Genomic DNA, 144179 nt, shown 5'->3' with positions numbered 1-144179 from the left:
ACTACGTAGTGAGCTGAGAAAAAGTGAGACTTCTGTTAACTCCAACTAAAAACAAGTATTCAGAAACATAAGTGTTCCTGCCATGGAGAAAGTAATGTGAAACCCTTCAGAACTTTCATGTCATAAAGCTGCTAAAAATGTCTTTTCAAAATGTTTTGATACAGATCCACAGCAAGTGTAAATCAGTATAAATTTATTGAATTAACATATTCCATAATGAGACTTTGTGGCAGGAATACATATTAGACTGCACAAGGTAAATGGGGACGGAGTATGATGATGCAGAAAATCCCTAATTCAGTGTTGGAGGTTGGACTAGATAACCCCACCAGCGGTCCCTCCCAACCATACCCACAGAATCTCCCAATCATCCATGTGATTCTGTGGTTCTGTTACAATTTTAAAAGATCTAATAAAATACTTTCAAAATACATTCACACAAGACAACGATGTTTGACTGCAATTTTTCCCCTTAAGGAATGACCTGATGTGAACGCTGTCTGCTGATGCTGACAACCTATGAACCTTACTTGGTTGGTCATTTCCCTTTGGAAATGAAGATGGAGTCAAAATTTCAGGTTTTCTAATCACATAACCAAAAAATTTAGCAAGAAACATTTCTGTGCTTGAAAGCATTTAAATAATTATTTAACATATCTCAGAATAAACAAAAAACAAGTAAAAGAAAGGCACACACTTTTTAATGCTGAGGAAATAATTTTATATATAATTTATTTGAGTGACTATTTTTTAAATCCATGTAAAAAATCTACTTAAAATTGAGTATGCATAGCTTAAGTGAATATGAACCATAGGTCTTGTTCCTTCTTACCTTTCATAACCAGTTCTTAATGGCAGGATACTGGAAAACCCCTGTTATTTTTAAGTTAAAAACAATACATATAGCTTTTTTAGTATCTATCCCTTCTCATTTGTGTTGAGCATATCCTTTTTTATGTTTTATTTTTCAATAATTAAAATGTTCAAAAGGACTTCTTTTTCTTCCCAACTCTCCTCCCCACTGTGGGTGTAGGAGGGAGGAAGTGACTGGTGCTTTGTTACCAGCTGGGATTAAAAAATGGCAGGACAATAAAACCAGACCAAATTAAACAAAATAGGAATGCAGGAAAAGTAAGGTGACCTATTCTACTGTACTGTACAATCTCAGATATGCAAATCATATGTGCTTGTACATACATAAAACCAAACATAACACAATTGAAACTGAGGGCTTAATTTCAACAACTTTCTCCTATTTTAGGATACGATTTTATGTCAAATTTTCAGAGGACAGCTCATCACAACTCATCACCTCTTATCTATTATATTTTTCTATGTGCCTAAATTTAGTTGAACCAGATCTCAGCTTTATGTTCTATCTCAGAAAGGGCAAAAGTAGTCAGGTCAGATGAGCAGAGAGAAAATGGACATAAAGTGGACAGTTAATAGTAAGTTGAATTTTCATTAGAATGTATTGGTCCACTTTTTCAATGTGATTATATTATCCAGAAGAAAAAGCTGCCTTTTACTTCTCTGATGATACTTTAAGCACATAAAGTCACAGATTTAAAGATCTGCTCTGATGTCACTGTGTTCTAGAGGCATACCATAAGGTTTCACAACTTCATCTGCAAATAAATCATTTACTTTTGTATATGAGACAGTAATGCTGGAAGATAATTTTCATACTTCAGAAACTGGAGATACTTTTAAATAATGAAGTACATAAAAGTTTGCAGAATTTTTTCTAGAGGAAAATTTTATATAAGTGGCTTTTGCATCTTCCAAAATCTCACATAGGATGAGATATAGTCACTTAAAAGATATTTTTATATATGCTAATTATTTAATACAACAGAATTGACTGTAAATTAAAGATATATTCATGTTCTCACCTGTCTGTTCAAAACAGTTCCTGTGTATCTTTGAAAACTGGATCCTTACAGGAGGAATTCCTCTCTGTTAGACTGTAACATTAACAAGCTGGACATGTACATTTGAGTTCCTTGTTACCATTCAGTGCAAACGAAGAGAAACATGCTCGGGGAGTTATTCCTTTGCTTCTGCTCTAATTCCAAGTAGATCACCAGAAGGAGCAACTTTTTTGGCTCTGAAGATGATCTTATGAGGCAAGTTCAGAAAAATTTCTTCTTTCATGGTCCTGTGCAATTGTAGTAAAATAAACCAATAGGGAAGGGAGAGGGGGTGGGAGGAATCCCTCTCCAGCTCTTAGAATAATTTAAGTTGGATATTTTTTCTTAGTTATATGAATTTTTGTTCCATTTTTCATATCTTTTCCTTGATTCAGACAATATTAACCTGTACACTTTACAAGATAAAGACCTGTAGTTTTGCTTTCAGTATGAATCCATTAAAGTATTGCCAACTTTTAATAATCTGAGGGCAAATTGACCAGTTCTCTTATGGGACTTATTAATGTCACCAGCTATTTTATTTTTATTACTTGTATTTGGCATTTTAATAGTAATATATTCTTTGGGTTTTCTGCTTAATTAGTTAGTTAGTTAGTTAGTTAGTTAGCTTGTTTGTTTGTTTGTTTTTGTGCTGATTTTGCCTTTTTTTATAGAAGTTAGTGTGAAACTTTTTTTTTATATTTTTGCTGGAAAGAGTGTTGAAAATACAGGGGTGATTTTGTTATTGCTGAGCAGCACTTTCATACAGTCAAAGTCTCTTCTGCTTCTCGGTTTACCCTATCAACATATAGGCTGGAGATGCACAAGAATTTGGGAGGGGACACAGCAAAGCTGAGTCACCAAAAGGATATTCCATGGCATATAATATCATGCTCAGTATAGCAGCTGGGAAAGGAGATGGAAAGGCTGGATGTTCAGAGTTACTGTGTTTGTCTTCCCAAACACTGTTACATGTAATAGAGCTGTGCTTGAGGTGGCTGAACTCCTGCCTGCCCATGGGAAGCTCTGAATTAATTCCTTGTTTTCTTTTGCTTGCACATGCAGCTTTTGCTTTATCTATTAAACAGTTTATCTCAATGACTTTCCCAGTTTTACCTTTCTGATTCTCTCCCTATCCCACCAGGGGAGAGTGTGAGTGACTGTGCAGGGCTTAGGCACAACAGTTTGCTTTTCTTTATCAGCTAGACAGCTTCTATGTTCCGACAGATAATAAAGGGTTAACTGTAAAAAATAAAACAATAAGAAAAATGTAAAAAAAAAAACAGATTTTTTTTTTGTATGGTCATGCATATATTAACAAAATTTATAAAGTGTACATAGGACATCATTTTCCAAGCTGGCCTGCAGACATGCTGGTAAGATCTCCCTAGCAACCCTATAATAGCAATCATAAGGCAGTCCAGTCACTGAAAGTTAGGATAATAAACAATTTCACTAGAGATTAATTTTAATTTTCCCTTGAGATGTGTGTATGTGTGTGTGATGTAACTACAGTTGTTTAAGGTATTACCAAGTTATCCTTTGTAAGTCAGTATCTCACTAGGAGATTTATCCAATGGCTACTGAAATCAATAGACATAGAACCAACTCCAAATCAATACTCAAGGTGGCAACATATATACAAAGATGGTATTACAATGTCTCTCTGCTAGTAATGATTGACAAAACTTTATATTTTTTAGAAGCCTTTTTTTTCCAAAAAGGTCTTCTAATCTTGTGGTATTAAAATATGACTTCTGTGGCTCCATCAAGCTAATACTGGAAGAAAATTTTTCAAATAACAGAAAATAAAACTATAATTGTTCTGTATCCAGAAAGCAGTTTGTATCAATAGCTTCACAATCACAAACAAGAATGGGAAAACAAAGTATATAAAATAGTTTGAAATATATTATATTCATATATGTCATCATATAGATTATATTCATACATAACTGCATATCAAAAACAGTATGTGAAAATCAATCAAAACAGTACTAGAGAATACTCATTTACCAGTATCTGTCTATTTTGTGTATCTATGATTGTTCTAACAAAGAGAGAATTCATCATGACAGAATTTTTATGAGGAGTAGGCAAACTTTTTATTTTGGGTTTTTTTTTTTTGGTTTTTCTTTCTGGTTTTTCATAGTTAAAGCATTTCATTTGCTGGATAAAATGTAAGGCAGTTTCAATGTTCAGCCATAATAGACACAAATGACAGCTTCATTCCCATCACAACTGGATGGAGATAATTACTGATACTGTCACAAGCCTGGCACAGATCATTGCTTGTAGAATAACCACATCCCTACTAAAAAATATGAATGTCAGAATGAAGGATTCTTTCCTTTAGTAGCTGTCCGATATGATTAAAAGATTTTGAATTCTAAGGCCCTTTTTACCTAATATTATTAACAGTGAAAATAGTTAATAAGCCATTACTAAATTGGATGTCCTATTTGTGCATCCTCTAATGGCATCATAAACTAATAGAAAACTCTATGCTGAAGCTTTAATAATGTATAGTTCATTGCTGACTCTAGATTTTAGATTGCATTATGCTCCAACCAAGTTAAAAGAAGATTAATAATTGTAAGTAAAGAACCCTGTTTTGACTCATTTGGTACTAAAACTTTTCTTCTTTTCTAATTTCTAAAAATGTAAATAAAATTTAATCATAACACAGAATAAAAGTTGGCAGTAGGTGATCAGGAATCTGAAAGCTAATATACTGTTTAGAAATCTAAAAACATGTTTATTCTTCACTATTTGAAGTATGAAAGGAAGGAAGGAAGTAGGAAACAAGACTTGTTTATTTAGCCTCTCTTCTCCATTTATGAGAACACTAATATGTATTTGGAAGCAAAATTCATGAAGATCTTAAGGCTTGTAATTGCCTTTTGTTCAGATTAATTGAACAAAGATTAAAGAAACAATAGATAGCCCCCAAACCAAAAGGAAAGAATACAGCTTCTAAAACCAAATTAGTAAATCAATTTACTAATTAAAGAGGTGTCGATTATTCATTTCCTTCCTCTTGAACACTGTTGAATAACAATGTATGTGTGTGTTGTGTATTTTGTGAGTGAAAATGGTTCTGAGAAATAGAATAAGACAGTCTGAACACAGCTGGGAAAGGACAACACACACTGTCCTTCCAACATTCCTTTACACTGGCATCCTAGGTCAGAGATGACTGAGAATTGGTCTAATGATAATTTTTATTTTTCTGGTTTTTGAGCATAAGAAAATATAGTTTTAATTTTTAATACAGTTTCACTTTCAAATTTCAAGATTACCTTTTAAAATATACCAAATGTTTTTCTTTCTGCTAGTTTGAAAATTTGACCGAAAAGGATTTATGTCTCAGAAGAGACAGGGTTTTTTATATTTTCTTAACACTTCAGTGCACTCAGGTAGTTAATTAGTTTATTCACTACTTACAGAAATCATTGCTAATAGAATAATGGTAATAATAAAAAGGAGTTTCAGAAGGAATAATGTAGGTTCAAATGACAAATGAGCACCATTTATTTGAAGTTCTAGGTCATTAGTTCAGATGCATCCTTGGTTAAGAAATTGTTCAGATTGTTAGATGGCTTATGCAAAACAAGTACCCACTTTCTGATGAGGAACAGTGCATGATAAAAAAATACCATCAGGAGTGAAGTGTAGTTACAGCACAGAAACAACATTTCACAGGATGAAAGCACAAGTTGATTTCTCGCCTCCTGCAGTGTTTCCTCAGATCATATTTTAAACTCTTTGGAAGTAAGAAAAGGCTGAAACTAGAACAGTCTCATCTTTTCGTAACCTTTGTTAATGAATTTGATTATCAAGATTGTCAGTCAAATTCTATCCATCAGATAAAATTGTGCAACACTAATAATTGGAGAAAACTAAAAATTAAGATAAATGTTCTATTTAATCATCAGAAAGATTAATGAATGCATGGAGTATTTTACATTATTTACTGTCATGATTTCTGTAGTTCATAACATTGTCAATTTGCAACAGTCTCAATATTCTTCCAGATCTCTGCAATTTTTCCTCTTTTTTCATTTTCATTACAGACTCTCCTTCAGCATAGTTCCTCACTTCTTTGACATCCCTGAACACTAATCAGAGAGAAAAGCAGCATGTATATGCCATCTGATTAACTCCAAATACTCATAGCGTGATTAACCACAGCACTTACCATAGAAGCTTTTCACAATATTTTTCTTTTCTTTCTACCTAGAAAGATTTGCTAGTCTTAACAAATTTATTGGGAATTCTCTTTGAAATCTCTTCTTCCTTCAGCACAACTGAGATAAGATAATGGGTTCAAGAGTTATTTAGAGAGAATTGGAAGTCTCCTTCTTTGCAAAATAAGGCCAAAAAAAATACAAAGGGGGGAACATAATTTTTTAGTTTATTTCCTAGAGAGTTTTGGCAGCAGTTTTTTCCTGAGGGTGGAATTGGAGCTTCCAATTGGAGCTTAAATGGGAGCTTTTGGTTTAGAATTAAGGAAATGACATGCAAAGATGATATATAGTGGGTGTCTGCTATAGGCCACCCAAACAGGTAGAACAAGTGGATAACAACAGTAGGAGCAGTCTCACCTTGGAAAATCTTCATCCTCACTGGGGGTTTCAACCACCGTGATTGTGGAGGGCTAACACACTAAGGCATAAAAAAATAATTAGGAGGTTCCTGGAGTGTATTGGTGATAAATTCTTCCTACAAATGATAGAGTAAATGAGAAGAGGTGCATTTCTGGATCTGACAGTCACCAATGAGGGGACTGAAGTGGATATTAAAGGCAGCCCTGCCTATGGGTCATAAGACGAAGGTGTTCAGGATCCTGAGGTCAGAGAGGAGATTAAAAATCAAGTCCCACAAGCCTGGACAGTGGGAGAGTGGTCTTTTGCCTCCTCAAAGCACTGTTCAGTAGAGACCCATTGGATAAATTCCTAGAGGGGAGAGGCCCAACAAAGCTGGTAAATATTCAAGTGTCTCTTCAAACAAGCTCAGCAGACCTCTATCCCAAATTAATAACTAGTCAGATAAAAATGCCTGAAGGTCTGTGTGGATGAACAAAGACCACCTGGCCAAACTCAGAAGTAGAAAGAGAGCACACAGAGTGTGAAAACAATGTTAGATAACCTGTGAGGAGTATGGAAACACTGTATGAACACAGGGATGAAGTTAGGAAAGCTAAATCCCAGCTGGAATATGATCTGGCCCTGGATGTCAGAAAAAGGGGGGTCTTCAAATCCAGAAACAATACAAGAAAAATGTGGCACCAATGTTACATGATTTGGTTACAGCAGTGAGCTATAGAATCCTTTTTCTGTCTCAGTCTTTATTTACAAGACCTCACATATGTGAGGCTGAGAGTGCTGGGACTGCAGCCTAGAAAGAGTCTTGGGGGTCTTGTTACTCATGTATATGAATTCCTGAAGGCCTTCCTGAGGCTGGAACCAGGCCTTCTCAGAAGGACCCAGTGACAGGTCCAGATGAATGGGCATACACTATAATGCAATTATAATACACTATAATTTAAATCTTCCCTTTGAAGATCAGGAAATACTTTTGTTTTTTTTTTCCTTTGAAGGTAACTGAGCTCTGGAATACGTTGCCAAGGAAGATTGCAAAGCCACCATTCTTAGTTATTCAATACTTGTCTAAATAATGTGCTTGACAACTGGCACTTAGTGGCGTTACTTGTAGAGCGTGGTTGGACAAGATGACCTTCAGAAGTCCTTTCCAGTCTCAACACTTCTGTGATTCTTGATTTCAAAGAAAGGTATTAATCCAGAATAAAAGCAGAATAAAAGGTGTCTTGAGATAAGAAAATTTCACAAGTTTAGGATAATTTGTTTGTCTGAGAGATTGTTTCCACTCCAATCTGCACCAACGTTATCTAGAATCATTAGTAATTTTAAAAGAAAATATCAAGTCATCTTAAATGTCAGCACACTTCATGAAAAAATAATGAATATAATGGATACTTCTATAGAATTTCCATACTGTGAAAACTATGACAACATGCAGGCTGTTCACACCAGAATAATTCAAAATGTTAGCATCAAGGTAGAAAATCCTAAATCAGAGTTCAGTGGTATTTTAAAAAAATCTTTAAATATGACTTTAAAATTCTCTGATAAAGCAGAGAGTTTAAAAGATAACGTTACCTCTCAAGAAACAAGACCATTTAAAAAGCATGTGAGATAATTTAATAATGGGTTATATTTTCAAAATCATATGTACTTCCGATTGTTACAGTGAGATTTTTTTTTTATTTTATTCTCATTCATTTTCATTGCCTAAAAGCAATGGTAAAGGAATGTGAAACATGTAAAGTAGATAAATGAAGTATAAATAAAGAATTACATAATAATTTGCCAAATATTTTAATTCTGTGGCTATTTTAATTTTTTTTTTTTTTGAGATAATAGTTATGCAATCTGCACATTCTTTCTGGGACTTTATTGTCTATAGTTCTACCTATTTTTGGCTTTTTATACTGCTAACTATCTATAGAAGAGCACACTAATATTTTTGAGCCTTGTGATGTGTAAAATCATATGGAATTTTTAAAATAAAATGTTTTAAAAAAAAAAAAATCAGAAATACACTGCAAGAAAAGAGGCTGAAAATTTTAACAATTTTTTGTTTTTAAATGTGGCTTCCATTCCAAAATAAGTGGCTTACCTTGAGCTCTAATTTCCAGTTTAATCAATAAGAGGTCCCCACCTGGTGATTTTTGTTTTTCTTCTAGATTTAGAAATTTTTTTATAAAATTTACATGAATTAAAAGTTAAAAAAGAATGCAAATACATTAAAAAATTAACTTTTGAGAAAATTTGTATTAATTGCACTTAAAAAAATGTATCTATGTTTTTACATAGAAACTAAAAATTAAAATAAATTAATTTTCTGTAATTTAAATATCCATAAAATCTATTCCATCTAAAATAATACAAATAAAAGTTACAGTCAAGGTGCAATGGCTAAGATCAATTTTTCAAAAATTTAGATGTATATGGATAATGTAGACATTCATATCACCCCAACATGAATACCTACATTATTTATTGTACTTGAATGCTCTTCCAGGGTGTGATTCACTTAGTTTTTAAATGGACATTTATTAATTGGTTTCTCCCAAAGGGCTCTTATATCTCTGTGAAATTGAAAAGAAGTTTGAAGTGAGTATCAGATGTATGTGTTTCCATTACGCACACATAATCAATCGAGATTTATCCACTAAACCCATTTTGATTCTGTTACTTAATATGAAGTTTGGATTTAAAGCTCTAGCGGGTTTGTAGAAATGACCTTCAATAGGCCTCTAGTCAAGGACTCTCTAAAGATAAAAAGGTCAGTTATTCAGAAACTCTCCACTTAAACCCGTACAGCAGATGAGTGAAAATTGCTAAGTGCAAGAACAAGTCTCATCTCTTGCTTGAGAGGTCCTTTCAGCCTCTGAGTTGAATCAGGTGGATTTAAAACAGTTCTAATTACTTGTTGAAGCAGAACTACTTCTAAATATATCAAGAAAAGAGAAGATATGAAGAAAGAGAAGATAGTAGTAGCTGTTCTTTCCATAGTAACCTAACCGTTAGGCACATACACAGGAAAAGCTAAAACTAGATTCCAAACCCTCATGAAGCTCATGAATCTCAAACACATAATATAGGTGAGAGAATGATTTCATAATGGCAAGTTAGGCTAGAACCAGAGATGTGAATGACTCTTAGAAGAAGGTTGGACTGGGCCAGAAGGTCTCCTGTCAGCAGGCATATTTTGGGAGGACCCAAGGGCAAAAAAAGCAACTGCATCACAAGCCCTGGGGCTTTTCAAAACTTGCTGGCTTTTGAAGTTTATGCTTTTGTGTTTTGGGGGTCTTTGGAGACTGTGCTTTAGCTTTTTGGGGCCTTTTGGCTTGGGGGCTTTTGGGTCTTATTGCTTTTTGGGGCTTTTGTGAAACTTGCTTTTGAGTCAGGGATTTTGAGGTCTGCTTCTTGCCCTGGCTGTAGCCTGTTTCTGCCATTTTTGCCCTGGCCCCCGCCTGCCTTTTGGCTTTCCTGCCCTCACTTGCTCTTGCTCACCCTTGCGTCTGTCCTGCCTCCCTGTGTCCCTGACCACTGCCCTGCCTACTTCATCTCTGCATCCCTACCTGAACCCCCTGCATCCAACCCAGCCCACCTCTGAGCCAGCCCACCACCAATCCTCACCGTGACCCTGTCCAGAGCTCTGGACTTCCTGGCCACCTCACATTGTGTCTGCTTGCTGCGGGTGCTGTCCATGGGCAGGCAGTTACTCACCCAGCACCGCCTGGATATCGATAGCACTCCCTGACCTCCAGTGGTAACAGCCTGTTTTTCTCTCTGTCTTCTCTCTCTCTTTCTCCCCTCTCTCCCATTCCTTTTCCATATTCCTTCCTTCTTTTCTGTTTCTTCTAGCCATCTTTAGCAGGGTAACTCCTTTCTATTTTGGTTTCTTCATTACAAATAAATGGTTCTCAGGTAAAATGTTCGTCTTGTTTGACTTAATTTCATTCGTGACCATCCCTTTTTAAAAGAGCTCCTTGCAGTTTCCCACAGTTGAATGCGACAATTTGGTGAGACAAAGAGAAACAAAGGCAATCAAGTTTATTTTTCTAACTTTTCATTATTGCACGAAGAACTTCAGGCACAGGAGTCAGCGCTAGTCATATCATTATGATTGTGACTTTTAATGGGATATTATAAATATATAATTAATATATTAATTGGATATGACTTTGAATGGCCTGATAAATACCTAAGGGTGCTTTCCCACTGGTCAAACTACAACCAAAAAGTCAATAATGTCTTGTGAGTAGAATTCAAACATTTGTAAAAACAATTCAATTTCATGTAAAACTAGTTTCACCCTGAAGATTTTCATTATTTGAATAAACCTTGTCAAGCATGGCATTTCATTATTACAACTCTTAATTACAAGTGAAACGTCTATTTAAAGCTCTTGTGACTCTTTGTATTTATTATCAAAAAACTATCTCCAATAATATGTAAATTATACTGCAAGCTCCCACTTTGCAAGACTTACATGAATTTAAAAATGCAGAATTTATCTAAAGAATGACACTATTTAACAGATTAATTGTGTGGTAAAAAGTACCCAAAAAAAGTGTGTTCTGTTATACTTCCTGTAAATGCACTTATGGCTCAAAAGAATCGAAGTAAGATGGTAAGAAAAAGTTGTCCTGACAAATTGAGTTTTTGTACAACTTATGGCTAAGTAAAGGACTCAGCATAGTGATTGTTCAATTACCACATTCTGCTTCTACATTTTTGATTAAGGTGTGTATGTACATTCATATAAAAAGTCTTCAGTCAGTGCCTCTTCCCACTGATTTAAACTACCCTTATAAAATCGTGCTCCTCAAATCATAAATGAAAATAGATAGAGCAAATGAAAACAAATGTGCTGGTTTGGCATTAATTGATATTTAGTAAGAAAGAAGAAACCACCCACAGAAATTATTTCTCTGAGATAAGCTGCAGAGAGCTTCCTCTGTGCCTGGAAAAAAACAATAGCTAGCTAGTTCTGAGATAGACAGCTGATTGATCCATTTAGAAGTTGGATCCGCCTCTGTGAGATGCACATTTTAAAAACAGACAAACCCAGGAAATCCCTCTTTTGGTTCCAGACTGGAAAGGTAGCGTAGCTGAAGTGAGGCTGGCCCTGGTCCCCCACGGCCTGTGCAGCCTGGGAGAGGCCGGGCCGGACCCCAGCGGCTCCCGGGCCAGCGAGTCTCCTGGGGGATGGAGACTGCAGGGTGCCAGCCTCAGGCTGGGTCGGGGTTGTCACGGCTGCTGACATCTTGCTGACACTAACTGCCCCCTCCACCCCCCACCCCCATCCTGCACCGAGCTGGGGCCTGCCAGGCCCCGGGAGCGGCTCCAGGCCACCCTGTCTTCCCCACAGTGGTTGCTGGGCAGAGGGAGGGGCCCAGCGCAGCCTGAAATGCAACACCGTGACTGCTGCAGCCACTGCCCATGACCATCTCAGGCATGAATATCAGTGACATATTAACCCTTTTACTGCACCGGTGAGACCTGCAGATCTTAATCCTCTCTCCAGGGAGAGGAAAATAGTGACAAAATGTAGAAAGACAACATGAAGACACCAAGGTCAGTAAAGAAGGAGTCAAGACTCAGATGGAAGGAGAATAAGGAGATGCCCTAATGGGGCTGAAAGTTCTTTTGGTAGGCCATGGAGATGGACAATAATACACTGAAATATCCCCTTTAATTCATGAAAGAGTATGGGGGGATGATGTGTTCAAATTGTGGATGTGAGCAGAGGTAACCATGATGAAGCAAACTAGATGCTGAAGAGACTGTGATCCCGTGAGAAGCTTGAACAGAGAGAGAGACATGAGTGATGAAGACCCTTTGCTCCAGGGAGAGAAGAACTCTCTTCCAGAGATAAAGATGATCACAGAGATAGATGAAGATAACCTTCGCTTTTCAACAGTTCATCCTTAAAATAATACCCCATAATTTGACATGGCCCATGAACTCAACTATAAAGAAGGGCGGTGAAAATGGGAGTAGTTTCACGATTGCAGGTCCTTTCCCAGGCAGCTGCTATTAGTGGGAATGAAAAGCTGCAAGAGAACTGTTTCTTGTGGAAAAGTCTCCATGGCATGCCATGAGAAAGCTCCTTTCCATACAAGAACTGATGAAAGACTATTGTAGAGTTGGAAACTGATTTAAAATCCCATGTTTTGTCTCTACATTGTCAGTTGGGAAAGAAAAGAAGTCAGGCATGGGGAGGAAGATGGTTCTGAAAGTTTTATTCTGATGCTTATTATTTTAGTCCTGTTAATAAAGTTTTCTTCATACCTTTTAAATTTTAAACCTGTTTTGCCCTTCTCCTGATCCATATGTCACAGCAAGAAATGAATAAGTGCACTGGTAATTTTAGCTAATGCTAAACCAGCCACATTATTTGGTGCATTGGCCGAGAAACTCAAATTGACAAATCTAAACCACCACAATTTTTAATAATATATTTAATTTTAATAAATTACACAATACTATTCATAAACTACAATATTTCTCAATGTGTATGATATGTTATTCTAATATTTAACCTTGTATCTCTGAAAGTCATATACTTATTTTATTATACTGTATACAGTATGACATTTTGAATCACTGTATAAGGTTAAAATATAAATTTTTCTGCTAGCCAATCACAGTATGTTAAGACCAGCCAAAGTTTTATAGAAAGAACCTGCCTTCAGGTGAAAAATCAAACAAATAAAGAATACTCCTAGCTCTCCATATATAGAACATTCTTTCTCAGTTTATTCTGGAGTTTCTTTTTTATGTTTGAGTTTTAGTATGCTTATGAGCTCATGAATCACAATTTTCTCTGACCTTCTCATTAGCTATCAGAAAAAATATCTTAAACAACTTCTGTTGTTGATCTATCCTGTTTGATGAATATGTTGTTTGCTCAGCAGAGTTTAAGTCTCCCTTACACCAGCCCTCAAGCCTTTCATTTATAGAGAAACTTTAAAATAGTAATAAATTTAAAAAACTGCTCTATTATTTTTCTTGAAAATCAGTAATGTTGATAGGAAAGCTAAAAAGCTAATTATTAGAAAATAAGAATCTCACAGAAGCAATTTTAGAATTCTAAGAAAACTGATCAATTTTCTGTACACATCAGTTAATATTGACTTGAAGACTTTAAAGACATTGTTTGAAAAGGCAGGACAGGTGAGGAGTTTTGAAAATTGAATTCCATGAATATACACACTACTTAATTTTTAGATTCCTCCATCTTCCAGTTTTGACTCATTCTAGTTTGTTCTCTCCAGGACAATATCCAGTTTGTATAGTTCTGGGGATACTTTATTGCAAGAACTGTTCCCAGAATGCACTGCTTCCGTCTTCTTTTCACAGTCCTCCAATGCTATTTTATCAAATTTTGCACCCTCCTGCCTTCACCATATGTAAGAGCACCCACATGTGAGGCCACCACCCTTTATGTCATGAAAACATCACTCACTAACTTGGGCTGTGGCAGGTTTGCATTATTTAAATACTCCTAAAAGAACCTTCCACAAAAGTAGTAATTAAGACACAAATAGTCAAGGGATCAGTATAGGACCCAGGAAAAAATGCTGTGGTGAAAATAGTCCACTCTAGGAGATGACCACTTGAGAAATATGAACATCTTTCAGCATTCACAACTTAACAAACAGATCATGAACTCTTTAAACCTGAATTATTTATCAAACCTATAGCATATAAAGCAGATTTGGGACCCAAGCTGAATGTTGAAACTCATATGGTGATCATTTTACTGTAGAGGTTAGATTAATCCCTACCATATACCAGTCTGATTTATCAAAATAGGAATGACTGTACGGGTAAGATTTTGATTCCCCTTATTGCACATTGCTAATTACATCTTTGGGCTACTGCCTACTCTGTAAATAAAAAAACAAACAAACAAACACTGGAAAGATTACCTAAATCATATCAAAGCTACACCACAGCTGTGTTTAATTTACTATTACATCTTCAAAGTGGGTTGTTTTTGAGAGAAGACATAGTTTAGATGATGATTTTAAGAGTTCATCAGTCATTGTGGGCAGAGATATAATTCTTAATTGCAATCTGGAAAGTAATGAAATATAAATAAACTATGTTGCATCTTATAAAAGTCTTACATTACCACTTAACCTAATGAAGTACAACTTTCCCCAAGAAATGTTTTTATTTAACTTTATTAAAAAAACAAGAGCTGAAAACCAGCTGCTCCATTTCTCTTTATTGACCTAAAAACTAGGATGCAAGTACACATATACGTAACAGGGATGAATGTACATACAAATTTGTTTACCATTTATTTACTTTCTAATTTGCTACTGAGGAAAATATTTTCACCAAAAAAAATCTATTATTTTAGACATTCAAAAATAGTTTCATTAAATTTGTGTTTAAAATCCATATAAAATGGAGAATACATTTTTTTTTTTTTATATTATTCTGTAGATGAGATTCACCTTGCTTGCTTGATAACCTGAATGTCTTAGGAGCTATGTTTGAGACACTTAGCCTAGGTCCAATTATCATTTATCATTATCATTATCAGGCACTTTCTGGCACAGTTCATCTGACCCATTAGAGTCCATTGCCCACATACATTTGATATATGTGTGAGGAGTTAAGTTTAATGGTGGCTCTTAAACCGAAGACTTAAAAAGATATTTATCTAGGTTATGTACCTGCAGATAACAAGTTCTTCCAATTTAGACAAACTCTCAGTACACTTTTGTACCTGAATTGATTTTTCCTGCTTAGAAATTGGACTCTATGGTTCTATGTCCTAGTTATATAAACCCCAGGTCCTGGATCACAATAATTTTGGTGCTTCCTTTTGTTTATGTGCTCATTCAAATCTATTCATACTATCTCTAGCTAAGAGCTGCAGTGCACTGGATAGATCTCAGAGGACATTAATCCTAAAGAAGTCCCAGAAAATGTAACAAAGTGCAGCAGGGAAATATACAGATCATGTTGTTTACTGTTATGTACTACTTTTGACCGAAGACAAATCAAATGTCTAAACAGAATGCATCTTTGCTTCTTACTAACATATATTTCTGGAACTGAAAAATAGAGAGTTGTTAATTTCTGACAAATGGGAGTAAAGTATTGCACTAATCTAGGAATCAGCCTGGACCTGGAAGGGAGAATGGAATAGGAAAAAAGAAGTTCTGTACTGATAAATTAATTACAGCAATGAAGATTCAAAGCCAATAGATTGTCTACTAAAGAATTAGCACCATATCTTTATCAGCAAGTCTGGTAGCTCAACCATGCCTTCAAGCATGATTGCAGTGCAGAGACATTGCACCTCAAGGAGCCTGTATGCTCACACACACCTGAGAAGGCCCTATGGATCAGCACATCTGGTGACAACCTCTAAGCAGTAATATACAGCATCATGTTATATTTTGACTCCACATCCAAAATTTTAATTTTCAGCACCTTCAGTCCTACTATTTCAGTGCTTTGATTATGGCTGTTATTTTCTTATGTTTTCCTAATCTCTAGATGTTTCTAGCCTGAGAGTTGTAGAGAATGGATTCTTACAAGTTTTTCCATAGAGTCCACTTAAGGGTGCAGTAAAAGCCTATATGAGGCACATAAACACAGTTCAACCCACATGTAATGGCTGACCTCATCTCTGTAGTCCCCTGCACTGGTCACCAATTTCCTCTTTCTTGTCCCAAGGCAGAAAACAGCATGACTGGGCAGGAGTTCTAATAGTGGGGGACCAGGTCCTGTATGTAGTCTCTGATTGCTCAGAAAAAAACACTTGATAAAGGCTTCTTAAATTGATGTTTCACATTGGATGGCTTCTAGGGAAGGGATATAAAAACATATTGAGTATTAAGGAAAAGAAAATGAACAGTAATGGATGAAAGTGAGAGAAACAGGCAAGAATCATTGCTGGCTTACAGTCTCCTGGATGACACTGCTTACCTGCTGATTGTGGGTAGCATACAAAGGTGGTTATTGCTGCCTCCATCGCCCCATGCCTCTTAGATAGATACAAGCTGCATGGAATGGACTTCTGGTGGAGCCTATATCTATACAATTTGTTTCAAATAAAAATAAATCCTTGAAGCTTACAGATAAAATTCACTAAATTTAGAGGAAGCGAAGTTCAAAAATTCAGTCTGAGTAGCTCTCCTGGTCTCTAGAGGACACAGAAGAGAGAGAGAGAGAGAGAAAGGAAAAGAAACCACAAAAAGGTAATTGACCTGAACAGGAGACAGTAAGAGAGAAGAGAATGAAGATAAGGTCCTTGAAGATACTATCAACTTCAAGCTTAGAAAAGATAAAAGGAAAGGGTGACTTTAAAGCAGACTCACTGCAGAAACTAAGTGATACTATAAACATGAATAAGAGTGAGGCACTATGGGCTCACTGACGTGTATAGGGTTTAACATAGACAGAGGGGGTTCAACTTCTTCATATACATTACATCAGGTTAGAAAAAAACCCAACAAAACCAAAACAGAAAACAAAAAACAAACAAAAATACCCACCCAAACAACACACCACCTCAGACAAAAAAACAAACAAATGAATAAAAACCCCCAACAGCCACCCAAACATCATTACTAGCTGTGGGGGGAAAAAGAAATGGTATATAATTGACCAAGAAATCAACACCTATAAACCATCACCTAATAAAATCCTTGATTAAAAGTTTAATAGGATGAAAAGACTCTCTTCTGAAAGATCTTAAGAAATATATAATAATTAGTATATTAATATCTATGGCACGTTTCTTCTGGGGTTAGATTAACACTGCAAAGTTCTGGATTGAGGTTCTTAGGGAGCATGAGCAACTAATCACTAAAAGTCTTCCACAGGGCTCAATCTTATGGCCAGCTCTGTTCAATAGATTTTTGAATTACATGGACGCAGGGGGTGAATGTATTATTAGAAAATTTTCTGACAGTACCAAACTGGGAAGTTCTGTTGACTCCCTTGAGGGATGACAGGAATAATCAAGGGATTTAGACAAACTAAAGCACTGAGCAATTACAAATGGTGGATTCCACACTTGTAACAGTGGCACAAGTATAAATTGAGACAGGAGTGACAGGAAAGCAGCTCCCTCAACGCATAGAATGTTGATAGCAGGCTCAATGGGAGCCAACAGTGTTCCCTTGCAACCAGGAGGGCAAACCCCTTCCTGGGGTGCATCCAACATCTCCAGCCAATAAAAAGTGGCAATTATTCCACTGTATTCAACATTGGTACAGCCTCACCAAGAGTTCTGTGTGCAGTTTTGGGCCCCACAGTTTAAGAATGACCTGAAGGTCCTTGAATGCATACGACTGGGGGAAAACAAATCTGGTAAAAAGGCTGGAAGGCACATCCTGTGAGGAGTGGCTAAGGATGCTGGATTGTCATGGGATAGCTTTACCTTTAAGACAGCTGAGGAAAGAGGGGAAGTTGAAGCTGCTAGTGGCTGATGGGAGTTCTTCGTCCTGACCAATTATCAGTCATTTCCAAGAATTGACAGCAGATATGACCATTAAAAAGTGAATTCAACTTGTAAACACTCCATGACATGGATTTATCTAGTTTACAAAAGTGGAGGATAATAGGGTGGCCTCAAGTTATTTGTTTACAATATAATTAATTGCTATTAATTAGAGATAAAAATATTTCTCACTTTTTTATTTCATTATTTAAAAGTTTTGTTTTTATTTCTGCCATGTTATTACAGAAGTACTTCAGTACACCTGCTGCTGTTGCATAATGTTGTGCCACCAGTTAAATCACTGCACTAGAGAAATTTTCTCTTGAAATGCAGAAAAACTTCAGTGTTGTGTCACCATAAGACAGCCACTCCTGAACACCACAGCAGCCAAACCTTACCTCTTTCATAATCCAGTAAGATGATAAAACATAAAGTGCAATGTTCTCATACACAATATGTAAAAAACTTGTTTTATCTTTCTCTTATGTGGCATTTGCCATAACTAAAGACATTAAATACTAGCAGCTCTCACCAGAGGGCACAGAAGTATCTTCATTGGTGATGTCTTTCACTTGACAAAGAAAGGGTTTTGGTTAGTCACTGTAAAAGGCCCCAGCTATTCCTTCCCAGCAGGAACTCTACTTTCTTACAGTTTAATTTTATGGCTGATGACACATACAAATGGCAAGCATCTTAGCATGTTATTTTACAATGCAGTCCTAATGAAAAAAAAAAAGAAAAATAGGTAGCTGAGTTAGAGTTCATTAAAAACAGCAAGAAGGATTTTTTTAACATGTTCTTATCCAGAAAAAAAATGCAGGCTCATTTTTGAAAATTAAATTATACATGGAGGGTATTTTATTAAAAGACATTTTACTCAATTATCAGACACTATTCAACTATTCACTATCCATTCACGTAAAAAAATTTGCCTTGCAGTATTTTTAATGAATTAGCTATACTAAAGAATCTGTAACTGCTTATCCATCCACTGATGCCAAATGCCCAAAGAAATTGTTTTAGCTGTGATTTGGAGTGACCTATCAAGGTCACGGTGCAGCCTTCCTGAAGAGAGTTTTTCTATTCCTTTTATTGGCCAACAGGAGTTCAGATCCCCAGTTTATGAAGACTGTTTCCTAACCACCAGAAATATATATTGACATTACTACCTAATTATATTCAAACAGGAATATATTTCAAAACCAATAATTTTTATACATATTATAAACTTTCACTAGATCAGATTGCTCAAAGCCCCATTCAGCCTGATCTTGGAACTCTCCAACACTGGGACATCCACCTCTGAGAAATGTGCTCTGGTGTCTGAACAACTTGAGCATAAGTTTCTTCCTTATATTCAATCTAAATTCACCCTTTTTCACTTTAAAATCAATGATCCTTGTCCTGTCAGTACAGGCCTATTAAAAAGCCTGTCCCTTCTTTCTTATAAGTCCCACTAGAGTATTGAAAAGGCATAAGAACTTTTAAGAAGTACAATAAGAACAATAAGAACAAAATAAGAACTCTCAGGACCTTCTCTTCTCCAGACTGAACAACCCAAACTCTCTCAGCCTTTCTTCCCAAGACAAATATTCCAGCTTTTTGGTCATAAATGTTGCATCAGGAAACACATTGCCAGCAGGTTGAAGGAGGTGATGTTGCCCCTCTACCCAGGCCTAGAAAGGCCACATTTGGAGCTTTGAGTCCAGTTCTCTACTCCCCAGTACTAGAGAGACATGGAGCTCCTGGAGCAGATTCAGTGGAGGGCAACAAAGGCAATCAAGGGACAGAAGCATCTCTCTTATAAGGAAAGACTGAGAAAGCTGGGCCTGTTCAGCCTGAGAAGAGATGGCTGAGAGGGGACCTCATCATTGTCTATCAGTATCTGAAGGGAAGGTGTCAAGAGGATGGAGCCAGGATCTTCTCAGTGCCAAGCAACAGGACAAGAAACAATGGGCAGAAACTAATGCATAGGAAGGTCCACTTTCTTTACATTGTGGGTGACTGCACACTGGAACAGATTGCCCAGAGACATTGCAGTCAGCCTCACTGGAGGTACTCCAGAACCATCTGTATGCAATGCTTTGCCATGTGCTTTAGGATCACCCTCTTTGAGCAGGGAGGTTGGACTAGATGGCTCACTGTGGTCACTTTCAGCCTGACCCAACCTGTAGCTCTGTGATTCTCTGCTCTGCTGCTCTCTCAGGTCCATTTCTTTCTTATGCTCTGAACCCCAGAGCTGAATGCAGTACTCCAGGTGGAGCATCACCAGAGGACAGTAGAAGAGCATCTTCCTAAACCTATTGTCCATGATAGTTTTTTATGCAACCAGGGATGTAATCAGATTTTTGGGCTGCAAGCATATATTGCTGGATTATGTCCATTTTTTAAATCAACTAGTATTCCCACTTCATTTTCTTTAGGACTACTCAATCCATTTATTCTCCTGTCTGAACTGATACTGGGGGTTGCCCTAGTTCATGTCTAGGATATTGCACAATGGATGGTAACTTCCATTCCTATGTGTCCTGATGAAATTAAAGAATTTGCATATGAGAAAAGTGAAGTTTCAACCAAAAGACATGATGGTATCAAATAGAAAAATACGAAGTAATGATCTCTGGTCAAGGTGGGTTTAAAAATGAAAATATAGATGAACTGCAGCAGTTAGAATAGCCAAGCCAGCAAAATAGACATGCAAGATTAGCCCTTGGACAACTCACTTAACAGTTTCATATATAGAAACTTGAAGACATTAGCTTCTGGATACTTAAATATAGTACATTTCATTGTTACTCCCACTGTCAACATTAATGAGAACTCTTCAAGTATATTGAGGAGAAATAGATCTTTAAAGGATTTCATTTATTTTTTAAAGGATCACTTAAATCTAAATTACTATTAAAAGGAGTGCTGAAGTAGAATTGCATTAAGATTACATTAATTCCCTCTCTCTCATGACTGCCATGAAAGTATCAATAATGTATTGAAGATTAGGGAAAGAGAAGTGAAAAAGGAAAAAAAAAGAATGTTTGCAATCAAATGAAAAAAATTTTACTTAAAGTTTATTAGAAAGTATTTTAACACATCCAAAACATTACCTCTATTTTTCTCATAATCAGAAATTCATAAGAAAAATATGTTATATTCTCATTTTTAATTTGATTATTATAATCAAGTTTATTTTCAATATATGTTTTACTGATATTAGAAGATCAATTAATACTATTCTTTAATTCAGATATTTTATGGTGAATAATTTTGAACATAGTAGAGCATACATTTTATTACTGCTTATATAATGTACTTTAAAATACAATGTATTTCTAGCTTATTGTGCATAACTATTTCATGTTGAGCCTTATAAAGTCTGACTGACAGATACCCACCCAGTCACTGTCTCATTCTGTCTCCCCAACATGACAGGAGAAGAAAATAAGATGAAAAAGTCTGTGGGTCAAGATAAGGACAGGGAGATCACTTACCAGCTGTCACCACAAACAAAGCACAGTTGAAGCAAGCAAAATTAATTTTACCCCAAAATTTAAGATTTTTGGATAATGTGAGACAAAGGCAGTACTAAAAACTCCTTTCTTGCACCTTTCTTATTTTCCTAGGCTCAATTTCCTTCCTTCAAACCCAGATCCTCTGCTTTCTTACCCTATTCCCAAGGGAATACACATATATATATCTCTCAGTCTCTCTATGTATATAGATATATATCAACATATATATATCAGAATGGGTCGTTGTAATAGAACCATCTTTTCTCCTTACATTATTTTATTAAAAAAAAAATGAAGTATATATCTTATATGCTTCAAATTATTTATAACATATATATTATTATAGATAAAACAATTTGCAATGCCTTTTTTCAGGAATTCCAGGATGACAGTCTTCCAAATGTTGTAGATAAGAATTTTTCTTCTCTATAGTGAGGTTTTGGACACCTAATCTATGCCTAAATGATAGGTATTTTATGAAATGTTACAATGAAGAATACCTAATTTCCAAAAAGTCAGTGCTAGGAAGTAGATGTTATCTTCCAGTTGTCCAAGGGAATTTAGAGAAGTGTTTATATAATAATATAATCAATTTTATTTACAATTTAAAAAATCTTATCTAACATATTTTTGTTTGTTTGATAGGAAAGCATTTCTAACATTAAAAATTTAAATATTCACATCCTGGGTCAGTTTTTCAGCTGGTAGAACTAGAATAATTTATACCATCTGAAAGGTAGGATCTCATTTTTGAATACTGTGTAACAAAAAGTGATGCAGTAAAATATATTTTCTTTCCTGACAACATATGTCAAGTGTGAGTACATGATTTATAAAGGAAAAATTTAAAATGCTATATAAAACAAGAAAATAAAAGACACAGCATGTATGGAAAGTTCTCTATAAAACCTCAACTAGCAGCTATTTGTAACTTGAAATAATCATTAATGCTGATTTCTTCTTAGTACTACAAAGTGTATCAGAAGCAATATGACTGTGTTTAGCCATCAAAAAGACAGTCTTTTGTTATGTCTGAACACTTTACTACACAATTCCCTGTCATGCTATCTTTTACCACAAAAGCTGCTCTGTATTCAGGTTCCAAGTTTTGATATGAAATTGAGGGTAAAGAGGTAGAGAAAGGGTATTTTTAATGGTTCTTAATATATATTAAGATCTATATTAAGATCTATATATCTATCATATATATAATATATATTAAAGTATATGTTAAGATATATAATATATATAATATTACATATATTATGGAATATATAATTAACTTATATATAAGTTAATCACAACAAAGTTTTATGACCACAGACTTTTTTTTTTTTTTTTTTGTATACCAGCCCCTAGTATATATATATAAAGGGCTTTTACCTGTCTTTTCTATAGTCAGATCTTTGGTTCCCATAATTTTTAGCAATGAACTTCCTCTGATAAGGGCTGCTGCAGTGACTTTGAACATAAATACAAGTTTTGTGAACTTTTCACTAATAATACCATGCACTGTACGACATCTCTAAGACCATGATCAAAATGTTTTACACAAGTGTTCCTGCTCAGTTAATGACGAATTTCCCACTAAGCATAGAGAGCTAACAATAATAACTAGTGAGCCAGTATTGTTTCTCTTTTCAACACTCAGTATCTGCAGTCAAATGTCTTTAATTGTAAAAAATTTAACAAATACTTAAATGCTAAACAGTTCCTTTAACTATCACAACAACATCTGCTTCAGTGGAACTTCTCTATCATACTTAAACAGGTTATCAAAGTCCCAGGTTTGTCATAAATTATTCCTAAGCAGATTTGTAGGGCAAAACAAAAGTGGATATGTATTGATATCCACTGTCAGTGTTACACAAGTCCTCACATACATTTAGGGTTACATCAAGTTTGTACACAGATATGAGCAATAAATGTTCTTCAAGCATGAGGGAAAATTCACAACACAGCTGGCATCCATACAGTCCATGGAGGTACTCCTGCAGAACAAGCTGGCCACCTTCTTATTGGGAAAGTCTACTGGCCATGTTGTTCTCCAGAGAGTACTCAGGTTTTGTCTTTGAATTGGCTGGCATGGGTGAAAATCAAATAAATGGGTAATACTTTTGAGGAGTTTGCAAATGCTTAATTTAACTCCATGTCTAGTTTGTGTAAGTTTTAATGTAACCTAAGAATTCAACTACATAGTTCTCACAGCCAGGAGGGCATCACAAGTGCCAGTAAACTTAATTATCTTGCACTTTAGATTACAGACATATGGAATAGAAATAATAAAAAATATGTAGGCAGAGAATGGCAAACTATATGGATGTGGAGCAACTGAAGGTATGGCAGAATAAGGAAGATAAACTGTCATGTGATGTTGACATTGAAGTCATCAGGTCATCAGTATCACAACATATCTACTCTCAGCTTTTAAGGACATCTCTTATCAGGAAAACAATGGATAGTCTATACTCTTGCTGTCAAGAATATAGAGTAAATGAAATAAGGGCCATAGAGGCTCTTTTATCTACCAATCTCGCTCCTTGACCTTGAAGTGTCTGGGAAAGAAACCAGAAGTGATACACTGCTGCCCTCTACCTTTAAATAAGTAAGACTTTAAAAAAGTGTTCCTATTCCATCAGTATGCACCTGGACAACTATTTGTTATGTGCACTTTATATGCACAAATACAGGGAAGAAATTACTTAACAATAAACTTTCCACTGCTATTCATGAAATTGGGTAAAACTAGTTGAGATAAAGATGTTGCACAATCTATCCCATGATCTTGCATTCTTATATTTTTATATGAATTAGTTCATTGGTACAGTCACTCAGAAATGCTGAGTTAAGGAGGACTTTGAATTTCATGCTTTTGATTAATGTGGATTCATATCCATAATCTTTTAATAGAATCGTTCAGTATGACATCAAAAATCCAAATACACGATAACAAAGTTAAGCTAGAATCCATTAATGTACTATAGGACTGTTGTTAATAATGACACTTTGTACTGATACTAAATATATGGTAATTTAATGTCATAGCTTGTTATCTCCTTTGTATTATCTATATATGGTTCCTTTTCCTATAAGTAATTTTTTTGCTTTTTCTTCTTGGTAAATCTTGGAGCTAGTGTTCTGAAAATAAATCATCCTCTGAGGAGGAACCAGGCTTATTCAAGATGAGCTTTACCTGCTTTGTGTCTGTAGAAGTACTGGAGGTCTCTAGCAAGGTCAGTACAGGTCTTGCAGAACATTTGACAGTTGACAAGTAAGTTCCAAAATCTGTTTGTGGTGAGAGATCAGGATACAAGCAATACCTCATTTATAATTTCTATTTATTATAAAAAGAGATATTGAAGATAAAATTTACTTTTCACTCTGTGTGTTTCCCCTTTTGAAATATTGAGAGAGAGGACAAAAAAAACAAAACAAAACAAGCTGCTAAGGTGAGAAAAATTTTCCTCCCTTTCCCGTCTTACTTATATTGTCTTTTTGTCAAAATTCTTCACTGCTAACTTCTGTTTTGTCCCTAAGGACGGGGAAAAGTAAAGAGAACTCTTTCTTAAGAGCGTTTAGAATTAAATACACCAAATAGATTCATGTCATGATAATATATTGTGAGAAAAGATAACAAATCATTCCTGACTTTCTAATCCCTTATGTGACCCCTATATTTAAATCATAAACTGAATAGAGGGAAAAGTTCAAAGTTTTGATTACTGCATAAAAGACAGACTTAGTGGATGAATTTCAAGTGCCTGCAGGGAGAACTAAACACTAATAACAGAGGCTTCATTCAAGGTATTGCAAATTGAGATGGAACAAAATCTAAACATGAAGAGATTCAGATGAATACTAACCATAGAATATCCTGAGTTGGAAAGGACCCACAAGGATTATTGAGTCCAACTCCTGACTTTTTACAGGACAACCTAAAAGTTGAACCATATAAACGTCCGAATGCTTCTTAAACTCCAACCAGCAGGCTTGGTTCCGTGATCACTTCCATGTGGTCCACCACCCTGTCAATGAAGAACTCTCTCCTTGTATCCAATCTGAACCTCCTTGATGCAGCCTTAAACCATTCCCTTGTACTCTTTGACTAGCCACCAGAGTAAACACATCAACATCCGCCTCTTCACTCCCTATCCTGAGGAGGCTGTAAACAACAATAAAGACACCTCTCAGACTCTCCTACACTGAGAAAACCCTGCTCCTCACAACCCCTGCCCTCTGGTCCTTTCACTGTCTTTCTTGCCCTCCATCAACATTCTTTACAATTTTTTAGCATTGCCTATAGGAATAACAAAGCCAGAAGTCTGTGAAAGAAATTTTTTAGGAATATGGTCCACAAATATTTTTATATTCTCTTTTCATAATTTATTTTCCACAATATTTGTATGATATATCTCTGTGTCTCTATCTGGTATCACTTAAACAAAAATATGTTTTTACAAGTTCCCTTAAAGGTCCATTGGAACATCTTGCTGCCATTACTTTGTTATTATTTCAGCTATATTTATTCTTAAACAATCAATCCTTTAGCAAAAAGGAAAATAAAATAAAAAGGAATGACTGATCTTGGTGGTTCTTTGATTAACAAACTACTACTGTAATCGCTCTCAGGTAAAGGGTTGGTGTTATGGTTTAGCCATACTGGCCATCAGCTCAGCCCCACACAGTTTCTCACTTACTCCTTTTTACAGCAAGATGAGGAAAAGAACAAGAAGACTAAAACTGAGAAAAATCCTGGGTTGAAATAAAGACAAATTAATAAATAAAGTAAAAGCAATTAATCCAAACAAAAGCAAAATAAGAAATTCATTCACTACTTCCTGTGGGTAGGCAGGTGATCAGCCGTCTCTAGAAAGCAAAGCTCCTTCACCTGTAATGGTGACTTGGGAGGACAAACTGTCCCTCCAAATGTCCTTCCTTTCTCCTTCATCTCCCAGCTCTTATTGCTGAGCATGATGCCAGATGATATGTGACATCCCTTTGGTCAGTTGGGATCAGCTGTCCCATTTGTGTTGCCTCCAGGCTTCTTGTCACCCTCAGCCTACTTACTGACAAGGGACAGTGAGAAATAGAAAAGGCCTTGGATCTGTGTGAGCACTGCACAGTAATAACAAACATCCCTATATTATCAACACTGTTCCTATCACCAATTCAAAGCAAACACCATAAATACAATGGAAAAGACTTAATGCTACCCCAGCCAAAACCACGGCTGCTAGCAACATGTGCTGATATGACTGCAAGCCTTTCAAATAAGCCAAGTTGCGCCCAGTAAATACATTGATAGCGTCCAATAACTACATTTAGTAGGTACAATTTTCCTTCTTTTAGTCCTAGTTATTTATTTTTTGACCTATTTCCTAGGCTGCATCAGCTAAGGAAGATTGTAGAAGACATGTTGATAATTATTTTATGAACCTATCAATGGTGCTTTAACAAGTAAAGCACATCCAAGACCCTTCAGCAGCAGCTGATTTAAGTTGCTGTCATTTCCTCCTGGGTGCAGCTGGGGTGGGATAACTGCTGATGCTGTTGTGAAAACAGCTGCACAAGCTATTCAGCCAACTGGAGATGGTTGGCAGCAGGCTGCTGAATACAAGCTGCTGCTTATTTGCAACAACAGCAGCCTACTGGGTAGCACTGCTATTTGTTGCTATAGAGGCTTGAAAGTAGTGCCAGGTAGGAATTTCTGAGGGTTTAATCCTAAATCTTATTTCCACCTGGTATTCTGTGACATTCTTAAAATTACTAAAGGCCGAAAGACTAGCTAAGTAATTTGGGTTATGATCTTGCAATGAGGAATGCAAATGAAGATTTTCTTCTGTAGACCAAGTGGTAAGAGCTAGTTGGCTGTATGGATATGGCTGCTGAGAAATATGCAATAGTCAATGTATTCAGTTTTTTGGAGTGGATGAATGTAAACTTTTTGTGAGATTTGATATCCATAGATCATAGCGGGCTGTGACAGATAATTTTGTTTTAGAGATGTTTCTTACACTGAATATATGCCCTCATATTTTACTAGTTTGGCTAGAGTGATGGAAAAACCCTAAAATATTAGCAGAAGCTATTCACATAATCAGTACAAATAAAGAATGGGGTCTCATAAATGCGTAGGATCATAGAAACAAGTCCTTCCTGAAGCAGGATATTTATTTTATGTTAAAAAGATGGCAATTTAACAAGACAAATCTCTTACTTTCCTTTGCTCCAGTTGTTGTTTTTTTGGTTTTTTTTTTTAATTTTAATTTAGTTTTTTTTATTCAGAAGTTTATTGTAAGTTCAGTTTTTCTTAACTTCTTTATTTTTGGGGTTTTATTAAATTTTTGTCAAAAGATTAGATTTCTTATGCTTTGAAACTTCATGTGCTAGAGTTGCACACAGCAGAGGAAGACAGTATGCAACAGTCTTTTCCAGAACAAAAATGAGTTGTTCATGAGAGTTCTTTTTATTGATATGACACCTTAATGACAATAAATGGAGCAATATAAAATTTTATTTATGTCATGTCGAATTTCACCTATATGAAGCAAAACTATCTTGAAGAGCAGAGTGGTTTAAAGGCAAGGTTTAGAATGACTTGGAAAATTACATTAATCTATTCAGAGAACGAGAAATAGATCCAGGATGTTGCCTTTGGGGCTCGTTTTTGTAGGACAGGAAAGGGATCTCCTGCGTTATACTCGTAAGGCTGCAGCAGAATACAGGAAAAACTTACTGGAACATTTGATTTTTAATTTTTTTTATATAACTCTATTTCTGTAACAAAACTTAAAAATTCCTGAGGGACCTTTGCATGACTGACAAAGGGAGGTTAAGGAGAAGGAAAGTAGAATTTCCCTGCTCTAAATATTGCTGTTGAATTGGACTTTTTTTCTTTTTCTCTTGAGCAATAGGTGTGGTCTTGAATTTTAGTTTTTTTAATGGCTCCCGCTAAGTAAAATTCAGCTGTGGGAAGAAAGGGCAGTGTGAGGAAGCTAGAAACAGAATACAAGAGTGAGACAGGAGTCTGGATTCGCTTTCATGAAACGATGTGAAAAATAACCCAGATGACCTTTACCACATTCCAGAAACATTTGGAATTATTATTTTTCTCTACTTTCAAGTGCTTTCTTTTGCAGATATTTTGGATCTTTTTTGGCATGAAATATTAAACTGTGCTCTGGAAGCCTATGTGAAAGTGAAAAAATTCTTCCTGTATAATAGATTATATCAAGTACATTGTCTAGACTTGAGGCAGTTGCAGGGGAAAGAATGTTAGAGCAAGGTTAATAAAGTACATACAGAAGTGACAAATAGGTTTTGAATAATAATATATAACAGAAGTTATTTCAAAAGTATTTTGCTTTTATTCTGATTTCTTCTCTACCACTATTTATTTAATACAAGAATGTTAAGAAGAAATGAGAATGTGTATTTTTGCAAGCTAGAGTACCATAATCAAGAATAATAAGAGAAGTACTCTTCAGTAGTTAAGATGACCTTTTGTTGTTGTTTTATTTATTACTATTTTTTCATTATATGCTTTCATATTTTCAGGTGAAGCTTCTTAAAAGAAGATATTTAAATTTAAGAGCTGGTTTTGTAACTCTTTCACCGCCCTAGGTTTTTCTCCATCTGTTTAATTGGAAGAGTTTCACTTTATATATTAATTCCCTGTAAATAATTTTCTTCTGAGAATTTCATAACATAGCCAGCTAATACTGTCATTTAATTTTTCTTTTCTGTTAATTATTTCCTTTTCATGCTTACAAAAGTGTGAGTCTAGACAGAGTCTATTAAGGTCAAGATATTAAAAAAGAGAGACATAGAGGCTCAGTGGATTCAGTCATTTACACTGAAGCAGTTAAAGAAAAAGTTGAAAACTCTCCAAAAATATCTGAAAGTCTCTCACATGGGTGATTTTTGTTCTCAGGAACAAAAGCTTTTGATAGCTCTTAGTATTTGTTCAAAAAGATGAAAATTGTTTGCTAAATTGCCCTCTCAAAACTGAAGGCAGACTTCAGAACCATTCTTTTTCATGTGGTGGGAAAAAAAACTATTAATACTTTTAAAAGAGAAGTCACAAGAATGAAGTTGAAAATTCAGAAAAACTTGTTTGATATCATACTAGCTGGGTAAGGTACCGTAGAATGATGGGTCCTTAAAACATTGCTTGCTTCATTTGACTTTTAAAACAAAGATTCTTTGCAAAACTAGACTGCAGGTGCTATTGCAGGAATTTAGACTCCTTTTTCTAAAGAGTTGCATCTTTGCAAAACAAGTAACTGACACACAATATTCTAAGAATGTCCCTATAAGAAATATAACTCTAAGATTCTAAGAAAAACCTTTACTTGGTAAGGGCTCATCTTAGCCACAGCACACAAAAAAAAGGCATCTATAAATTGCTTGGCAAGTGCCCATGTGGGCCTCTATGGAGATTTTTAAGTCCCTTAAAGGTCAAAACATCAGAAAAGTCACCCCCAAAATTTTAAAGATAAAGGTAATAGAGAGGACATTTAGTAGCATTTGAAAGCTCCCCAAATTTTAAATTATTAAAAAAAGAAAACATTTTCCCAATAGATTTTTGTTCTTATTTTGTTTTCACAGTTCAACAATTTCCACAGCAATCATTTTGACCTCTAGGAATGGTTACTGCTGTATTTCAAATATATATATATATATGTATGTATATATATATAAATACTGTATACTTTAATAATTCAGAATTCATAAAATCTGAATTTTATAAGCCTCTACTATACTTACATATATAACAGTCTTGCCTACATGGTCACCAATAATATACAAAGCTTATAGAAACTTATTTCTCTTTGTGATCTCACATTCACTGTAAGGTATGTTTGAAGCTGGAATTCAAAATATATAGGATAGAAGGAAGAAATGAAGATGGCAGAGTAAGCATAGGAAACCAGTCTTAAATCACTGTGGTTTTGCCAATGGTTTTTATCCAACTTTAGTTCTTATAAATTGCCTGACTTTATGTTCCACAAAGTAGTGCTTGCTACTTGCCCTTCCACAAATGATTTTTATATGCAGTATGTATCCAACCACTAGAAAGCTAATCTTATTTAAAGGACAGTAAATAGAACTCGAAAGCATAATGCAATGAAATGCTAGCTTGGCATAATGCCAATTCAATTTGCCTGATTTAAAATCAACTTTTCTATTATGTGTATTTTTCATTCAATAATCTTAATTATACATTGAAAACATGAAGAATGGCATAGTAAATCTGTAGTTAGGAGACTTTTGACCAGGTTTAATCTCAAATGGCTTTAACAAGACTACTACAATACAGCAGTTTTATATATTAATATATATTTATGTATTTATATACATCAACTGATTACTGACTACCCAGTGATTTTGCTAACAATGGAATAATAACTGCGTTTTTCCTTTCAGGATTTCAAGCCTTTTCAAACTGATCTTTTGCTTTTGACTCCTTAAGTTTCAGCATACAAAGAAATAGAATAGACTAATTTAATCTGAAGGGTCCTAAAATGATCATGTAGTCCAGCTATCTGAACTATTCATGGCTGACCAAAAATTAATATTAATGGTATTATCCAAATGTCTCTTGAACAGTGGCTTTGGGCATTGACCAATTCCTCAAGGAAGTCTGCAATGTCTGATTGACCATCTTCTCCTAATGCTTCCTTATATCCAGTCTGAACTTTCCCTGGCACAGCTTTGAACCAACCTTTCTAGTGCATCTTGTCTCTGGATTCAGGGAGAAGAGGTTAACATCTCTCTCTTCACTTCCCCTCCTCAGGAAGCTGTAGAAAACAGTAAGGTCAGGCCTCAGCCTCCTTTTCTTCAAACTACACAAAACCCAAGGCACCTCAGCCACTCCTCAAACGACATGTCTTCTAGTCCTTCCACCAGCTTTGTTTCCTTCCCCTGGATGCATGAAAAGACCTTTGTAATTTTCAAATTATGAGGCCCAATACTCCAAATAAGGCCACAGCAATGTTGAATACAGTGGGATAGTTTTGACTGGTTGGTGATGCTGTGTTTGAACATTTCCTCCTAAGTTTTACATTCATCTGAAGTTTTATGTTTCTTATGCCTGTATGGATATTTTTACAGCTTGTTCTCGATTGAACCATAATTACACAGCTGTACTATATTAGTGCAAGACTTCAGATCCTTACAACAGAAATAGTCAAATTTATAAGAGCTGCAAATTTTTGTAGTAGTGATTGTGGAGAAAGACTGCTGACATTCACTTATTATTTTATATATCTGTTGACAGAGAATTCCTGAACAGAGAGTCTTGGAGAAAACAATTGCAAAATATAGATACTTATTCACTTATTTTAGGATTTTTTTAATGGTAGAAGGTAGTGCATCCTTTTTCTTTTCAACTTCAGCATTGCTGAGTTAGCAGACCAGAATAGCTTTAATATTGTACGTGTCTAAATAATATAAGGGAAATATAAAATATCTTTGTGGTAATAATTTGATATGCAATATATATGTCTTTAAGGAACCCTTCAAAACCCTCAAAACTCAAAAATTTTGAGCCTTCTTCTGATGGTTTACTAAAAAGTACTCCTGAAAAGCAGAGCAGGACTCAGTTGAAAGGAAGAAGAAAATAAAAGAATATTAAAGGGAAAAATAGAAAATAAAGGAATGTTAGCATTGTCAGAAAACCATTATCAGCACAACTTCTGCAGTTTTTATAATTATGTTATTCTTTGCCTGGGAAAACCAGGTTTAATTTTTTTCTTTTTTTGAAAGCTATTGGAAAAGAATTGTGATAATTTTTGGGTTTCTACATAAAACTACACAGTGACAATGTTATTTTCATTTTTAATGGCTTAGCTAAATTAGTATTTTAAGATTACAAAATTATCGCCTATCAAAGATATCGTGAATTCTGTACTTTTAGCAGTTTATCAGTCTGAGATAACTTGCGAGTCTTGGTATTCACATGAGAAATGTTGGAGAGAAATGATGCATAGTTTTTCCAAAATTTTAGCTGGGAAGAATGTGAAAAGGTGGAAAACCCACTTGATACACATAAAATACTGTTTCTAAGGTTAAGTCTTCATAACAGGGTGAGGTTACAGCATGGATTTATATTAAGTTCTTAAGGGGAAGGTCTGTCCACATGTTTGAAAAACAAAGCAAAGTACTCATGCATCCTGGATAGTCTGCAGTACAACTTCAAAGCAAATCCCCACTTGCACGTATTTATGGAGTAGCATTTCACCATTTCCCAGGAGCAAGTTAATGACTGTAATTACAATATTGAAAGAGAAAGAATATCAATAACTACACCAAAATCTATATGAATTTTGTGGTTGAAAAGACAGCAGAGGGTTGAATAAATGTCATTTGTAATGTGTCAAGTCAGATTGTACAAAAGCAACTGACTAATATCATACTGATCTTTCATTCTTTGTAATTAGAATTTAAAGGCTTTTCTGTCCATTATGCTTTCACCCTCTTTCTTCCATCTGTTTCTATGATTTCAGATCATCTAATTCCTTCAACCCTCTGTCAGTTCTTTCCAATTTCTCTTGAGCTGTTCTCTCCCTGTATTGATTACCACTGAACTGCAAGAGATCCACCATCAGCTTACCCTCTTTACTGAAACATTGCCACAGAAGGTAAACAGTTCAGAAGGAACTTGCAGCAAGAGTTCAGTGTGTTGCTTAATTAAATTCTCATTAAAGACCAATATACTCTATGAATTGCCATCCATAATGTCATCTATCCCATGAATTTCTATACTAGCCATCACTGTAATGACATCTCTTACAGACTCTTTAAGTTAGACATTAAGAATTAACACCCACAATGACATACACTCAACTAAAGATTAACTAGCTGGAACATGCAATTACTTTAAAAGTAATATTTTTATTTATGTTTTTTAATCATAGTGGCATTGAATGAGCACAGTCATTTTATCTAATATTGGTGTCCTCAAACAGAGTATGTAGTAAAATAACAAGTGAAGGGAGTATGGAATTGTTTTGTTTTTTTTTAGGATCGAGATCCTTATAGAAAAAGCTGTACAAACAAAGAAAAATTAAAGTCTTGTCAAAAGTAATAAAAATAACTCTATCAGACCTGCATAATGGGATGCTTTTTAAAAATGGTAACTGAAGATCACACAGGCTATATCAGGTAGATCTACACTTTTCACTTTTACAACCAGACAGTAAAATTCAAATGTAGAAATCTAATACAAGGAAAAAGAAACACCTTAGTACTTCATGTAGTGGAACACCTGAATTTCCTTTCTGGTAATTTTTTTAGTTTGTTTTGTCTTGTTTGTTTTGTTTTGGGGTTTTTTTATTATTCTCTAGGACCAAAAGAAGTTTTTTTGAATCTTTACATATTCAGCCCATCTACTTTAAATTAAGAATGACTGTAAACCAAGATGTAACTTCATAACTACAATGACTAGGAAAAAAATGCTCTTTGTCACTGGATGTTGGTCCACACTTTGGCAGTAAGTGATGTGATACTGATCATGTACCCTTACTACTGATAGTTTTATTCTGATTTAAACTACAAAGGCAGCCCAGGACTTCCAGGTGTCACTCCCAATTGTGAGATGCTATATAAGATGCTAAATAAATGCTTGATCCAATGCATTCTTTGTCTTTCTTTCCTTCTCTAGAAATCTTCATTCCTTGCACCAGTAGCAGAATGAGCTGTGGAATTTCTCCTACCCATACCCAACACTTTTTTAGTGACAGAGTTTTTTCCTACTTAACATCGGTCTGCACAGATGAGTGACTTAAGTAGAAAACTGATATAGAAAATGTAGACAGGAACTGCATCATAAACTCCTATCTCCTGGCATTCAAAGTTACTACCAACATTCAGGCCTACAGGAAGAAAATATTGTAGATAATATTGACTACCTGCTCCTGCACTTAATTGTATTGACTAGAATCTATTGAACACAGATGATATCAACTAAATTATTTCACTATTATTAATAAAACACCAAACAAACAGGCAGAAAATTATTGATTACAAAAACCTTATGACTGTTGAGGAATCTGTCACATAAATCCTGAGCTTAATGAAGATCTGGTCATCTGATCTTACAATTTTCTCCACATCTCACGGTTGTCTTCTTCCTCACCTTCAATTCTAAGTGAATTAATATAGGCTTTATTATATATTTTCAGACAGCATTCCAATATATCTAAATTAATTATTTTGAAGTCTGACAAAGGCTAAATGTAAGTAACTAGTCTTTTTAGACCAAAATTCAAACATTTCCAAGTCTTTCATCTCCTGAGACTTCTTAGAGGTACTTTTTTGTAATTAAATTGATTTGTATATGATTATGTAAACATATAAATATGTGTGGGCTGGGGGGCTAATTGGACACTTGATAATATGCAAAATCTTCTCAAATAAATTTTGTTTTTATAGAATTATAGATCATTTTAGTTGGAAAGGTCCTGTAAGATTGTCAAGTACAATTGTAACCATAATCTTGCCACTGCCTAGTCCACCAATTTTTTATTGCTTTCAGTGTTAGTATCATTGTATTAAATAGTATGTAATATTTATGTTATTCTTCGTATAATGGTGCTTCTTAAATTCATGACCGAATGTGCTCTTATCTGTTCTGAAAACAGAACTAAACCTTAGAAAATAAAATTGTTTATTACATTTTTTACCTAATAATCAAAGGCCAGTCATGTAGCAGTGCTCATACAATCTGTTAATGTGTCATGTCAATTGTGTTGCTATGATGTGATGTGCTTATTAAAACATTAATAATTTTAGATTAATGATCTAAAATGTAGCAGTAGAACATTTCAGTAGTGCTACAAGTACTACAATGTTGTTCAAATCACCTGGACTACCATGCATGAGTTTTTTGCACTTCTAAGAGTTGTTGCCATACCTGGATTGATTTGGGATATAAAAGAAAAGAGAAAACAAAGGGAACCATTTGTTTGGTTTTAGTTACAAAGTTTTAAATTATGATATTAAGATAGCTTTAAAAATGCAAATGATATTAAAAAATAAAAAGAGTTAATGAGAGAGGAAATTGAATGAACATTAGAGAAAGAACATTTTTGCATGCATACATATCAGGAATTGGTTTTCTGGCAAGTCTAATAAGGAAAAATAGAAGCCACTTAAATGTAGAAGATAAAAATTTATTTGGATTTTTTTTTTCTTTTCAATAAAATTGAAAGAAAAAGTGAAGATAAATGTATCTGGAATTTTCATATCTCGTAAAATCTTCCTGAAATTTGAATGCCTATGCAAAAACCTGTCATTCAAATATTAACAAAAATTATATATTTGTCCATGCTTACTAGACAGAAAGAACAGAAAACATGAGATACATATATTTGAATGTAGTATTCATTGATGTTGATGTAGAAGGATAAGTTTTTGATGTAGCAGAACAAAATTATTCATATTTGGATATTGCTCAAGCAAATTTGGGAGACAAACAATGTGACATCTGCTCTTGGCAAAGAGGAGCTCTGGTCTTTTCTACCCTTCAATTCCATTTTGAATAAAAATTAAAAAGTCAAGTAAAGTCTTTATTAATGTCTAATTAAAATATTTTAAAAATAATAAATTAAATTCTGTGAATTCTGGACCAAAAAATAATCACATTGTTAGAAGCAAATTGGAGGTGATGAAACTACTTAATTGTATCTATTGATTGTGTTTTAATGATTAATTTAACATAATTTACACAGAAGAATCAAAAGAAAATAAAAAGGCTTTTTCATTTCCAGGGTTCAAAAATTTAAAAAAAACTGAAAACAAGAGAAATCATGTGGGAATAAATACTGCACCACTTTATTATGTTGACTAATGCTGGAATCATTTATATTCACCATTATAATCAAGCAAAGATGAAATTTCAGTGAGGCAAAAAACCAGAGGTTTGGCAGACAGTAAAGATTCAAACTTTTTTTGGTTTTTAAAATGTTTTGTTCTTCTACCAGACTGTCTGAAAAATCTTAGTTTCACATTGACTCATGAATGGGAAAAGCAATTTGGAGCTGATTTTCCAGTAATGTTTCAGTGCCACTTCCCCCACATAGCGAGACTTACTACCTGTTCAAAGAATGTGAAGAGGGAAAAAGAGTTGAGGTTTCCATAGTAACCTTTAGTAGTTCAAAGTAAAATTGCATAAAATGAAATCATTATCACTCAGCAACTAAGGAAGACAGCTCAGCTGATGAAGATGCCAAGTTGTAAATGACTACCGGTGAGTAGCAATTTTTTCCTACCTTTAGTATTACTATGCCTTTTATGGTAAAAAAAAAAGGAGAAAAATACAACAAACCAAAAGAGAAAATCTATGCTTCTGTTATGTTTAACAATTCTGAAAACTGATTTTTAATGCAGAAACAATGTGACTTAGAATACATGGTATCCATGGTAACGCAGGAGTTCCTAAAGATCACTCTGTTCATTTATCGGGAATATGAGCAGATTGTTTGTCTCCTGGTAGACTGCAAAATGTCCTGTTACTATATGGCTTGAAAACAAACTCAAAATGGCTTATAGAGCTTTAATTTCTCTTGCACTGCAGTAAAGAAAGATAGATCCTTATTCACATCAGATAATAGTAGTAGAAAATAAATTGAAAAATCTTTTTAAGTAATTAATTCCTGAAACCCTCCTAAAAGAAGCTTTGAGCAAATATATGTTCTCAGAATCAAGAAAGTAAATTCTTGAAAAAAGTGTTTTTGAGGCTTTTTTTCTTCCCTCTCACCAAATGACTGAAACTAGACAGCCACTTCAATGCTATTGATCCCTAAGGGGGTTTATCAGTTTCTTACTGTGAGTAACAAATGTATCAAAATATTTTTTCATTAAGTTATTTTTTTATAGATATAATCTGATACAAGGAAATATTTAAGTATGTGGAGAGGAGGGGTTTGATGCTTTGATCTCTTTGTTTTTGGTTTTTTTCTGAGTGAATACTTATTGAGAATGAAAGGAAGAATTTTGTGTCTCTTACATTTCAGGCTCCTATTATTAAAATATCCCTATGAAATTTACTGTGTCATCAAAAAGACAGAGCTCTTCAGTCACTAGAAACCTAGGAAAACCAATTTCTTATCTCATTTTGGCCACTCAGTAAATAATTTGAAACAAAAGAGCAATACCAAGAAGACAAAGAATCACAGGCAATAGATGTTTGATATTGTTAGGCTGATTCTATTGTAGCCTCTTTGGGGGTAGTACTACCTGTTTCTGAAGAAAATATGGAGAGTTCCTTATCCCTATTCCATGGTCTGGATGAGGAGATGTACACAAGGACTATGGAAATATGTGCATGTTCATAACTTACAGGGCAGTATGTTTAGGATTTCTAAGAACCCCAATAGTAAAATAAATAAGAGATTATCCATGCATTTTGCTTCTTGTATGATATTTGAAGTAAACTTTAGTCATTATACCTGAAGAAGAAATTTCTTTTTTAGACATTCCTGCTTAGATAGAAATGGGTTTTGAGTGATGTTTGGGCAGTATTACTAAACTGTGTGTTAAGATGTGTCTGAAGACAGGCGTGATCTCGACCTTTGCTAACCAAATTGTCACCATGGTGGAAGTCAGGGCATTATATATATCTTATGCTACGTCTAAGCTAACAGGATGGAGCTCCAAACTTCTCCAAGCTCTCGTGCTCACAGCACAGCACTGCATTGCAGTATGCAATGTGTGTGCCCACCACGAGCTCAGGGCCTCATTCATGCAATGACCTTGATGTGATTGGATGGAAACTGAAGTGGAAAGCTTAAAAATAACATTTTCAAGATTTTGCATAAAATTTCCATAGAATGACTTTGGTAACAGTGCATAGTTTCAGATTGGAAAGATGAAAGAAAGATGTCTTTGAATGATATACACATATTTTTGGACTGTTGTCTTCCTATAAACTTTAGTTTTCTAAGTGGATTAGTTTATATACAAGAAGCATGTATATTCATTCACACATGAGTTGCCTTATTTTATGTGTGAATTCAACAGAAGAGTAAAACAGAAATAAAGGAACAGCAATTCTGAAAAGAATTAAGTTTTCTTCCTCTCAGTCCTGGATCCTTGATGGTTTAAAACAATCTGTATTTTCTATTTCTAATAATTCTCCCATTATAATTCCCCAAGGACTAGTCAAACCTCCACTTCTGTTGAAATGTGCTACTTAAAACATATTTTTAACTTTTTAACATCCTCAAAGATCTCAAAATTTTTTTTCACAATATATCAAAATTAATTTCAGAAAAAAAGAAAAAGAGATTCTTTCAAAAATATTTGAAAGAAATGTAATTTATTGAAATTAAAAACTACATCTGGAAAGAAATTCAAGTGACACTTGGTAGCAACTTCTAATAAATTTTCTAAAGAAAGAAACATAAGTGCAATTGAAGTAATTGGAGACATCTAATCATTTAACTTAGTCAATACTGTGTATAAAAGCTTTTACAGAAATAATATTAAAGATGAAAGATGTTCAGCTCAGGCAAATTCACCAGCAGAACTAAATTTATAAAAAACAATGTAAAATGAGAATTGAAATTGTGTATTCCTACAGAAGATCACTCGAGACTGGAAAATCTATTTCACAAAGAATTTGCATGAAGGTTTTATAACAAAGGAAAAGCTGAAGGAAAAATATAAGCCATCCGTACAGCACGTTAACATTTCTTACTGCTACTAAATTTTCAATGTTTCCTCTTACATGGATTTTGCTACTGAGTTGCTCTTCTCAAATACAGCTGTACAAATTTTTGTCTCAGACATGGCAGTATCCAGTCCTTGCTCCTTATCACTGAGCACTTATTCTCCTGTATTCTCATGTATTTATTTTCTTCCCTCTCCACTCTCAAAATTAGCAGTCAGCATGATTGTTTTTCTGTGGTTACTGCTCTTTCTTTCTCACAAATATATCTGCTCCTGTTACCTTTCTGAGAACATTAATTTCATTCTTTCCTTAAACTCTTCAAGGTCTGCCTTTTCATTAGTGTCTTAAATTGTCTTCATACAACTCAGATGAAAAATAAAGTCACATTTCTTGCAAGAATACAGCAAGAACATACTTAACCTTATTCCTTAACTGAAATGTTTTATTTATGGTAATTTATGTCAGCATTTACTTACATGGAGTTTCTAGTGCAACTAATAACCTCAGAAGCGGAAACAAATCAAAATCTGGAACTGCTTCTGCAAAGGATGTCTCATTCACACTGAAAAAAAGATTAATTTCACTCATCTTTACATGTGCATATCTAAGACAATGAGGTTTGGTTTCCTTTAAGTAAAAAGAGGGAGTGAGGCTCACAAAGCCATAATTCAACTGTTCAACTAATTTATTTTAGATTTCCTTTAGATGGCTATATGTACTTAGAACAAGTGAATAATAATATTTCAGATATAAACATTTATGACTTGATTCCTTTGCCTGCACTTAAACACCTATTGTTCTTTAAATTGTCTTGGGCTATTCTGCATGGATGTAATAAGAGTCTTCTTGAAAGGTCTGGCTTTCTATGTATCCCCTTTATTGTCCTATGAAGATGTTTACTATACCTCAGGAACTCTCAGATGATTACAACAGATTTGAAGCTCAGGATACATAAATTTTAATATCAGTGTGTCAGGCAAGGGCCAAATTTAGTTATCCAAACCTAAGTATTGCATCTTACAGCTACTAAAGCTTATAGTAACCTTCTTGGCTTACAATCATTGCTCCAAAAAGGCATAGGTCCTCTGTAAGTCCTTTGTAATAAATTCCAGCAGCTATTTCTAGTCTTCTTAACTAAAACTAGATGCCTGTATATAGCAAACTGAAGAGATCTTTAGATGTGGAAGCTGCCATTATATCTAACAGAGAACCAGGATTTAATTCTGTTGCCTAAATGGAGCTGATTAGCAGTGTCTGAAATGTCTCAGGTTATCCTAGCCTGTCTCCAGTTGTTACCTCAGAATAGCACATACCTCTCCTTTCTGTCTGGGGTAGTGTCCAACAGCCTCATGCATGTTTCTGCCATGTCGGTACAACACAATTATATAATTACCTAAATTTTCAGCCCAGTTCAATATGTTCAGTGTTGTCAAAGGTTTTACTAAAATCAAACGAGGCTTTCAGTTACCCAGAGGTGGGCATCCATTTCCATGCATTCCCTAGGATATCCAGGAATAATACTGAATGGAAACTTGCATTGTTTTGGCCCAGCTACTGGAAGCCAGACCTTGCAGCAAGCAAAATAACTCCAGGTATGTGAAGTTTTGGCAACTGAGAAGGTAACTTAAGGTTCTTTGTGCAAAGGTGCCCACAGGCTCCCTTGAGGGTGTTACCTAATTCTCCACTGAGCATTATAGGACCACACCTTCATTTAGAAGTTTAATCTGGAGCTGCTTTCTTATTTGATCAGATAATGTGCTGATTAGACCAAAATAATAAACTACATTTTAAAATAAGAATTATAGCTATCAGTTCTGAAATTAGACTGCCATAGTGTGATCAATAAACTAAGCCACAGAAAGCATATCAGAACTGCGGTCTTTAAACTGACTTTAGTAGGGAAGATATTCAGTCTGATTTTAAGTATAGCAAAACCTAGAACACACACTGAAGGAATAGCATAAAGATACTTTTTTCCTTAAACACTCATTTTTCTCTCTTTAAAAAATAAATTTTAACACTTTTCTAACAATTTAAAAATTGCCTATAGCTAACCATTGAAGATAGTATGTCAGTTTATTAGTGTTTGAATGATATTGCAGTGATAACTGAGTGGTTATTGAGAATGATGTACTGATTCTAATTTAATAAATAGTGTGATTTTGAGGGTACACAGAGTAGAAGCGTTACTAGAATTTTAGGTTAAACCTATATTTTGAATGTAAACTTTCCCTTTTCCTTTTTTATACTCCCATCCAATGCTTGCTGCCTTTTTTTATATTTAAATACAAAGAATAATTTAAAGCATATTAATAACATCTAAGAGAACATGCTGCTCCTGAAATAAATTAATTATAAATTAATTTATAATTTATATATAAATAGATATTAATAATTGTCTTATTCTCTGCTTTCATTATATTAATGATTCAGCAGATATCCCCATTATCATTGTAAGTTCCAGTTGTAACAGAGAAGCATGTTTTTTATTATATTATGTGAGTTCAGGTTCTTTTTGGTTCTTAACTCTGTAAAAGAACTATGAATGATTGCAGATGTGAAAAAAAGAAAATAAAGAATACTTGCTTTTTAGAATGCTTTCAGGACTGAATTCATGGTACATTATTCAGATTCTCTAGGTTTCATTAAAAAGTACAAAAAAGAAAAATATTTTTGTACTGTATTTACGACATAGTGCTGTTTTTCCATAGCTCATATTTATATTCTGTGTATTCAGATGTTGACACTAAGAGTACAGCTTGGTGAATCTATTTTGATTTCACTTCCCACCTATCTGACAAGCATTCACATCAGACAAGAATTCAAGCTGTATTAAAGTTCTTTGCTCCTTCCATGAGTTCTGAAGTTAGACATAGGTACAGGTAAATAGGCATACACACAAAACAGGAAATGATGGAAGTTTGTTCTTTTCTTATACAATAAGGTGCTCTCTATGTAATAAATTATGAGCAAAATGGAAGGCTTGGGTCATTTTGCAACTGTATTCTTAAAAATGCAATAAAAAAAATTACATGGTAGCTTATTTTTAAACCCATATACACTTCTATGCCATGCATGTTAGCATGTTGGTTGCACGGTGTCTGAAAGTTGAAGGGAGATGAATTCAGATAGATGGGGAAAAGTTAGAAACTTGTGCTTCAACCTGAAGTCAGTCTTGCCATCAATTGCAACATGGGATGGCAGACCCCTGGGGACACAGTCTGCATGGCCAGCAGAGCCACGGGGTTTGAGGCAGGCTGACAGGCCAACATACGGGTTCATGAACATCTCACTGTCTTCTGTAATGCCAGCAGAACCTCAGTACTGGACTTCCATCTGAGCTGTCCACTCCGAACACTTTCCCTCTGAAAGTGCTTCTTCCTTTCAAAGCAATCCTGAAGACTCATGCATATCTCTTTAGTCTTTTAATGTGTGTGTTTGCCAGCATTCTTCAGCTTGGATGTGCTCGTTCTTGACCAGCTCTTGCCAGTGTTTGTCCAAAGCAAGACTGACAATAATTCTCTCTCCTCCATTAGCCCTAGTCACTCTAGTTGGCATTATCACACAAACACTACTGGGTGGCAGCTAAGCACCTTCCTTGGCAATTCTCTGTGCTCCTTTTTCCTCTCCAGTCATAGGACTCTGTCTCACCTTGTCTTTAAGGCACAGACCTTTCTCATAAGCAGGACAAGTGAAGGAAATGGCTGTACAGAAGAAACATTCATGATATAAACAGTACAGAAGAAACATTCATGACATAAACAACATTAAAGCCATTCTTCACTCCTTCTTCAAATCAGTCTAGAGTGGAAACTAAGATGTGTATTTATTTCAGCTCCCTTCAAGATAAGTTAATTTGAATGTCAGCAGTCATGAGTAGTTAGGCTCAACTCCTCTTTTTGTTTTCCTTAATATTTAAGCGAATGCCTTTAGTATTAGTCTTTTACTACAGACATCAAAATTTTATTGAAATTAAAATGAAAGAGCAGGTGCTGTTTATAAAACACTTTTAAAGTGGTGTTGTGCGTTTTTATTACTTTTCTACATAACCTTTTCATTACTAGGTAACCACATGTTTTATATAGCATAAAATTTTAATACTAAATCATTGGTGAGAATTTCAGTAGTAATTAAAATCAACACTATTAGTACATTCAGGAAAAAAAAATCTTTTGGATTAAAAAAAACAAAACATACAAATCAAAAAAGAAATAATAAAAAAATTCAAAAACTTCCTTAATTGTTTGTAGCAAATTCAGCATACAAATCCCAAACCCAGAATTGCTGTCTTTCTTATTGGAGAAAAGTGCTTCTTGCTTTCCTTTCTTCTCCCTCAGAAATATAATATCTTTGTTGCTGTTTTTCTGTTTTGTGTTTTTTTCACCTCTCTCTGTTGAGTAAATCAGTTTTATGACATTGTAGTCACAATAAAAATATGTGTCAGTATTCATGTTCTTCCTGGAAAGGAGGGTTTAGTCATTATTCAAGATAAATAAGGACACTTGTGTAAAATTAATGCAACTTTCCCTGGAAAAACTGCACTTCAGAATTTAATTTTCTATTTTATTCTCCCATTACAAAAATACATCTTAGACTGTGAATATTTCCACTGACATTCATGTGGCTCCAGCATTTTCTTCTATAAGCAAGGTAACTCTGTGGCTTAAATTTAACATCTATTTTACAATTGTTCACTTATTTTTGTACTGAAGGGATTGATATAAGTTATCCATTCCAAGCACCTATAGGGCTGAAGTTTTCTACTGAAAGGTTAAAACAAGACAAAGTCCTCAAAATTTTCTTCTTCCATTGTCTGACTGGGACAGTAGCAATACTTGCAGAGTACAACCTCATTACTGGGAATTATTAAGCTATATCATAACATATGATCCACATTTTCAAAATAAATAAGTCATCCAGAGCACACAGAAGGACATTGTCTGAGCTCAACTTTAGAAATAAAGTCTTTCAACAACTCTATAGAAAGAAAGTAATGAAAAATTATTTTCAAAACTGCTATCCTATGCAAAAAACTGCAAGGATCTCCTTAAATTAAAGAAATACAAATGAAAATTGTCACTAACTTCTCTTTTTTCATCTTGTTTTATATGATATATATGCCCATTAAGCCTGGTGTGAAAATCAGCAGCATGTTAACTGAGTTGTTTTGCTTCTCTACTTTAGACACTTTTAGCTTTTAAAATATCCCCTTTTCAACAAAAGGGCCAAATGAGTATTTAGGAAAAAAAAGTTTGTTTCAATATATATAAATGGAAACTGTCATCTTCCCTCCCACTTTCATTTGTACACACTGTGTTCTGTGTTGTCATTAATTCTTTGTTCAATAGTTGGTTTTGTTTTTCCTTTTTAGTGGAAGCCTTGTGTATATGTGTCAATGCTTATACACTTACATAGCATACCTAAGTGCTCACATGTATGCTTAATATGAGCATGTCTGAATGTGGTTGGATGTGGGTTGAACCCAGCTTCACCAGTTTTAGAAATGTCCATTAGCCTTTGATACACTTTGGCTACATTTTTTCATGTAGTACAAACAAAATTTAACATCTATTTGAAGCCATCTTGCTGAGAGCCAGTCCCACCACTGCTGGCAGTAATTGTTTGCATGTGACCTTGCTCTTTGATTATGCTGAAATTATATTAAGGAGCAATCTGCAGGCAACCATTCCGGTCTGTTCACTTGAATGCAATTTATTTAGAACTTTCCCGTATGCTTTGTCCATCATTTAATCTCAGTTTCTAAGGGAATTAATCTTGAGTTTCTTAGCTTCTAAATGATTAAAGTAAACACAGGCAAGAATGAAAAGCGAGAAGAAAGAACCATAGGAATCTTTCTTCCCTTTTATTCTTTAGGGAAAGGTACATTCAGTGCAATGAATAAAACTATCTTTCATGTGGAAATACTGCTTTACCAGCAATGCAGAATACTTTATTTATGAAGATGAGTAAGCTAATGCTCATTAAGATGAAATATAATGAGGTGTGGTTTTAAGTCCTAGAATTTTATGAAGGCATCTGGGATTTGAAATACGATGAAAAATAAAGTACAACACAAAATGCAAACATTAATTAGAAGCTTTGATTACCAGAACAACCTAATAAAAACAAGGGAATGGATAAAATTAGTTTATAGGTTGAGATACTAGAAGAGTATCCCCACTACCCAAATGCAAAAGTGATATTGATCAGTAGTATAGTTAAGGCTAAGATACATTCTCTAGAAAACCGGTCTGAACAAAGTAGCAGGAAATTTAAAATAAAAAAAAAAATAAAAAAAAAAACAGAAAAAAAAACAAACTGGGGACACGGAGCTACACCAGCCTTGTCTCCACTGGGCTACTGAACTCAGCAAGTCCCTAAAAACCTGATGCACATTTGCAGTCTATTTTATAATTTCTTATGTATTTTTCTTATAAAATGCATGATTGCTGAGAAAACTTAGAGTCAGACTTGAAACAGGAATATCAAAAAGTGGTACTTCTGACCATTGTTGTACAGACAGCCACTTCCCACAAAGAGGCCTCATATAGCAGATTTTTCTATCACAACGGATTTTTTTTGTTTGTTATTAAGCTCCAGTTACTCCTCCTAACATTTTGCAGCATTTATTTTTACTTCATGTTCATTAGCCTGTTCTTCAAGGTGAATTCACACTTTCTAGCCAGTTGTCTGATTTTCTTTGATACGCTGATTGATTTTCTTTAGCTTTATGTAAATGTATGGTTTTGGTATGACCTGGTTTTATGTAGCAGGGGAGCCACTGATGTGGCTCCTGTAAGGAGCTGCTGGAGGCTTCGACCATATCCAGCAGAGCCAATGGCTCTGAAGATGGACATGCTGCTGGTCAAAGCTGGGCCAGTGAGACAGGTTGGTAAAGCCTCTGTGATGACATATTTAAGAAGAAAATCAAAGTGGGTCACACACAGTTGTTTTTTTGCCCTAGCCAGAGAAGAGGAGGAGGTGAGAACATGTGAGGGAAAAAAATATGGACACACCAAAGTCAGTGGAGAAGGAGGAGATGCTCCAAGCGCCAGAGCCAAGATTCCTCTGCAGGCTGTGATGAGACCATGGTGAAACAGCTGTGCACTGCAACCCATGGGGATCTACACAGAATGCAGAGATCCATGGGGATCCACGGGGGATGCAGAGATCCACCCACAGCCCCTGGGGATCCACAGGGAATGCAGAGATCCATGGGGATCCATGGGGGATGCAGAGATCCACCCACAGCCCCTGGGGATCCACGGGGGATGCAGAGATCCACCCACAGCCCTGGGGATCCATGGGGGATGCAGAGATCCACCCACAGCCCGTGTGGGAGGTGCCCCTGCCGGAGCAGGTGGATACCAGGAGGATGCCTGGGTCTCCAGTGGGGGACCCAGTGGAGAGAGGGGGCCCTGTTTCCAGGCTGGAGCAGCCTGTCCTTGGAGGACTGCACACCATGGAAGAGTGACCCACGCCACAGCAGTTTTGGGAGGTTTGTCTGCCCATGGGAGGAATTCATGTTGCAGCAGTTTTGGGTGGACTGCTGCTTGTGAGAGTAGAGCCACACTGAAGAAGTTCACAGAGAACTGTGTCTCATGGGAGGGACCCCGTGGTCTCACAGAGAAAAAGCTCCTCTTCCAGAGCAGCAGAAGACAGTCCTCGGGTGACAAATCTACCAAAGCCCTATGCAGCCTCTTCCTGTGCTGTCCGTGGGAATGAGGGAAGGGTCTGGGGGAAAAAAGGTGTTTTAAGGGCTTATTTTATTTCTCATTATCCTCCTCTGTTAGTAATAAATTCACTTTGCAACTTTAAGATGAGCCTCTTTTACTCTTGATGTGTTTTCTCCTGGTCCTTATCTCAGCTCAGAAAGCTTTCATTATTTTTTTTTTCTCTCCTCTGCCTAGCTGTGGTGGGGGAGGGTAAGCAAGTGGCTTTCGTGGGTGACTGGCATTGAGCCAATGTCAAACCACTGCAGTAACAAATAAATTTTCTTCACACATTCTTTTCCCCCCAAGAAATAATTTATTAAATTATCAAACAGAATCAGTATTGGGGCTTATCTTTCTTGAAAACCTCTAATAGCCTGATTCTGAAGCATATTCTCCATCTCAAAAATTACTTGCATCGCATAATTCTTACTCCAATTCTCACCTTCTCCCAAATAGCTAATGTGATATCCTGTGTTTTACTACACAAAATGATTTAATAAATCCAGGTCAGAAACTTTTCTGTGTTCCCATTTTCTGTAATATTTCTTGTCAAGAAAGCCATCAAACTTACAGTTATATACTTGCAGTAAAATCCAAGAACACTGCTAATGTTTCCTCTTTGTACTACAGATGTTTTGGAAGACTTGGCCATACACTGGTTTTGAATTGGAGAACTGGATGTTGCAGCTTGGAGTGGAAGAAAATTAGTTGGATTTTAGAATAAGACTTTGATCAATTGGGGAAGTGATTTAATTAATTAAAACACGTAATGTTAAAGAAACTACTGAAAAGAAAGCACAATCTAACATATATGTTTTAATTAAAATACTAGATAAAATGTTGGTAAAATCAAAGAAAATAAAATAATTTAATTATGAACATTATTTATATATCTGTTATAGAAACAGTAACATGCAAAACTAAGCTTTACTAGAGCAAAATATAATGAGATGGAGACAATGAGGATGAAATGTTCATTTTGCTAAATTAATTTTACTTTTGATGAACAATCTTTCATCCAAGAAAATACTTCCTTCGTACATCAAAAGCAAGTCAGAAGTAATCCATTGTCCTGTGAGTAACATAATGCATTAATGTATTCTGCTGGAAAACATCCCAGGGTACTCAGAAACTCTGAGTAATGAAACAAAGGATATTAATGATAAAACAAAACTGTGTGGCAGATATAGAATCTATTTTTTTCATTCTGTACAGACACACAATTATGTCCTTTGCTAAGCTATCATGACAGCTCATTAAGAAGAAAAACCATGGCAAACAATTTTGATGAAATATTTTTTTTTATTTTCTATGAGGGATAACAGCTTTGACAAATAAGTTTAAAAAAATACCAAAAAAAAATCAAGCAAAGCTATTTGAATATTTCTATGTGGTTAATTGCCATAAAACTAGAATAAAATTATTTAGACTATGTATAAACATAATATAAAAGAAATACAGTGAATTCTTGAATGCAATAACATATTTTTGGTTTACTACTAATTTCAGTTTAATCTAATTTGAATTAAATTTGAATTTAAATTTAAATTTAATCTAATTCTCTTTTCAATTTACTAAATATCATTGAAATACCAGTCATTTAACAAAAGTTCTGGAAGTCCCACTCAGCATGTCATTGAATGGATGTGTCTGATCAAAAGTGTTTGACTTGGATAATCCTAGCTCTTCCACTACAAGCTTTGGTTATACTAATTTAAATAAATGGAGCAATGTTATAAAAACTAAAAAATACCTTTGAAACACACCTTTAGGTGTAGTGCACTACCAGCACTCTGTCAGAAACAGGTTCAATTAACAGAGTGTGATGAACTGCATAGGTATTTTTATTTAAAAATTGCTTTAAGAACGTAAGAATAAATATCCTTAAACTTTGATGGTGGACTTCTGCTGTTTTAGAATCTGGGAGCTTTAATTCAACTGCCCTCAGAGAGGCACCTCTAAACATTTGAGTTTGCTAGGTATCCTACCTCAGAGCCATCCTACCTTTCTGTCCTTTCAGAAAAAAAGAACAAAACAAATATGAATTGTCTTTATGTTCTCTTTCATATGCCCACAAGAATATCTCAAGCACCTTACAGTGTCCTAACTCAAACAGACTTTAGGTGTAGATAGCAGAAAGGTGTTCTTAATTTTACTTTTGTGCTAATCACCCTAGACTGCTCTTAGAGTTAGCAGCAGAAATAAAGGCTCTATAGGGAAATTACTAGAAATTTGAGCTCTGATCTAAAACCATATTAATTTCCTTGGGTGATTACAAATCTATCTATTGCCTGTAAAATTAGTTTCCAATTGTGGACAAAAATCCTAACACTGAACATTTGAATGTCTAAGGTCAAGGAAGAAGAGTCCTGCCTCCCTCAAGACTCTACATTAGCTCTGAAGGTAGAATTTAACTTGCTAGGACCTTTAAGCCTTGCAACACTGAGGAGGACTACATTAGTCTACCTTCACATAATAATGATTATAACACAACGATGAAAGAAGAGTCTGTGCATCTTCACATCTGCACTAAGATATTTTTTATTAGTTCCCTTAAAGTTCATACAGCTTATGTCAGCTGTTTTCTTTCCAGTAGTTTAGAAAGACTTCTTATTCTTAAAGGTCAATGCCATAGAAAAGCATTTTGTATTGCTAGAGGGAAGCTATAAACAATCTCAGGAGTTCATAGGATAAACAACTAAAGAATATTCCTGAATTCAGTTAAAATATTACAGTGTATAACTTCTCAGTGAAACACAGTAAACTGCCATAGCTAATTAATCAGATTTTCTTCAGGCTTGTACCAGAAATACGTATTTGATTTCTATATTGTATATGTCAAATTTTTACCTACATGTTGTTAGAGTGGATTTCTCCACATCCATCAAAAATGCTACACTGAAGTGTTGGCAGTTTGAATCTGCTTGTAACTGTAATATATTTGATTAGTCTCCTTATCTTCAGGTTATAAAATTAAAGATACATTTCAATTTAATTTAGTCATTATGAAGGACTTTACCATCAAAAGTTTGTAATAGTTTACTATTGTGCTGTTGCTTGGAAGGCGTTAATCTACGTCTGTGCTGGAATACAGAGCTCTGAAGATATTACGGCCACATCACTACTGACTATAGGCAGAGCTAGGAAAATAAGATTTATGGTGAAGGGCAGAAACCACTAAGACTTTGAAGAGTTCTAAGATGCAGTAGCCAAGGAGAAGATGAAAGTGCAGCTTAGTAAGACCAGCACAAGCAGCACAGAAGGGCACAGTGAGCCTTCCATTGGAGAACTATGAAATGATTCCACAAAACTGGTATTGAACATGATCAGTGTAATCTTATCTCCATGAATATTTAGGTGTACTTATTCTGTACAATGAGACATACAATATATTATGTTTTATTTGTGATCTAGAATGACTAAAATTTACAGCTATCTCTTGTACACAACATGGGACTGTAACATTTTGAGCACATAAATAGTCAACTGGGTTCATACGTTTTGCTCCTGTAAAAATTGCTTTGGTACTTACCTAACTGTGAATCTTAGAGTTCACCTAAAATTCCATCAGCTTAGTGGGTTCTAGGCTTATACACATATGGAGGAAAACATACACTACCTACTATTCATCACACAATAGATGAAGATTGAAAATGATGAAATATTTTTCAAAGTCTTGTTACAGAAGGATGCATATACAACATTTTCAGCATTTGTAGCAATGAAATTTGCATGTTCATCTTCATCACAGAGAATTAAAAAGTTCTGCACCTTGGAGAGAGTGACCATCTGCCTGAGAACAGCATAAGAATAAAATGGCTGGAAAATAGTTTAGCTGAAAAGGACTTCAGTTTTACTGTAGGCACCAAGAGTATGGTAAGACCAAAGTTTGCCTTCTTTGCAGGTTCAGTGTATAGTGGGCTACATTAGGAGATGGAGAACCAAGAAGTTGAGTTAAGTAATTATCCTATTGTAATTATTATCTCATCTTGGCCCTGGGGAGATTTCATGTGAATTACTGGGCCCAGTTCTATTTTCCTTGGCCCCATGGCAAAAGTCCCTCAAAGAAAATGCTGTACAATTGAGCAGGGCCCAGTGAACTACCAAGATGGTGAGACCTCTAGAGCATGACATACTAAGGAGGTCAAACTGAAAGAACTGGATTAATTTAGTCTGGTAGAGAGAAGCCTCATGATATGACATTATAATTATTTGGAGGTGAGTTCCAAAGAAAGCAAATTCAAATGCTTCCCTGTAGTTGCAGATGGTGTAGCAGAGTTGTTTTGAGGGGGAGATTAAACCTCAGGAAAAACCTTTCCAGTTGGCAGAAAGTTCATCACTGTAAAATATTGTCCAGAGGGGATGCATTAAAAACCATGTCTGTAGATTTTTCATGCTTCAAATATGACTGATCTGGCTTTGTCTTGATGATAATCCTGTTTTGAGAATGATAATGGACAAGGCATCTCTAAAATCTGCTTCAAGTTAGCATTTCTGGTTTTCTGTTTTGCATAGATGATAAACTCTGAGGACAACATAGAACTTTTACTTGAATTCATTAGATTTTAAGCTTTATTTTATTATTTCAGTATTTTAAAATAATTTTCTCAGGATTAGAGAATCATTAGGGAACCTTTTTTATCTATTCTTATTTTTCAGTTACAAGTAAAATTATTCTGTTTCTTAACATTAGGTACAGCTGAGGAGAAATATTTGGAAGGTTGTTTTTTCTCAGTCTGTCTGACCCCCACAAGTATTTTTAATGCTTAATCTTAAAACAGTTCATCCAAACAGAATGAATGAGCACAACACTGAAATTTAATGTTTACAAATGAAGTATCCTGGTCATCTCTTTTAACACTAAACTTTATCACAGAATTACCACACATACTACTGCTTCATTCGTGACTTTTAAGTGACACAAATACCCTCTTTTGATCCATCACTTCCTAACCTAACTTCAGCTATATAAATATATGCTTGTATGATTAATTTTCATTATTGGGAAGAAAGAAACCATAGCAGCATCTTCTTTGGAAACACTTTATCTTTTAATTATGTTTCTACATGTTTATCTGCAATAGCCTAAATCTAATGGTGTTGTTATTTGTATTGAATTATGCTCTCTGCCAGGGTCAAGAACTGCAGTGGAAAAATTGACTGCAGTGTGTCTTCACTCAAAAATGCTAAATTTCAATCTGTATAGAAAATTCAAAAGGTTTTAATTTTCTTTTTAATGGCTTTTATTTAACCTAAAAATGCTTTATAACAAAAATTGATGATTGATCATGGAGAACCTTGGATACATAACTGAAGGTCCTACAGTCCCTTCAAATATTAATTAATCTGTGTTGAACCATGTGTTTTTCTTATCTTCAATAAAAAAATCAATTTACTCAGCTACCGATCTGAATTCTCTATATACCAAATCCAGCTACAGACTAAGGCTTCTAGTTTGATATTTATGAATTACACTTCAAAACAGAGGCTTGTGTTTCAGTCATGTACATCATAGCTAATAAATATGCAGGGAATGAAAACATACTAACATAAAAATATAACTAGAGTGACATACTTACTTAGATTTAGAGGTAAAGATCCCAAGGCAAAAGTCTAGTTTTCCCTTTCTCATTTAAATTATTATTGAGTTCAAACCTTTCTAGAAAATGGGAAACAAACAAATACTGCCAAGGCATAATAAATCCTTAGGCAAAATCTTATTGACACAAAACGATGACTTGAAATTTCAGACAACTCACAACAAAGAAGGGACATTAAGCTTCTGAGAATTTCAGAGGGGACATGAAGTCCTGACATCATCTTTTTAATGGAAAATTCCATATCTAGTTCAGTCACACAACTTGAAAGACTATCTAATCTGGATCAGAAATGCCATACGAATCCCACATCGAGGCCATCTGTGACTAACAGTGTAGGAGGGATCGTGATTTTGACCTTGTTGTACACCTGGGACAAGGATAGAATGCTACAGGCGGTAGGGAAAAATGAAGAGGTTATGTTTAAGGGCATGAAGATATTATTCCTTCTTGATGTAGGTCCAACCTCAGTTAAAAGAAGAGAACTGAATGAGAATTAAAAGGCTTCCATGAAAGGAAAGGTTATGGTCACAGTGCTCTGTCTTGCAAACTGAGAGTAACTTTTAATAACTGCACACTGGCTGAGTAAAATGGCTACAAATAAGCTTTCATACAGTCAGAAAAGAAAGCACCTAGGAAGATCCTGAAAGTAAAGACTGTGGAGAATGAATACATTGCTGTTTGGGCCTACTTGCATCTCTAGTTTTACATGGTCTTCAAACGTCATATGGTCTGTTGTAAGCTTTATTCAGAATGTCCTGCTAAGTCTACAGCCACTGCAATCTTAAACAAGTAGTAAAGGTCATATGTTAAATATAGACCTATGTCTGCTTTGGTATTCTTTAAAGCTAGTATCAGTACTGGAATTTGGAGTGACTTCTAGCTCTTATATGTATATTAATAGGAAATAGAAACAAATTGTTTTGTTGCTCTGTCTTTTTTAGCCAAAAAATGATAAGAAATCTACTGTGTTTATAAACTTTTCTTCTACAAAAAGCAGAAGAAAAAGAAGAAAAAGAAACACTTCTCCACAAAGTTACACCATTTTTTTTCCTCTCCAAATGTCAAGCAAGTACTGGTTTTGTGCTAATTTCAGTTGTTCATAGCATTCTTTTCATTGACTTTACTAGCTACTCTGAAGATTATCATGTTAATGAGGATTGAATATTCGTTATTTTTCTCAAATTATTAATAATATTTTTTCTAGTAGGTATAATTAATGGTTATATTAATGGTTTATAAGGAACTTACGTAGTGTAACTATTTTAGATATTTATTTTCTTGCTAAAATTGCATTTAAATTTCAAAACCTAAAAGCCTCTTTTCTGATGCAAAAGCATATCAAACTCATATTTATTTTGCTACCTATGGTCCCATCAACACCTATGAAAAATGTGGGTTTTTGCAAGTTTTTAATTAGTCCAAATTAATATATAAATTTTGTATTGCTTCTTTTGCTGTCTTGGATTTTTCTCCCCCCCCCACCCCAAGGAAGGTGGCTTTAAATTTATATTTTTGATTGTGTTTTAATCTCCTTAGATTAAATTTTCATGTTTCACCTTACCTTCAGAAGACCTGATTTATTTTTCTCTTTCAAAACTTTTAGTTCACATTCTTTTTGCCAACAAATATTACTTAAATTTAGAGCTAGATATGAGGTTTGTCAAGCTATTTAAGTACAATTATGCTGGAATTACAGAGAACCGTATTTTATCCAAAGAACAGAGGAAGAAAGAAAATAAAGGAGCTTAGATACTTTTTTAACAATCCTTTTCTGTGTAGAAAATAAACAGCTACATGGCAATAGAAAAGCAAGCAAATTATAAAGTTCTTTATTTTTTTAAAAGGCAAATTATAGAAGTCTGCATTAAATATATTTTCTGGATATATTGACAGGACTGTTCAAGATGATTATTTTTTCTTATTTAACCAAGAATACCAGGAATAATTTTTTCTTTTAATTTCTTTTATTTCTTTTGATACTAAGTAGAAGGGATTATTTATTTCCAATGAATGTGGCATGCATAGAAGCAGAACAATCCTGCAAATACTAATGATAAGACTAAAACACAGTCAGTATGAAACTAAAAATGCTTTCTTTTACTACTCTTTATTTTTAATTTGAATACATGTGATAGAAGAAACTTTACAGAAAAAGATAAGTGATGTTCACTAATATGATAGAAACCCAAAAAAATCCACTGAGAAATTACTACATGACAAAATGCCTCAAACTTGGAAATGATGCTGAATATTTCAAGAGAGTGTTCACATTATTGTTATCCATGGGACAATTACTTTGTTCCCTGGCTGATGGATCAACCATATGGCCATTTCAGCTGTTTGTAATCAAGTAAATATGTCTTTTATACTAGAAATTCATCAAGCAGACCTGATTTGAGACTTATGCCATTTTAGTTTGAATAAGAAAACTCTTCTTTTTCATTTCTTTTCATTATAGAGAAGTTAAAAACAGATTATAAATCCCCATTAAAGACAAAAATAACCTACAAAATCACCCAGTATTTTTTACAGTCATCACTTGAAAATACATGGGGTAACATCTCTCTTAAAAGCTGTTGTATACACAAGACCTTATTAAACTGAAAATACTGAATAAATTCCTTGAAATTAATTTCCTTAATCTAATATCATATTAATTCCAGTCATTGCAACAATTTTTAAGAGCAAAGAACATTATTAGAAAGGTAAAATTTTAATTTCATGAAACAAACATTAAATTAATTTTAAGCCCAAGAGCCAGTCTTTTCTTTTTCTCCTCTATGGGCTCTTTCATTAATTTTGAATCAAACACATTCTATGAGGGTGCATTATAATAACTCGTGCTTTAATAAAAAATCTCATTCTAAATAGTTTTCTGCTTAAATTTTCTGGGCAATGAACCTGCCTATTTGTGAGACACTAAAGTCAAAGCTCATTTTACATAATGGAAAAGTTAACTCTGTGACAGAGCCTAGAATGAATTCCATTTACTTTGACCTTTAAGTTACACATGCTGATGAAACAACAGACTGCATCTTTGAAAATTAAATACAGAAATACTAATTTTAACTAATTCAAGGAAAATTAAATACTTAGAAATGGAGCTTAAATTTTCATTCATATATTAATATAATGTGCCAACATGTCCTTAACTCCTTTAAACCATGATTAATTTTGAAATACACCTTTGAAAGATATACATTGTAAAGGTTATTTTCTTTTGATAAAGAGCATTTATCTAGGAATTGAAATATATTGCACAATTGTTAGACTTCCAGGAGGTGACCTTCTGGCCAAACGCTGACTAGGCATGCCTAAATTTGAAAAAAAAAAAAAAATAAAAAAGATTGTTATCAATTACTTACAGACTATGAAGAGGCTAAATATTTAGGCTGTTTAGTGTTATCCTATGTATTAATGGCACAGAAGCATTAATGATGCTTCTTAATGAAAGTTCGAGTAATTTGGTTCTTTTCAAGGATTATCGGGTGATCAGGAATATGCTTTCTTTAATTTCTGGAGATGTTCTTCACTGCCAGTGCCCAGCATTTCTGATAAAAATTCTCCTTCAACATCTCACCATACAATTACTGCAGAGAAATGTTACTAGTTTATTTCTATATCTATTTTGATCTAATTAGAAGGATAAAAAGCAAAATTACATACATAGTGAAAATATATTTTACATCATTAGAGCATGAACACTTTACTCCTATATATGTTGAGAAGTATGGAATATAGGCATAACAATCTCAAAAATGGAATATACTTCTATACTAATATCTTCTAGTACAAGAAGATCTTAGTTAAGTAGAGAATGGGCAAAATTTGATTACATTCAATTACATCTGATTACATCCTATTTTGAAGCATGTCAGTGTTTCAATGTTTACCCAGACTAACTGGATTCTGTTGTTGAATTTTGATTTTACTCCTTGAGGAAAATTAAGTGCATATTCGTGCTAAAATATGAAGAGATTTAATGAGCAGTCATAGAATGATTTTTGTTGGAAAAGACCTTTACTATTCATTCCTAAGCCTCTTGCCATGGGCAGTGACACATTTCACTAGATCAGGTTGCTTAATGCCCTGTCCAACTTGGCCTTAAACTCTTTCAATGACATCCACAACTTCTCTGGACCACCTGGTGTTAGAGTGTTTCACCACCATCACTGTAAAAAAATACTCATTTCTAATGTAATCCGACACCCTTTCAGTTTAAAACCACCACCACCACTGTCTAATTTCAACAGGTTCTATTTAAAAGCCTGTCCTCATCTTTCTCATGAGTCCTCTTTAACTATCAGGGGGCCACCATAAGGTTTTCACAGAACCTTCTCTTCTCCAGGCTGAACAACCCTTGGCCTTTCTTCATAGGAGAAGTATTACAGCTGTCTGATCATTTTTGTAGCCCTGACCCAGGTGGAAAACATTACACTTGCCTTTCTTGAACTTTGCACAGGCTTTGGACAGACTCCTACATCCATAAATATTCTAAAAGGAGTCTGCAAGATACAAAATGAGCCAATTACTTATATACCCTTTCAGCAAGACAGACCTTGTGGACATCATCAGATTGGTGCTGATTTCATTCCCCAGAGCCAATTCTGTTTACCAGAAGGATGCCCTGAGCAGTTTAATTCCATGACTCTCACATGAAAATATTTAAGCATTTCTTACCTTATCAACAAACTCCACTCTCTTACATGTAATGAAGAGATATATAAATATTATCCTTCCATAGTTGGGCCTTCTTGCCCTTCATGTCATATCAGTCCTTGGTCACAAATTACTGCAGAAACACTACAATGTGAATTTTTACTTAAATTACTAAAAATACAGCTTTCCTGAGCACATATAAGTATATATCTTAGGTACAACATTTCTGAAAGAATTTGGTACAGCATTAAAAACACTTTTACACACATTTAAAAGAAAAATAAAAATCATTGTGCTATTTAAAAATTTATCTGCATAAATATACAGTTGCCAGTTTTCTCTGGAGCTCTTCTTTAAAGAGTAAAACTTTAAATTGTCTGGTTTAATCTCAGGTGCTCCTTCAAAACTGAGCTGGTAAAGCATGTCAGGTAACCAGGACCACTTTGTAGTCAAACCTTTAGATAGTGAGAGCTTACAGGGCCTTAAAAGTAGGTATATTTGAAAAGGACTGGTCAGAAAAAAGATAAATCACACTGAAGAATTGATTAGAAACAAATTCAACCTCTTTTTTTTTTTTTTAAATATGTCTCTCAAATTCCATGGCTAATAGAAATATATTTCCAGAGTATGATTCATCTAAAGTTTTAAGGTATCTGTTTCATATTAACATAAAGCACTTTTCTAGTTACAAATTTATCTTTATTTATTATGAAGGAAATATTTGCTGACTAGAACTGGCATAGATATTTATTATTTCAAGCTCAAACTCTGTTCTAAATTGTCAGTCCGAGACTTGGACAGAAGAGTTCCTGTCTAATGAGTACCCTAACAGTTGATTATTCTACAGTAACCTTTCTTTTCATGAGCTCTTTCACCTTAGATCTGAGAAAATTCAGCTGATGTGGCCACTGTGATCGATACTATGCATATTTCAGCACATAAATGCTTACTGAAACATTCCTCATCAGTTTTAACAGACTCCATTACCAACTGCTGCATGAGGAGTGGAAGTTCAGTTCACTCAGCTAATCCTCTCCACCTGTGCCTCCATTAACTTTTCATTTGTGAATTAATTCAGGCTCTCTTGGGGTTGGAGAAGAACTGAAAGCATGTACCTAATACAGAGCATGTTTCTGTACAAATGCACAAAGCCATAGATGTTTCCTCTTTCTTCTGTGTACTACTAGACAGACTTCTATTTTTCCTTCTCCTCTGACAAGATTAAATGACTAGGATTAGAAATAATGGATCAATAATTCAGTTAGGAAAAATAAATTGTTTTTTTTCATTCTGACTTTACTTCTTTGAAATAGCTGCTGTTATAGCACTCTGTGCATTAGGGTAGTTTAGTACCTTTACATGGTGTTTTAAGATAAGTACAGATAAATATCTGTAATTTGTTGTGGGTTGTGGGGGATTTTTTTTTAAATTTTGATTTATTTTTTTTTCACCTATTTATTCAATTAAATGAGAATTAGGAATAAGCTATAACTTTGTGTGGGTGCTTCTAACTGTATGCTAGTTTTCTACACATCCCCTCCTCCTCCCATGAATAATTTCTGAACCTGTGTAATTTCTGCCAAGTTTCACAAGGGTGTCTCAAGCAACCAAGGCAAACCAAGTTAGTTGCTGAATACTGCAGGAAGTATATAACTGAAATTTTTATAAAGCCTAGTTTAAATTTGGTGTTCACAGAATGATAGGTTTTAAGGTTAAAATTTAAAAGCTCATCTAATGCTTATTTACTCATTTTATAATTATAAGGATAAGAAAGAAGCTTTAATTTTTTTTGTCTTTTTAACTTTGTTTACCAAAAAGAGCTAATTAGAAGGAATATTCTTTCTCTACAATGCCTAATAATCAACAATGTTCTTATCAATTTACAAAGAATAGGAATGAGTTTTTTCTTTCATTTGTTTCTTTGTTCCATTAAAGCTAGCTTTTATAAAATTTATCTTTGCCTTTTTTTCTTTCCTGCTCACTTCTTCTGATGTTTTTTACTAATTCCAGAGAGAATTGTAGATAGGAGTTTTACAGAGACCCACAGCTCCTAAAAATTTTGTGACTTGTAGAAAAGAACAGCACAAATCATTGTCTCATAAATAAAAAATGCTACAGATACAAAGAATTTTCCTTTATAATTTGACAGGACCTGAGTACAGAAGACTCTATGTTTTTACAAGCAAAACCCCGGACAACTGACAGTAGACTGAGCACATGCTATTCCTCCTTATGTTCTTTTAAAAGGAACTTATACATGGGAGACAAGCTTATATGGCTCCATGCTCAATCAACAATTTAATTGTATTTTTCAGTCTGCTGTTTCAAAGGCTGTATCATTTGACTGTTCTCAGATAAAGAAGTATATCATTATAACACTCATTAAATCATATCTTGAAACAGTTAGATCAATACTGAAACTTTTGGGTAAAGTGGATTGGTATAGTCCTTAAGAAATCTTTGCAGATTTGAATGGGGTGGGTTCCTCCTCTTTCATGGAACTATATAAAGTCCACTGAACTTTTCCTTTTTTCCAGAGAAACAGACATTTTATGAGCTAGGAAAGACTAAAAGATAAATTCCATTTTAGGTTGTGATATTTTAAAACTTACAGATCATAGGAATATATCTAAGTTCTGCAACAAAAACTGAATGCATGGGATTTTCTCATTGAAATAAACGAGACAGCTGTGTTTTAAGACTATCATAAGCAAATGCTGTAGTGACTATATTCAAAAGTTTCAGGATCAAGCTGAAATATTTAATTTTGCTACTTTTTATTCTAACAATTTTTTATCCCCCAAATACAAAAAAACTTATTTGTAGTTCATCAGGTAAGCATTGTTGATCTATACCTGTCTTGATTATATGCCCATTTGTGTCTGTATCATCTTTCAATGTATAGAAGATCACAGTAATAAGTTTTTTTCATGTCAATATATAGTAACTTTATTTTAGTAATAGTAGCTATTTTCCTGGCAACTTCTTTCAAGTGTCAGGTGAATGGAAAGATGCAGAAAAACTTTGAAATAAATCTAATGTTATATATTACTTATACACTGGAGTAAAAATATTTTAAAGATGCAGTTTTATAGAGATGTTGAGGCAGAACTTCTTGTGTTTTAGTTTATGGCCATTACTCCTTATCCTGTTGCTGGACACCACTGAAAAGAGCGTGGCACCATCCTTGTACCACCTCATTTTAGGTATTTATGTGTTGATGAGATCTCCTCTCAGTCCTCTCCTCTCTAAACAGGCCCAGCTCCCTCAGCCTTCATAAGAAAGATTCTCCAGACACATCATCATCTTTGTGGCCTTCGCTGGCTGTCTCCAGTAGCTCCTTGTCTTTGCTGAGCTATGGAGATGAGAAATGAACATAGTGCTCCAGATGTGGTCTCATCAGGGTTGAGCAGAAGGGCAGGTTCTCCTCCCCTGACCTGCTGGACACATCTTCCCAATGAACCCCAGGATACCATTGACCCTTCTGGCCACATGGGAACACTGTAAGATCATCAATTTGTCATGTACCAAGACTCCCAGGATAAATCTATCAAAAGCCATTTTATAATTCAGCTAGGTAATTAGCTTTTTCCCTTGAGCTGGTATTTTGATGTGAGATTTAAGACAGTGAAGCTATGGAGGTGAACAAGCCGAAGTTCTGTCACTTTATATTTCAATTTATATAAATAGACCTCATGTCACAGCTAAATATTTATTTCTTCATTTGATTATACATGCCCACTAGATAAAACAGAAATATCTAAACTCTCTTACCTGTTCAGTAATGAAGTTCCAACAGACCACTGGAAACAGGGAAGTTGATCTCCACTTGTTTGATTAAATCAGTTGACAACTGGAATGTTCAGAAAACTAACCTCTATAAATTAGATGTCTTATTACTGTCTGATTGGTTTTGATTTTTGCACTAAGGATTTTATCAGATAAAGATGAACCTTTGATCAGCCATGGATAGATCAAATACTTCTTCATTCATCATGAAAAAAAATACTTTTTTCTCTGAGTTGTTCCCTCATGTCATTAAAAAGCTAAACCAAACTCATCACTGAGCTATAAGCATATATCTTTGATTTTCAAATGAATAAATTGTGAAGGCTGCTTATATGCTTTTATTTTTTCTTTTTCCTCAAGAGTGTGTTTTAAAAATTTTTATTATAAATCATATATAAAATATTGCTCTTCTCTGTACACAATATAATTTTTAATTTATTCTGATAATTATTTCTAATAATTTATAATTACTAATAATGAGTTTCAGAAATTGTAGTGGCTGATATTGACACGTTGTATTGCATACTGTGTCTTAGAAAGCCTCATAAGAGAAGAGATTGTGAAAAATTACTTAAATGTGTTGATTACCATGGAAAATCTGACCATCCCAAAAACTATCCCACATAGTTTCTGCTGCAGAATTGACCAAAGTCAGTATTTATAATACACATAAGTAGTGAGCATAAGCTGTTTATTAAGACTTATAAGTGGTCAAAGAGAATGGATGTTTACAACTAGTAATGATGGCTCAGAGAGGGTTATGCAGTCCTCAGATGCTTGGTCATGCAGGACCATGGACCACCCACATGTAGGGATTCATTTGAGCCAGCTTGATAAATCTCATTCAATCTTGCTTAAAACCCTTCCACAGAGACTTTTGCAAGGAAGAATCCTGTAACTGTGGAAAGCCAAAGAATGCTGTCTGAAATGCAGGAGATGAATTTCCCCTTAGTGACCCTTTATGTTATGCCATCCCTATACTATTACTTCTTTTTATTATTGCATCATCTTTTCCAAAATGGTTCCTTAACTAGGTGGTCCCAGTTAATTTTTTTCAAGTAGGAGAGAAATTCCCACTCCTCACCTCTCCAGTAAGGAAGATATCACCAGAAAATGAAAACTAGACCCTGCATCACCTTTGTCTAGCCACTGCTCATTAAGAGAGCAGCTGTAAAGTGTATATATTTGCCTGTGTCTCTCTGCATCTATATGTCTAGCTATGTGCTTATATAGATTTATAAAATACATATTGACATATATGTGTATACTGGTATACATGGCAGGAGGGATTGGAAATTATCATTAAGGTCCCTCACAAACCAGACCATCCTATGATTCTATGTAGAAACCAGACAATATTCCCTGTAACCAACAAAGTTATTCCAGCTTCTATTTTTGTGTGTTGTAACATCTTTAAAGTTGATGTATGAGTCACAACAGGCCAGCAGCAGAAACAGCCACAAACACACAGCTAAAGCACTGACTAAACATATTCCCATTTCCTTGCTTACAAGGAGTATCTGTTTCCTTGTTTACAGGGGAATCCCCAAAGGAACACCTGGACAGTAGTACACAAGCCGAGACCCAGGCACTATTAAACTTGTTCTGTGCTGGAGGATTACAATTGCAGCAGGCCTTACACTAGAGATAGAGAGGAGATGAGACACACGCTCTTGTTCAACAGCACTGAAAGGTCCCTATTTATTTTTTCTCACAGCTTGACCAACAAATCCCAACTCCAGCAGACTCTAGCCACAGGCTCAGGCTAGCATTGCAGCAGCAATTCTCTTTCCTACTTGGTCAGTCCTCCCCCAACTAGCTAACCCACTCTTTTATCACACTCATCCTTATTGGATATAGCTGTGACCTATTAAGGGCAAGGCTGGTTTTGGTAATTAGCACAGTTGTGACTTATCAGGGGCGAGGTAACCTGTAATCCATTCTCCTACAGATCATTGGCCTCCTGTTCACACAGGTTTATTTATTTATTTAAGGCTTATTTCAAGATGCAGGGTCCTTTACAATCCTCCTTGCCAGTGTTCTGCCTTTAACTCATTCCTCCCAACAGCTGATGTGTTTTCACTGAGGCAGCAGAAGTCTCACAGGGTATGTATCTGTACTTCTGAAGAAAAGATACACAAAGGAAAAGTTTGAACACTGAGCACTATATATTTCCTATCTCTATACTTCCCACCTTGATTTTGAGCCAATCCAACTGCATTTCTAGTATACATATGCCACTGAGGCTAACCCAAAATAAGGGGAAATAAATTGATTACCCCCTAATAATATAATAAAATCAATAAATTGAATACCACCTTAGAGTCAGGGACATGTCCATGGTTTATTCTATTTTTAAATTTATTTATCATAATATGCAAAGACAATCTGTTTGGCTCCCCTGGACTTCAGGAGCATGTCAGACTACATACATTTTTGGCACAAAAATCAACTATTCAGCAACTGACAAATCAGCTGTGACTCTGAAATAGGTCTCATGGGATATGAAAAAGATTTAAGTAAGCAATGAAACAGATGCTCTTTGTACAGGTGAGAGCATATGTTGTTTTCTCCATGTGTCCAAAATTTCACAGTGTTATGGTTTCAGCATTGAAGTTCAAAATCTGATACATGTATACACATTTAAACATACACTAATTTGTATTTAACTTGCCTTCTGAACAAGCTTTCTCCTTGCAGTTTACTGCGAACTGGTAGCTCACACACCAAAACAATCATCTGGAGAAGCTTCAGTTTTCGTCAGCAAATGGTACTCAAATGGGGTTTTTTGGTGGCGGTGGGATATTTTTAGTTAATGTCTGGTTTAATTTGTTTGTTTATTTTCCATCCTCTGTATTGGTCTTTCAGTTTGCACTCAAACTACACATTAACCTCCCCAAATACTAGCATTTCAGCTTTCTCTACACAGTTTTTTCCCCTCTGATCTACATGGTGGTATGCATACTCTATTTTTGTAAGCATTTTCTCCTTAATTATGCCTTCCTAAGAAAGAAGAAGATCAAACACAGACATCTGTGCTGTCTTAAGCATTATATGAAGAATTATTTCTGGCATACTCACTTATGCATAGCTTAAAACTATGAGCTATTACACTAGTAGTATTCCATAGTAGAATAATTTTGATCAACTCTCACTGCACTTATAAACTTTGTAAATGTTGGAGAGAAAATGAGTATTATAAAAAGATTTGAGAGACAACAGCTGTGGACAAGCTGTACAGCTGGCACATTTCAAATCATCATAGTTGTAGAATACAACAGACAAGTGTAGTTCATTCCCAGCTTTTGATTGATTTCCTTAAAATATACAGTTTCTCAATGCAAGTGAGATTTCTGTCTTTTGGATGAAAGAAAGCTAAAGGGAAAGAGATGAGAGGAGTGAGACAGAAGAGGAGAGTATGGGAGGAAGGATCTCTCTTTATATAGACATAATTAAGACACTATGTAAAGATTTGTTCAGTCCCTTTATGGTTTACCTCAGAAACATAGATTGAGTTTGGGGGGGAGGGGAATATCTGCTGCTGTATCAAGAAAAAGTGCAACATTTGGCTCAAAGACACTTCTAGCCATGCATGTTAGTAATGTAAATCCCCTGTCCTCAGCTAGGGGTAGAAAAAAAAAATCAATATTTAAAGTTTTAATACCAAAAACTATTGTAAAGATGATCACATAGCACATTTAAAGCAAAGTAGCTATCTTGAAAAAAATAATCTAACAATTTAAGCAACAGTTAACTCAGCAAAGTTATATAGTCAATTTAAGTGATTTTTTTTTGCTGTTTCTACTTTAGATATATTGATTTTGAACCTGCAGAAACCCTTTGGGGAAAAAATATTATTAGGATTAACAGAAAACATTCTGTAAGTTAAAAAAACTTAATTACACAAAGACATACTACCTAAGAGTCAGACGCACATTTCAAAACTAGATTACACATATGTGCAATTCAAATTTCTGAAGGTGGGTGTTTGTCTGGAAGCCGGGTGTCCAGAATTCCCACTGTAGTTAATAAATTCTAGAAGTCTATTCAGCTTACTCTAAAATTACTCTAGTGTGTTTGGTCAGCTGAAAAATTTCCCAAGCTTCACTGATTGTACAGACAAAATTTTCACTGACTACAGTGGGATTTAGATATCTATCACACCCCAACATAACTGAGGTGGAAGAGAGTAGCTTAGACATCACCACACAATATTCTTGTCTATATATTAAACAGATGTGGATTTGATGAGTGGAATATCTGATGAATGAAAGATTGGCTGGGCAGCCATATCCAACAAGTTCTAGTCAATGACTCAGGGTCCAAAAGGAGAAAGCTTATAAGTGATGTCCTCAAAGCTCTATATTGCAACCAGTATCAATATGGTAACATAGGGAGTGGGATTGCATGCATCCTCAGCAAGTTTGCACAGGACATTAAGCTGAGTGAAGCAGCCTATTCTCTTGAGAGACAGAATGCTGTCCTGAAGTACCTTTACAAGCTTGGGGAGGCAGCCCATGTGAAACTCATGAAGGTGAAGGAGCAATGTGTACTCACAGCCCAGAAAGCCAAATGTATTCTGGGCTGCAGAAAAAGCATGGCCAGCAGGTCCAAGAAACTTATATTCCCCTTCTACTCTGCTTTTGTAAGACCCCTGCCTGGAGTACTGCATCCTGGTCTGAAGCCCTGTGTTCAGCTCTGGAGAAAAAGGACATAGACCTGTTAGAGCAAGCCCAGAGGTGGGCCATAAAAGTATTACATGAATGGAGAAACTCTCCTAGGAGAAAAGACTGGGAGAGTTGGGACTGTTCAGCCTGCAAGATCAAGTTCTAGGAAGACATGATTGTGATGTTTGAATATATAAAGTGGACTTACAGGAACGATGAAAAGACTCATTTTGCCAGGGTCTATTGTGACAGGACAAGGGACAGTTGTTTTCAACTGAGAAGTTGTAGACTAAGATTGGATAAGGAAGAAATTTTTACCTGAAACACAAATTTCTCAGAGAAGCTGTGGATGTCCCTTCATTGAAAGGGTTCAAGGTGAAGTTGGACAGGGCTTTGAGCGACCAGATCTAGTGAAAATCTCCCTGGCAGAGGAGTTGGAACTGCATGATCTTTAAAGATGTGAGAGACTAAAATGCTATAGTCAATGGCTTAAACATTGCTATGAAGGACTTTTTGCCCATTATGGCAAAATTGTATAAAGAAGCTGCAACCATTTAAGCTCACCCCTCCCTGAATACTGGAACTCCTGAACTGGAAATTCAGACTGTGAGTTAAGTTGTCTAAGGGAATTTGAGATAAGACAAGGGTGACACTGTTGTCCATTTATCTCATGACTAGGCAGAAATAAACAAGGCTGAAGGAAAGGAATTTATGCACAAGAAAATCAAACTCAGCAGTTGTCCTGAAAATCATCCCTCGCCAGGTTCAGAGGGAGGCCATAGTCCACAGGCCCATCTGCTGAGGCCAGGTTTAAACAGATTCCCCCACATCCAAAGGCTAAAGAGAGTTTTGGGGATGTGGTGTGACCTCTGGTCAGAGGGAGTGAACACCCATCCTCCCTTACATAGAATGTCTCAGTTGTAAAACCCACCACCCCAGGGAGGCCACATCCATGGGGCATTCATATTAGGGGCAGCTGAGGGTGTGGCATAATCCATCAAAGACCCCAGACTGATTCCTGAGGCCTTGCACCAGACCACCAGACAGTGCAAAGACATGTAAGAGATCCAGTCTGTTGCAAAAGACAGTGTCAAACCTGCCCCCTCCTCCCTCAGGTACCTGGTCATTCCCACCTGGATGTTGCATGGTCCAGAATATCTCTGATTTGGTCAAGTTATCTGCAGCATTATGCCCCTTTCCTGGCCATTCTGCTCCTCCTAATCTGTTCACTGGGAGGACAAGGTGAGCAACAAAGTAAGTCTTGAGCCTGTACCCACTCTTCAAAAAAATCTAGAATTTTAGTGTGTTATCAGTATCATTTTGGATAAAAAATCCAAAAGGCAGCAACATATGGAATGTTATGAAGAAAATTAATTCTATCATAGCCAGACCCAGTACAATATTTTACAATTGAATTTTCAATTTTGCTATTTGGCACACAATCCTTATTGCAAAACACTTAATCAATAATTCTTCCAGTAGTTCTACCGTTCTATGATATTTCTCTTTTTCTTTCTTACTTTTTTATTTTGTCCCCAAAAATAGTGGTTTACAATTTTGCATCCTGAAAAGCAAATTATAAACTTAGTGTGGAAATTGTCTGTGGTTAATCTGCAGTTTTATTGATCATTATGTTGGTAGCTTATGGCTAGAGTTTTTAAAATAATTTAGTAAGGTAATTTTTTCTCTTTTGAATCGATAAAATGGGACATAGAATTATATACTTTTGTTATAGGTATTGGACCACTATAATATGTTATTGAATTAAATCCACATGCTAGCACCAGAAAACAGGAAATTACTAGCAGGTTGAGAAAATTCTAAGCATGTATCTTGATTTTTATTATGCAGTGTTATTTCAAAAATAATGATTTATTTGTTACACAACTTCTGGCAAAGAACAAAATAATACCACGTGAGTAATTCTAAAGAGCCAATGTTTTAAAATATAAATCATTAAAACCAGTTTAAAACCAAACTAGACAAGCAAAATTTAAAAACAGAAAAAAAATGACAATTTCATAATAACATTGAAATATGTGGTGGCAACAGATTACTGAGATCCAAGAACTTTCATAAGGAAAATAAAGGGCTAAGGAATCCCCCACACATTTTAAATGTTACTAGAATGACAGCAATAAGGGTAGAATGACAGCAGTATGGGTAACACTCAGGAAGGATCTGAAGCATTAGAATATTAGAAAAAATTGTGCATTAGTGTATGTATGAGTCTTGAGGGGGATGTCCCTACAAATCTTGGTACTGAAATGCCAGACAAACAAATATCAGAGACTGCAAGTTCTAGATGAAGTTGGAAGAGTTAAGACCCAAGAACAATTATGCAGATTTATCCCCCTTCTCTCTCAGAAAGAACTGATGTTATAGTTCTATATGAACTGCATAGCCAGAAAATATAGTAGTAAATATGTTGTATAGTAATATCATGAAAAACCTTGATATTTTCATTATTTGGTCACAAATAAAATTGTCTACAACCACTTTAAATTACTGTCTAGGTAAGAGTTGTAGTGAAAAGATTCAATACATAGAAAAAAGTTGCTAAATGTTGATTCAGCAAAATACTACACACACACACATACACACACACACACACACACACTTCTGATATAAGATGTCTAGAAAGTCAAGCAACTGAAGGCAGATACTAATTTCTTTTTAAAAGATAGCATATGAACATAATAAAAAGAAAACAGTAAGAATTTGTATATAAAAAAGAATAAAGCACAGTAAGGACTATAGGTTCTCTAATGACCTAAATAAAAAAAATGAATAAATTCAGCCAAATATGAATGACAGTTTTTTTCTAAGGAGGCAGGAAATATCACAATGTATCTATAAAAAAACCTGTCTATATAAAAAAAAGACTAACATGCAGAAACCATGGACATGTAAGAACATCACTACTGTGATGTTCTTACTTAAACTTAAGTAAGTAATAAGTGCTTAATTTATTACTAAATTAATTAATTAATTAATTAAATAAATAAACCACTTAAATGCTGAATTTATTACTTTTCTGAGGATTATAGCTGATAGCAATAGAAATGTAGTAAGATTGATGTTAACTTCCAAGCTAAAGCAAGAAGAGCATCTATTAAAGAGCAAATGACTGGGTTACATGTGTGCAAATTCACATGGTCTGCTGAAATATGACTTCAAGAATTTTTGAAGTGTTTATGTCTGAAATGCTGGTAGTTATTCATAATCTCTCAAAATAATAATGTCTCTTCTCTTTGATAGCCAGCTAGTGTTATCTATATTGGTTTTTACTAAACCCTTTGATGCATTCACTCATCCTATTGTAATTTTCAGAATTAGTTAATAGCAATTATAATTAAATGGTGTTTGAAAACCATTCATTAGTGTTGAAATTAACTAACATATCTCTCCTTCTCCCCAATATATATGCATTGTAAAAACGAAAATTTTGATGACATTTTTCATTTCAGAAGCAGAAAATTATGTTTTTAAACTTTCATTATGATATCATTTTTTGTTTTAAATATTGAAAAGAAGTAGTTTTTTATATTTTAAAAAAATGTTTTGCATAGAATACAATCCCAGTGCTCTGAAGTGCTGATATTTTAATCTCACTCAAAAAAGACAGGAAAAATAATTTCTGCTTGAACTGAAACAATTCTTTTAAAAAAAGCACAGTTGCTGTGGCTGCAGGGGACTCAAATAAATGCCAAGTACTGGGGAGATGTCATTTCACTAAGAACTAAACTGTTGTTTCCCTATTGAGGAGCTTGTAAAAAAAGCATCTGTTCAAAAGTGTTGATTATGATATCTGTCAAACTATAATATTGATTTTTTACTCTGTTTGACATCTAAATTAAAAGATATATTATAAAGAGAAAATCCATGCAGGAGAAATGCTTAATTGTTTGGGAAAAAAACATCCTTCCAATCGTTATTAGTAATATGCTCCCAAACTGGAAGATTGCTCACTATTGTATCTCAAAGGGGTCTTTTTTATTTCCAGTGTTGTTTACTGGTTTATAATTTTTTTAATGAAATAAAAGAAAAATTTGAAACACTTTGTGTAGCTAGACTAGTTCAGAATTCGCTAAGTGAATAAACCTCTGGTCCATAATATTGATGCATACATTTAAAAACATTTGCCTGGGGAAAAAAAAAAAAAAACAACCAAAAAACCCAAAAATAAAGAAGAGAAGAAATTTCTTTATAAATACTGACTTTCATGTTATAATTTTGCAATAAAATGCCTTAAGGACCAAAGGCATACATGTAGGCCTGTACATATCAGGAAGGAAAGGAATTTATGCACATGAAAATCAAACTCAGCAGTTGTCAGAAAATTAGATATGAATGAGTTATTCTATTTGCTTAGATGAAGGAGAATTAGAATCATAAGGTAACTTTGGAAAAATTTAACGAACAATAAAAAGTAAAAGAATCTAACTTGAAAATTAGTTACACATGCATTTATAGAGTAAACTTTCAGAAAGTATGCTGAAGGTTCCTCAAGCATTTCAAGACACTGAGAATTGTGCCATTGCTGTATAAAAGAGAAAAGATGTTCTGGGAATACTAATGGAAGTATTGCATGAAAGACATGAAAGATGCTATGGTTCTTTCCTGAAAAGATGTGTACAGATTCTGTCATCCTCCCTTCAAAGATGAAAGGACACTGGGGAGTGATATCTTTATTTTATTATGCCTGTATGCATACATACAGACATACATGCTTTTGCAGACCATCCAAACACAAGTGCTCATGTTCCAAAAATGACACGGTGCAATCCAGCTTCAGTCCAAAAAATGTGTTACTACATTGGATGTCAGTGTGATTTAGATAATCAGCCCAGTTTCTCAAGTGTATCATTATGCTGGCAGCACAGGAGGCTTTGAATCAAAGCTCTGCCATGTTGAGCCAGTTTGGACAGACTCAACACACTTGAGTCTCTTTCTGTGAAACACTGCAGATATATTTCCAGGGGTACTGGAAGTGAAAGACAGTAATACTACAAATGAAGTATGAACAGTTTGAAAAAAATGGAAGTAAAGAAAATAACCTTGTCTTTCAAAATAGTTTCATTGAATGAAGAAAAGCAAAAAGTGTAAGTTATAATGAGATTTTGTAAATGTTATTTTAAGGTTCAGTTTGCTAATTTGTTAAAGCGTAGTGAGAAATTCACTGTAAGTTTGTGTCAAAATGTTAGTTTTCTATCTATTATTTCCCTGAAGGCATTAAAACGTGATTTATTGACAAGTCCCAGGCAGCACCTTTTAAACATTTGTTTAAAAATCTGTGTAAAAGACAACAACTAATTGCAACAGGATAGTGGCTGCTTCACTTGCAAACACCCACCTTCAAATCCAAGGCAAAAAGTAATGATTTTCTTTAGTTCTTAAAAACATTGCATGAAAACCTTTCCAGATTCTTGACTTTTTCTGTAAATTCAGTCACAGGTATGTTATGATCCTCAGCTTTGTTCTTTTACAAATATTGACTTTCTACAAAGGTTTCTTCTAGCTACACTAGTCAATAAATAATGGTTAGATTACCTCAAAAGGCTTTTTTCTAGTCAAGCTGTTATTTCATCTGGCTCAGAGTTCCCACTTCTTAATCCCAGTGCATAACTTCCCATTGTTACTCAGGATTTATTTTGTGTATGATTCAAGATAGCAATATGGGCCTAGTTCCAGTCACATATGTTCTAACATAAGTTCAGTGGAAGATAAATTAGTTTAGTTTTCTCAGTTACTTTTTGTTTCCCCCCATGGGAATGCACCACTTTTTTAAGGACTTAATTAAAAAAAAAACAAAACAGAAGCTTGATTAATTTCTGGGTTAAGTCACAGTTCAACCCAGATCACTGAATATCTCACTGTTGAGAGTATTGATTTTGTAGATGTCATAGAATTACAAAGTTATAGAATGCTTTGGATTGGAAGGGACCTTAATGTTCATCTATTTCAAATTTACTTTCCACTTGCCACAGGGACACCTTCCAGTAGACCAGGTTGTTCCAAGTCCTATCCAATCTGGCCTTGAACACTTCAAGGGATAAAGCATTCAAAGTTTCTTGGGGCAACCTGTTCCAGTGCCTCATCAAAGATTTTCTGTCCATTAACACTCATTAACCTGAGGACCTCAGGAACACATTTCTGGAATGAATTTAATATCGGGGTGTGATTTTATAGGTTTCCATTTATAGACAGATAAATTTAAAATAAATCCATTATTTTTCTTCAGTAGAATTTAAATGTCTTCTATGAAAGTTTATTCAGAAGATGCCTGAGTATCTCCAGAATGAAAAATCAAGAAGGGATCAGAAGACATGTGTTTAACTCTTAAAGGATACTAGTGAATGTAGTAGTTCTTTAGCTCAGTAATTTTGGAAGATTTATCTATGTGAATTTCAGTTTGAACAACAACTTTTAAAATAAATTAGTGGACAACACCTTCAAACTTATAAAATGCATATATTTAAATTGAATTATTTTGAAATTCACTTATTTTCATTCCCTTTTGTCTTGTATATGTTGCTAATTTAAGTTTTGTCTGTTTTCAACATGGCCACAGAAAACTGTACTTTGATCTTTTCACCTTTTTTGTTTTACAGTGATATTTTAATCTTATAGTCAGTTCCTTCAAATGGTCTGTTCATCAAGGACTGAAGTCTAGTTAAATTTCAGACTTCTGCAAAGACATATTTTCATTCATGTATCATGTTAGTGTTATCTGTTCAGGGCAGAACAGGGTATATGAAAACTGACATCCCTTTTTGGGGGCTTAAAGGGACTGGGGAGAAAAGTCATTTTGCATGCATGTAAGTTTATCTGCAGCATTATGGTTTCTTCCAGAAACTGGGTTTCCACAGGGGACTATTGCTAAGAACTAGATTTTTATCCACAGGAAAACATTGTTCTACTCTCAGAGATAGTATAATAAAACTGAAGCCAATTTGCTTACACTAGTGTAAAATCTGAGTAAGCAAAGAGGTATCTAAGGAGGTGTAGAGAAATTGCTCTTATAATCATAGAGAACTTGCATGGGGGAAAAAGAAAGATAATTGCCTCAGTTTATTTAGAAAATATAGAAAAACTACAGAAATAAGAGACAGAAAACTGGAGATTTTTATCAGCAATACAGCAAGAGTTATTAAATATCAAGATGGATTCCAGCTTGTAGAGAGGCAAATTTACATTTTAAATTAGATGTCTAATACAGCTGTTGTATTCTGTACTTGAGAATTGATTCAGCATCCTAAACAGAGCAATCTGATGCTGGTTTACATGATTTGAATTGTGACTCCCAGATGTTCTTTAGCTACCATTTCAGCTACTTATGTATGGTGTGACATGTATGTTACATTAATGGAGGCATCTTAATCTACCTAAGGCTTCTTAAACGCTATTAAACCCCTTTATCTAGGTATTTAGAGGCAAGTACGTACATGTGAACTAAGAAAGGAATGTAGCTGTCTGGAATTGCTGTTCTATCAGGAATAAGGCCTCTAACAGTTCCAGGGTCACACCAGTCAGACAAGAGGAAGTGTTGACTCAAATACCTCAATGTCACTAGTCGTAAGTTTAACTAGTGAAGCCCATGTCAGTGTCTAAGTTACTGCTGCAGTAGAAGTAACTTTGTAGTACTTTTCAGTAGTGTAAGAAAGAGAATTTAGTTATATTTGTCAAGTTCTGCTGTATCTCATTTACTTTCCAGATACTGCTCCAGGAAAGCATAAATTTCTGTTGTCAGAATTATCATCTTACAGATGACTTCTTGAGAGCATTCCACCTAATGGTGTATGTTCTAGAAAGTGAATCGTGTCATTGGACTCATGCCTAGCCAATTACATTTGAATGCTAAATTTAGATCTAAAACCTGGTGATGAGCCCACCTCAAGCCTTAATTCTTCAGCCAGATCTTTGGCATTCAAGTTACTAAAACTGGATGTATGAATTTTAATCAGCTAAAATTTTCTGTGATAAATTTTACCATCTAGACTACCTAACAGACAAAAGATTACGTACCTAACACAGTATAGATAATGGTTAGGTTCTTACATTTATCATAAAACATTTTGGTTTATTCTTTGTATTTTAAAGCAGTTAAATGTTAAAAGAAGCCACTTAGAAAAGCAAGACTTGCAAGATTTTCATTAATTAATAAGTTGGGACTTTTATCTAAAATTTGTTGTATCTGTGGATGGCATCCAGAGAGGAGGTACTTTTAAAGTAATGGGTAATTTTGAATGAATCTGTAAAAAAAAAAAAAAAAAAATATTAAGATGGAAGTAGTTTAGGCTCTTAGTTCCATGTTCTTCCTAGCTCATTTCCACTTTCTTAAGCTGCTAGGTATAGTGCTTATTCTTCACACAGTGGAAAGAAAATTGAATTAGTTGACAGAGTTGATTTACTTGGAGCAATTTTATACTGTGTATTAAACAAATGAAGAAAATGGATTAAAATGCACTTTCCAGTGTTTTTCAGATCTACTTTAGTGCACAGCACTAGTAATTACTTGATTAAAATCAAATCTGACATGTTGATAATATTTTAATTAGTAATACTTCTGTGACTTGCTGAGAGGTGACATGCTAATTTTGGCATGCAGCTTGAGAGACTGGCTGGGAAGCAGATGGAGATAAGTTGCAGGATGGTCTCCCTCCTGCTTTCCACTTTTATGATCTCTGGTAAAATTAAGCTTCTTTGGTAGGGCTGGAAAAGGTGGTATGAATTCTCATTCTCGGAAAATCATCAAGCTTTGCCTTTCTAATTTACTTTAGAATTTGTCAGTACAACAGAAATCTGTGGAACACCTATATAGCTAAGAATGTTTATAGAATTATAGAGTAGTATTATTTGGAAGGGACCTTTAAAGATTGTATAGTGCAATGCCCCTGCAATGAACAAGACATCTTCAACTACATCAAGTTGCTCAGGGGCATGTCCAACCTGATCTTAAATGTTTCTAGGGATGGGGAATTTAACACCTCTCTGGGCCACCTGCTCCAATATTTCAATACCCTCTCAAAAAAAGTTATTACATATATCTAAATCAATCTTCTTTCAGTTCAAAACCATTACCTTGTCCTATAGCAAAAGGCCCTATTAAAAATTTGTTATCATTTTTCTTGTAAGCCCCTTTAAATACAGAAAGGCAACAATGTGATCTCCTTACCTTCTGTTCTCCTGGTTGAACAATCTCAGCTCTCTGACTTTTCTCATATGAGAGAGTTCTAGTCATCTGATAATATTTGTGGCCCTCCTCAGGACCCACTCCAACAGGTCCGTGTTTTTCCTGTATTGAGGGCCCCAAAGCTGGATGCAACGTTCCAGGTAGGATCTCACAAGAGCAGAGGGGCTCTCCTTCCCTCTCCCTGCTGGCCATGCTGCACTGGAAGCAGCCCTGGATACAGTTGACTTCCTGTGCTACAAACACACATTGACAGTTCATATCCAGTTTTCATCTACCAACATTCCCAAACCCTGTAGTCCTGCAGGACTATTATCAATCCCTCTGTCACCCAGCCTGTCCCAATACTTGAGTTTCCCTGACCCAGGTGCAGGACTTTGTACCTGGCCTTGTCAAACCTCATGAGATTCCCATGAGGAATTCCTATGATGGAAGGCTAGGAGGATTGTTCAGCCTGGAAATGAAAAGGTTTTGAGGTAACAACACTTCTCCAAACAAAAGAAAAATCTTTGTTTTCAAGATAATTTAAAAGGAAGGTCTATAAATGCCTTGACTAGATGTTATAGGTATTCTCTCTCTGCTGAGGTGTTGGGCTTATTCATCTTTGTTCAGGAATGAGGTCTTTGCAGATGAAGTTTAGTTTCAGTTTGGGAACTTCAAGCACAGTACAGCAGGCTCATGACTCTATTATGGAATGGCCCTATTATGTCATGATAATTTTACTTTTTTGTCAATTGGAATTTTTTTCCCACTTATTTTATGCATGTAAATTATTTTCCTTTAAATTATTTGTTTTCATTTGTTCTTCAAAGTATATTATTATCTTTCTCATCCCCTACTACCCCCTCTACATTTACATTCCTATTTGCAATAAATTGTGTATACATTCATGAGCTGATTTTTGACTGCATTTCTGTTAGAGATAAATGACAGAGTGGAAATATTTTTAATGCAATAAACTACTACTACTTTCTGTTTCCAAAAAGGACTATTAGAAAATGACAGGCATTTGAACATAAACCAGTCTGGTAACTAGGTAGAAGGGCCAAATTAAATCCAACAATTTTATGAAGCTAAAAGAGTATCTATGATTTTAATTAACTAAGGAAACCAGACGCAGTTTTTCAGACTCATAATAACCGGTAACTCCAGAGGCAAGTATAACAAAGGAATTGAGGTAAGTCAGTGACTATCATTAGACTTTAGTTAAATTACAGTTCCACAGCAGTATAAGTTGTCAGGAACAGGCCTTAAATAATTGTTGTGCTGACATTAACTTTATACATTGAAATTAGGTACTGCAGAGACTTTACAGTGGCCTTCAGCATGGCCACACAGAGAGAAGAATTGCTCCTGGTTTTGATTTTAGCACAGCAAAATTGTAGAGGTAAGCATGACAGTGCTGGTAGAAGATGTCATTCTAATTGTAGCATAACTTTTGGCTGTGGGGGCTTTCGTCTGTATTATGTGCTGAATCCTTGAGCAATTTGAGGGAGCAGGCATGATATAATCTAATAAAAACAATTGAATAGATAGAAAATGGAGCCTGCTCTGGTTAATTTTAGTAGCAAATGTCTGAAGAGAACAATGAAACACAGAGAGAAAAGAATAATTTTCTACTGTTTCTAAAGTGTTGCAGGAAAAAGAGTGCTACAGAGGAACTATTTTCTGTTAGAGGTTTTATATTCTAACAGGAAAGAAAACTTATAATGTATTATTTTTCAAGTTGATTTACTTAGTTATGAAGTCTAAAATATACAGATAAAATCTGCAAAATGTATTCTTAAAATGATGATAATTTTGAACACATTTCAAAAATAAAAATGTCATAAAATTTGAATTAGGATGCCTGTTTTCACTGACATCCTTGAAAAATTAGATCTTGTTCTTAATATAGATATTTTATGAACAAATTTGCATAGCAATAAAGAGTTCTATTAACAAACTCCTTGTATTGGTTGACCTCTTAAAATTAGTCAAGTGCTATTCCAAAAAGAAAAAAAGACATCATATAATATGAATATTAATATACAGTAATTTTAACTATTTACTATGACAGAGAAGAGATGGATTTGTAGCTTCTCAGTTTCATTGATGAAGATTTATTACAACCGTCAGTGACTTACATTGAGAAAGAATCAAGTTAAAATTAATACTACTTTTAATATAAAATAAGGGACTAAAATCAGATATAGGGAAGGAAACTTTTCATGAACATTTAAATATTAAACATTAAGGAAAATTCTCTATATTATTAATTTTTGAATACAACTAGAGATTCTTTACCCATTTTGCTGTTAAGTAGAGAGAGCTGTTGAAGACATATTAAATATTCAAGAAATATATTAAACACATTTATTATATTAACTACATTAAAACTATTATAGATGTTATTTTTGATAATTGATATTTAAATACATTTAATCATAAATATATTTATGACTATATGTATTTGTCTGTATGCATATATAAACACACACCTTTATATGTATGACATATATATCTCAAATATATTAGCACACAGAAGACAGTTAGGAAATTTCTGATAGAAATAAACTTGACAGAAGGAAAAAAAAAAAAAACTTGTTTAAGGACTTAAAGAGAACAGTTGCATGTCTCAAACACTGTTAAGGCTGCAGAAGGAGTTTGCCATGAGACAGGCACAGAAGGGAGTGACAGGATGGTGCTGATTCCAGGCCTGGCAGAGGTGAGATCTGGTTAGCACTGCCTGGGTACTGCAGCCAGACAAATATCCCCACTGTGACAAAATTTGTAAAGAAGCAGCTGCTCGCATCACAACACACATCACCAGTCAAACAAAGATCAACACAAGTTATGGGACAGATAGCATCTGTACCCCCCATGCCAAATTATCCTTCTTGGATACCTGGAATCTAAATCTTGGACTGTAAATTAAGAAGAAGACAAGAATTGAGATGATATGAAAGTGGTACAATTGTCCAAGGGTTACTTCAGACTAAAGGTGTGGTTAACGAACCTAGGGGAGAAGAATGTATCACTAACAAGAGACAAAAAGAAAGAATTTATGGGCCACAAGAAAAACCAACTCAACAGCTGTGCTGAAATCATCTCAGAATGGGCAAAAAGTAATTCCAGCTGGGGGAGACCAGAGTCACTAACTATTGACTCAGGAAACCCATGGACTCAAAAGAAAAGAAAGAATGAGCATGCAGAGTGATTAGCATTAGAGTTGGCAGAATAATTTAATCAAGAGTAGGAGAACTGTGTGGGCAATAAACATTAGTTCCTCTGTTGACTAAAACGTATAAATAGTGAAAAGTTTTGATCAGCCTTGGAACCCCCCACCACTGAGAAGCCCAGTGTGAAGACAAACCAATAGGACACCACTAGATCCATGGATGGTAACTTTTCTGCTTAATCCATCTGTCTCTCCCCTCCACAACCTTTCTATTTCTATCTCTCTACCTCACCTTGTTTTGTTTAATAATATCCATACTACTGACTTTGTCTTATGGCCTTGTTTGCACCTTAATTCAGGCAGAGGCATTTCTTGGTAAATGGATCTTAACAACTTGATCACTGAATTTTCTTGCTTTGTTATGCCTAACACTACTAAAGGCATCCATTTTTGTCTGGAGGAACCAATGCACATTGAAAGACCATACAATAGTGTAGGTCTATTAGCATTTCTCATGAAAAGAAACTTCTTGGAAAGAATATTTGAGATTTTTTAGATGAAGCATAGTGTGCATTTCTTAAATGTCTTTGGGACAGCTCTACATAGTTTTTACATTAGATACATCTAAAGAAATTATGAAATAAGAAAGAAAAATAAAAATAATAAAATATAAAAAAAAAATTTAAGCAATAACTGCTTGGGTAGGAAGGAGAAAAGGACCAATAATAACATCAAATATTTCAGTAGAATGAAATCTGAAGCACCTGGGAAGAAATAAGTCCATGCACGAGTACACGAGTACTGGGAAGCAGCTGGAGAAGAGAAGAACTCAATGATGAGAAAATTGAAAATTAGCCAGTAATTAATTATTGCAGAAAAAGAGGGCAGCAATTTCCCAGGCTCCACTAGAAAGAACATTGTCAGGAAATTGTGGGAGTTAATTATTCCCCTTAACTCAGCACTGGAGAGGCCACCTCTGGAGTGCTGTGTCTGAGCACTGTGGTCTGTCTGAGCTCCTCATTAGGAAGGAGACAGGGACATAGTGGAGTAAATCTTGCAAAGGATCATGAAGGTCATTAAGGACTTTAAGTGTCAGACATGAGGAGAGGCTGAAAGAGCAGTGATTGTTCAGCATAGAGAAGAGAAGGCTTGGGGAAAGCTTACCAGTGAGTCTAAATTCCTAAAGGGGAATACCCTGCTAGGGGGTGTGAAGAAGAAAACCATCTCTCAGTGATATTCAGTGAATGGACAAGACACTAACTTATATACAAGAAATCATGTGTAAGCACAAGGAAAAGATTTTTTTTACTGTAAAGTGGTCTAACACTGAACCAAGTACCCTAGACAGGTTGTGGATACTCCTTTTTCAAAGACATTGATAATTCAGCTTGGACACAGCCCTAAGTAGCCTACTATAATTGATTCTACTCTTAACAGGAACATCGAACTAGAATTCCAGAGGTTCTTTCTTACCTGAACAATTCTATGATACTGTGCAGTACAATCACATTTTACCACAAGATACACTAATTTGCATTGATTTCAGCAGCTTCTCTAGTTATGCCTTCACACGTTGTTCAAAAGGGTGAGATGAGATAGATGAGATTGATAACAATCTCTCTAGAGACTGATAATCTCAAGAGACTTGTTTTAATTCTTATTTCCTTTATTTTATAGTTTGCTTCTGTGTAGAAACCAGCAAAACGAAAATGTATTTTGGTTGTATTCTTTGAAAAGCTGAGATTAGTACCCTTTCTTCTTTTCAAAAGAGCTCAGTACCTAAATGCCAAGTCACACTGTGATTTTTTACTTAGATGAAATTCATGCTGAGCATTCTCAGTTTGCCAAAACACTCAAGAACTTTCACAAGAAATGCAGTGTAATCCATAACTAAAAGGACTGTGCCTGTTTTACCACTTTGGTGAAACAAAGACAAAAAGAGTGGTAATGCCCAGTGTTTCTAACTGCCCGTTGCATCTTTGTTGCAGAACATTTGCACAGACTGAAATAGAATCTTTCTCTCTTATGCATAAGGATATGTGACTTTTCTGTCACAGTGACCCAAATGAAATTAAATTGCTGAATTGTTCCTCTTTTTCCTCAAATAGACAACAGAGAAGTAGAAATATATATATGAATCTTCTCCATTTCATATGAAATGAAAAATAAAATTAATTTATTTATTTATTTATTTGTTTGTTTGTTTGTTTGTTTTTAGCCTAAGAAAACTGTCTGGCATGCACTGTTGGAATAGTATGATAAAGCATACCTACAGTCTTTTTTTTTTTTTAGAAAAAAACTAAAGCTTACCTGTTATAACTTTCAGAATATTCTTATTTTAAATCTATTTTCAAGATAAAGCTTTTATTTACACTCGAAATGAGAAACTCTGTAAATTGATTTACTGACATAAGAATTTAATAAAAGTCAAGATTTTAATTTGAAAATTTCTTTAAGTTTTAATATTGTTTATATTAAATACAAATGTGTTTTCATTGTCCCCTCCCACCCCCAAAAATATCTGAAAATCCAAAATAATTAAAAAACTTAAAAACACACAACTTTTCTGAAATGTCATCTATTGTGCAGATGCTGGAGTTGTGCAGCCCAGTTGGCATTCTTTTCAATTTCCTGGCTATAAAGATGGAATGTCAAATGTGCCTGGTGTACTTCAGCCTCAAGGGTTTTCAAAAGGTCTTGGAACATAGCTTGTTGCTCCAAATATCTCTAATGTCAATTTTTTATCCAAGCTAACCATTCAGATTAATTTTAAGGAATTGGAACTTATAATTAATCTTGTTATAAAGTGTACTTCAGCAACTGATCATCCATATGACTTCTGTTCTTGAATGTGTGCCTGAGCCGTGAGGAGCAAAATATAACTCAAGAAGAAACAGACTATGATGAAAATGGTTAAAACTACCTGGTCAAAATACCCAGATTTCTTGGCAAAAACCTAAAAGTTCTGGAAGCACTGGATCACCAGCCATTGAGTGATCCCAATAGTTTTTTACAGTGTCAGTGACAATGGCTGTTCAAAATTTGTGAAAAAATTCAGACTATTAAACCAGTGCTGGAACTGAACTGTTTAGAATGGTTTTGCCCAGAAGGCAGAAACATGGTTATATCTAATTTTTTTGAGACAGTCTTTAAAGCTTCCACAATTACTAGTTTATGTGAAATGTGCCTGAAAACAACTCCACAAACTGTGACATTTCATCATCTGTTCTTTGAATTTATTATTATTTGCTTGGCAGACATTTAAAGGTAACACTGGTGGCAAACTATGCATCAAAATATATATGGCAAATCCTGAGGTTAAATAGACATAAATACAACGTATGTATATGAGCCTTAGAAAGCAAAGCAAGGCTAAGCACTCACAGGCACAATATATGTAAGGACCAGCCAAAACAGATAATATAGAAAAAAAAAGAAACATAGCAAGAGAAAAGGCATACCAGAAGGACCAGTCACGCTGAACTTAGCAAAAGTTGCAAATGCTACAAAACTGAGGGGCATTGGCAATGTGACAGAACTTTAGAACAGTGTTCATGGAAACTAGGTTGATACAATTGAATTCTGGAAAAGGGAAGTTATTTCACTGTGCTAAAAGGCAGCTCTAGCTACAGTGAAATGGTGCTTTCTTGAAATTTGCTGTCCATGAGTTGAGGAAAAGATTTACATGTCCTAAGAATCACAGAGCAGCAAAAGCAAAACTAAACTCTAACCATGAAGAAAGCACAGAAAGACCTGCTAAAGGTGATCCTGGTGGATGGCTGGTTGCACAAAGAGGAGTATTCTACAGTTCCTCTACAGTTTTCATCAACCCTCTGATGATGTCTAATTTATCCCAGCACATAGTTAACAGCTCTGGGTGGATTGAAAAATCCAGACCTTCAGCTCTTTATGCAAAATCAACAATACCAACAGCCCCATCAGGAGAACTAGGGAGCATAGAGGTATCATAGGATGTCAAAACAACGTATCAGCAGACATGCAAGCTGCTGTGTTCTTTACTAGTTTCAGTTACCAGGCTGATTTAAGTTTAATTCCCTGAAGGGCTCATTACCATACTCTAGTTTGCAGTATTTAAATTGCCATCATGTAATTGAATAATAAGGAAAACAGACACATATTATCAAATTATAGTAAACACAGGAATTTCAGAATTCCCTAAAAACTGCCTTATCAATAAGTACTTTAAAGCATAATGCAGTAAAAGAACAATAAAAAAACTCCAACCAATAACCCCCCCCACCCAAAACCTAAGTGGCCTAATGGGTATCACCCTTGGCACTTCAAAGACAAGCTTTAAAGCTGTTCAGATTGCTTTTTTCTCACTTCATATACCAGGCATGATGCCTAAATTTATAATCAGTTTTGTCAACTATTTATAGACAGCTAAGAATTATTCAAAGTGTCCTCATTAAATGTTTACCCATCATCTCTGTTAAATATGTTTCCTTTTGCCCATATTAATAGGAGTATTTGACATCATCTCAGCATTTTGAGAAAAGCAAAGCAATTTGCAATGAGAGAAAAATACTGAAATCAAGACAGGAACTCAGATATCATTAGCTTTCTTTTAAAAATGCAATTAATGTTTTTCCATCATGAAGATAAGTTTTATTATTCATAGAACCATAGAACTACTAAGGTTGGAAAAGACTTTGAGGGTTATCAAGCCCAACCATTACCCCAGCTGTGCTAAGTCCACCAATAAACAACGTCACTAAGCACCACAGCTTCAAGACTTCTAAATATCCACAGGAATGGGGACTCAGTGATCCCCCTGGGATGCCTGTTCCAAAATTTGGCAACCCTTTTGGGGTAGAATTTTTTTCTCATATCACCACGTTGGACAGAGCTTGATGGTAATAATGCCAAGGCTCTGTATTCAATACCCATGTGGGCCATTCACTTAAGGGTTGGACTCAATAATTCTTGTGTGTCTCTCCCAACTCCGAATATTCTGTGCTTCTGAACTCTGTGATTCTGTGCCTCCTTCCCAGTTGTTGTAGAATGGAATAAAGTTTCCCCTGAGTCTCCTTTTCTCTGGCTAAATAACCCCTCAGCTGGTCCTCATAAGACTTGTGTTCCAGACCCCTCAACAGCTTTGTTGCCCTTTTTTAGATAGCCCAGCACCTCAATGTTTTCTTTGCAATGAGGTGCCCAAAGCTGAACACAGTTCCTTATGTCCCCACAACTTGAATATTATGTTTTCATTATTTCTATGCACAATATGGCCTTTAGCCACCACATCACCCACCTGTTCTTGTCTTTTCACAAACAGCAGGTCCAGTGGGGTGCCTCCCCTTGTTGATTCATCCGCTGTGTCTGCAAGTTATCTTCTTTATGAAAGCAATTTTGACACACATTGTAGGACAACCTCAGAAGCACTCCCAACCTAGATGAACCTTTATGTTTGTTATTGTTCAGTTTCATTTGCAAAACTGTGTATCTGTGAAATCATAGCATTGTTCAGTGATTCGTTTGGTGTGCCGTGCAAGAACTTATCACCTTCCCCCCGACTGCTTGAGCCAACACGTTCAACCAGGTAGGGCAAAGATAGGGAATACTCCATACCATTTGTCCTGTCTGCCTGTCTGGCCTGTCCCAGGGAAGGCAGTGTGATTCCAGTAATCTACCTTTCAGGCTCCCTGATGATCCTCAACTTATTCACTTCCCCCTTGGCATCTGTTACCAAGCAGATTTCCTGTACCAGGACTCTCATCCTACAAGTGTGTTGGCTGCCATGAAAGCAGGACACACCCTGCAGCTGAGATCCTGGGTGTGCATCATGCTCCCACCAGAGCTCTGCCTGGGCTGTTGCATCAGTCGTGGTGGTGCAGAGCTCAGAGACACCATGGCTTTGTGATGGGCAGATGCCCCTGCTCCCTGGTCAAGCCGGCAGGGCTGCAGCGCCCTTCATGCGTGCCCTTCCACAAATGGCTGTTCCGTGCCCTGGCTTACACACCAGGCCAGTTTTCCCACCCTGCTTAGAGCACTCCTTGCTGCTAGTGCTACCAAAGGGTTCTTCTATGAATGGGGAGGCCTGGCCAGCATTCCTTCTGGCCCTGCTCAGGTCTGTCAGCTGCTGTTGCACAAGCTTTCCCAGTGGCTTTCTTGGCTGCCCCTGAGGCTGCTCCAGCTCAGAATGCCCCAGTCCACTGTGCTAGAGCACCCTGTGCTGTGGATCGTGCTGCCAATGGAGCTGCTTGTGTTGGCAACTGAGTAACTAGTGTTACAAAGAAAGAGTACCTGTGTTTTTGTACTTAACCAGTAGCTGATACATGTAGCAAATGTGATAGGTTCCTGAACTAAAATTCAGAATTCTTTTTCATCAAACAGAAACCTGCTAATATGGAACGAGACCAGAACCAGCAGAGAAATTTGACCTAAAAAAAAATAAAAATACATCAGCAACTGAGCAATGGTATATCTAGTAGGAGTAAAACATGTATTTCTTTCACTAGATTCTTGTAACATTTTTCTTTTCACATGTTGTCATCCTTAAAAACCCCACCTGGATATATTATCAGCAAACACATTAAGATAAAGCATTGTTTGAAGCACAATAGAAATGGATTTATTGAAAAGCTTGAAATAAAAGGAATTGGTAACAAATCTGCCATTTTTCTTCCTTTTTCCTTCCTCGGTAAGGTCGTGCTTTTTGATCAGGTCTGAATTCAGAGACTCTCAGGGTCTTAAGGTCTTACTGTACTGCAACAAAGTCAATCCCCAGGAAGATTTCTGTTTTGTTTTGTTGTTTTTATTTTGTTGGGTTTTTTCCTCTAGCTTTTTCCTTTCTGTTTTTCTTTGTGTGATTCCACATTACCTTCATCACATCTAACTTTTTGGATTTCTCCAAACTACTCATGATAATTTGTCTATAGAAAAATAGAAATCCCTTTTTACTTCCTTGCAGTTTTATTTACTTGAGAAAGTATTATCCAACAATGTGGTAAACAGGTGGTTGCCTTTTTTGGTATTCTGCCATATGTTTTGAACAGAACACAAATAAAAAGGACACAAGGTAAATGGCAAAGAAATTAAACAATTACATCATATACCTCAGTTAGGAAATTCTTAGCAGACTATGTGTAGGAATATGAATTTAATCTTTCATTAAAATAGCCACAGTAACATCCTCCCCTCAAAATCTTTAATAACCATTCTAGTAAAATCTGTGGTAAAACTAAAAGTATTTAAAAAAAAACCCCAAACAATAAATCCCCCAGCAAAAAAAAAATTAATAGAAATAACAGAAGCATGGCTGATTAATCCAAATATTTAAATTATTTGAATATTTATACTTTTTAAAAAATAATTTATGTGACACATGATTAGGCCATTAATTAGTTTATTATAGTTTAAAATCCTCCATCATTACCATAAAAAAAACCCACTTTAAACCTAAAAATTGTGTAGATGATAAGGTGAATTCCATCTGTCTGAAGACAGAATATTAAGCACTCTAATCCTATTTTTTCTGTTATATTTAGGAGGTTTGATGCACTTGTTGGAATTAGATATAAGATCCAATAGTTTGTAGTCTCTTACATTATAGTATTGTATTCTTTATAACAGCTACTGTCTGATATGTTTCCTGACATTAAATTTGCGCAGCTGCAAAGAAAGATGTTCTTTGAAAACTTTGGTTAGGTCTCTGAGCCAATGCAGTTATGAATCAATTCAGTAGTCAAACAATTTATTAAAAAAAGGTAGTAAGAGGAAAGATTTTTCTTTTGTCTGTTTAGATTAAAGCCTGAGCATCTGTATGAATTTAGGCAACTTGATAAAATAATAATGTAGCAATGAACTTTTCAAAACCTTGCTCAGGTCTTTCTAAACCTGAAAGACTCCTATGCAGAAATATATTTCTGTATGTTTTCCAGAAATTCATGGCAACTTGTGACCGAAGCTGAACTGAAGTTTATTCTTAGACCAGCAATCTCTACAGATAAATTATGTAATGATCAGAATCGGAAATTATACACATTTTCAGAGTCTATACAGCAAACAACCTTCAGGTTGGTTCTTCTGGAATTGAGGCAGTCAGATGAAAAATCCATGTTTCCTCATGTGAGGAATTAATTGATAGTTTAATATGCATTACAGGTGAAGATGAAATTTTGGTCAAATTCCCTAATCCCTCTGTTTTAGCAGGAACTTGTATCTAGAGCTAGCAGACCTTGCAAAGACAGAAAATAAAATGGTCAAGGGATCAGCTTGACAACATGTGGATCACCATTTCACATTTTAAAAGCAAAGGGAAAGGATTTCTCCCTTCTCTCCAAAAATCTATTTATTAAGAGGTAAGCTGCTTATTGGAGAAAGACACTTTCCCATGTGCTGCATGTGGAGATAAAAATGAAAAAAAATGAAAAAAAGTCTTTAATTTTGAATGTAAACTCATGGAATCTAACTGGATGTCTGTGTGTTTTTGATTAAATGTGCAAAAGTGAGTTCTTGAATTTTCAAGGGGAAACCTGATACTTGCTAGCTGTCTCTGTTATGAACTTGTTGCAAATTTTGAAAACACTTAGTTTAAACAGAAGTGAATCCTCCATTCAGTAGAGACGGGAGGCAAAACCCCCAAAATTACAAAACTGAGAACATTTGTTTATGCAAATTGCCCATTTTGATTGTGAAAACCAGGGACTTGTTGTTTCACAACGAAAGTGCTGCAAAAAATAAGGAAATGTGGAAGAAAGAGGAGGGTGAGGCAAGAAGAAAGAAGTCCAGAAAGAGTAAAGGGAAGATCCTAGCTGTAGGAAAGCTCTCAAGATCAGAGAAGGTCCTGGAGATAGGAGAGAAGCATGGAGGCAAATGCCTGACCTTAGCTAGTGATTCCCAGTAACTACCAGCAGCTGCATAGTGGGAAGCAACAGAACTTTACTCCTGACATTCCCAGAGCAGCAAAGACGTTCCTGTAGGGAAGGAAAGCCAATATCTAGTGAACTAGTTTATGATCCCTAAAGCCTTTTTCAACATAAATGATTCTATGAGTCTATAAACTTAATATTGTGGGAAAGTGAGGGAGATGAAGCAGGATGAAGGTTCTAACTTCTTTTGTTTTATTTATTTTGTTTTATTTTCTATAATAAATTTGCTTGACAAAATAAGGGTTTGTTAACTCATGGCCTTCTGTCTCCAAATTACATTTTTTTTTATTTCTCTCTCTTCTTATAAATATTTTGGCAAACAAATCCCATAAATTTAGTATATCCCATAATTTAGTATAAAATACTAAACTGGAGAAGTGTAAGACCTCTATTAGTGTATAAAAAGTCCTCAAAACTAAGGCTTTCTCTGACTCTTTAAAATAATTTTATCTATCCTTTCCAAACTGGGCTGGAAACTTCTACTTTTGGGAACAATTGGTAAAAAAAAATTAAATATTTGTTTTCCTTCTGTCCCACTCCAAAGCAAGTAGATGAGAAATTATTCACTTCTAATTCTTACCTAAGCAGAAAACTTCTGTAAAATTCCTGAATCAGAGCAGGTCAACACTCCTGACTTTAAATTACATATTCCCATCTGTTCTCCAGGATACCACATCAGGAATGACAATAACTCACATGAACTCAATGCACAAGTAACCCCATAATGGACCAGCCCACTGTGATTTTCTGCAGACAATGAAATGTCTCATGTCTGACTTGCTGCTTACAATTTACAGACTAGAATTTATTTTTATTCCTTTCAGCACAGTGGATGATATAGGAAAATTACTTGCCTAAGGAGAAGTTATTACCCAAATTGTAGTAATTGAGTTAAATAAATACTATTGGGAACTTTCTCCCTCATCCACCATCACTCCTCTTCATAGAAAAATCTGTGAAGCATAACTCTGAGCATAATATTTTTAGAAAATTCCTTTTTATTATTTCTTTGTTGTTGCTGATGTCTTGCAATCAAATACTCAAATGTTTATTTGAGAATAGAACAAGTAATACACACACCAAGCACAGAACTTCACCACTCCTCTGACATAATTGCATGACAGAAAAAGATTTAACCTCTTCTTCTCAACTCTGATAATCATTAAAATGACACAAAGTATTCCTAGTATTCTTCTCCATCCCCCCACTCACAGTATTTTCTAGGGTTAAAACAGGTGTCTGCTGTCACTGTTGTTATTATAAAGGGTTTATTTTGACCAAAAGAGAAAAGGCATCAGTTGTAGTAATGCAGTTATCTCACAACTCCAGCAATGTAATTTCAGAGTTTTTTGAAAATACTGTCTTTTCTTGACACTTTTCAGAAGATTGCTGAGGAGAAATGCTCATTTACTAAAGTGACTGAAAAACACTGTCACTCCAAATCAACACAGCCATTTAATGAAAATGGGCTTTTCAGTAATATAATAGATGCTGCCAAAGCAGTGATCAAAGAGAGAAGGGGAATGAACTAAGGAACATGAGCTGTTAGGAACTTCATCTGTGTTTTGCTAAACTCTCTGCCAAAAGATGATATCTGCCCTGCTGAATAATTTCCTTTGCCAGCTTCAGCTACCTAAAAATGTCTTCACTCTTTTTTTCAAAGACCACATATTGGCTAATAAGCTGAAAGGTTTAGTTCTCATCATGTTAAAATGAGTCATTAATACGGAAGCATTTTTAAAGGTGCTTTCAGTGGAACTAGTGTTCAGATGTTGTCCAAAGAAAATCTTTTGGGTTTTGTCTCTTAATTTTTTCCTTCTGAAACTAGTGTTACATCTTCCAAGTCCATTAATTGAGATTTACTTTATGTTTCTAAAACAAATAGCTGGTTACACGTCTAACCTTTTCTTCTACAGTCTTTTATTTTAGGATGCTAGGCCTGGATGGTCTGACTGGGTGCTGCCTTGGAGGTAATTGGTGTGAGACAAAAAGGAGGGGCAAATGTGTGACCTGAAAAGTAAAAATTTTTAATAAGTAAAATATTAAATGCAGAATTTGAATAGCATACGGGCATGCACACAAAAGGTGAAGGTTGGGGGGTTACAGTAATTTATATAAACAAATGTAGGAGTGGAGTCTGAGGGAAAGGGATAAATAAAAACTGGGGATTAAGAATGTGTAAAATAATGCACCAAATCTTAACCAATGATAACAAAGAAACTGTAGACCTTTCTGGCAACATTTACATAAAACTAAACAGGAGGCAATGTGGGTAATACTTTACTCTCTGCAACTATAAGGGATTTTCCCATGGCCTTCAGTCAAGGATTTTACCGACCTCAACATTTTATGATAAGGTCCAATATTTCAATTTTTTTTTATCCTGATTGAAAATGAAAATCTGAAATATTCATTTATTTGATGAAGTAACTTTACATGATGGAACTCCATACCTTATGCTCCTACTGATACTAGATCATGGTAGAACCTTTAAAACTGTAACAAAACTATTGTGAATTAGAGAAACTGTAATAGGAGTCTGGTGATTCAACTAAAAAAAAATCCTCTTTTTGGGGTTAATCCAAGTGTTTTTCTCATTTAGAAATAAAATATTTTATTAACTTGCCCAGTTCTGTAATGAAAATTGTTTTACACGAGAACTAAAATGCTTTCTTTTACCTCTCAATCCATCATTTCTGCCAGTTACTTCTTTCTTTTCTCTCACTTGAGTACAATCCAAATTCAGGAATACTTCTGGCTGGCCAACACTGCATGCTTCAAAGAACAGTTCATCTACTAAATCTTCATTGGTCTTAAATACATAATGTTTATGTACTTCTAAAGGAAGTATTATATTCTAGGGCTGATGAAATTTCTCTTAAAAACAATCAGGGAGGCCTAAAATAGAAACAAAATACTCTAATCTGTTAATTAAAACATTATTTCTTCTTGACTTTGAAAAATGTAGTTCAGACTGCTTAATATTTAGATAGTCTCAGCAAACTGTTTTCACTCAATTTTGTACTTAAATCTTAGCATGTTAGTAGAATGGGTTGATTTTCACTTTGATAAATAGCAAATTTCTGAAAGGGAAAAGGTTTTTAAAAAGAGCCTGCTTTACTCTATACTTTTCTCCTGCTATTAGTGCAGGTATTTCCATTAACTCTGTTACACTATTGTGAAATCTAAGTGAAATAATAACATTGATTCATTTTGTTTAGAAGATAAGCAATATATTCAGAAGCTTAAAATATTTTTTTCTCCTGAAACACATACATGCCATTTATTTTTACCAGTGCCACAGCTAAATCAGTGATCAAAACCAATGATCAAATGATAGTTTTTGGAAAACTCTCAGTGGAGAGAGGATGAGAAAATATTCACAGTATTTTCCATCACATGCTGTCATTCTAACTTCCTAGAAAATCTGGTGCACACATACATAATTGATGCCCATCTTTGCAGGTGATAAAATCTCTTCTAACATCTTCAAGGTTGTGTGCATAATTGAAACTGAAGATACTGCTTAGCCAACATCATGGCAATCTTATCAGGAACAAGAGGCATCTATGAAGTGTAAGGAGAGGAATAAAAAAGGATTCTCAAGTTCTTAAAATAAGTTTTTTTCATCTCTGTGTCAAAAAATGTAAATGCTTCAGGCAGTATTATTATTCCTACTCAGAATTTTTCTAGGTTTCCTAGATGGAATTATTGCCCCTGTCACAAATACATTTGCAATCATGTTAACATCTTAAAAAAATCTCAGTATTTAGTTATGAAGAAAACAATGTCTCTTTTAAAAATGCAGTTCATTCTAAAGATGCTGAATCACAAATATCTTCTTCCCTCCATTAGTATTCCTGTCCCTTTTTCATTATTTTTCTGACCATTATTTGTAAAGATATTGTTGTTTCTTCATTTAAATCCCTACTTCCTCATCTAAATCACCTGTGCTACAACATCTACAAGTTTTGAATCTTTAAAAAAATGTTAAAAGTTATAAAACATAAATGACTCCTCAATATATATTAGATATTATCTGTTTTATGGCTTGTAATTTTCAGAGTTTGGATGAAGCTCATCCTCTTCCATTATTATCACAGCAGGATTCTATGAATATACAGTTTTGATTTTTGTCTGATTCTCCTTAATCTGTCTCCAGTTGCCCCTCACATCTTCCACTCTGTGATATAGTGTATATTGATAATCCTTAATAGTCAACACATCCCTTTTGCTTTCCATAATACCCTGAAACAGAACACTGAAAAGTAAATTAATTTCTGCCAGAAAAGTGCCATTGTTTTAAACCTGATCCAGTAGAAAAAACAGATGTTTTCAAAGTCCTTGCAATTTGTAGCTGGCCACTTTGTAGCTGACAATTTATGTCAGATTACACTTCCAGGTGGTTAAAATTAGGTCTATTGAAAACAGGAAATAAGTCAAGAAATATCCTTTTTTCCTAGACTTCCCTGAACCACTAATATAAAAAGATCGTCAGTTTTGAAAAAGTAACTTTGAAAGGAACGGTTCTGGTGAAGTCTTATATGACTGGTGTAGCCATGAGTGTATCATTGAATGGCCCCATACTTGCAAGGCAACAGCTGTTAAAAAGACTTTAATTCAGACTGCAAGAGTAAGGGCTTAGGATGCATCAAATCTTCTGTTCCCTTTGCTCCCCCTGAGCTGCCCCTGATGTCAGTTTCATGTTGGACTGATCCTGTGATATCTTGATGGATAAATTTTTTCAGTCTTCAAGCAGAAAAAAACCAGAATAATATTACAAAACCATTTGTTATCCATTTGTTTCTACATCACTAATGACCCAGGACATTAGTCAAATACACACAGTCCAACTGCTCATTTTACTACTTGGAACGGTGGTTGGAGTTCAGTGCCATAGCTGCTATATTGGCTTGTCAGCCTTAGATGCAATCCGTTTTTCTTGTGAGTTACAGATTAGCTGATTAAAGCTGACACAGCATGAAGGCAACAACTAATCCTTTAATAAACAGACAAATTAAAAAAAAAAAAAATATTGTGAATATTCTGATTCATTATTTCTGCTTGCTTCCTCACTTGGGGTTTCAAATTTCATTCTTCACCTTTTGGTGAATATTTCTTGCTCTGTAATTTATGTTTACTCTGTGAATTTGTCAATTTGCTGTGAACTTCAGTGGACTTGACCATCATTAGTTGTTCTTGCAGGGCTTTTTTCTTCACAACAGAAGTTTTCTATATTTCTCTGTTTATGTATTAGAGTTAGGGCTCTGACAGCAAGGCTGGGGGGCACTACTGCAAAAGCAGGAGTATCTGTGCTCTTGGTATCTGTATCTTCTTTAAATCAGTGGATATGAATAAAATGAAAGTGAATTAAAATCCTCAGGGAATTAGAATAGCCAGAATGACAAGCACTGAGATACCTAAACCCAGGAAACAAGAAAACACCAGAGGCTAATGGCAAAGAATCTCCTCCTCAAATGAGCAGATATTCAATTGAAAATTGCAAAGACAGAATGCTACAAGGAGAGAATTTGAATTACACCATCGTAAACAGGGAAGGGTCAAAATAATATCTTGTAGCAAGATCACAATTTCTCTTTCATAGTTTCACTTAGATTATAGATTCTAATTAAGACGAAATGTTTAGATTGGTATTTCTTTAAGTTTAAACACTACAGGTTTTTACTTTGAAATCTGTACATGACATTTAAAATTTAAAATTTTTCATTAAAGAACCATTTTAAAACTCAATTTTAATAAAATAGAAACCTTATTTAAAAAGTCTGGGATGAAAATAAGCCTCCAGAATTTTCCAAGTTTACAATTCTGTAAGAGGATTAGTATTTATTTCTTGCCTTTTTTATTTTTTAAATTTTTTCAAACAACACCTTTGCTACTTTAAGGCTTTATTCAGCAGTGAAGGATAATTACAAAAATTGCTACTACTTTAGTAAGTTAAAAAGACCAGTGTATTAATGAGTTCATTTAAACATTCAGTAGGGTTTCTAGAGAATTTTCAGTCAAAACTATTATGCAAATTGGCATCCATTATTTGCTGTATTTTTGCTTACTTTTCCGTTTTGTAACAATTATTTCCTCTGCCAAACATGTCAACACTGAAATCTGGAGATCTTTTTTTTAATCTCTCCACAAACAAAAGCAGAAGGAAAGTAACGGTTTCCTAACATTCCCAGGTGCTAGGAGGGAGTGTTCAGTGGGAAGAGTTGTTTGTTCATTTATGTGGGTGGATTAAGGGAGAATGAAAAACAAGGAGTCTCAGTGTGATCCTTCTATACTGCATTTTAAAATTAATGGTACCTACAAATTTTAAGGAGGAGACTTAAGGAAATTCAAAGCAGAACAATAAATGTGTATGTATGTATGTACAAATACATACATAGAAATTCATATACATAACCACACTTGTGATCACACAGACAGATTCATAGTATAATAAACCTGCTCCTCTGCTGCCTGAGCTTGTTTGACAGGTATCAATCAGTTTTAAAATACTGAGTTTAGTTAAAAGAAGAAGTTCCATTGACCTGATCCAGGTCTCATAACTGGATAATGCAGGAAGCTCTGAGAACTTTATGTGACCTGTAATGAAGTTTATATCAGGATAAGACACAGATTTACTCTATAACTCTATTTCTGAATGCAATCTGCATTTGTTTTTGAAATAATATGCTCCTCTTAGAAGAAAATTCATAGTGTTAGCATAAGGATTATGAAGTTTCAGAAAAATTATAATTTCTCTGAAATACTCTGAGTACTAAGGTGGCCAAAGGCATGAAGGTCACAAGCAATATAGAATAAATATTTTCAAAATTTTTTAATCATTATTCCATTTATTACTATTTCTTACTTAATTTTTATTTTTTAAGAGAAAAATGAATGTATTCTGAACAAATAATATGCTCAGGGATTCTCATCAATCTTGGTGTCTTTAATATTTTAGAAATTAATTTTCTGGGGTTTTTTAATTTTTTTACTTTTAATGGTAAGAAAGTATTTTTAGTTCAGGTTTAATTACTGACTTTTAAGCATGACTTTTATTTTCTTTCTCTTCTGATTAGCATTCATTTCACTCAAATTGTGAACTTCAGCCCAAAAACACTAACTTCCCTCATATCACTATATAATCATTTGCAAAAGACAGGAAAGTCCACTAGGTAACTCAGAACAAGAGAGTAATTTTAGATTTATTTTTTTTTTTTTTATTACATCTGACTCTTTTCAAGTCCTATGGAGACAGTTCTATGAAGTCATCTTATATAGGATAAAATTAGCTTTTGTGAATCCATCTTTCATGTCTGCTCTCTTGGCTTCACCTGTGGTTTTTGTCTTTTTTCTGTTCCTTTTTCCTGGGAGTTCTCTTCTACAGTAGGTCAGGTTAAATTCCACCTGTTCTTTAAAAGCCATCAGAAACTTTCAGTATCCTCCTATGCTACTCAAAACTTAAAATCAAGGAGAGCCAAAAAAGTACTTCAAATAGCTCTTCTCTTTCTGTCTCTACTTGCAGAGATGTGGGAGAACTGAAGTTGTTTTCTGCTTCTCTGGTATCTTATAACCAGAGGAAGGAACATAAGGAATGTATTTTTTTTTCTTAAAAATAATCAATCTTTTTTTGAGAACATAGAAGGTCAGTGTCTGTCAGCGTTATTTTTACTGATATGGTGAGAAATATCAGATTTCTAGCTTAAACATAATTATATTCTTAGCAGGTAACTTGGTGTGAACCTCTCTCCTTTGATTCTGGGTCTCCTAAATCATTAACCTTTACAACTGTCCTCTGGAGTTCTGTACAGAGTACTTGACATTGCCCATATATTTTGACTTGTGTCACAAATGAATGATTTGGTTGGCTTAAAGAATCAGTATGAGAGGTATTAGCAAAAGTGGTTTTAAAATGATGTTGAGTGCATCCATCAAAACTTGCCTGATCTCAAAAATGTCATAGAAAAATATTCTACCTTTGTGGAGCGGGAGAAAAGGGGAATTAAAATCACCATTGTATTTCTGAGTATTTTTCTAATTTTTTCTTCCACTTGGACCCAATCATTGACCTGGAGTCCAGCCTGTGCAGACCGACTGGGCTTGTGGTCAGACTGCTCAAGCTTAACCCTTCTTAAGCAGCCAGCCTACACCGACAGCACTTGGCCTTGAGTCTCCTTGAATCTTCTGTGGCTCTAAAAATATGTTTGTTTTTCTATTTCACAGCATCTAAAATATGATTGTGTCACCATAGTGGTGACTGTAAGAGCAGTGTTTCTCTAACTTCAGAAGACCAGTATGACAACACATGGGGGAGATTTGGGGTTCAAAGCCTGCTGTTACTGTGCACAACAGCTTAGAAGGTTGGATGGGGCGAAGTCCCAGCTACAGCTCATCTAAATCTCACAATGGGAGATGCCTGCATGTAGGCCACTCACAGAACCAAGAACGTATTTCAAAGGGAAAATGCTGACTGACTTCAAAGCAGTAAATTTGCAGCATAAATGCAGCATTTATGCAGCATAAATGGTGAGGCTACCAAGACCCAGGGATGAACTAGGGAGCTATTAATCAACAGTGTGAAATACCTACTGAGAAAGAGGAAAACACTTGTAGTATACAGTAAGAAAGATAAAAGATATAAAGAGAGCAACAGATCTTTACTCCTGATCGGTTTCAAAAACAAAAGAACATTTTAAAGAAATTACACAAAACTAAATGTTAAACAGTATTCTTTAAAATTCTTAATTTAATTCAATGTGATTTATCATGCATTAGACTGAAAAACTTTAAGAACTATTATTTATTTTTTTAAGAGACATTTGTGGTAGACAAACATGTTTAAGTCTGATCCCAGAAGTATGTCATGTGAATTTCACTCCAGAATATTAGGAAGCTGTGCTGTTCAGCCTGTCCATTTTTAATGGCCATTACTCATTTTGAGTTCATATTTTACAAATTATGTTGATGCTTCTATTTCTTGAAATTAGAAGTTTTAAATAAATAGTTTGTTTCTGCATAATAAAAGGGAATGTAATACAAACCTTTGATTTTGATCCAGAATGGTTATATGTATTAACTGTAATTAGTAATTAATTATTAATTATTGTACAATAACTGTTGTCCAAACAGTAATTGGATTTCAGCAAAGCATTTGATACTCTCTCACAGGATCATTCTGGACAATATATACAGAATTCATCATGTGATGGGTGAGAAAATGGCTCATGGGTTGGGCACAAAGGGCTACAGAGCGTTACAAAGGTTGACAGCAGAGTGGTGACCTGTCACTAGTGAAGTTCCACAGGGCTCCATCCTCATTCTGTGCTCTTCAACATCTTCATAAATAACTTGGACACAAGACTGGAACGGATACCAAGCAAGTTTGCAGATGATACAAAACTGGGAGGAACTGTTGACTCCCTCAAAGGCAAGAAGACCCTTCAAAGAGACATCGACAGATTAGAGAACTGAGAACAATCATGTGGAATTCAACAAGGACAAGTGCTGAATTCTGCACCTGGACTGGGGCACCCCTGGTTGTGTGTACAGACAAAGGAATGAGAGGATAGAAAGCATTGCCACAACAAGGACCTCAGGTCCTGGTCCATGGCAAGTTGAACATGAGCCAGCAGTGCCCTGGCAGCCAGGAGGGCCAGCTCTGTCCTGGGGGGGCATGAGGGTCAGCATGGCCAGCCGGGCAAGGGAGGGGATTGTCCTGCTCTGCTCTGAGCTGGGGCAGCCTCACCTCCATTGCTGTTCTGGGCACCACAACGTAAGGTATCAAGTGATTAGAGAGTGTCCAAAGGACGGCAACAAAGATGGGGAAGGGTCTGGGGGGTAAGCCTTATGAAGAGATCTGAGGTCACTTGGTTTCTTCAGCCTGGAAAAGAGGAGACTTGAGAGGAGAATTCATGCAACTACAACTCCCTTATGAGGTGAAGAGGAGGGACAGACTTCTGACACCACTTCTCTGTGGTGCCCAGTGACAGGACTCAAGGGAATGGCCTGAAATTGCATCGAGGGAGGTTTAGGTTGAATATTAGAAAAGGTTCTTCACCCAGAGGGTTGCCGGATGCTGGAACAGGCTCCCCAGTGATGTTACACCTCACAACACTAAGTTGACAGAGGTCAAGAAGCATTTGGACAGTGCCCTTGGGCACATGATGTGGGGATGGTGCAGTGCAGGGACAGGAGTTACACTTGATGATCCTCATGGGTCCCTTCCAACTCAGCATATTCTGTGATTCTGTAATAATTTTACAGACCCACTGTTTAGTGCATACAGTACTGCCACCTTTTGGTTGTAATTCTCACTGCTACATATTGATAGTTGCATTGCAAACATTCTGTCTCTAAAATTTCATCTCAGTCGAAACTTAAATATGCGAGATAAAATATATAATTTTAGTAAATTGTATTAACTTCTATGACAGTCTTCCAGGATTTTTAGAGCAAGATATTCAAATTTATCTAAATCTACTTGTGTTATATACCATTACATTTCTAAGTTAGCCAAAGTCTATGGGTAAGTCATGGGCCTACAAATTTAATGATTTGACTTCCCAAAAGGTCATTTACTCAATATATGTTTTAAAACTCATGACATCAGCTGATGCATTTTCTTTCACTCCATTTGAAAAACTAGACCTTAGGGGACAGTAGATCTTGTAAACTACCTACACCTTACCTGCACCTTCTAGAGATCTATCAGAACCCTAGAGCAATCACACATTTTTCAGACTCCTGCTTTCTGGCAGGGTTTAGAGCTCACTGCAAACTTTCACATTTAAATACCTATGGTGTAACTTGGGACCCATTATCTTCAAAGATGTGTTCAGGTAAGAATATTCACCCAAAATAAATCTGGGTGAAGGAAATAAAAGAGTAAGTGAAAACTTTTAGGGTTTAATACATGAATTTGTATCCTTCACAGTTGATGCAATTCTAAAAGAAGGCAAGCATTACTGTCAAGTCTTAGAAGTTACTGAAATTATGTAGTCCATGCACATCTACATGTAGATGTCTACATATAAACTGCGTATCTAAGCTCCTGTTACAGCCAATGCAAACCTTGAATATGATTCACTTGCCCAAACCGTAGGAAATAGATACATATATATGTGTGTATATATATATATATATATATATATATATATATATGACAGAAGATGTTGGAAACAATCATGCTTTCTATAAGGTCAGATGAAGTTCAAACAATATATGTGTGTTAAGACATCTCAAATGCCACTGAGCATTTATGTTCAGTCTTGTCCTTGTATTATAGGTAATTTAAATGCCAAAGTGCAGGTGTCTACTTCTGTACTTCCCTCATTCCAGACTGCCTCTTGAATTTAAAGTCTGTTCTTACCACTGACCTCAATACATATATGTAGATCCAAATGTTAATTAGAAGGGTTTTTGGGAAAAAAAAGCTCATACTTTGCCTTCTTAGAATCTCAGAAGTGTAATGAAGATACAAGCAGCCGTTGCTAACTCAATTGCATCAATACAAGAGTATATGAAGGGAGGCCTTACTCTTAAAAGACTTCAATAAACAATACCAACACAATCAGTCCTGAGTAACAGAAGGAAGACTCACTAATAGACAAAATCCTTTCAATTCCTCACCATTTTCTTTAGTTTTACAGTCATCCAATGTTCCTCTGAGTCCAGAGGGAAAAAGCTCCTGGGTTCAAGCAAAATAAAATTGTATGGACTTACGGTGGAGTCACACAAGTACCCCACAGTCACAGCCAGAAATGTGGTGCCTGTGGCCCTCACAGCCCAGGAGATGACTTTGGGATCCCTGTGTGGGTTCAAAGAAAGACAAAAATTCTGTATAGCCATAGGTAGCATTGAAAAAGAGACCAAAATGGGAAAAGCAATGTGTAAGCTAACACTCAAAACTACTACTTCTTTGACTGGAAGTCCATTATAACCATCATGAGGTGTTGCATATAAAGGAACTATAAATCAAAAAAGCAGTGTAACATAAGGAAATAATGATTCAGGATAATTGTCTCTCCAGAGTAATCTGCAAAAAAAGTGCTATGAATTAATAACCAGTTCATCCAAAAATAAAACATGTTATTTAAATTTAAGGACCTATTTGAGAATCTTGCAATACCACAGACAGAATATATATTTCAACTAAACACACTAATTTATTTGGGTACTTCATCCAAGTACAGTACTTTTATTAAATGATTAGTACTGTATTTTAATATAATTTCTTCAGAGTTGTTATACTTCAGACTTTTACCATTGTATTTAATTTATTCTGTGTATCTGTGTGTTGAAATCCTTGATGATCTTACAGAAAAGATAGATCGGCAGTTTTAATACCATTTTTCTTCACAAGACATTTTTCTGGTTTCAAAAAGCTGTAGAGAATACTACTTACAACATGACCTTTACCACCTAAAGAAGTTAAAGTTATAATGAGGTTTCCCAAGCTATTTGCAGGAAGTGTTATGAACTTGATGTGATATATACACCTGAATTTTACTGACATCATGCTATTTGGGATTCTGAGATGACATTTTAAGACAAATCTTTTCTCATGACCTTCTTAGTTACTAAAAGTTTAATTCCATTTTTATTTCTATGTAGAATTTACAGTGCACCAAGTAATACTTGATAATTAAAAAACCATTTGACTCCGACTGTCTTCAGGATTGGGTACCACAACTTAAAATGTCTTCTGAATTTTTTTCTTTGCTTGAACTGGCCTTTTCAATAGATTGGATTGGGCTGCTCCACTCAATAATTCTTGCTGAGGAAGGGAAAATTAGGTCTTGTGTCAGAGTTATGGCCTTAATAATATTTAAAACAGCCGTTTTGCTCTCCTAGGGAGTAAAATCCCTTAACACAATTCCCTCCTCCCCAAAGGGGCTGTCACATGATGATGTGTTGTGCTGTCTCCCTGCTGCCTGTAGAAAAAGATCTTGAAGTCATGACAGGTTCTTATGACTGGCACTTGCAGAAAGTGTCCTTTGACATGGGGAAGATATTTTGTTATTTTTTTCTGACTGTATAATCATTCCCGCAGTGTTGCCTGTGTAATAAAAGTGCCTTCAAAAGATCTGCCCCATTATACTTTTCTCACAGAAAGATCAATCGGCTATGAACAAATAAGCACAGAAAAATAATAAAGCACAGAGAAACGAATCTCCAAGAAAATTCTTCCTGTTTTAATTGGTCAACCTACTATAAAATTCTTTGTGATCTATTTCAGGTCTGTTAACTCCAACTAATAGATATTCAACCCTTACAGAGATTCGTTGGTGGATTATTCTAAAAATTAATAAATAAGATGAAAAAAGGGTCTGTTTTTAATTTTCAGATTTAATTTTAACACACATTTAACAAAATACCTGAGGAGGCCAAAGGAAAGAAAAACCGATATCTATATTGTTTAGACTACAATACTGAATATGTTTAATACAGTACTGATATGGTTTAATTTTTTTTTATTTAATCAGCAAATCCTGGTGAAATTCTTGAAGGAAAACCAATCACAACTGAAACAAGAATCAGTTCTGCAGAAAAGCAATGAATCTACTTCAGGAAGACTGTCTATTTCATTTAGAAACTTCTGTTTTGGAGAAATAGAGAGGGATGCTTGGTTAGTAAGGAAAAAAAGCCTCTCAAAAACTGAAGACTGCATAACTGGGCAGCTTTTATGCATGACCCACTTCTGGTTACCTATTCACAGTTTGCAAAATTCAGAAAAGAACATATGCTTCAGTTGCAAGTAAGCATGGGAAAATCTGATATTTTAATAAAAAAAGAGAAAAAGTAAGATTCAAAAATTCTTTTCTTCCAAATAGTGTAAATTTGATTAGCTGCCATTAATTTCAATTGAAATTTCAATACTTTGATCAATAGAAAGACATAGAATCTTTGAAACAATGAATATATAATATTGTCTACTGAAAATACTATTGAGTAACACCACTAGTAGATGTATTGATCAAACATGAATTATTTCACTAGGCAGTGATATTCATCATCCTTAAATTTTGTGGGATTTTTTAATTCTTTCATGCAAAATTCATGTCAGCACATCAGACTATTTCTAATTTTATAAAAAATATTGTTTTAAAGACATTTGTATTTCAGTCTTCCAATTTATGAAGAAGGTACAGTTATTTTATCTGTAGCTATATATCTATTTGTACCATCTATATTTATCTCCATCTATATCTCCATAAATATATATATAAAATTAATTTAAATAAAAATATAATTATTAGTATTTGATTTTGTGAGTTTTGGAACTAAATCAGTTTGAAAATACTCAAACAACCTGAGATTTTTTGACTGCCTCTAATTTCTTCCAAATACCAGTCTTTCACTAAAATCCACTGTACAACTCAGCAGAACTGTTACATTTTGTTTGTGTAAGACCTGGAATACATAAATAAGACTTGCAGTGAAGAACAAGGTTATTTGACAGAAAATTATAAAAAACTATCACAGCAGCTTCCTGAACAATTGTTTTTTGGCCTGCTAACTTACTTGATAAACTGCGGGAAAATATAGACATTAACAACATTGTATGCTGTTATTTATGTACAAATTATTTTAGGATTAAATCCTTTGTTATGAAAACCTACCAGCTTTTCTTTTGTGTGTATGTAAGTAGAAAGTACTCATAAATAATTTTATAAAGAGCAGGGGTAAGGTACTGAAAGACTTGATGGGCAGTGATTTTAAAAAAGTCTTATCACTATGAGTTGCTTTCTCTCACAGCTGGCTCTTCCACTCTTCCACTTCTATTACTATCTTAAGGAAAAATCATCTTATCTACCTGCTATTCTCATAGGCTGCTGGCTGTCCTACTCCTGCTCAGTGTCCCACTTTTCTATTTATAGGCTTGGAAATTTTTCTTTCTCTTTCATGCTCTCCCAATTTATTGCACCTGTCCTCTGTACAGGAGCAGACTCCCAAGTATGTGCACAGAAGGGCATATGTACATTACTTTATGGGTTGGAGCTTAGATCTGTACAGATCTGGGGATCAAACAGAGGAGTGAACCTGAACTGCAGTCGAGTATTTGCAGGTGAAAACCAAATAGACTGACTTTTCTGCAGAAAGAAGGATTCTTCTCCTCTCCTATGTTTTGATTCATTGCCTTTACTGTCTATGAGGTGCTCCCATAGGAAATAATAATACAAAAAAGGCCAAAAAAAGCAAACAAAAAAATACCACCCACAATACAAAACAAAAGAAAACAAAAGAAAACAAAACACTAAAACAAACCCATCCAAGTCTAATCTTTTCAACTTTTATTAAGTGCACGGGGATGTAAGTTGCATTACCCACTTATCTGTGTAAAAGCCTGGCCATGTGATTGGAAGATGTGTCCCTGTCCTCTTCCCCTCAAATCCAGACATTCATTCCCATTGCCCTGGTGACTTTGCCCCATGAACTAGCTCAATGTGAGTGCAGATGTGCTACTGCAATACAGGGAGAAAGGGAGGCTAGGACAATCCTTGTGATTTGAAAATACCCATAAGATGCCTTTTCTTGTACTGTCAATCCTGAGTTATATTTTAGGAATGGGTAACATGATCTCATTTTCTGATGGCTCACCTTACTCAAATTTCAATTTGCAAAGTCATTGTCCCTATCTACAGGTACTGTGATTCCTTAGCCTCAAATGAAGATGAGTATCCCACATGGCTCTGGCTTCGGGGACTATTTAAGCTTTTACTGTTTAGATTTCTATGGACATCTGATCCAATAGTGAAGGGATGATTTGGTTTTCCCCTCACAAATTTTATAGTAATGTTCTTTTCCCACCAGGTATATTGGAATTTTATACCATATTTAATATATATTTTGGTCCCATACATGCATCAATAATTTAGCACTATTTTTTTAATGTTTTAAAGCCCTACTTTTATTTCTTATCTTTGAAGAGATTGAAGATACTTATAGGGATAACAGAGACTATTTAGTTTTCCAGAATACATAACAAATTAATTTAAGACACAAAGATCTACAATTAAAGGAAATCTATGGTGTTGCTGTTAATTTTGGTATGAAATAACTTAAGATATTAAATTCCTACAATTTAATATATTTATGAGGACTAAGTTAGCAAAAGCTGAGGCTATTTCTTCTGTTTCTCTTGAGATTGTCTCCAAGTTTGATAAAATTTATGGCACACTTGCTTTTTTGGACTAACAGATGTTCTTTCTTGGTTGAACCACAAAAGACTATGCAGAGGTAGTATCTCCTGGTATCCTCATATCCATTGGCTGGTCACAAGATTAGGATTGATCAACAGAAATAAATTATCCAGAGGAAATTAGTAAATACAGAAAAACTATATTTTTGGATATTGTGATATATTTTTGGATTTTTGGATATTTCTAGGGATTTTATATATGTATTATAATGCTAGTGCACTGGAAGTTTAAATACTTCTGTTATACAAATGAAATGTTCTTGCCAATATTTTTGACAATGAAATAGAATAATTCAAAAGGTAGCAACATTTTGCTATGGGTATCTGTGAGCATTTTGAAATCAAGCTCAGAGTGGGAAAAAAAGCCCCTCAGACCAAACCAAACCCAGACTCAAAAACACAGTGTCATGTGACAATAGTTTAAAGAATATTCTGATTTTTTAAAAGAATTTCAAATTATTTTATGAAAAAATCCAAACCATGTTAAATTAAATTAGCAAATGAACACATAATAATGTTTTCTAACTTGTTTTATTATTAGAGAAAAAAATTTTCTAGTTTCTCTCAGGAGCATTTGAGTTAGGATCAAAAAACAGACTGGATAGAGGAAAAATAAAAAAGGCATTGATAAGGCTTACTTGCATCTATGTAATGGCTCCTACAGAGTGATTTAGAAGTGGTTAAATTCAATCAGAATTTGCAAATATTTTTCAAGGACCATGTATAAGGTACTTTTTCCCACTCCTCAAGCCTTAATGTAAATCAAATATCTTCTTGATGATAAATCCTAGAATTAAATAAGGTTTTTCCACAGAGGTTTTTTGTACCTGTACAAAGTAAGTTTTTTTATTTCTCTTCTCATATCCTACCCCTTCTTGGGTTTTTTCATGTTCTAATAATGATTATTACTGAGTTTTCTTAGGTAACACCATCATTCTAGTAACATCATCCTACCTATTTTTAATTCATGGGTATTTTATTGAACTATAAAGAAACACACTGAAAAGAAAATGAAACAGAATAATTTTCATTTTTAAGCTAATAGGCAAAAAATCTGAATGTACAGTGAAAGTTGTGCCAAATGCATGACTTATGCACACAAATAACAATAAAAATATACACACTGAAAAGCCTAAATACCAGGCTCTGTGGAAAGCCATAGAACTCAGAAAAAGTCAGAAACAAAAAAAACCCAAAAAAACAAACCTCCAAAAACCAAAAACTGATAGGCTTTTCTTAAACATCCTTACTTATTCCACCCTTTAAAAGAGAGTATGTCTCATAAATTATTTACCTAGAAAAGATTCCTTTTGGAATTCCTTGTGGAAATGGATGGTAATACACTATTTCTTTGGGCACTACTGGCCACTTTTCCTTATTGTATTTCTCTAAGAGGATCTCCAGAGGTTATTACCATCCCTCTCTAAAAAAACAAACCAGAAAAAGTCAACTCCAAATGCTAGTGGGGTTAATATAAGGCTTTCTATAATTGGCAGGAAATTTGCAGCCTCTCCTTTTTTTCATCTTTTGTCTCTAAAAGAACAACTGAGAAAAAATATTTAAGAGCAAGCAGATAATGCAGTTAGCAACTTTTCAGAAATGGAAAGGGCTGGACAGATTTCTCCTAGATGACTAGATATTTTTGGCAGTTGTGTGTACTCCTTTCACCTTTATTTTGATGCATTCCTTCCTAATGACAGAAAGCTTTGGAAAGGAAATTATATGATAAAGTAAATTATATTTGCCAAGAGCATATGATAAGCTAGAAAATAACAGCAGTCTTTATGGGTACTGTGGTTTTATCTTCAAGAACTTGGAAGAAAAGAAAGAAATTCACTAGAAGGGACAGTTATTCATTACCAAAATCCTTCCTGTGCTCCAGATATTGCCAGAAAACTGAGATGAGTTTTGCATTCACAAATGAAACACGACACAATCTTGTTTTGCATGGGCTTGCTTTCTGTAATGAAAGTTTTACACAGCTTGGCTTCATGAAGTAAAATGTTGATTGAAAATATTTGTGACAGTTGTGGGTAGTTAACAAAGTTGCTATTACAGTACTTCAATAAAATGTTGCCACTTTAAATTCTAGGGACTAAAGTGGTTGGAGTAAACAGCAGCATTTTAGACACTATACTATGTGTGAGCTCACATTCCATTAAATGAGTCACTTCTGACTGACACCCCATTTGCTCAGTGGAAACAGTGAAGTTATTTACTGGATGGAAAAAATGAAGGCAAACATGAATTTACATTCCTATATTTTGTGATGGCAAAAAATCTGGCTTGCTTGTCAGAATTTGCAGAGAAATGAAAAAGCCATTTAATATTTGTTAAGCCTACGGAAAAAGTATTGATTAAGAGGAGAAACTATAGTCTGAGTGAACACAAATATTGTTACAGCAAGTTTTATGACATTTATGAGTGTCAATGGGTATTAAAACTCTAGATTATGAGAGGTAGTATATCTTAAAACACAGCCATGTCAGAGCTTTTTCTTTATTTGTTACAGTTATTACTTTCTCAGGGTACTTGAAGTTATGCTTACAATGGATCAAATCAAATAAAAAATAAAAAAAATAATATTTCAATACAATAAATTCACATTTATAGAATTCTTTTCATGGGCTTTGCACTCTTTACTTCTTTAGCTTTCTTACATTAGATCAACAACTTTGCAGATTTTCTTGCCTTTAGATATATATTAGAGATTTAGCTGACTAGCTAAAGAGTTGATCAAATGATGCTGTATATTTTCTAAGGACTTCTACACTAAGAACATATTAAGAAGGTATCCATAATTCAATCACGTACATTGTATAGGAGCTGAAAAGTTAAATAAGAGTCTGATCTATTCCAGGAACCTTGTATCTCCAAGAGACAGGAATTCTATAGGAAAGAAAACTTGCTTTTATCTCTCTGTCTTCTTCCATTTACCTTTTTTCCTTTCGGTTGAAAGAACTACAGAAGTTCTTAAAGGGAACTAAAGAATAAAGCATACAGCTGTGTACTGGACAAGGTTAAAAATCTGCCTGGGGTGCAGTTAAAAGCAGTTTAATATCCTTGTAGGTTAAATGTGCATAAATAATCTGACGGTTACAGGCTGTGCCACAAAGTATCCTAGAGGTAGACCGGGGGATAATGGCTTGGAATCTGTGCCTTGCTGTCACGGAGCATGCACCAGTAGCAGAAAAATCTTGTAAGACCGATGCTCACACAAAAGATTATAAAGTGTGTCAGGTGAAAAATGTGAATCAAAAAACAGAGTCCAAGAAGATTGGTCCAAGCTAATCTGAGAATAAACAAATGAATAAAGTTCATTTAAATCTACTGAATCTGAAATCAGAAGCTATGTTGTGTTTCATACATCTGTAATATGAAAATTGAAGTTCTGAGTTATAATTTTTTCACATATATATCTGATAACTCAAAGTGAGGATTCAGAGACATTTGGACTATGAAGTGTGTAGTAAAGGAGTCATATATTTTTCAAGTTAATGAAAGACAATTCCAGGTAGTGATTAATTCCTTTTAAAGCATATAAATAATGTTCATTACCCCCAGGGTATAGCTACACTGATTATTAACAACTATTAAAATGTGATTTATGCCCGGATTCTTACTTTCTTTTGTTGAATTTAAACAAATGTAAATCCCACTCTTAGTACTTTTTCTTCCCCATTCTTCTGTAAAATATTTGAGTTTGTAAAGACAATTAAAGGGTTTTTGTATTTTTTTCAAATTTAATATTTACTTTTCCATCTCTTCATAGGAAATAACATGAATTGTAAGGTCTAACACTGGAAACACCCAGATATTTTTACATTACAAAGAGTGGAGTGTCCTTCTGCAAGCCACTGCATTTATCTACTTTTATAGTGCTTTTTTGTGGCTGACTTGCACCAGCAAAAATTTAAGCTGAAAGTTCCTCATAATAAGAATAGTAGATGAAAGCTATAAAAAATAAACAAAGAATGTTGAAAAGAATAAGAATAATCCAGTGACAGGTCACAAAACCAGAATATATATCATGTCTCTATTATATTAAATAAATGGTTTCAGCTGTTTCTACAGTTTTAGTAAATCTCACTAAATAAACTTGGAAATTAAAATCTTTAAGATTGCTACTAAAGGCAAATAGAGTTCAACACATATTATGCATTCCAGTTGTTTAAAAGAAACATTTGTTTTTTTTAATCAGTGTTCAATAAAAAAAGAAAAAGAAATAAACATAACAGAAGTACTCTCACTGGAAAACTGGTCTACAAGTTTGTGACAACTGAAGCATGTGGGTAAAAGCATCTGGTTGTGAACTGAATGCTTTGTTATACTTCATTTCAGCATTAAATTGCTCTTTCCAGTGTCTGCCTGAGTCAAGCCAAACAAAATGTGTGACATGTCAAATTTGTGGCAAAGATGAGATTTTGAGGAGATAAGACTGAACAATACTATAACTGACATGTGCAAACCCACATTTCTACAAAGTGGGAGTTTTATTTCAAGCTTCTTCATTGTTATAATTGGAGCTATAAATTAAAGATAATATATAAACTACCGTTCTCCAAAGCGCTGCATTAATTTTTGCAAATTTAGTGACTTTACCGTGTTCTTATGCAAACTTTTGGTGTGGCTAAAAGACCCCAGTATTAACAGAATATGTTGATGAACCAGAGTCATTCTGGTAGGTTTACTTTTACAGGCACTTTACAAGGAGGGAGTTTCTCTTGTCTTTCCATGCCTTTCAATTTGTTATGACCTAATTACTGGAATAAAATATTTGTATTAACAAAGTTTTTTATTTTGATGAACCATATTTTGTGGTTTCCTATTTCTTTTTCAACTTTTTATGCATATGTACCTATGCATTCATTACATCTTCCTTTCCATTATTTATAGAGTCCATGACTTGTCAGGTGAATAGATAGAGCAAGTCCATCTGATTTTGATAATTCAGGAAGGCAGATTCTGCCTGTCCAACATCTTTGAAAAAATCTGCTTACTTTATATTCTTTATACTCTATATAGCATATACATATTCTTAGTATAAGGAATAGCATATTTCTTTTACTAGTATATAAGTCTCTTTATATACCTAAATAGGTGCATAAAGGTATTAATACATAACTGGGTTATTACCTGGTGTCTAGATTTCTACCCACAGTTCAAGACCTTTTGAGACATCAGCATGTTCACATTTGCATACACACATATTCTGTACCTTACAGAGTCTTAAAAAATAGCAGCATCATTGAATCACCAAGTTTACCAAGTCTGCAGAGAATAGAGATCTACAGAAGTAAATAGATGAGATTGATAATAGCAATTGTTATTTTTTTAGTTGAAGTGGTTTGTAAATTTAGGTATTATGAAGTAACGTGTTGAAGAATTTTCCTGTGACTTTATTTCCTTAAGCATGGAAGTCCTAATTTCAAGGCCAAACTGAGAGCATAAAAGCACCCTGACTGTCACTAACCGACTGGTTGTCTTCTCTATGATCTGAGTGCTAATACATGTTTAACAGCTGACCCATATATGTCAACTTAAATTTTATCTCACATCTTTGGATTTAAAAATTGTTAAAAATGTTTCCTATTTTATTCAACAGTATAAATATTGTGGGAAAAATATTTAGACAAATTCATATTGATCGTTTCAAACCTAAACAGGAACTTTTACATGAAGGAGGCATCTAGAAAATATATTGGGAGTCAAAATTAAAAAGCAGATTACACTCCTGTGAGAAATTCAGTATAAAAAAATCTATCTCCAAAGCTAAAAAATATTTCTCTGAAAAAAAAAATGCATCTTTCACTTGTGTATTTAAATACTAATAATGGTTTTTCCCTATTTACAGTTCTATAAAAATGGAAATGGTTGATATTTTTCATTGCTGTAAAAATTGTTATTACAAATTTATTGGCATTAACGTTCAGATTATTAACTCAGATATCAGTTTAAAATGAATTTAGAGTATTTAGGTGTCCGATGTCAAAGTGCAGTGGATGTATGGAGGAAATATTTTGTGCAGATCTGTAGGAAGCAAATGAACATAAAATATAAATGAAACTCACATTAGAAAAAATAAAAATACTCTGTGAAATAAAAAGAGAGAGAAAATATTATTTATTCTGACGTTCATAGGTATACCATAAATATAAGTCCTTTCTTCTGGAAGTGTCAAGAGGGTGCACTTATAATTTTTTCTAGAAGCTAGTTTGTCTGGATAATTTTTCTCAGTGCAGAATGCATTAATCAAAAAGGATTGAATATTTCTATTCGACATAGTATACAAAGTGTTACAGATCAAATTTCTTCTGTTATTTTGAAGTAAATTCTCAAGATATTCTTACTTCCTCCTCCCCTACTAAGAGAGATCTCAATTTGTTAGATACTATTCTATCACAATTTTTCCTATATTTCAAAGTACAATGACTTAATCTTAAAACAATTTAAGCAGAAAGGGGTAGGCTGGATCTGCAGTCACTTAAACACTGGAAAACCTAAATGTACTGGCTTTAATGCATTGATGAGCCAAAAAAAGATATTCCAGGTCATGCACACTTTCTGTATGCCTTTATAGCAGAAACTAAGAATAGAGATTACAGGCACAGACCCTTTGAAACGAGTCTTATCCTGAACCTTGGAAAATGAAGTTAAATTTTAAGTCTGATATATAGAAGTTTAAAAAGTAAGGTGTCTAGCAATATGCTAATGACTCAATGTTTCTCTGTTTTTTTGTCTGTAAAATCAGGATCAGTGCTTTGGATTTTCCTTTTTGTATTTCTCATGTTTTTTTATATCACAATATTATGATACTTTGGTTGGCAGATAAAGTAGTAAGAAATTAACATAAGAAGACTTTATAGCTGGTGAATGAAGCTAGATGCTTGTGAAAATGTGAAACTCTTGAGAAGAAATATTTGAGGGCCTTTAAACTGCTTGGTACTATTGGAAATTAAAATTGGCAATTTATCTTTATATACTTAGAAAGCAATACATTAAGTCAGAACAGTTTACTGGTAAAGAATCTGAATTTGAACAAAAATTGCAGTCTTTAACTCCATGGATGCTAGAGACCTCCAAAAGTAAAATAGGTGAGATTTCCCTGTACTTGTGCTCACTGACCTGCCTCTAAACATCACTCCATTTCTGGTGCACAGAGAAGGATCCAGTGCCAGAGTTATTCAAAATTGTTTGAATGTCATTGCTCTGTGCTTAATGAAAACTTCCTGCCCTTGTGCTTTTGGAGCTAATACAGGAAATCATCCGTACTACAGGCAGTACATAAAAGCTCCTGCTGCCTTTTCAGAGATTTTAACAAACACAGTATTTATGAAATGCTGAAATGAAATCAGCATATCATCAAGACATGCTTGCAACAGCTGAAGAAACCTTCAGGGAATGTTACTGGTTATAGCACCTTTAAAATGGCAACTTCTAAATTAAACTTGTCCTACAGGAGATGTCTTCAGCACAGTATTCTGACATTCTCACTTTGCTTCCTGACTGCATGGTCATTGACATTCTAGGGGTTTTGAGGGAGCGTTGTGCTGTGAGTTTTTATTATTTGCCTTTTTTTAAACTGTGCACATACAACTATACTGGGTTGTTTTCTGTTTTTTTTTCTCAAAATAGATCATACCCACATGAAAGGAAAATGGATTTTATTTTCAAGAATTAACTACTTCAGGAAAAAAAAAAAAGCCTGTAATACAGTTTAACATATCAAAAACATATCATATTAAAACAGTTTAATATATCATTATCTCTAAATACCACTCCAATGAAAATGACACATTCAAGAAGCAAAATACTGTATTACCCCTATCACAGTATTAGCTCAAAAGAGATACAAAGTCCTATACAAGCATACACATTTGCTGGTCTTGAAAAATGCTGATTTGTTTAATCAGGCAGGATAAGCACAGAGCATTATGTTATAGAATCTAAAATCAATAACAAAGAAAATCATTCCCAGCTCATTTTAGTAGAAATGTGATTTGCACCAGAATGTTAAATTAAAGTCAGAAGTGTGCTGATGCAAACAAATTTTCCTTTTTCTAATTTAGTTCAGAGAAATTAGGACTCATAGAAATTGTTAAATTTTTTTCAGAATAATTAAATAAAATCTATTGGTCAGCACATTTAGAACAATAAAAAAGAAAACACCATGGCTGTAAGTTGAATTTATAGGCCTTTGTTACCCTTGTCCTCTTTATGGTGATTTTTCCCTCTGTGGTGATGAGCAGTTAGAACTGGCAGGATTCTCTGTCACCTGCTTGAAATTTTCTGTCTCTAGAAGCATCTTTTGCTGCCATAACTCAAATGTTTGAAGCTGCATCTCTCCATGTAGGTTGCATAAAAATTCAGGAATTTTTCCAATCCATTCTTTCACTCACATGGAAGAATAATTAGCTCCTTTATAGTGGCTTAGAGTGTTAAGCAGTATCCTGCAATAAGTGAATTCTTCCAGTGTATTGACCTTGTACGAACCTGTCATTTGGTTCCAGGGAAGCAATAACCTTTACTCTCCATGAAATAATGTCTTGCTCTTGGTGTTTTTCAAGCTGTGTTTAAGACACTTCTAAAACTGGATAAAAGGAGCTTAAGCTTTGGGACTGTCTTATAAATACATTACTTCTCTGAGTGGTGAACATTTCAAAGTGCATGAGAAAAAAGATACTTTTCTCTTTCCTGGAAGAAAGAAGCTTTGTTTCTCATTTAAATCTGCACCTTTTCTCAGAATATTTCTCTTCCTTCCTGCAATCAAAACCTAAAGAAACTTGGGGGTTTGGTAATCATTAGTGAATAGTTCCCCCATCTTATTATAAAGCACACTTTGACTACTGTTCTTTCAAACAGATTTATTTTCACTTCTCACTAAGGTATAGAAGAAGATTTAAGATAATCAATGAATGAGAAATACATCATCTTTCTAAGATAAACTTGTAGTTAATTGAGGAATTAACTTACATTACATTTACTATATAGGCAGCAGCTATACATTAGACATGTCTTGTTGCCAGGCATTTTGACAAATCACTCGTAAAGTTGCTTTGTGTCTTCGTTTGAAAAGACAGGTGTCTGCTAAGGAAGGCAAAAACTTCCTTTGAAATGGAAAAACACAAACTACTCCCCCCACTTTTGAAATATTATCTTAAAATTGAGGGTCTCTCAGCCAAAAATATGGGAATAAGAGTAACACTTTTTTACTAGAAAAATTAAAATAAAAATGCAGTAGTACAAAAAAAAAAAAAAGAAACCCAAAAAACAACGCTCTGACAGAGTCAGAATGCAACCCAACACCCTGTTGTTCTGGGTGTTGGTAGCAGTCTAATTAAGTGGTGGCTGCAGGCCTCCTCCAGTGACAGATGTGGTTCTGTTGAAGCAGTGATCCTGTAGAAGGGTGTAGTTTTCCTCTGAAGGTCCAGTGATGGTACGGATGGGTCCAGTCTTCCTCTGGGAATCCAGTTGAAAAAGGATGACTGTGGTGTTCTAAATCTCAGATTATATTCAGGTAGGAATGCTTCCTCCTCCCCTGGGTGCAGCATCTCACCCTGGGATGATATAATTTTATCAGTCATGCAGTGAGGCTCAATGGCCCATTAACAGAAGAGATCCCCCTGGAGGGAGATGGGTCATGGAAGAGATAAAGAACACTGCCACACCTGGTTTTATCAGCTGCTAATAAAATACATATTTTGTTTATATATTGTATTGCAACTCAAGACATTTTGTTACAATAATAGAAAATTCATAAATTATTAACATAAGGGTGAAGGAGTTCTTCGAAAAAATCTCTCAGAACGAAATATTCAAACATTCTAACCAAGTGTGGACTTGGAAAATCATGTGTTAAATGATACAGTAAGGTAGGCTAGAATATCAAAAAAAGTGCTCACTTGAGATTTCCTGAGACAGAATAAGTATACCTTGCTATCCCTTTTCACTGCAGGGGGACACAAGTCACAGCTGATCTTTCTTATTCTATTCTGAGTCTATATATATGTAAATTGTTTTGATTTTGGCAATACAAGATTATTAACTTCTACATGTATTTTTGCTAAGTAATAATATAGAATTTTATGAAAATTTTACGGGTACTTTTTGGTGAATTGAATAGAAGGAAATACTGGAAATTGAAGTGAATTTATCTAAACTTATTCAAAACTTTAATTTAAAAAATCATATGTTACTTTAGTAAAAATAGCTGTTGATGTGATTAGAACTTTAATCTGAAGTCAGCTCCAGCTTGGTCTGAGAGATCAGTTTTTGCTGTTCAACTGACAATGATGAAAATTTTCTTTCATATGTTCTAGTTGATATTTCTTCTCAAAATTCTACTTCCCAAATATCAAGAAGTATCATTATCACCAGAACTGCAGTAGCCAAATCCTTAGGTCCAGGACTACACATACAAATGTGGGAATTCAAATACTGGAATCATTTTCTTGTTAAGGAAATCTTCAACTGGTATAAGATATTTTCTCTTTTTTATTGATTTTGACTTCTATTAAATAGAAACATTCTCAGTCTTTTCAATACGTCTAGATCTGATCAGTAAAAAATGTGTTTTCTGGAATATTTTCCTCACCATTAAATTAATTTCTAAATCATTAATGGAAATATTTAACTACATGAAACTAGCACATAACCTCAAAATATTTTATTATTAATCTTCTATAATACTGGAATGTAATAATCTAGTTTTCCTTTAGGCATTCTATATACTTTTGGACAGATGATTAAATGTTTAATCTTTATCTACAATTATTCATTTTTTGCAGTACTTTCTTGTGTGGTACTTTGTCACAAAGTTTTTGAAAGTCTATTAAAATTATGTGGACTGTTGTACCTCTGCTTAGGTTTACTTGCTTACAGTTCCTAGGAATTCTCACAAACTGATACAATTCACTTCTGTAGAAACTATAGTGATTAGTTCCCTTTGAAATCTCAAGTGTACTGAAGAATAACAAAAAGAGAATAGAAAGTTGACAAAGGATACTTTTAATGAGACTAAAAGAACTTTCTTTTTTTTCATTAATAGACTACAGAGAGATAATTAAGGAACTGACATCTATAAATTGAAAAACTCCCAAACTAGATTAACATATTAAAATAATATGCTACACAGAAATCACAAAATAATATTAGGAATTTCTCAGTGTCTTTATCACAGGTAGGCTTTCCCCTCCTCTCAATAACTGCCTTTAAATCCTTAATTTTTAAAGGCCATTTTAGTATGGATGTAAAAGTGTTAGCACACAACTTTCTAAGAAATATGAAAATAAAAAAAAGTATACCTAATTGCTAAAAATACATTAAAATAATATGGAATATTTACTTGTATTTCATAGAGAAAGATTTAGAAAATTATATCTTTACTTTCCATGTAACTCTGATTAGAAATTTTGTTTCCCAAAATATTGATAGGTGTGTTTTGATCTTCCACAGTGACAATCTGAAACTGCATCTTAATAGTTTTTACAATGTAGCTCAGCCAAAAAATTTTCCAGAATGTTATCTAGAAGTAGGACAGAGGAGAAAAGGAACTTATGAAGTAATTACAGGTAAATGAAACATGGAAAGCACATATAAAAGAAAAAAATCACACAGTAATGAAGGCTCAAAGTTGTCAGAATGACAATAAAAATCCTGCTCTTTTATAGAATATCAAAGTAATTAACTTGGTTTATCAAGGCAAGTCAGAATTCATTTGTTTAACCTTTACTTTATAAATCTGTACACTATTGTCACACTATATTAGGAACAGCAAAGTACTACACAGACTCTCTGAACTGGTTGCCTAAGAGAACAAGTTTTATTATTCCTGATCTTCATTTATAGATAGGTCCAAGAAGGCCCGAGAGGTAAAACTCTCAGTGGTCATTAAACAAAAACATCACCATCGTTGGTCAATTGGGAACACCATCCCTTGACTGTTTCTTGCAAGTAAACAAGAAGGATCTAAACAACACCTGAAAAGATTGTTGTCTTTCTCCAAGGACTGTTTGGACTCCTCCTTATGCTTTCCCAGGCCAGAGTGAGAACCTTGCGTGATTTAGTTCCACACAGGCTCTGTGGTCCCTGCTTTCAGCATCCATACACTATAATTTCATCAGTCCTGTAGTTTTTCTACTGAATTAATTGAACCTAAGGTCAAAGAATTGACAACACTTCTCATTATGCACTGGGTATTTGTTTTTCAAAATAAGCCTCCAAGATACAAATAGAACTTGACACATGCATGTGGTTTATATGTGTCTCTGTTAAAAGACAACAGAGGCTTGTGTGTTCTGCAGGATAATTTCTTTCAGTCACCGTATCAACCCAGAGAAACTCACTTTAACGTTTAGTCAGCGTAAAACAAAATGGTTTCACTCAGCTTAAGTATCAGAAATATTCTGTCTCAAGATGAAACAAGCAAAAGACTAAATTGAAAATTCCTAGCTGTGAGCCTTCTAGAGAAAACCATAATATGAGAAGATCAGTCTTTTTTGTCAGCAGCTTTATTGGTTTTCCTTTATTATTTGATCCATTTAGATATGCTCCATAAACTTTCTTTAGAGTGTCTCTTACTTGTTCACGTGCCTTCTTCCTTCCTTTGGTTCTGGAGTATAAAGTTCATGTTGTACCCCTAGAGACGTGGAACACATATAATTATCTTCTATGATGATACCATCAAAAACAAATTATTTTTTGTGTGTAGAAAAAAAAATCCCCAAATTAAAATATTTAAAACTAAGTTTTAGATAAGAGTACATTGATGATATAAGTTTTGAAGATATTATTGGTGAGACTATTAATAAAATGCTGTGATCAATATTCCTAAAATTAAATTAATTCAAAAGTTGGAAAGATTTCAAAGAGCAGATCAAATTTATCTCAGGGTATTAGAACCATCTGGGAAAGATATCTAGTTCCACTGTCTTCTCAGATTTTGTAGATTTAATTTAAAAGATGAAGAGGTATAAATTCCTTTTAAGAGAGAAATGAGAAAGAGAATATAGTATCCCAAAAACTGAAACATGAAAAATACATTACTAGAATAAAATATTTTACCAGTGACAGTAAGTAATCGTAAGTGAAAAGGAAATAGAATATTAACCTTTTTTATCATTAAAAAGAAAATAGTATCAAGAACATACTGATAGTCAGTGAGAACGTCCTTGTCTTCAAAATTATAGCTCTGTTTCCACCTAGGAAGAAAAAACTTCAATAGGTAGTTATGAAGAGTTTGAAGAACTAGTGAAAACTTCCAGTGCTTGAGAGACAACATATTTTGATGCTTCTGAGTGAAACTAATTATTTCCTAGTTAATGTGTATCATAGGAAATTAGGACACGCAATCAGAAATTGCGTGGTTTAAATCCAAGAGTAAATGAAATTCAGAACTAGAAAAGCTATTTATTTCTGTTTCCATGTATGTTAAAAAATAAATTAGTTCATAAAGATTCAACAGATTGTGATCCTTTCTAAGTGATGGCTCTTAAAATAACATTCATATTGCTCTATATGGTATATTGCCAACAAAATTAAAACCATGTCAGCTGTAGTATTACAATATTTTATTGGAAAATCTATGAAAGCTTTACTGAGTATTTAATTTTTGGAAGATTGTATGACCTTGAAATTCATACTTCTGCTCTTAGCTCTAAATAGATAATGGAATTTCCTTCTGGATATATTTTAAAGACCAGTTCAGGGAAAAGAGGGGATTTTCAAAACAAATTCTGTCAATAATACTCCACTCACTAAATTTAAATACATTTAAACCTTCCTGTAAGACAATGAGAGCAGATTTTCTTTTCTAGTTCAGGTATCATCAACACATTTAATGCAGTTCCAAATGTGAATTTTTTATCATCACTGTTAGTTCTTGAACTAGAAAGAACAGAGTTTAACTGTTATAGAAAAACTGTTTTTATTTTAAAATATCTGTCATTTCATATTTGTATTATAGAAGAATATGATAGTGTGACCGTGAAACAAGCAAATTCTAATGATGTATTAATAGAAATCAGAAAGAACTCTAGCATTAGGAAATTAACATGAGAAATGGAAGACAAAGGTTCAAACCTTAGTTCTGAATAGTCAGTGTAAATTCAGAAAATTTTATATTAAAGTTCTCATATTTAGATCTATATTTTTCATTGATTTTATATATAAAATTGTAACAAAGTATTAATTCTTTAGAGATAGCAGAAGAAAACTAAATCTCAGAATATTACATGGAAGACCTTTTCTCTAACTGAAAACTTTGCTGAATAATGTCACACATCTTTTCATTAAACTTATCAAATTGTCTTATTATTTAAATACACACTGCTTTATCTGGCCAAATATTGGATTTTCCATCATACTAATTGACAGAGAAGTCCTGACTGGTATAAATTTTCAGCTAGAAATAATATAAAAAGAAATCATGATCAAACAGGAGAAAATTTTTTAGCAATTTTCTGATGAAAAAGCTCTCATTCTTGTGTAGTTTTTCAGATACCACTAGAAAGGAAACAAGGTATACTATGCATAATTCATCTAGGAAAGAGTGGAATATAATTCTACTCTATTAGCAGTAATTTAGATTCTGATTAATAAAAATTATTCTAGCAATAAATTAAATGTAATGAACTGTACACATTCAATTTCTTAAGAAATCCTGTGTTCTCTATCTCATGACATTCAATTTATAGCAAAGATATTTATATTTTAATGCCCTAACTAAATAAAATGCTTCTGTATTTTAGGATAAAGCTTTAAGCAGAGTGTGCACTGTTTCACTAGGAAAAGTTTTGTCTAGCTAATTCATTAATGAAAGTCACAAAGTTATAAAAAGCTGCTATTGTCATGGTTTAACCTCAGCCAGCAGCCAAGCCCCAGGCAGCTGCTCTCTCACTCCCCCACTAGCAGATAATTGAAAAGTACAAGCTAGAAGACTGCGGGCTGAGATAAAGGCAGTTTAATAGGGAGAGAACACAAGTAAAGCAAAAAAGGAAATGAATTCACTGCTTCCCATGAGCATGCAGGGCCTCTCCAGGAGAGCTGGGCCCCATCACACATAATGGCGACTTGGGAAGACAAATACTATCGCCCCAGAAGTCCCTTTCTTCCTTCTTACCCCCTCACTTTATATACTGAGCATGGTTCCATGAGGTCTGGAATGTCCTTTTGGTCAGTTGGGGTGACCTGTCCCAGCTGTGTCTCCTCCCAGTCTCCCATGCACCCCTGGCCCCCTCACGAGCGTGGCAATACAAAAAGCAGGAAAGGCCTTGGCTCTGTGTAAGCTCAGCTCAGCAATAACAAAAACATCTCTGTATTATCAAACCTGTGTTCAGCACAAATCCAAATCACAGCCCCATACCAGCCACCATGAGGAAAATTAATTCTCCCGGAGTCAAAAGCACCACATCCTTTTAGAAGTTGTGGGATTTTTTGTGGTGACTTCACATACAGTGTAGAGGAAAAAGCTCCACACTGCCAGCTTTTTCTCATCTCTTTTACCTTCCAAAATCAGTATTCTGGATATTTGTATTAAATGTATAAAACAGCCTTTCAATACTCATGAATTTGTTAGCATTTTGTGAGGAAGACTTATAGAAAAAGAAATCTTTTAAATGTCAGAATTAATGAGAAGTTAAAGTGTCAAATGTGACAGCACTCAAAAATTATGTGTTTCCTTGTCTGCTTTTCCTGTATCAGTATGTAAGTGGTACTATTTTTCATTCAGTGCATTAAATACTTTAATTAACTTTAAGAGCTGTTTGTCTCTATTTGAAAATAATTATTTTTTTTCTGCATTTCTTCAATATTTTTTTTTCTGCATTTCTTCAATATTTTTTGTATGGAAAGTTATGAGACCCTTGGAGTTCTGTTCAAATGAATGCTGTGGGACTTCCTAGGCTCTGGCTGTAAGTCTGTAAGTCAATAGGTTCAGGGCTGACACTGTGCCAGTAAAACACCAATTAAACTCTCTGTTCCACAAATGGTATTATGAATTTCTTGACCCTCAGCAAAACTTTCCTACTCTCTTCCATCCTTTCTTATCTGAGAAAAAGCAAAAGTAGTATCTGCAAATGTATGAAGGCAGTAATCCTGCTGTACTCTTCCTGCAAGCATTCTTTTCTTCTGGAAAAAAAAAGAAATCCTGTTATGAATGTCATCTACTTATTCCTTCTGAGATAATGCAAAAATTACTCCTAATCTGAAACTCACTGGTTTACAGTTGCCATGAAATGGCACATGCTTATTTTTCTGCCCTCAACTACCTTAAGTTTCCAGAGAATTTTTACATCACCAAAAAATATACACAGGCTTACACATGCTTACGTGTTCTTTTTTTCAAGGTGTGCAAGAGGCACAAGAAACGTCTATTTTATAACAGTTGGCCAAAATAATATTCAAACACATTAATTTTTCAATGAATTCTGCTCTCCAAAAGGCTCTGTACAACACCCTCTATGTAGCTGCTCACATTCCCTTGGTCAGACATAGCCCAAATCTAGTTTCTCATCAATCACAGTCCCAAGTGTCACATTATTTTAATCACACAGCCATAATGATTAGATTTTATCTTTTCCCAAGCTTTAAAAGTTTTAGGCACCAGCCTAAAATTGCTGTAGAAATTGTGCTTTTACATACATAACATGTATAACTATAATATTGGAATGATTTTAAGCAGCTTAGCTGTCAAAACTGCCTCTATATCTTCAGCATATGTTGAAGCAATCCTCTGAAGAAGGTGCGTAAGTTCTACATGTAATTGATGGACAGTAGTGGGTGTACTGGAAGATTTGCAGACACTGAGCACCACATTTAAACTGGCCCAATTTCTTCCTGGAGATTCTGGAATACATATAATCATAAAAGGTAAGGGTCAGAGGGTCAGCAGTTATTATACAGCTGAGCATATGGTACAAATTAAAAAAAGGAAAAAAACTAAGACACCCCCCCCAGAAAAAAATAACCCACTTGTAAGAGTTTTTGGTTTAAGTTTTGTGCCCAAGTATGACAGCTGGCCTAATAAAAAATACTGACTCTCCATTTTACCTTACTCTGAGAATGCAAATGGGGTATTGTGATAGTTTTCCCACTGAGAAAGGATTGTCCCAGGGATAGTCTTATCCTTTAAAAATCCTCTTAATAACTTCTGGTTCCCAAGATAAGGCAGTCAAGTCAGAATCTATTAATATTTAAAATTTCTATTGACAAAGTAAAAGATGATTTCTATAACAATCATCTTTGAAGAAATTAAGTAATCTTTGATTGAATTAATTTGCTTATACAGAAATAATGCTTTCAGTATATTAATTAACTAAATGTTGCTTTCGGGGTGCAGCACTAATAAATTTTGTACTTTTCATTATGTGATTAACGTAAAAATGCAGGTAGGCAGTCATTCATATTTTAATTTACATTATTGTTAATAAAAATCTAATTAGAGTAATTTAAAATTAAAAAAAGATTAGTTATATAATCCACAACTGAATCCTTTAACTTTATTTTATGAGAACAATAATTCAATTCTTATTTGTTTTTCCTTTTAATGTGAACAATATTAAGGATTTCCCTGTTTTTCAGTAAAAAATATGAGGTTTGGGGTGTATGGGAGGTGAACTACTAAAAACCGCTGTTTCTAGTAATCCTGGAATTCTCCAGAAAAAACCCATACCAATATTGACCCAACTAGAGTAGTTACATGTCATATTATTTTTTTATTTAAAAAAAAAGACAACCCAACATGGTGGTGTTTTTAATTGGTTTGGTTACTCAGCAGGGTCAAGTGCCTTGTGGCAAGAGAAAGCATGGATGAAAACAACAGACATATGGCTCATTGGAGGAAATAGAAACTTGGCAAGGCTACAGGATCAAGGTGAAGGTTGAAAATGTAATGAATATGAGGGAGAAAGAGCTAAAATATTTCTGAATTTACCTACAAAGAGTATGAAATATTAAAAGGGCAGAGAGGCTTGTCATGGAGCAGAAAATTGAAATGAGAAAGGGAGTCATGGCAGAGTTGAATCAAAAAAACTGTAAAACTGTACTGAACAAGAAAGGAAACCTGTCATTTTATGGTAGCCTACAACTTGATTTTCACTCAGATAAACCAGGAGAATGTGCATGAGCCCATGTGGTCTGAGAATTGTTACAGAAACGACCTCCTGTAATTTTCCTGTTAATGAACAGATTAAAGAATGTTTTCTTCCAGATTATTTGCCAAGATTTTTGTTTGTTTGTTTGGGGTTTTTTTAACTGTTTAATCTTCAGAGGAACTTTATTTGGGGAAGGTGTACGAGAACCATGAAGGAATGGGAACCACAGATAGGCAAAAATATTATTTTATAGCAATATATTATGCATAGATTTAAATTCTCTTGGATACATATCTGCATAAATTTTAGAGTTCTTTTAGTGAGGTAGACTGTAGATACTTAGGACATGATGAACTAGCATTTTCCCTAAGGCTTAAAGAAAGAAGAAAGAAACAAGCAAGCAATTTCTGTATTTTTTGCTTATTTTTATATTTCAGATAAATAGCATGTTAGGATTTATTAGACAGTTGCACAGACCAAGGATAGATTTTGAGAGCTCCGAAGTCATGCAAAGTTTATTTGATTTATTTGTAATATACATGAGGCAAGTTAAAGTCCCTGCTTTCTTGCTTCCTATCAATGACTCTTTGGTCTTCACATCCCAAAGCATTTTAAATTATGAAAGTGAATGCTTTCCCTTTTCTTTCAGCTAAGAGAGAAGGAATGTCAGATCTGAGATCTTTGATGGTCAAGTATAGACAGTGCTTTTTGCTTATTTTTAAGCCAGACATTAATTTTTTCTTCTTCCCCTGAACTTTGTGTTTTTCAAATTTACTTTTTTCTCACTGATGACTTAAGAAAACCAATATTTACCCAGTTCCAATAAAAATCAAGAGCATATGTATGAGGGAAGGATAATTATTCTATGTGTAGTCTTGTACTGAATGTTAAGAACTTTGGCTGGAAAAACCTAAACCAAAACCAAAACCAATCATATAAAAACAACAAAATCCTCAAAATAACAACAAACAAAAAAACCTCCACAATAACGGCAAAAAAATGCAAACAAACAAAAACAGAAAAAGCCAAACCACAAAGTCCTTTTCTAAACAAGAACAAATGATAAAAATAGGAAGTAAGTATTTTGCCAATGACAATGTGTAAAGCCAAAACAAATTAATCCTGATCTTTATTTGTGTACATTTATATGGACCCCATTGAGACATCTGTTTGTGTAATGATAACGAAGAGAAGCTGCATAAAGCATAAGGGACACTTCTACCTAAAGCATCATACCATTTTTGTGCATAGATTCCACTTAAAATCATTTGCATAACAGAAATTTCAGAGCAATATATAACATTTATAGACACATTTATCAGGTTTGTTTTATTTCTATATGCAGTAGAATGCCAGCATTTGAAAGTGGATCAGCTTTAAAATGTTTTTAAAGCCATGTGCAGAGTTCTAGGACCTGTGATACACAAATTATTGTCCCTGAAGCCAACAACAATTTAAATGGGAATGTGTAAAATTCCAGTTCTTAAGCTTGACCTTGAACTAGCACTACACTTGTTTCAATAACTATGGCTGAAAATGGGATCAGCTTGAAGACCATGACAGAGATCAGCCAGGAAATCATAAAGCCACATGACACTGAGTGGAAATACATTCCAGATTTGTTAGAGGAGGTAAGGAAAAATCTCTTTTCTGAAGCAAAAAGTGCAAATCACTGCAAGGTTAAATCTGACAATACACATCAGCTGATTTAGCACATCATTTGTAAAATTATCTATTGTTAAAGTTTAAAAACCCAGTTTTGCATATTTAGGAAAGCCTCTGTATTCATTTGTTTATCTCAGGCTATAGATTGGCACCAGCATAGCAGAAACCTGCACAGCTTCTTTTATTTATTTGCTTCATTCATTACCAAAATAAGGATGGAGGAAGAAAAGCATTTCAGTCTCTTGCCCATCATTATTATTGTTATTATTATTGCTGTTATAAAAAAATCCCTTTTAATATATTTCTTGCTATGTTAAACTAGACTATAAATTACAAAATAACTCCCAATAAGTCCCCAACCATCCCAAAACTATGTACATATAAAATACATAGTGAATATATATTTGTAGTTCACATATGCATACAATGGTTTGTACATAAGTATAAATATATATATATAAATATTTCCTAGAAATGTTTTCAATTCATTTCTGTCAAAAAGACTGGAAAAGTACTATTATTAAAACCAAATTATAAAAATTCTGTTATTTGTCAGATTTCGATTTTCATGGCAAAAATTGGTATAGTATTCCTTATTCTAGTAAAATGTTGATGTTAATTTCTTGTAATTTATTCAGAAATAATTAAATTCTATCTTTCAATATCTGTGTGGCCTCACATAAACAAACATAAAATTATGAACCATAAAGAAAACACAGACAATATAAATTGACATATTTTAAAACTTTTTTTTTTCCTGAAACAATTATTTTCATGTGTAAAATAAATGTAAAACATCTATCTAATAGTCAGAATTATTATGAAATTACATATATACAAATGTGCATCTACATTAAATGCAAAAATTTTAAAACTTTAAAATTTATTTCCATTTCTTGTATTTTTCTTCATTAATTTTTCCTGTTCTCCCAAACCTGAATTTGTTATTTAAAATCATTGTATTCAAACTGTTTGTACTTTCCTTAGCTTACTTTACTATGAGATATGTGAAGTAACTAACATGCAATGTTTTTTTAGTAGCAATTCTGAAGAAAATGTTAGGCTGGGTCACCACTAATATAATCTAAAAATTTTCTTCTAGAGACCACTATTACATAGTTTGGAGGATAAAAATGTTCCAGTAAATGTAATTTTAAAGTTAGCATTTATTTAGAAAGATTGTATTTGTGTCACTTTGGGAAGTTGTACAATTTTAGACCTCTGATGTTTGAATTCTGAATTCATTACCTATACACACGCTTGTAAGAATTGTTTAAAGACCTTGAGGACCAAGAATGTTCCTAACACATTCAAACATCTTGATATTTTGTTTATCTTAGCATGCAGCACCACCTCTTGAGACACTTTATTGATCTGCTGATTTTCAAAATTTAAAAAGTGTCCCACTACAAAAAAAAAATAAATCTAAGCTCTACAATGTATGCCAGATAAGATGCCCCAAAATAAAAGCACTACCTGATGTTTTTATTTACATTTATTTATGGGTTTATCTTGGTCTCTTTTTTTTTGTTCAGGCATCAAAATACAACTAAAATTTATGAGACAAAATTGGATAAAAGCAAAAAAAGACTTGGGAGCTCCTAGCAGGTTTTCCTTGCTGTCACCACAGCTATGTCAAGCCAAAACAAACACCATCTACAAGATGACATTTGAAATGGGTAAATCTTGAAGTTGTCTCAACAAATAATATATAACAATTTAAATGCATAAAATACATTGATTTTCAAATATGATGATGAGAACATTTGCAAACATAAGTAAAATCATAGAAACTTAGCATCAACATCTTTATTGGAAAGACTATTTTTTTCAATGACTGCAACAATGTTGCAGATCATACTTGTCAATCACAATACATTAAACTGAACATTTAAAATGAAATGTGATGTCACAACATTTGACAGTAATAATAAGTACAGCAACAAGAAGATTTTTATTAACATTTTATTATTTTCTAATTTTACTATAAACAGACTTTGAGAGACGTCACTGAAGAATGGCTAATATAAAAGAACATGAAAAATAATGTCATAATTATCTTAATTTTTCAGAATTTTCACACTTACAATTTTTTATTTGACAAATATTTCATAAATATGAATTGAAAATATGTTTTTTAATTCCTCAAATGAACAGCAGTTGTAAGAAAGAGGACAGGAAAGAGTTAAACATATTGTTCTATATTTATATTCACAATTATAAAAATATTGAAATTATGTTCTCTTTTAAAGATGGATAGTTATTAATAACCATGGGAAATCTATTCCTAAATTTAGCCCACTAAAAGTTAGGCACCTAACCTAAGGTAGGTGTCTATAAGGTTAGTGACTACTTAATAAATTTTATTTTTTAATTGCTAAACATCCTGTATGCTGCATATCCATCTTATATATCGATTTCCATGTTGGAAATTCCTCTGCAAAGTTAAATGAAACTAATTCTGTCCCTACTCTCTTAGGATGCGTAAATATTTATAAAATACAATTTGAAATAAGAGCAGTTAAAGAAAACATGCATTCAATCTTTATAGCTTGAATTCTTTGGTCAAATCAACTGAACTTTCTTTAACCATGCTGTGTGGGATTCATCTGATCACGTGTAAATGTGTGAAATAGCTTTCTAAGGAAGCCTGGCTCACTTTTCTCTGAAGCATATACCACTACTCTTCATTCAACCATGAAATCTTGGTTTAAAGTGAGAAATTTAATTTTCAGACATGAAAACCTTCATTAAATAATTCTTGTCAAAAATGGACAAGAACATGACAAAAACATATTGCAAAAATCTTTGGAGGAATTGCCTATTGTTTTCCTGAATTTCACCATTTAATCAGACTTAACTAATAGCTGTATTAATAAAACATTCATGTCTCACATGTCAACATCATTCTTTAAAATCTGGTGTTGCATAGTTTTGATATTATCATAGTTCTTGATTAGCTTGAAATGGTTGTTCATATGTATTCAACTAGCTCATTAATATGAACACCAGTCAGAAACAAAATAGTTGCATCAAGGAATTTAGAAGACACAGATATAGATTGCAGAAGTTAAATCCTGTGATCACAACTGGTATGAAAGGTTCTGTTACTGTTCATGGTTATGGCTGTGGCATATTCTTAAGGTGGTTTGCCCTCACTAAAATGTTACAATCATGGAAATGCCCATCATCTTTTTGTTCACTGAGGAAAGATGTAGCTGACTTGAAGTCAGCTGTCAAGAAATCCCTAGAATTGTGAAATGAATGGCTAAAAGGAAAGCTTTAGATTGAGCATATGAAAAAAAAGTTTCTTCCAGTCCCTAATTCAGTTTTTAATTTTATTATGGATAGTATTAGAAAAAGTATTTTGATCTAAAATAATTATTTTTTGTCATTAATAACAAAGAGACTTTTTCTTGAACTTGTTTCAACAATTATTTGAGTGCCTGCACAAAATCAAGAATACTTATCCAAAATAGATGGAAATCCTATTTTAGTGTCTAAATACATTTCTGTGTGAGGAACATTCTCATGACTGAAATATTAAAATCAGGAATGCTATTCATAGCATTTGCAGTTAGAACTGAATTGGGACAAGGGGAATGAAAGTTCTTTTTGTCAAGGAAGGTTTTATTGTTTGGACTCTATTACCATCCAAAATGTGTAACTGTAAATTCCCAAAACACATTAAAGAGGAAGTTAACCAATGCATGAAGCAGTAGTTTACTTATTTTCATCTGAAAAATAAAACCTATAGTGTTCAAATCTGTGATTTACTATGATGCTCAAACTTAAAATATAAAATATCTACAGAATTTACAAGTTGCAGAGGAAAAATTGTTTTCCTCTGAAAAACCTTTAACCAATATGGGAGAGCACTCCTGTAGATCTCACAGTTTTTTGGTGAAAAGGCCAGCTATACAGAAGTGAACCTTGTGAATTTAAAAACTATGAAAGTTCAGATGAAAAAGATATGAGCAGAACTGTATGAGAACAATTGGTAAATATTTAAGACTTTCCCAAGCTAATAAATATCTGGAATTGGTAACTTTAGTGTAAAAATAAATAGTGAAAACATACAAGCAAAAAAATCTATACTTCCTGCGAAGCAAATGGAAATAGGATATAAAATATAAATGACACCTCTTTCCCCCTACATAGAGGCCTTCAGCATATACAGACAGAAAAACATGAAGGTTTTATAAATAAATAATAAACCAGAATCTAGAGGAGAATGTGAATAGGGAAAGGAATATGAAAATGCAGTAAGAATTTTCCAGAACAATGCTGCATTACTTAATTTAACACAATTCCCCAACTGCATACTAAAATAGTTGAAAATAATAAAGCTACTTATAAAAACATATATTTATTTTATTTTAGTTATTTAATTTTTTAAAAAATATATTAACTAACACAGTGTGGAGAGTTCAACCCGACTGGCTGACAGACCCCAGCCCAGCTGCTTTCCTAGTCCCCTTCTCCAAGGGAGGTAGTGGTGAGGAACAAAATGCAAAAGCTTGTGGGTCAAAATAATTCATAATTCAAACTTACCACCAGGGGCAAAACCGACAAAGCTTGGGGAAAATTAGGTTAATTTATTTCCAGTTAAAAGTAGAGATGAATAGTGATAAAGTAAAAAATAAAAACACCCTCCTTTCTTCACCATGTCAACTTCATTCCTTGCTTCCTGACTCTTCTGTTTCCCCTACCCTTACCTCCAGCAGAGAATGGGTGGCCTGATCAGTCCATAACAGGACCTTTTCTGCATCTCCCTCCTCCTCACACCTGTGGCTCCTTTGCAAAACCAACTGGCATCAGTCCTTGCCACCTTCTCCCAAAGTTTATCCCTGCAGCCCCCAACATGCAGGACTTGACACATGGACCCAATATGTAGTCAGAGGTGGCAGTGACATAACATGAATGAATGTCTGTGAAAAAACAGGGGGCAGCCTCTAGGCTGCTGTCTGGAACCTGGACAAAGGACTAGTGGGTCTACTTGTTAATTGCCAATTTAGTATGTATCAAAAGTTTTCTTTTAAATTTTTATTTTTTTTAAATACTAAATAAATTCATATCTGAAAACACAGCTGGCAGTTTAGACATACGTATGGTGGGTATACCATGCATTTACCACAGTCTCCTGTGAGCAAAGCAATTTACTGCTGCTCTTGCACTGCTATTACAATTGCATTACTATTGCAATAGAATTGCATTTATTGCATATACCCTGAGAGTTAAAAGAAAATGGAAGTTGGCAGGATGAAATAATGACTTGATAGGAAAGGAAGTAAAGGGTGTTAATGTCTTCTCATCACTCCATTTCCATCACTCATGGTGTCTCCTTCACTTGAAAATAGAATGGTCTTTAAGATCCACAGGAAAACGCAAACTGGACATATCAGTCATTAACATACCTTTCAGCATACAACAAAAACACAAGCTCTCATTTCCATTTACTGGTTTATCTTACATGTGCTTTTGCCTATAGATGCTTTCCACAGTGTTTTTAAGACATTTGTAATTACATATGCTAAAACATAACTGTAGAATGACTTTTATGTCTTCATATTATCTATGAAATATATATATATATAAATACCAGTAAAGTAGTTGAACTTGGCACAACTGTCTTTAAAATACATTTGAAAAACATTTTAACTTCAGAATCTGGATTTTTTTTCAGGATTTTTTTTTTCAGTGCTTGATATGAATTGGAGTAATAAGAATACTGTTCCTCTTAAAGCTTCAGACATAATGCATTGATCTTTGTCACCTTTCCTAAAGCTGAATATTTCCCTACACATAGAAGAGTCTCACAGGAACTGATGCAACTGTTTTCAGCTAAGTATAGTTTATGTTATGCCATGAAAAACAAGGTCTACCACTCTATGAGTAACTTTACACTGTTTCTGTCACACAAATCTGAGACAGCTCCCTGACTGCTGAACTACTGTATACTGTCAAGTAATATGTAGATTTCGTTTGAAGTGCAGAATTTATAAGCCAAAATAAACAGTAAAGGAGCAGTGAAGAGCCCTGCCAGACTGAATATTGAACTGCCAAGCACCAGTCTTCCCTCCTTTTTATTTATTCACTTAATTTGTGTTTTACTAATTTTGGCTATAAAGATTGGCAGCAATAAGAAGAACTGAAATTAAAGTGGCATGTATGGAAGGAGGAAACAAGTAATTAGGGGAATAAAAGGAGGCCTCAGAATTTCCTGAAATTTCCAGAACCTGGTGTATTGAATAACTGGAAAGGAATACTATCTTTTTCAGAGAGTGTGAAATAATAGGATTCTAAAATAAGATAATAGTATAATAAAACAATATGAAGGAATATTTGAACATTTTATCTGCTTATTCTATAACAGAGAATTAGTAATGATAATAGTATTCAAGTAGATGAAAGGCTGCTGTGAATGTGAGGAGGATAAATTGTTTTCCAAGTCTCTTGTAAATAACTTGTAAAATGGGCTTAAGCTACATTGAGAGATTCAGAAAAGAAAAATAAAAACAAACAAAAGCACAATCAAACAACAAAAAGCACATGCACACACATAAAAAAACTACCTAAAATCTACCAAATAGGAAAAAGCCTAGCAAATTTCTTAAGTCCAGCTGATTACTACTTACAAACTGATAGTTAACATGGGAATTACCTGGCTGAAAATTTTTTAGAAAAGAACCTATTCAAAAGATAAATTAATATTGATAGATTAATATTAATAACTACAAATTAATAAATTAAATATTAGTCTCCAACAAAATTTTGTAAGTCTTGTAACAGATGGGTTCTCTGCTTTAGATAAACACCTAGAGAGCAATTAAAGTTCTCAGTAAGAATGCTTTTTGAGAAATGTCAAACACACTGACTAAAATACCACGGAGCAGAGAACCAGCCACAAACTAGCTTGATGACTCCATGGCTATGACAGCCTAATGGTAACACCTCTTCTTTCTGACAGGTTATATTAACCTGAGTAACCACATAATGGCAGGGAATGGGTTTGAAAAACACTTTAAGATTTTTTTTTAAACATCTTTGTGTGTGTGTGTTTGTGTATTTATTTACATATCTGTTTCAGCAAGCTGGACAGAAAAGAAAACATATCCTGGAGTACTACAGATAATGTGTTTTACATAAAGCAGGTGCTGTTTCTTTAAGTGTAAACTCTTTTTCTGCCTTCATATCTCTTCTTTACATATATCTTAAGCCTAGAGATTGTGGGTGTCATGTGCCACAATGTTGAAATAATTAACATTTACTTAGAGGTTGTAAACAGATTTTTGAACCAGGGGATGGTTAATATAGACTGACTATCCCAGTCAAGTATTCCACACTGTTTTTTTTTTATTTCAGTACATGATTAAATTAAGAATTTCAAAATACTTTATGCATTTAATGACACATTTTCTACTGTGGATTCATACAATCTTCAATTCCTTTATAAAATAGCTAAAAATGTCAGTGGCTTTTCCATATCCTTTGTGTATAGTCAGTGAGACCAACAGGTGCAACCAAAGGTGCAACAATTTTGGTTTTTTAATTCTCATTGTGAACTGCACAGGACAAGTTTAAATATTAAGATATGAAAATATAATCTGGGATGCACAAGACAAGTTTAAGATATGAATATATGGTCTGATCCTTTTCAGTTATTAGTAATTAACTGATACGGTTGATGAAACTTAGGAAGACGTTTCATTTGTGGTAGAAGTAACAAAGATTTCTTCTTTCCCTATTCTTAAAGATATATTGAACCTCACATTTCAAGCCAGAGTATAAAAAGTGAGTTAGTGGAATAACATATTTAGTCTAGTATTACATTAAGATCTACTGCTGCTGTAGCTGGTAACTGTTCCCATAAAAGTTATGTGTTATCACTAGCATTAATTGGCCAGACTAAGGTGAGGTTCAATTGCTGTTGAGTTTAAATATTTACAATCATTCCTATCCTAGAGATGCTGATGCAATTTTTTAACTCATGAGTGAGATATAAGGGTTTTTATAACAGGAAATTAAGTGTTCTAGGATGCTTTTTCAGATTTTTGGGTGAGCGATGCCTTGAGAGGCTACCTAGAACAGAGGCTGGACAGAGTTAAAGGAATAAAGAAGGTATTTATTAAAAGGCTTTCAAAGGATACACCTTGGGCAGTACAAGAGCCTGGCCATGGCTACACCCAAGATGGACCCAATACGGACTCCAGATTGGAAAACGGGTTATGAATTTTCACACTTCTATAACTTTTGGTCTATTTACATATTGGGGTTATTGTCCAATTACAGCTTCAGGGTATGAAATCCCATTCTCCCAGATTGCTCTCCTCAGTTTGCTGTTGTTTACTTTTTGGGCTTGAAGCTGCAGTGGTGTCCTTCGTTCTCAGGCTGGAAAAGGATTGTTTTGTCTAAGCTGTGAAGAGAACTTGCTAACACTTTATATAAAGTTCACAGTCACACACTAAGGCAGTACAGAATCTGGAAAATATGAAAGCTAATACTTAAAGCATCATAATTGTGAGCTAATTTTTGCACACTCTCTTGAAACTAAATCCTGAATGTGTTTCAACTTAGGGACACCTAACCCCCAACAACTAGCTACATAAAGCTTTTATTCTTCTGTTTGTTTTTTGTTTTATATTCTTGTTGTCATGAGCACCTGAAACTTTTATGTGTGGAAAAATCCAGTTCTCTCCTATATTTTACGTCATCTTACATACTATTAAAAATATTTTTACCACTTTTTTTTTTTTTGTTCTTTGGCATTTTAAGTATAAATTCCAAGTAATTTGTTTTTTAAACTAATTAATCTGCCAAATTAAGCATCAGTAAACCTGAACTTTAGCTATAAAACCTCCTCTCTCTTTCTGAAATCTATATTTGAAAAATCAAAGTATGAGTTGTGCTATTTAATGAAACACTAAAACAAGATATTGTTTTAAACAAACAGCCTGGAATTTTTCTGTAGCATGTAAAACTAATAACCTCCAGATAACTAGCTGAGTGGAAAAAAAAGCAAACAAAAAACCCCAAAAAAGCCCCAAAAAACCCCAAACAAGCAGAAAAGAAACCCGACCAGGAGGAAAATAAGAATAAAATCCTATCGTTTTATCCGTGTGTTTATTCATGGACTGCTTTCACACTGTTGCATGACTCCTTAAATATCACTTTTTTCTTGTAATAGCATCAAAGCATTCCTTAATATTCTCTAATAGAATCGAGGCCTTCTACTGGACATTTAACAATCTCCAATGACACAAATTCCAGGCTTTTTCTAAAAGTTACCTCTAGCATCTCATCACTTCCATGATGAGACAGATTTTCTATACAGTCAGAATTTCCCAGGATTTTTAGGTTTGTGCTCATTGCCTCTCATCCTTCTACTGTCCACCTTGGAGAAAAGTCTGCCTGCCGTCACTATGATGCTCCATTAGGTAGCTGTAAAAATAAAAAAAAAGAAAAAAAAATCCCCCTTGATGTTCAAAAGGTAGAAAAACCCTTAGTTTTCTCAATTGTTAATGAAATTTCCCAGTCTGACCATTCCCAAGGCTCTGGAAGTCACACATCTAAATGTATAAGTTTTGTAGGTCAATTTGAGATGCTTTGCTTAGCTAATTCTCATCAGGAGAAGATTTAAAATGAGAAAAAAGAACATAGGATATCTATATTTGATAATCACATAAAAATTCAATTTTAATCCACCTAAATTTCTGTTATGAATGGATGTCTCCTGTTCATTCAGCATATGATTTGGAAATGTCAGATATAAAAAAAATATATGCAAGAAATACATAACTGATTTTTAAGCCAAAAATGTTTATTTTTATTATCAAGTAATACTGTCTGTGATTTATTATAGTTAATATTTTCTTTTTCCTTTGGGCATGATCAAAAGCTTACAATCATTACCTAAATATTCATTTTCATGCTGGAGACAGTGGCACGAAGACAAGAACCTTGTTGCTTTCTTCTTTAATTTTTCTATAAGTTTTAGAAGAGACAGGTTTTCCCTCTGGTATGTGTCTGTTACAAAAGCTCAGCATAAATGGTCAAAGACAGTGTTTTGGTTGTTTGGGGGAAAAAAATATTGTTGAAAATATTGCACTATTTCTGCCATCATGTAACAAACAACAAGTAATACCAATAACTAGAATCCCTTTACAATATGTGCCTAATTGTACCACAATAGAGGGCTATAATCCATTTCCAGATTCCTAGATACGTCGAAGAAATATAAATAAATAATAACTATCTAAATAAAAAAATAATAAATAAATAATCCTTTGACCAAAGTTTTGTTTGTTTTGTTGTTTGTTTTTTTTTCCCTAATTTCTGCTAATGCATTGGTCCTGTGGATGCTGCTCCACAAAGTCTGAAATGACCTTTTTTCAGTCCTAGCTTGAATTAGTGTATCAACAGCAGTAATTCTGCAGTCCCAAGACTGATGATGCTGTAATTTTCCAGCCTAATCATACAGAACTTCAAACATATTCAAAGAATTCTATTGAAGTTACTGTCTCAGAAGTGTTTTTGCAATATGTGTGAATTACACATGAGGACACAACCATTAGACAAGTGCTTGTCAAGCTCACTGGAAATGAAATAAAGGAAGACACTTCCCTTAATCAGCAGCTCTTGTGAACCTTGCCCCAGTCTTTGATCTTATTTAGACCTCACATAAGTATAAAATAGGATAAAAAATAATAGAAAATCTAAGCAAAATTTAACTTCTTTCAAATCATCATTGGCAGCTCATGCCAGCTATTAAACTTGAGAAGCAATAAATAGTTAAAATACATGTGTCTATCCATTCACACAACCCACACACCTCCATGAGCAACTGCCATCATGCCGAAGGGCCAAGATGACATTGAAACTGGTGCACGTCTCTCAGTATTTGGAGAAATCAACAAGCTGAATGATCTGATTTTCCATGACCCTGACACTTTTACTGTCATACATGTGTTATCTACAGACCATGTGTATGTGGGTGAGATAAAGAAATCATTAACAACCTGCTATACCCATCTCACTCACACTTTAGTTTTTATATTACAGAGTAGTCTAGGTCTCTTCTTGAGGTTACATCACTCTATATTGCCTTGTGTCAACAGAAAACACCATAATACCTTTATAATCTTAGTCATTATGGATGACAGAATTGCTGAAATCGGGAGTCTTCTGGAAACTATGGTCCAACCCACCTAACCCAAGATGGGATAGTTAAGTTTTCAATCCCCCTCACTGTCCACTTATCAAATATGAACTTCATCAGATAAGTTTAAGAGTTAATATTTCATAACATTATGTTATGTCAGGCCTTACTAAAATAAAAATAACATTCAATGCTCTCCCATCACACACAGAATCAATGAACTCATCATAGAAGTCTGTGTCATAGGCTTAGCATGATTTCTAACCCATAAATTCTTGCTCTTAACTCCCATTCTCTTCTTGTCCTTCATATCCTCAGAATCAAGGTGAAATTTGGCAGGCGAAGTTCCTTAGTTCTCTGTTCTTTCTTCCCTTGGAGATAATAATGACATTTGCCTTCTTTCAGTCTTCAGGAACCTCTTCTGATCAACACGACTTTTCAAAGATAATTGGGGTCTTCTGAGTCCTATGTTGGAAGACCATTCCTGGGGGCTAATAAACTCCCAGCTGACCCTGAAATTTTTTCAGTATTTGCTTTTCCAGCTGTATTGTAGGTGATACACGTGTGTCTATGGGGCCTGATAGGATTCATTCCAGGGTACTTAAAGGGCTGCCTGGTGTAATTGCAGGATCTCTCTCCACTATTTTACAATGGTTTTGGGAGTCTGGAGAAGTCCCAGCCAGATGGTAGGTGCCAAATGTAGTTTCAGTTTTCAAGGGATGGTATGGTTCTATGAAGATGAAGGAGGCATTGTATACCTTGACCTTTTCTATATTTTCTGCCATAAGCTTACTTGCTTGTGGAACATCACAACCTCTGGACCAAAATTTCCCTATTCTAATTTTTTTCTGATCATAGTATCATGTAATTATAAAACTATTTAGGTTTGAAAAAACCTTTAAGATAATCAATTCCAAATGTAAAATTAACTGCCAAGTACACCACTGAACCATGTTCTTAATGTCACTAATGATTTCATAATCTCATCTATGTCCTTCTTCAGACAACCAAAGAGTAATAAAGGTTGTAAAAAATCTCTAGGAGTCATCTTTCACTATCTCCTCCATTTCTGAAAGCCAGACCTATTCAGATCAAGTTGCTCACACCTGAGTCTGGTCAAGTTTTGACTGCAAAATGATGATTCCACAACCTCCAAATATCCTTTGACTAATTTATTTTCCTGTAACATTTATTGTCAATTTCATACATTCATTTAATTTTATTGCTGCTTCTGACCACTGACTTTCATCCTTTTGCTGTGTATCTCTGAGACAATAATATTAATGTCTGTCTCCTTAGTTTTAACTGTCAGTTGTGTTCAGAATGATGCAAAAAATTTACCTTGAATTTACCTTACTTTTTTGCACAGCAACTCTTTTTTCAACCCAGGCACAATTTTGTAAGGTCTTCTAAGACCTTCTAGCCATCAATATTATATTTAAATAACTTAATATCTTTTCCAAACTCACAGATGTAACCCTTAACTTTTTCCAAGCTATTAGTGAAGATACTGAAAAAAAAATTAATTGTACCAGTCATCCTGAGAAGTCTTTCTGTTGATCTCTCTCTGTTATCAAAAGTCTCCATCAAGTCATAATTTTTTTTTCATTTCCTTTATCAATTCTTCTAGTAAGCCTGACTGTTATCTCCCTTATGCTCAGGGACAACACCCACAGCTTACACTGCGGGGATCCGGTGTTGCTGGCCCAAGGGCCCTAGGGACGCAAGCAGGGCCCTGTACCTGGAGTAATAGAACTGTTTTTCTGTATATATTCTTCCTTTCCTCATGTAAAAGAATTTTGTCTACATAAAGTCCAAGTACTCTTCCATGCCTGTTGGTTTTCCCTCTGTTTTTACTGAAAATAGTCCTGCATGATATTTCTATTCAGGTTGGTTCTTTTCTAGTTAATGTGAAACACATCTGTACCATACAGTTTCTTTAGGTTTTGCTTATGTAGCAGGCAGTATTACACAAGCTGTTGACAAGAGACTTTGTACTTTCTGTTGGTCAGAACCCAAGCAACCTGAATTTCACCCCTAAATTCCCACCTATGCTTCCCTACTCTGTTGTTGCCAGCATGGGTTAGGATTAACAATTCTGCCTTTCAACATCAAATAGAATTTTCTGGTGATTTTTAGTGCCACAAAATTAGCAGTCAACTTGAATAATTACCAAAATTGCTGCTGCAAACACCTTCTTTTTCCACTCCTGAAGATGCTCTGTTCCTTTATTCTACAGTGTCTCCTGAGTATGTTAATAACTAACTGATTTTGAAGTTTGCTTATACCAGATTCAGATATACCTAAAAGTCTGAAGAGTGCAGGGTGAAGTGGATTTTATACTCTTAGAGATTCCCACTCCAAATGCAAACTAACCATTTATTACACTCTCTCTCATGGCTGCGTGGTACAAATTCAAAATTCACCAAGTTTACCAGCTCATAGAAGTCAACCTCAGATCCTCTTCCTCTGGCTCTACCCATACAAAATTGTCATGAAAATGGCCTGTCCTTTTGTTACTCACCCCTTTCTTTAAATTGCTGAGGAAAAATATATAAAAAAGGCAGCAGCTTTAAGTTAAAAAATATTCAGGAACAATTTGGATTTTTTAGCCTTTTACTCCCACTGCCAAGACAAAAATATCTAATTAAGTCCCATTTTTTCCTATTGCCAGCTCTGACCAAAAGGATGTTTGAGGGAGATGTTGATGAGAACTGACATAAATAAGTTAGACTTTGCAGAACAGGAACAAGACTGTAGTTAGATGACAGCTGTAAAGGGTTTTAAGCAAACATGGGTGTAAAGACTGTTTTCATAGTAAGAACTCTAAATTCAGGTTAGTGCTCTGTTTTCTCTTTTTTCACAGTTTAGCCAGTTTCTCTCTTGATTAGACATCTTGTCTACAGCTCATTTCAGACACAATACTCACAATATTTCTACTTGCATCTTCCCACTCAAGCCCTTCTGTTACTGAATTTGCAGGCCATGTTATCTTTTGGTGTCTGCTCAGTAGTGTTCAACACAGTGTTATTCTACCAAAGGTTCAAGTCATCAGCTATATAGAAGAGAATTAGAATATATAAATTCTGATGATTTTATTAGAAAAAACAGATGCACTACAGGAGATATAGGAGATATTAAATTCCCTGTTAAATCTCAGAGGATAATAACAACAACAAATCTGACAAGAGAAAATTGAGTGCTAGAAGAGATGAAGCTGAGAGAAGGAAAAAGAAGGAATTTGGTCATGTAGAGGTGGGAAGACAGCCAGAAGTTTAAACAATAGCAGCTGAACTTATTTCAAGGAACTGGAATGCGAAAATAAATCAGTTTGTGAGCTATATAACAATTTTAAAAATAAACTATTATAAATTGCATTAATATAGACATTCATTGAAAAGTCTTGGTGAAATTACATATAAACAATATTTGCAAAACCTAGATTTGATCAGCCTTGTGTTGTGGGATCCAAATACCAAATCTCAGTGTTCTATGTCAGACATTTTTATCATAAAATCACTAATTTCTGAATATAAATATTTCAAGAAAATGCTCTTCATTCTGATAATCTGAAGTCAAACTAGTGCTATCTAGTCTGATTTCATCATTCTGTGTTTAAATACATCTAAATGTCAGCTGTGGAACATTTAGCACCTCTTAAGAGTTCTCATCTTGTGATTATTTCCTTTTCATGTGTTTCCTTATAGCATTACTTCTAAATCTAACTTAAGTTTGTATGTTAATTTATGCTAATTTATGCTAACTAATGCAGCCTTAGACCTGCAAAATTATCAAACACATATGAGGATCTCACACAAAGTGTTTCAGCATTCTCGTGATCTGTACCAGGATGCTCCATATCTGATAAATTGTTGCAGTTTTTCTCTGAAAATCATGAAATGTAATGCAACGCCAGAGAACATAGCTTCCAACTCATAACATATTTACATTTATATTTTATTTTGAACTATGGCCCTTAAAATAAGAGTAAACTTGGTATCTGAGGGAGCAGGGTAGGGTAATTATATGTCTGAAAGGACATGCTGACTCAGAATCTGTATGTAAGACCATGATCTGTAGGATCTTGACTGCATGATCATACATGGACTACCCCTACATCAAAATATCTCTTTGGTCAAACACTTCTTTTTCTTTTACCTTCATTTTTTTTTCCATTTTGAAGTGTTTTCTGTGTGTTTGTACTCAGTCAATTCACTTCCATCACCACCTGAAGTAATGATAAATAACTTCAACTTAGTCCTCAAATGGCCTTTGTTAAAACTGCAGTGCAAACATCAATTGACATTTTGAAGGTCATGACCAATCCCATTTAAAAGTAAGATTAAATAAAAGTTCAATTTGTAATCCAAAAAAACAAAAGTGCAGAGTTCACAAAATGTTATTAACAGCTATATTGTAGACACAATTAATTCTGGAATCTCAGGACAAAGCTCGTCTTGAGAGACCTGTATCTTATTTTATGCAAGATATATTTACATTTTATATACTTTATTGTAGCATTTACAAACCAAGAATAAATGTTCATGAGAGAAAATATTATTCTTTTCAGGTGTTACTTTTCTTTCTTCAGTTATTTTCTATCAGAAAATTTACAGCACTTAATAATTTTTGAAGTTCTTTCATAGTGAATTTTTACAAGGTATTTATGCCTTCATGTACTGCTCATTCTTGTAAACTCCATGTAATTTCAAATTGTAATTGTCAAAAATTTTGCATATGAAGTACCAATAGTAGAGGCAAATTTTAATAAGGATGGAGAACTAAGTCCACATTTAAATCACCTGTTTAGTATGCACATATCTACCTATTGGATCCCCAAATTTTTCAAATATAATCTAGACCTTCTTTGTTGATGCTTTAAAACAAAAAGTAGAGTGTGATCCTAAACAGAAGGGAATTAAACCAAATTTGCTCTGATGGTGCTCAAAACCTCAGTACTACAGCATGTATTGAAAAACTAAAAGTCATACCAGGTATTTGTATTGTTCACAAAATGAAATGGAGGGAAAGCTGTTCTCTGTGTTTGTAGTTCCTTAAAACTACAGTCGTTTCCCCACTATTCCTTATCATTAATTACATTTACTACTGTGAGAACAAGACAAAATATTAGAATGAGACCATAGTACCAATGGAAATATCAGAAAGAAACTTGTAAGTATAAGCTGTGCTTTTGAGGGTTTCTCTGTTTTCCTTCAAAGTACCTTATAATCTCATCCAGGAGAAGCTGAGAAGCAAAGAGTTATGCAATTCTAAATTCTATGAACTCATCTCATCAGCACCAAATATAGCTGCTATATAGCAGAAGGGCTTTCATTGTCATTTACAATAACAAGTATTATTGTATTTCTGTGTATTTCTGCAGTCCAGTGCTGCAATGAAAGGAAAACAATATAACCTATGTTTGCTTGTCTGCTGTTATTCTGCCATTTTCCCCATCTTTATTTTCCTTATATTAATTTATTAACTGCAGTCTTGAGCAGGTTAGAGATTTGATAAATATTCCCATTCTCATTTTCTGTTCATCTACAATTTACCTCTGTATAACTACCTCTGGTATCTTCTGCTCATGGAATCTTGACACTTTTCAATCATTTCTGGTTGCTGGATTCCACTTGTTCTGTCACTAACCTATTTCTGCAAATATGCTGCATCTTCCCAAAAATGCTAAAGGATGCAACTGCTCCACTGCGGAAATTTTATCTTGTAGCAAATCCTGCTTCAAATATTAAGAGGTTGAACAGCTTTTTACAGATTTTTACAACTGTAATACACCCATTTATATGTTCTATAAATATTGGAAACTATAGCAAGAAATTTTATATATTTATGGTGTTTCAATTATTAATAAATTTTATTTTGGGGACTAAAATGCTTAATGCAAAATAGCAAATACAATAATAAATTGAAAGAAGTTTTTAGGACCTTAATTTGTAGCTTCAGGTTTAATTTTCAAAAAATTACTTTCCGTGGTTTGGATAATCACGTGAAGTTGTAGTATCAACTTCAAATGAAAATAGTGCAGGAAAGAGCAATGTCCTATTCTAAATAACAGAGACTCAGAAAAAATGATGTATGGAGTTTTATTTATGGTCAGATTAAAAGAAATCCAAACCTAAATGCCAACAAAAACAACAAAACTCCCAATAAAAGAACAAAGAGCTGTCACCCTACACTTTATTGTACAGGGTGGAGGCTGTAATAGAAAAGGCAGCATTAGTTCCAGAATGGAGGCAAACAGGTAAGAATACACTTAGTATTTCTTTTATGGCTTATGTTTGCACAAGGCATATTTTATAGGCAGGGTATTTTAATAACATCAGCATTTTTTGAAGTTCGGTAGATTTTTGGAAAACAGACACTTCTTCAGCTAGAGTAGATTCAAGAATGAAGAGAAAAACCCACAAAAAATGCTAGTTGATAATTTGCAGAGGAAATGGAAAAATTTATATCAAACTGATTTATTTTAAAATATAAAGTTAAGGCTGTGTGAAATTTGGTTAATTCTGAGTCTGTATTTAGGTTGAATGCCCACGTAAAACTTTTTTTTTAGATTTCTCAATTCACTTTTGAACCTGGTTCCTAAGTATCTAGGGCATTGATTGTAGAGGAAGATACCCAAAAATATTTTGCAACACATGTTGAATTACAAACGCTTTACAGAAGCAGTGGGAGGTATTGTAACTCAAGTATTATTGAAGGTCTTGTGAAGCCATCTGGCCAGTTAAAATTAAAAGGGAGGAAATGATGAATAGTTGATCTGTTACCCACAAATGCACTGTTTATCTCTAACCCAGTTTAACAATAACTTAAACTAGATTTAGAATGTTATGAAAGTTATTAGAAGTGAAAATCAACGTCAAGCAAGAGATGGGCTGCAATCTGCAGTGGACAACCAGACATCTGTGATTAAAAAAAGTAACCAGTTTTGCACTGCCCCTCACAGGTTACACAAACAATGATTGCCATGGAAGGAGAATGCAGAGAAGAAATTAATAAGCTCTGCAGTCCTGGCCTAACATCATCTAAGAAGAGGACCTAGGAAGATGCTTTGGACCTCAGCTTTCTTTTGGGGATGAGGAAGATGTGATCAACAGTTTCTTAACTGTAAAGTGATATCTTTATAATAGATGTGGAGCCAAATTGACACACTCTATTATATAAAGTTATGCCACAGGTGACAGGTTTGTATGTGTGTTATGGTAAGTCAGAACACCCATTTGTTGCTACTGTAGGATTCTTTTGACCAACTTCTGTAAGTGGCAGCATTTCTCCTGTAGTATGAGCAGGAGAGCATTCCAGGTCACAAGACTTCTGCTCTAGCAGAAGTGATAAAAGGAAGGTCTTTGGAGACACTGAGGAAGAGGAGGGCCTCATACCTTTTCCAGAATGTTGACCCCCTTGTAGGTGGGATGCTTAAACAATAATTAGACTATACATTATTCAATTTTTCATGAAATGCAAAAAAATGCTCCTATATTTATCCTCTTTGTTTTCAAGGTTATTACTTAGGAAAGAGCAAATAGGGGTGAATAGATGCAAACAAACTAAATCTTCAAAATTGCAGAGGTTAAATCTCTGCAGCGTTCAAAAGCTGTTTCAAAAATGAAGAAATGAAAATTGAAACTAGTATATGCAATCAAGACGAGCAAAAAAATTTAACTGTGAGATATATTTATGTTTGATTAAAAAAAATAACTATGTACCATATTTGAGAGGCTGAAATTCCAAAGGCTAATGAATCAATTGGCTCTTTGCAAAAGCAGCAGGAACTTTGTGGAGGCCAGGTGTGCACCCCAAAACTGAGGGGGTGGAAGAGCGGTTTGGCTCTGCTGTGGTGAAAATTTCTGATCCACATGAAATGATGGGGGTGAGCACCCACTAACAGAGGATGAGCATGATGAACTCACTTTTCATATATGAAATGACTGAAGCCCGGAATTATTGTGTACCTGATAACCTGTGACTAAAATCTTAAACAAGCTGTTTTCTGGCCAAAAAGATCAATAACATGCAGATCCTGCAGAGGTGGTGTGATGCTTCTGTCATTCCATTTCCCCTCTGATAGGCACCACTGGCTCAACTGAAGTGAGAGAAGCAGGGCCAAACAGCAGCTGTGTCATTAAAAAGGGCCATAGACCACCAGAGATCCCTGAAGCACTCCCAGGCTCATTTCTGGGGTCTTCCACCATAGGACTTTGGCACAATCCAGTGTTGTAAAAGGCAATGTAAAAGTTTACCTGCTCAGGCATTCCCACCCAAACCTGAATGTACATCAAACCATTGAACTTTGTGTTCCGTAGGTTTCACCCATACCCAATGGATAAACACTGCACTCATCATTTCAACCAATGGACGTCAAAATGGTCACATTCAAGTCTCTTCACTGAATCCATGGGTGGTGATATCCTTCCTCTTCACTATCTACTTTTATCCTTTGTTTTTTCTCTTTCTTTCTTTTCCTTATATATTTTCTTAAGCAATATTTTTATACTTTTATGTTGCTATATTTCTATAGATAATAACTAAAACAGTTACATACTTTTTTTCCATTTCAATCAAATTTTTCTGAAATAAATCTGCCATATATACATGTATAAAATCACAGGTCTGTCAGTGTTGCTTCACTCTATTTTTCCCCAAGTGATCTATTAACAAGAACTTCAGTTACCCTTGCCTTCAGGTTGTAACACCATGTAGATTGTTAAGAAACAATTCCAACACAGAACTCATACAGAAGTTACAATTATGTTGGCCCAGACAGGATATCATCTCACAAAATGGTCGTGGAATTAAATTTCTGTGGAATCTTTATTCCTTAGACTGCTCAGAACACAACTGTAAGACCTAGAGCAACCTCATCGAGCTCTGAAGTTAGACTAGTATCAAGTAGGAAGTTAAGCTGGAAAACCTCATGAGCTTCCCTGCAAACATTTTTTTCCTCATTTTTCTACAGGTCTTCAGAACACACTCATTCCAAAATAATTAGTATGGAGAACTATGGATAAGAAAGGAATCAGTAGGAACAAAGGCATTGCCTGATTTTGTTTGTTTTCTTTGCAAATGCATTCCTTGTGTGGGATGGGGTCTGTAGTTTTCTCAGAAAAAGATTATGAAATCATATGCATATGGAATTTATATATGCATATTTATCATATGCATATGATACCAAGAGTCATCAGAGGAGAAAAAGATTTAAGAAAAAAAAAGGGAATGGAAAAAAATAATAGAAAAAATAGAAGACAAAGCTCTAACAATCAGTAGACATGTGAATTCTTGTTTTATTTCGGGCTAAGTATATGCACTGGGAACATGCTATTAGTATCCATCTTGAACAAACATCTTGAGTTCTTATTGCTGTTGTGTAGTAAGTCAAGATTTATATTGGGAAGTGTTCATTTACAATACTTTCTACCCACACTAAGCACCTTTAAAAATGCATCATCTGAGACAAATGATCAAGAGCTCATTGAAAAGTTGCTGCACATTTATAACTGACTATAACTTTATTACAAGTCACAGACTATACATTACTTAAAATCTGGTCAGTACAGCAGCATACCAAGGAAAAGAGTGTTTGTATCCTACTGTAAATTGGGGGTTTTTGGTTGCTGGGGTTTGGGGTCGTTTTGTGGGGGTTTTTTTCCCTACAAGGTGGCTTCCTGGTAATGATCTCCTGAGCATCTCTGTGCCTACAGCTCTGCACAGGCTCCCTGATGAATTTTGCAGTGTCAGAAACCCCTGACTCTGCATACTGTACAGACTTGGAACTTTTATAGGAACATACACAGCTTGTGGGATTTTACTTGATACATAATCTGTCTTTATATATCACTGGCAATAAGTAACAACTGTCTGTCTCAGCAGTCTATAACTCATTACTATTCATTATGGGCTAGCCTGAGTAACTCTCCTTCAACAATATTATCTATAATGCAGATTCTGTTTTCTGTCTAAATCTCATTTCTAAAATGCAGGTGTGTTCGCCACTTCTGAATCCAGCCTTATCCATTTTCAAACTCCACAGCATGGTTAGGACTGAATGCAAACTCCCATGTATCCTTGTTTCCTTAAAAAGAGGAGCTCAGGCTCCAATAGGCATCTAATCTCCTCAATTAATGGTCAGTGACTAATTGTCAAGATTCCTAGGTTGCTTTGCAATACCTCTGTGGATAATAAATTCAAGGACATCAGAAAACCATAG

This window comes from Parus major, chromosome 1 (assembly GCF_001522545.3).
Source record: "Parus major isolate Abel chromosome 1, Parus_major1.1, whole genome shotgun sequence".
NCBI lineage: Eukaryota > Metazoa > Chordata > Aves > Passeriformes > Paridae > Parus > Parus major.
The sequence above is the reverse complement of the archived record's forward strand: the minus strand, read 5'-3'. Positions refer to the sequence as shown.